Below are 144,179 nucleotides of genomic sequence, written 5' to 3'. Positions count from 1 at the left end.
GGACAAGGTGAAGAGTTTAAACAAAATCCATGGGATTACTGTCCAATAGGAAAAAAGAGAACAAGTCTTGTGGGAGCTAGCCCTGAATGAAAATCAATGTGCACTCACATAGCATAAATAATAATGAGATTTGCCGTGATGAGACAGGATGTTTTGGCAACTTGCTGTCAGAGACAGCGCAAATTTGTGGCTTTGTGCCAGTCAAGCTGAGCTTAAAGGGCCTGTCCCAATGTTCAGATCATGTTACATTAATGAAAAGAGTACCCAAAAGAGAAACAGATACCCCTAAGTCATTTCCACATTCACTCAAACATTGCATACACCCCTCCCACTTCCAACTCCTGTGTTGTGTGACTTTCCCCCAACATAAAACAGAAATCCCATTCAAAGACTTAAATAATTTATTTTGGTTGCATATCCTGTTTAATTAAAGTTCAATGATACTGGAAAAACAATTCTTTTAAGAGAAAAATATAAAGCAACACACATTTTCTTTGGAGTTTTTCGAGATGCTCCCTTCTGAAACTGATTTTAGTACTGGAAAATGGAAAGAACTCCAGAGAACTAGCTCGCCATAGATAAGCCCATTACGTTACAATGCACGCTACAGTACAATATATAACAAGAGAGGAAATAATTCATAATTAAAATCTCATATGTCCAGTAGACTAATGAGCCTTCAAGATCTTCAATGGATACTCTAATTCACACACCCACTCAACAAGAACATTGGAATGGGATTATTACAGTCATAGTAGCACTGAGAATTTTTAGGCCGAACAGAGGAAAAAGGATAGAATATATTTTTCATTCTTTAGGAGTTACATCCTGGAATATAACAAAACAAAACAAAAAGGAAAAATGAGGCAAGGAGGGAGAAGATAGGGATGGAGGGAAGGAAAGAGGGAAGGAAGAGAGAGGGAGGAAGAAGGAAGGAAGGGAGAGAGGGAGAGAAGGAAAGAAAGAATGAAGAGAGGAAGAAGAAATGAAGGCAGGGAGTGTAGAAGAAGGAAGGAAGAAAGAGAGAGAGGGAGGGAGGGATGGAAGAAGGACGGAAGGAAGGAAAGGAAAAGATGAAGGAAGAGAGAGAGGGAGGAAGAAAGAAAATGATGCTTAAGGAAACCCTGACTGGATATTAAGGAAAGAGGAAATGTAGATGCTAGTTCATTTTAGAGTTTCTCTCTGGCATGGCAGCAGTGACTGGAAAGGTAAAATAATGAAAGAAACAAGATTATGTTATTGACCTAACAATGATCCTTAAAGTGATAAATAATGAAGGCCTTTAAATGGTGGGTGACTCTGCAATCGAAACGCAAAGAGACATTCTTGATTTGGGTTTGATTCCATACAGAGTCAGCAATGGATTAATTTATAATGCCTTCCATAGTCCTGACCCAAGCCACTAGTTAGGTTCTGTTAGACCAGAAAAGTATGTGTGAAAGGGTACAGACGAACTTTACAACCATTGTCTAAATCCCAAGCCAAATGCAGTGGACACAGATAATAGAATATGCATCAAAAATAAAAAGAACACTAAGTGTAAATATGTTGCAAAATGTTCATCAAAAATGACATTATTATTTATATCTTTCTCACATGGTTTCCAAAGACTTTGTGTTTTCAAGTAAACACAATTCTAAATTCAAATTCTAAATAATGATCACAGCTCCAGGAGGCTGAAGCAGAAAAGTCACTCTAAGTTTAATGCAAGCCTTTTTCTACTGCTAGGAGATGTCTAGGTCAACCATGGCAACATAAAGAGAACCCCTCCTCAAGTTCTCATGTAAATGAATGAGCTTATTTCCAATTGTCAATACCTAAGATTCACTAAATCTCACTATAAATATCCAAATATAGGAAAATGACTTGTATATCTACAACATATTTAGAAAAGTGCTTGGGATAAGAATCTCTCTCAAACTGAGGATGTTTACAGGTGTTAGTGATTTAGACTCCCAAGAGTAACCTTACCATGCTATTTCAGCTGTTTCCTTTTCATCTAGCTAAGAGTTAGATTATAGATGGATTTGAAGCAATAATTTTACACTATGACCTGAGGGGGTCATAGTGACATCATAATCCTAGACAAAAAAAAAAAAAAAAAAAAAAAAAAAAAAAAAAAAAAAAACCCTAACACGTTCTAGAGGAGAAAAGTCCTACACCTTTACAATGTCGTTTTTGGCCACGTCTAACTCATTTGTCTGGACTCCTGATGGGTTTCAACCTAGAGAGGCCTGGAATTCTACAAAGATCTTCCCCTTGCATCTTCCATTATTTCAGAATGAAATGGCAGCATGCCTAGATACTATGAAGATGAATGCCAAAAGAGGCATTAAAAATTTGGCTCTTGTTAAATGCCTTCGAAGAAACTGCTGTTTTCATCAGGAAATGGCAGTTACATGCATAATAAGGCCTGAAAGATTTATTCTGGAAAAGGGGAGTGTTCTATACCATTGGTTGTTCCTTTATATACATCCACAATCCATAGGTATTAGGTTTACTAAAAGATTCTGATAAAATTTAGTGGATAACACCCAGACGTGTTCATACTTCTGATTTCTACATGCAGTATTTATTCACCATTATCCCTACAAGCAATCCTAAAGTAATTATTTAGAAAAAAATTTCAACAAGAAAATTTTTAAATGCTTTATTTTGTTTATTCTCTTTTACTTTTCTTTTGCACATGAAATAAGCAGCCTCAATTTTCAAGTTCCTTTGTTAGAGAATTAGACAAACCACATAGTCAAATAACTCCTTCATTCAGTCCAAGATTGTGGTCCTTGTTTGTGTCACACAAAATGCTTTTGGACGTGTGTGTGTGTGTGTGTGTGTGTGTGTGTGTGTGTGTTGACTCAAGTTAAAGGCAGCATCATGTCCAGAGATTAATTATACCTTGTTTTCTGCATGGGACCACCTGTCTAGACTGTGAAATACATTTTATAATAATACTATATTTCTTTAGCCATTTATGAATTGGAAAGCATATAGTAACATATTATAAAGAGTATATAAGAATGTCCTATTATTATTATTATTATTATATTATATGCTACTAGTTGGCACAAATATACGTTGTGTTTGAGCCTACTCTAATTCTAACTGGAACATCAGTTTCTATCTCTCCATTGTCAAAGAAGTATTCTAATAAAACCAGTAAATAATCACTGGCATTTCAAGAGACATATAAAAGGATTTTAATGGCGCTACACAGAGTCTCTTTCCATCTTTTTTTCTACTTATATAAATAAAATTGTTAACATAAGAGTCCAAGAGTCAAAGCTTTTGAAAGCAAAAACGATAGGAGAAAAAAAACTCAAACATTTTTACATTCAATTATTAAGATAAAATCTAAGATCAACTTCCACACAGCTAACTCACTGAATGTAGAGATGTCAAGCTAGTGCCACCATGAAGCCTTCATCCCGACATTCTAGTCTGTTGGCCCAAAAATGTACTCTGCAGTTATGGAAAGAAAACGCTGGACATCAATCCAGCCCTAAACTCTGCACTACAACTGTTCTGTATACAAGATGTGTTGGGGCAATAGTGGCACCAGAACTTGTGGGAGCAAACCAACCATGTTTGGTTTAACGTGAGGCCCATGTCATGAGAATAACTTCATGACAGTCACTGCTTAGATGGCTAGAACGAGAGGGTGGATATCCCAGAGGCCTATGGTGGAACCAAACACAACTGGCAAAAAAAAATCAATGAAATTATCCCTATGATATTTTGCTATGCTCATAGATCAGCACCTTGTCCAGTTGTGACCTGAGAGGAGTCCTCTGGCAGTAGATGGGAACATAGGCAGAGACCTACATCCACTCGTTATGCTAGCAGAGACTGTACATTGGCAGTCTTCATCAGGTCACTCTCTTGGGTGTTCGGGGAACCCACAGAGGAGAGGGAGTTAAGATTGCAGGAGTCAAAGGGGTGGAGGACTTGGACTACTGAATCAACTAAGCAGGGCTTAATGGGCACACAGGGGCTGAAGCAGCAAGCATGAGTCCTGCAGGGGGTCCCCACCACTCTACATACATGTTGTGGTTGTAAGATTGGTGTTTTTGTGAGACTCCTGACAGGGGAAGTGGTTGTCTCTGACTCTTTTGCCTGTTTGTGGGACTGTGTCCTCCTAGTACGTTTCTTTGCCTTGTCTTTTGTTTTGTTCTGTTTGCTTGTTTTCTATTGGAGGCCTGATCTTTTCTGATAAGGAAACATAAGGAATTAATCTGTGGTAGAGGGGAGGCAGGGGAGGGAACTAGGAGGAGTGAAGGGAGAGGAAGCTGTGGTCAGGATTATCTTATTTACATACCACACATATACACACATATACATGTGTAAATATATGTGTGTGTGTATGTATGTATATATACATGTATGGATGTATATATATATATATTATGGTATATATATATATATATATATATATATATACCATAATTTCAAACAAAGCATATGACAGACAAATAGAAGATGAAGAGCTCATTCCAGATCAACTGATCACCCTTGATATTCATTCTAGTGCCAAGTGACTTAAGTGACTGATATTTTCTCAGTGAAGATAATTTTTACTTGAACATTAGAATTTGTGTATTCTCCCTCTATTCTGAGTAAATTATTTCTTACTGTTTTGGCTTTTATTCTGAAATTATTGCATACCTTAGGTACATGAAACATTTATCTAGTATTATAAAAAGGCACAATAAATAGTTCTATTGATATAAAGAATTGAAAATATTTAGCTGGGTTCTAAAGTTAAAAAAGAAAAATCAAGAGCACCTCAAATATACAAACCATATCTACGTGTTTCCATGTTCTTAATGACACATATACAAAAATATCACACTTTCAGAACTAATTTTGTGTGCTGTTTAAAAGTGATTGTTACTTAGTATGAGATTGAGACATGGCATTTTGTATGCAATGCAATGTTGCCTTGTACTTTCCTCTGGCTGACTTTAGCTCTAGTGACCTAAATTTAGGGGCTAAATTAAAAGATAGGTAAATACTTTGGTCTAGGCCATGTTTAGTTAACAACTAGTGTTAGGATGTCTTACAATGGCATGCATAGTTTTGAATTATTCTATGTTTTGTATCTTTCTACATTTTATTAGATAGTTGTTGAATTAGTAGTTTTCCCTAGTTGATTTTAATATTTTTTCTTTAGCATATTTTAATTTTTAAGAGATTTTTAAAATAAAAAACTAAGTTTTAATCTTAACATTATTAAAAGTAAATGTTTTATTAGAAATGAGTACTGCGTGTACTGGGGATATTTGTGCATTTTATAGGTGGAATAATATGTAGAAAGTGGTAATGAAGAAACGTGATAAGACAAAAAGATAAAAGATAACCAGAGTCAACTGAGAAAAATCTAAGCAGAGACTCATTGCATATCCCCATTTGTCCTGGAACTTGCGATGCAGATCAATTTGTCCTCAAACACACAAAGATCTGCCTGCCTCTACTATCCAACTGTTTCCTAGGTGACAGGTACTCCCCAACCCAGCTTCTGAGTTCTAAAATCTAAATTAAACTATAACTCAGGTATTCCAGTGGAAATAAGAATAAAAAATAGGAAATAAAAAACCTCATAAAATTTTGCAATGATTTGGATAATGTTATGGTAAATCATACAACTGTGACCATGATATATATTAAGAGTGTTTTTGTCTTGTTTTCCATGTCTCTTATGAGTTTTAATGATGTAAAGGACTCAACATGCAACAACTCAGTGTTCTATACAGGGCAAAGCGCATTCTCCAAAGTATACATAAAAAGAATTTCACAACATAAGTTCAATATTCATTGTGAGAACTAAGTCCTGGAGCAGGTTAAACATCTGCTGTCTTCGACAAATCTCTTAACATTGCTGTGTTTGACTTCTTCATACATAATAAGATAATTAATAAATGCTCTGCATTTCTAACTATGATTTATGAGGTTTCGTGTCAAGGAGTGTTTTGTGAATATGCCACATGTTATCACAGTAGTGATTTCAGCTCCAGCCTGGTCCTAGAGACACTTGTGCAGTAGCCATCATCATCTTCCTCTTCCTCCTCAGACTTCCTATTACTGTACTAGAAAATCTACTCCTTGAGATTTTCATGCTTCCAAAGTTGAATTTCTGTGCACTCAAAGCATTTCCTTGTAGGGAGGCTGGCTTTCCTGGTAATCTCAGGTTTGTGTTCACTTGAAAGTATAATTGAGTTTTATCGGGAGGTTTTTGTAATGATAATACGCTACATTCCATCAGACATGGAGAGGTACGAAATAGAGAATTATGATAATGTATGAATACAAAGCCAGTTGAAGAAGAAAATGTTTTTATCTGTCAGGGTCTAATCCTACGGGATTGAAACAGCAAGCTCTTCAGAAGAGGGAAATCTTGTTAAATGGAAAATATTGTTATACATGAAGAGGGAAAGTAATACACAAATTCATGAATAAAAGAAATATTGAGATCTCTTGACCAGGACGTCTAAATTTCATGTACAACAGTGTTCCTTGTTTGTGCTGCAGGGTCAGACACCTGAATAGCACAAAAGCTGCTTATTAGGAACTTTTAAATTGAACTTGGATATCTAAATAAATAAAATCAAAGATAAGGTAAGACAAGACTGGCATACATATTTGCTTTTTATAGGTTCAGGACACACACACCCAAATATGGTGACTTGGACATTCGGGATGACAGCAGAAGCAGGAAGTACCGTCTAACTTTACTCTGGCCCCGCTCTCCTGAAACAGACATGTTGTCCCCGTCCCCACAACCAGAAGAGGAAAGGAACATCTTATTTCTGTATTCATGGAGACAGGGAGCCTCTGAACGAACAGACCTTTAATATTACCCAGTTAATGTTGGTTATTTTATACTCTTTTGTCTTATCTTGATTCTCCAGCATCATATTCTTACCATCCTGCCCACATATCAAGTGTCCTCAGTCTCCAGTTCTCTGTCTTCTCTATTAGGTTAAAACTTAATTAAATACACGGAGATCGTTTTCTTTCTGATAATCTCTCCTGAACTATAGCATATTAAGCCACAAACATAGCAAAAAAAAAAAAAAAAAAAAAAACTGCTTCTTCTTCTAAACTTTAAAATTATTAAAATCCATCAAGAAACCTGGCAATGAAAATAGAATGCCTCCTAGGAGTCATGTAGAAAAGTAGAGACCTACTTCCAGAAAAATACTAGATAGTATAAATAGAGCCAAGTAATTAACAGAGTTAAAATATAAATAAAATAGAAGACAGCCTCATTGGGGTTTAATAACCATACAAAATAAGGAGTAGTATGCTTAAAAATATAAATAGGTATTTATATTTTTCACTTATGCATTCTGACATCTTAAAATATATTTTTATTATTCATTTATTTGAGAATTTATGCATTGTGAAGATGACTAGGAATAATTATATATTTTGCAAGGGCAGTTGCATTGCCCAAAAGGGTGTCTCCATTTATAAGGTAACCTTCAATGAATTTAACATTTCCCAAGGGAGATCATTTTATTTGAGAAACCTGTAATTAATATTTGTCTTACCACTATTATTATATTATTTCCATTTTCTTTAAAATTTCTATTATTGTTTCCTCTTAGATTTTTAAATATTTTTTTCTCCATACATGTAATGACTTTTTGAGGTTTTTACTATTTTTTTAAATAATAAAAGCTTTGTTGAGATATAATCCACATACCATGCAACTCATCTGCTTACAGCTTTTGGCAGAAAGAAAGTCATGTAGCCATAAAAATTTAGTATGTATTTATTCTTTTAAAATGTAATTGGGTCAAGTATGCCAGTGTGAGCAAGGAGAAGTGGGCTATGAGCTCCAAGTCAGCTTGGAATACATAGAGTCCCTGTATCAAGAATCCATCTCCTTCATAAAAAGAAAAAAAAAAGAATTAGTAAAAATAATGCCATGTTTCTATTTACAACTGTTCCCCTCCCAGCATCCTCCTAGATCTGGGGAATTAGTAATCTACATACAATATTTCAAGTTTTAAAGACATTTTGTTTGCCCTAAATTTTTTTTATTGTTAAGTATGTCACATTTTACACATCACATAATTTATGACTGATAACAAAGTTCTACCCACATCTCAATATTTTTGGGCAAAATCTTATATGTCACAACATCCCAAGCAAATGAATTTGTCAAGGATGATTAACTAGTCATAGTGCAATGTTCTAAAATCAAACTCTTCACTGTATCCTAAAAATAAGAATAACAATTTTATATTTGCATCTATTTAAATTATGTACAAGTGAATTAACATTTGCAAAGTGATAGTAAAATATATAGAATATCCATTTAAACTACTCCAAGATTTTACTAAATTATTTATGTGGTACTAAGATATACTAAATAGAGGTAATATTTACAAAGTATAAGTTTATATGATTATTAATAACAATGACTTTCATATTCACTTGTCCAACCATTATTTCTAGCCATGAAATCATCAAGAAATTATTGAGCTTAATTCTATTGTTCTTCCAACCACTGATGCTTTGTATTGTTTTTTCTTGGTAGTTATATTAGTATAATATTTTTAATCTCTTTTACCATATCATTTTTAATATTATCAGTTGTCTAGTATAAATCATTAAGTGAATTATATAGTTCAATCCAATATTATGTCTATTTGTTTATTTAACTCTCCACAGAGACTAAGTTTATAAGGACCAGAGGAAATTTATTTTATTTAATTAGTTGACATATAATGCATATATGTATTTCCATGTATTTTATGAGGACACACTGAACATATTAAAAACAAGAATATAACTAATAAAGGAATCTAATTTACTGATATATGAATCCATTAAAAATAAAAAACATAATCATATGAATGAATCGATAAGTGTTTGAATAGGTTATCAAGTTTCAAACACTTAAATGTTATTTGTTTATGAATCAAATTATAAATCATAATCACCTTGTTACTTTTAGGTTTCCAAATAAAACAATTTCTACACTCATCTTAAGTATGTCTGACCAAATCAATAAAATTTTATACTTTTTATTTGAAGTAAAGAAAAAATTGGCAAATATATCCAGTTATATTATGCATGTAGATCTCTACAAACTGTTCTCTATGCCAGGCGGGGTCACACACACAGTGAGTCCCTGTCTCAATTAAAATTCTTTTTGTAAAGAATTGAAAGAATTATGAAGTAAAAATGCAAGCCATATTGACTTGAACAAGTATTTACTTGTTCTAGTTGTGAATTAGAATTTTTTAGTAAGTTTTAATTAGTGTCCAAACATAAATTTATAAAAATATAATTAATGATGATAGCAAGGTTCATAGTCACCATAAATATGAAATTCCATTTCAAAAGTGTTGTCTGCATTTAACTCACTCAACATTATTATCACATAAACTTGTTCTAAGTGGTGGAAATTTCTAGAAAGATGTTGAAAAGTACATTACCATTAGTAAAAAGTAAGGAAGGAAAACATAAATGGGAATGTATCCATAAGTTTTGTCAACTTAAATTTTGTTTCAGTTACAAGGTGTTACAGGGATTAATAAAAGTGCAAAAGTGACTTAGAACACAGGATTCTCAAGTTCTTATTATAAATGACATAGTAGATTGTAAAGATTTATGCAGGCCAATATTGCTTTTCTTTTTTTCTACTCTTTTTTAAAAACTCATCATTTAAATGTTGGCTTTTACCATCTGGAAGCTGTGTGGCTTTGTTACTTACTATAAGACAAATCTAACCTAAGAGGATATGTCAGACTGCCACACTGTGGTCTGATTGCATTAAACCAAGTATGGCTAAAGGAAAAAATATTTTGAGAGGGGAGATGGCACTTGAACACATCAAAGTGTCAGTTCAGATTTGTGGCATCTGAAACGTGCCCTCCCCTTATCCCCGTTGCATGAAATTTGCCACCTCTCATTGTCTCTTCCAGATGGTGTGCTGAGTTATCTTCGGCTTTATTCCTAGAGAGCACAGGTCGACATCAATCTGTTATGCCATTTTCTTGTAATACTAATGCAGTTGCTTTATCAATGCCAATTAGTCAATGGCACAGAACAAGTTCTTCCTCAGCAGCTAATGTAATTTCTTCTTTTTTAATATTAAAAAAGAAAATTAAAGAGCAGCGACCAGACTGGCATGCATCTGGCAGCCTGTGGCCACTTAGGAAGCATGGAAATTATATTAATGGGGAAGTATTTACTTCAAAATATATTAAAAACCATATTTGGAGGTTATATTTCCTAAAAGAAAGCTGATCGTACTTCTGTGAGATAAGACAGTAATGAATGTGGCTTTTGTCGTAGCAAACTCCTGTCTGTCATAATGTTCTTGCTCATAGATATAATGTAAAGAAAAAGGTAACTATATCCCAATTGTGTGCTAGTGAGTCTCTTTGAGTCCTAATGGCCTCCCTATTCACTAATAAAGCACATATTGAAGATATGAGGTCTACAAAAGATATATCTGGTGAATGAATTATTTTTAAAAATAAATACATTATAGAATAGAAAATCTAAGGTAACATGATAAGCACTTTTAATAATATCAATGAAAATCATAAATCATTATAAATGTTTCAATTTGTGAATTAAAAAAAGGAAATCATGATTAAACAGTAAGCTAAAAACTAAACGAATATTAAATTACTTCTCTGAGAAGCAATTCATAGAATCAAGCACAGTAACTTTAGATTTCTTCAAACTTAATAAAGGTGAGTAGTATGTCGTGAATATGAATATACTTCTATTATAGCATATCATAGTTTTAGGCAATTTGAGACAACCGTAGCAGGCACAAAATTTATTTTTTGTGAGTCATACTCAAATTGCTTATCTTCTAGGGTTTGAAATTAGGACAAAGTCCAGTGAGACATCAAATGATACTACTTAGTATCAAAATAAAAAGCTTTTCAACTAGTACATTCATATCTTACAAAGCAGAAAGAAGATGAAGATAAGAAAAGAGGAGTGGGGGGAGAAAAAAAGAGGGGAAAAAGTAGGAAGTAGGTCAAGGCTGGTATTTGGAATACATTGTAAGCATGATTTTAAGAATCTCTAATTCATTCAATTATTTTCCTCGTTGAGAGTGTTACAACAAAATCCTCTTAAGTATAAGAAAAGGCATCTTTGAAAACAGCAGGATGGATTGTGGCAGTCATATTAATTTTGTGCATGCGCTATGCAATCAATATTTTCTGTTAGCAAACGACATTTTACAGTCTTCTAAGAAGGATATTAGTAATGCAGCAGTAGTGTGGTTTGAGGACATGATAATAGAAATGCAGGTGGGGTGAAGGAAGAGCTCCTCGTGATTCGTGAGAGCTAATGAGCACAAAGGACATAACTGCATCCAAAGCATGTTTTATGCTCGTGCACATCTCAGTGTGTACGACAAATCCATTCTGCTTTTACTAGTTTGTGATAAGGGAGTTCCTAGAGGTCTCATTGAAAAAGTCTTGGGGGCTTTCACTGCAGTCTGATAGTGAGTAAATCCCACTGGTGTGCCTTCTACAAAATTCTGAAAAGAAAACAAATATATTCTTAACTGTCAAAATCCCACAAAACAAAACTTGAAATAATTATTTACTAAAAATATAGAAAATAGATGAAGACTGAGTAAATGTTTTGAAAATCATAGCAATGTGTCTTTCCTAGTATGTTGCCACTGTCATGCTCTGGAAAGAGGAATACAATCACAAAAAAAGTTAAAACTTTTCTCCTACAACCCTGGATTTTATACACTCATTTAATTCTTGGCAATTTCTATTTCTCAAACTAAATTATTTTCCTCACCTCATGTTAAAGTCAAAGGAAGCACTTCTCCAAATTACATCACCCTTTACAATCTGGTTGAAGTTTTATCCTGCTAATTTATTTCCTGAGACTCCTAGTGACCTCTCTCCACCTAACTGCCTACATTTATCAAGAAAGTGTTAATCGTTTGTAAGCTTGTGTTGTTACATAAGTGTTTCATCTACTGTGAAATTTGCTGTTTCCTTCCTGTATTAAAATTAATATGACCTTGATAACCTCGACTTTATGTCAAGCACTCACTTGAAGAGTTTGTATGTATTCCTTTATTTAATCCTTATATTATCTCCTGAAATTCAGGTATTCTTTACAATTCTAATATATTAAAGGATGTTCTTAATGTTAAACATATATATGTGTGTGTGTGTGTGTGTGTGTGTATGCATTTGCATAAGTATATTTGGGGGGGTCTCGCTATACAGCCTATATAGCTTAATAATCAGTTAGTATTCTGTAGTGCTGCTATTACAGGAATGCAGCACTATGTCTGTCTGGAGTAATGATTTGAATTCAGGTCACTTGACTCCAGAACCTCTATATACAAATTATTTTTTTTTTTGGTTTTTTTTTTTCAAGACAGGGTTTCCCTGTAGTTTCTAGAGCCTGTCCTGGAGCTAGCTCTTGTAGACCAGGCTGGCCTCGAACTCAGAGATCCGCCTGCCTCTGCCTCCCGAGTGCTGGGATTAAAGGCGTGCGCCACCACCGCCCGGTCTATATACAAATTATTTAAATAAAAATGAGTTCTGTAATATCCATATTACTTTTATTTTAAAATAACATTTTCTGTATTATAGAAAAGTAAAAGTTCAAAGTGTCTGAGAAAATTTAAAGAATAAAAGTCATATGTTTTCCTTTGGGTTCACCTTCTTATTTATCTTCTCTATGATCAGGAATTATAGGCTCACTGACCGTTAGTTATGTCTAGAATCCACCGATGAGTGAGTACATACCAAGTTCATCCTTTTGGGTCTGGGTTACCTCACTCAGGATAGTGTTTTCTTTTTTTCTTTTTTTTTTTTTTTTTGTTTTTTCGAGACAGGGTTTCTCTGCAGCTTTTTTTTTTTTTTTTTTTTTTTTTTTTTTTTTTTTTTTTTTAGAGCCTGTCCTGGAACTAGCTCTTGTAGACCAGGCTGGCCTCGAACTCACAGAGATCCGCCTGGCTCTGCCTCCCGAGTGTTTTCTATTTCCATCCATTTGCATGCAAAGTTCAAGATGTCATTGTTTTTTACTGCTGAGTAGTACTCTAATGCATATATATTCCACACTTTCTTTATCCATTCTTCCATTGAGGGACATCTAGGTTGTTTCCAGGTTCTGGCTATTACAATAATGCTGCTATGAACATAGTTGAACAATGCTTTGTAGTATGATAGGGCATTCTCTTGGGTATATTCCCAGGAGTGTATTTGCTGGATCCTGGGATAGGTTGATCCTGAATTTCCTGAGAAACTGCCACACTGATTTCCAAAGTGTTTGCACAGGTTTGTATTCCCACCAGCAATGGATGAGTGTTCCCCATACTCCACATCCTCTCCAGCAAAGGCTATCATTAGTGTTTTTGATTTTAGCCATTCTGACAGGTGTAAGATGGTATCTCAAGGTTGTTTTTATTTGCATATCCCTGATCTCTAAGGAGGTTGAGCATGACCTTAAGTGTCTTTTGGCCATTTGAACTTCAGTTGAGAATTCTCTGTTCAGTTCAGTGCCCCATTTTTATTGGGTTAATTAGCATTTTAAAGTCTAGCCTCCTGGATATTGGAAAGAGACTAGATTGCCAGGCAAAAATTTGGGATCTTGGGGGTAGGGGTGAAGTGGCGGTAAGGGGTGATGGGGAGATGTGGATAGAAATGTGAGGAGAGCAGGATGGGGAGACCCTGGGGAAATGGGATGGTTGGGATAGAGGAAGGGTGGATAGGGGTGCAGGGAAGAAGATATCTTAATTAAGGGAGCCATTTTAGGGTTAGCAAGAGACTTCACTCTAGAGGGGGTCCCAGGTATCCATGGAGATGTCCCAGCTAGTTCCTGGGGCAGCTGAGGACAGGAGCCTGAAATGGCCCTTTCCTATAGCCATACTGATGAATATCTTGCATATCACCATAGAGCTTCATCTGGCGATGGATGGAGAGAGAGACAGAGACCCACACGGAGTGCAGGACTGAGCTCCCAAGGCCCAAATGAGGAGTTGAAGGAGTGGAGAACATGAGTCAAGGAAGTCAGGACCGCAAGGAGTTCTGCCCACCCACTGAGACCGCAGGGCTGGTCTAATGGAGAGCTCACCAAGGCCAGTGCAACCTGGACTGAAAAAAACATGGGATCAAACTGGATTTTCGGACAATGAAGGCTCACTGAGAAGCCAAAGAACAATGGTGGAGCTGATCTGATGCAGAGATTTACCAAGCCCAGCTGGACTGGGACTGAAAAAGCATGAAATATAAAACCGGTTCTCCCCTGAACATGGCGGGACAATCGAGGGCTGCTTGAGAAGCCAAGGACAGTGACACTGGATTTGGACCCTACTACACATACTGGCTTTGTGGGGGCCTGGCCTGTTTGGATGCTCACCTTCCTAGACCTGGATGGAGGGGGGAGGAACTTGTACTTCCCATAGGGCAGGGAACCCTTACTGCTCTCTGGACAGGAGAGGGAGGGGGAGTGGAAGAGGGAGAGGGGTAAATGGGAGGCGGGGAGGAGGCGGAAATTTTTACTAAATAAAAAAAAATAAAATAAAAAAAAACAATGGCACTGAGTTTTGATCCTACCGCATGTACTGGATTTTGGGGAGCCTAGTCTGTTTAGAGGTGCACCTTCCTGGTCCTAGATGGTGTGGGTTGGACCTTGGACTTCCCGCAGAGCAGGGAACCCTGACTGCTCCTTGGACTGGAAAGAAAGGGGGAGGGGAGTTAAGGGAGGGGGAAGAAAATGAGAGGTGGGAGGAAGCAGAAATTTTTAATAATAATAATAATAATAAATAATAATAATAAAGTCATTAATTGATCATCCAGTCACATAATGGTTGTATATTCTCTTTGGGTGTGGATTTGATGTTAATATACACCTTCAAAAAACTGTGAATACATATCATGTTGAATATACAAATTAACATTCTGAATTTATATTTATTTCTGAATCAGGAGTATTTCTTTTATTGTTGAATGGTTTTGAAAAAATTGTAAGACTGGAATAAAAGTTGTTTTTCTATAGTAGTTGATGAGGAAATAAATTATTCTACGTAGCCTAATATAAACTGTTAGATATTTTTTATAAAAAGACATATCAGATATAATTATTGTCATTATTGATGTAATCACTGAAGTTTTCCAAAGTATTTCTCAGGAATAAAATATGAAATTATATCATAGAAGCCCCAAAACTTTCTGAGAAATATGAGCAACACTGACCTGTACTGCTGTTCTCAAGACTTAAAGGGACAAGAACTCTGTTTCAGTCCAGACAAGGGATCGTGCTGTTTACCTTAGGAGCCATGACCCTCACTTCTCCCATACACAACAATTCAAGAGAGTGAAGCAATGTAGAAAAACCAGCTTTTGTGTTTTCTGACATTCTGCTTTCCTTTTTTTATGAGACTATATTCTTGTCCTTCTCTATATTAACAAAATTGTGTTAATTGTAGGTAGAGTGGACATTTTAAATTATTTCCATGATGTCTAACTGATGTATATGTGACATTTTTTTAAGTTTCCAATGTTCAACCATCTTTGTATTGCCAGAGTTCTTTTGCAAATCTCAGGAGAGCTTTTAAGAACATATAACTATGTCTCCATCAGAGCGGGTTTAGCTATGCAATGTCTCTAAAAGTTCCATAAAGGCATATTAACTGATGTCTGTGGGCCCTTCCCTGAATACCAAGCTATGAATGCAGAAACAGCTGCTCATGTGTTTCTGAAATCCATGGTCCAAGAAGTTTAACAGTGGGAGGCCTAATTTATGCTAATCATTTCATTTCAGCAATGGAGAGAAATACAAATTGTTTTGTTTAAAAGCTCATATTAATTAGGTTAATATTTGATTTTAAACAGACTGAATGTAGCTAATAAATGTGCATGAGTTAAAAATGTTAACAGCATTTAGTACTAAGAATCAACATTTATCAGAATTTTAATGCAACGCATATGTATGTATTGAACACATAGAAGATGAAGTTGTAGATAAATTTGCAGGATGTTAGAAGATGGATAAATTAGAGTAACCTCCCTCAGGAAGCTCACAAGCTTGCGAGCAAGAACATCAGTAAAATGCAAGGTAGAGACGCCATAGCAGGTATCCCTAAAACTTTCTGATGTACAGAATAGGAGTAAGGGTTGACAGCTCTGCAATCAGAAGGACATTTATGAAGAAAGAGGAAGGATTCTTAGAAATGCAAAAATGAGTGATGAAAATTCAGAAAGGAAAAATCACAGATGGACAGTGTCATGAAAGGAAATCCTTAGGGGAAAATGAGACAGTACAAAGGTTTTTCCATCTGATTAGATGCCTGTAGGTGTTCAGAAAGAGAAATGCACATAAAAAAATGGCAGTTCCCAAAATACACAGAACACTTAGAAAGTAATTTAAATTATTTTTCTTCCATAAGAAAATCATGGGATCAGAAGACTTAAAAATATCTACTGGCTTTTAAGTCGTTTAAAAGTCACATCAAATTACTTTGCAAATAATTATGTAATATATCTGTCAACAATTTCCTGACAATTATATATTTCAGATTTTGCGAACATAACAAATAATGACACAATTGTTTTTTCGTTGTCACATGTTTCAATTCTGAAGAGCTACCATATCAGAACATATGCTCCAGGTCTCCTCTGATATTTGCCAAACCTCTAGGATCACTCTCGGCCTCCTTTTCCTGTTGCAAAGCATTTGTAATCCTCCTTCATGCCTTGCCATTCCTCTAGCAGTATACTACTTGAATTTTCCTAGTCAAAATTAGTATTTTAACATTCATGAGATTCTGTTTCCAAAACCAAATATATGAAACAAAACAGTATCCAGTAAAATACATAATTAAATATTTTAAAAATAATTCAATAAAACTTGCATTGTTTACCATCAATGTCAAATAATTGATGTAGGTAAATTCTGAGCCCATTTTCATTATAGCTTTGTAAGTAACTAAGCTTTAGTTGTTGTGTGCTCAAATTGCTTTTTACTAAACACAGCTTTATGTTCTCAAAAGAATGCCTATTGAATTTGATAACAAATGCTATTTTACTTCTTCAATTATATAATGTAGTATGGACACATTTTGATAATGTCCATGTCATACATAATTCCTGCTAACGTATACTATATTAAAGTAGAAAGCACCCCCTCCCATGGTAAAAGATAAAGTGTTAGGGTTAATATCCAATTCTTTCATTTCTTTTATTCTATTAGCCACTTAAAGAGACAAATTTAAATGTAGCAAAAACCCCAGAACTAAGGCATCTAGTCAGTATACAGTAGATTATCACTATGTAGCTTCTGAAATTACCCATTTTTAAAGTTCTATGTTGCAGATACTCTTTAAATGTCCTGAGATAGCTGTGTTTCTTCTCTCTGACCACACTGGATGATGTACTTTCAACAACCTACTAAATATTCTTCTGCATCAGGAATCTACTGATTCTTCTAAGTGTGAAGTAAATCAGGCCATGTGCATGATTTGAGAATGAGTCCTTCCTTCATTCAGTCAAATATCTGATTTTTTGCATGTAAATATGCAAGAACTTAAAATAGAATCTAAATTCATGTAGTTATCACAATTCATTGACTTTATTATTTGTGATTAATCTTAATTAATTAGGCTAATTAAAAATTATAGAGACAAAGAATACTGTATGCTTTCCCTATCCTACACAAAATACACTAGAAAAACTCCAAAGCTAAACATTTATTACCAAGAATATTTCATAAAATAGACAATAATGCATGCTTATGTGTGTATGTGCTTACATAATAATGGGGACTGAAAAAGATTATGAACTGTGTGTAAACATTATTAAATTTGTGTTGTACAAGACATAAGTAGCCATTCAAAAGTAAACAGTATGCCACAAAAGACAATGACTGAGACAGCTAGAGGAGAACACATGCAAATTCAACCTATCATTTTACTTCCTTGCATTTTTTTAAGGCAACGACCTAAAACTAAATTTTGGCTTAAAGACAATATGAATCCATAAGGTTAAAAATAATAACAAAACAAAACAAATAGAAACAGTACAACATGAATGGGTTTGCTTAGCTCAGCATTCAGGACACAGACTAATAGGGATTCAAAGGAACGAGCTAGTCATAGCCCAGTCAAGAGCACAGGGGAAATGGATGCATGATGCTTATTAGTGTTTAGTTGCTTTCTCAATTCTTAGACAGTCCAAGACCCCAAACCTAGAATTGACACCACACACAGTAAGTGAGTCTTCTCATCTCAATTAATGTTGCAAGACAATCCCATGAGAGGTATAACTATGTAAGGAAACTTGAAGAACCCATTTGAAAAACAATTTTATAAGTTTTTATCTTTTTCCATACGAAGGAATTTCAAGTTGTAGTTACCCTTACATAGGGTATTATGCTCCAGTCATAAGTCCTGGGTAGCCAAATATAACATTGTGCAGCAAGTGTGGCTTGTATCATTGGTTAGAAGTATTTCTGATATCCACCACAACACAGGCTATTGCCATGGCTCTTGGTATTCAAATAATTTGATGGTAGGATCCTAATGCTAAGGACACCACACACTACAGGATACCCCAGGGACAAGTTAGATCATCCGTCAGTAGTGATCAGAAATCTTTTCTCCATGCAAGCTGTATTCATCATAATATAGTCTCCTGCCGGTGTATGTGAAGGGATTAATTCATCATTCGTTATCAACTGTAAATCCACTAAAATACAATACTGACCAGAGAGAGCATGTTAGGCTTATAGGAATATAAGGTTTCAAACCAAGCCACCATTCTAGCATGGAGGGAGGGGAATTCATGAACCCCTCAATCCTAACTGAGAAACTAATGACAGATAAGGTCTTACAGGGGAAGGCAAAACAGTTTTACTTAAGGAGAGGCTTCTGTAGGCTGACACTACTCCAATATATGGGCAGCAAATGTAACTGAATATTTATCAAAAATAGTAGGAACAATAAGATATTGGGGGGGATCTGTGAGGAGCTGGGGAAGCGGTGGAGGGTGACTATGATCAAAATATATTTTATGAAATGCTGAAACGATTCTAAAATATTTTATTTCTAAAAGATAACAATCACCTACAGACATGTCACAGGACAACTGATTTGGACAATCTCCACTTAAAACCCTCTTCTCATGAAATTATAGGTTATGTCAGTTGACGGTTTAAATCTCAAATTATCATGATGCACACTAGAAGATACAATATATGATATTATTAAGTAACGTGAAGATTATAATGGCATTTACTAATTCTCTAAATTGAAAAAACACTAAAATTGTTTTTCACTGATCTTTCTTTATCTTTCTAACCAAACATAACATACTCTTTCATTTATTTTTCATTGAGACATGCTAAGTTTATGATATTTGAAACACACATCAGTCTAATCATTCAGGAATATGTAAAGGAAAAGAAGAAATGGTGGCTTGGTTCCTTATGCCTTACTTCTGTTCCTTAACATAAAACCAATTAATGTAAACTGTTTTATAAAGATGCTGGTAAGTAAAGAATATATATGGCTTTCATGTACTAAGATATTCTGAAATGCAAGAAATGCTTTGAAGATGCCTCATAATTATGAGATTAGTTTATCAAAAGTTTTTCTATGACTGCCAATCACAGACTCACATGTGAGTTTGTGAGCCACAAGCACTCTTCAAGCTTCTCTAAGTAAAAAATTTGTTACAGGCCATAACATCCCCCAGCTCAGCCTGTGTGGGCGCTGGGACTGGGTGGTGAACACGGGAGTTCCTTTGTTTCAATAGCCTGCCTGAAGCAAGGTAGGCTTTTTGTCTGCAAGGTTCCTGGACACCTAGGGGCTCTGATCCTGTACCAGAAGATCCATCAGAGGGGTGAGTGAGTTCCTGACCCATGGCAGCAGCCCAGGAGATGGAGCACAGACATTCCTCAACCCCTTACTTCCTGTTCATCCTTGCAGGGGCTGCTCTCCCCGCTAATGCCTCCCTCTTCCTATCCCCATCCCTGCTTGCACCCAGGAAACCCCTCCCTTCTACCTCCCTTCTTTGGGGCCATAAGATCCCCCAGCTAAGCCCAGTTGGGTGCTGGGACGGGGTGGCGAGCACAATCGGGTAGGAGTTCCCTTGTTTCAATAGCCTGCCTGCAGCAAGATAGGCCTTTTGTCTGTGATGTTCCTAGCCACCTATGGGCTCTGATCCTGTTCTGAAGATCCATTGGGGAGCATTCAGAGGAAGAGATGGGCAGGCGCCAATGCAAGAATCCCTCCAACAATCTGGAAAACAACATGAAAACACCGGAACCCAGCAAACTTACAACAGGAGGACTTGGAAAACCTAATCAAGAAGACGTAGAAAAAAACAACTTTATAAAAGTAATAGAGTCCCTTAAACAGAAGGTGAAAAACTCCCTTAAAGAAATGGATGAGAAAAATAACAAAAAGGTTGAAGAAATGAGAAAACCCATAAATGATATCCTAGGAAACCAAGGAAAAACGATCAAACTTATAATGGAAACAGATCAAGACCTGAAAACTGAAATGGAGGCAATGAAGAAAACAGAAACCGAAGGCTGGCTGGATATGGAAAATCTAGGTAAACAAACAGAGACTACAGAAACAAGCATAACCAACAGAATACAAGAGATAGAAGAATCTCAGATATGAAGACACGTAAAGAAAATAAAACGCACTGATCAAAGAAAACAGCAAATCCAACAAATGATCATCCAAAACATTTAGGAATCTCGGACACAATAAAAGACCAAACCTAGGAATAATAGAGGTAGATGAAGGAGAAGAATTACAGCTCAAAGGACCAGAAAATATATTCAATAAAATTATAGAAGAAAACTTTCCCAACCTAAAGAAAAGATATTCCTATGAAGGTTCAAGAAGCATACAGAACACCGAATAGACTGGATCTAAAAAGAAATCCCCTCACCATATAATAATTAAAACACAAAACAAACAGAATAAAGAAAGAATATTAAGAGCTGCAAAGGAAAAACGTCAAGTAACTTATAAAGGTAAACCTATCAGAGTTACACCTGACTTCTCTATGGAAACCATGAAAGCCAAAAGGTCCTGGATAGATGTACTGCATAAACTAAGAGACCATGAATGTATGCCCAGACTACTATACCCAGCAAAGCTTTGGTTCACTATTCCAGGATAAAAACAAATTAAAAAAATCTGAGCCACAAATCCAGCCTTACAGAAAGTAATAGAAGGAAAATCACAAACCAAGGAGTCTAACAATGCCCACAATAACTTAGACATCTATTGACCCTTCATGAGCACAACTCAAAGAAGGGAAACACACAAACTCTACTACCAAAAAAAAAATAACCAGAGTTAACAACCACTGGTCATTAATATCACTTATTATCAATGGACTCAATTCACCTATAAAAAGGCACAGGCTAAAAGATTGGATACGAAAACAGGATCCAACATTCTGCTGTTTACAAGAAACACACCTCAACCACAAAGACAGACATCTATTCAGAGTAAAGGGTTGGGAAAAGGTTTATCAAGCAAATGGACCTAAGAAACAAGCAGGTGTGGTCATACTAATTTCTAACAAAGTTGACTTCAAACTAAAATCAATCAGAAGAGATAGAGAGGGACATTTTATACTCATAACAGGAACAATCCATCAGGATGAAGTCTCAATCCTGAATATCTATGCCCCTAATATAAAAGCACCCACTTATGTAAAAGAAACATTACTAGAACTCAAGATAGATATCAAACCACACACACTAATAGTAGGAGACTTCAACACTCCTCTCTCACCAATGGACAGGTCAATCAGACAGAAACCTAACAGAGAATTAAGAGAATTAATGGAGGTAATGAATCAAATGGACTTAACAGACATCTATAGAACATTCCACCCAAATAGTAAAGAATATACCTTCTTCTCTGCAGCTCATGGAACCTTCTCGAAAATTGACCACATACTCGGTAACAAAGCAAACGTCCACAGATACAATAAAATATTAGTAACCTCCTGTGTCTTATAGGATCACCATGGAATAAAGTTAGAATTTAACAATAATTTTACCCCCTTGGAAGCAGAACAGTCAACTACTGAATCACCCCTGGGTCAGGGAAGAAATAAAGAAAGAAATTAAAGTCTTCCTTGAATTCAACGAAAATAAAGACACAACATACCCAAACCTATGGGACACCATGAAAGCAGTGCTAAGAGGAAAGTTCATAGCTCGTTGTGCCCACATTAAGAAAACGGAGAAAGCTCACATTAGAGACTTAACAGCACAGCTGAAAGTTCTAGAAAAAAAGAAGCAGACGCAACCAGGAGGAGTAGAAGATTGGAAATAATCAAACTGAGGGCCGAAATCAACAAAATAGAAACAAAGAAAACAATCCAAAAATCAATGAAACAAAGAGCTGTTTTTTTGAGAAAGTCAACAAGATTGAGAAACCTTTATCCAAATTAATCAAAAGGCAGAGAGAGAACATGCAAATTAACAAGATCAGAAATGAAAAGGGGGACATAACAACAGACACTGAGGAAATCCAGAGAATCATTAGGTCTTACAACAAAAGCTTATATGGCACAAAGTTGGAAAATGTAAAAGAAATGGACTTGTTTTTAGATAAGTACCATTTACCCAAATTAAATCAAGACCAGCTGCACAATTTAAATAGACTTATAAGTCATGTGGAAATAGAAGCTGTCATAAAAAAACCTCCCAACCAAAGAAAAGCCCAGGACCTGATGGTTTTAATGCAGAATTTTATCAGAACTTCCAGGAAGAGCTGCTACCTATTCTCCTTAATGTGTTTCACATAATAGAAACAGAAGAGTCATTGCCAAACTCTTATGAAGCTACAGTCACCCTGATTCCAAAACCACACAAAGACCCAACCAAGAAGAAAGAAGTACAGACCCAATCTCACTCATGAACATCGATTTGCAAAAATTCTCAATAAAACTCTGGCAAACAGAATCCACGAACACATTAAAAAAATTATCCATTACGATCAAGTAGGCTTCATCCCAGAGATGCAGGGCTGGTTCAACATATGAAAATCTATCAATGTAATCCATCATATAAATAAACGGAAAGAAAAAAATATGATCATTTCATTTGATGTGGAAAAAGCATTTGACAAAATTCAACACACCTTTATGATAAAGGTTTTGGAGTGGTTATGGATACAAGGATCATACCTAAATATAATAAAAGCAATATACAGCAAGCCAACAGCTAATATCAAATTAAATGGAGAGAAATTTAAAGCCATTCCACTAAAATCAGGAACAAGACAAGGCTGTCCACTCTCACCATATCTCTTCACCATAGTTCTTGAAGTTCTCGCAATAGCAATAAGATAACATCAGGAGATCAAGAGGATTCGAATCAGAAAGGAAGAAGTCAAACTTTCATTATTTGCACGTGATATGCTAGGGTACATTAGTGACCCCCAAACCTCTACCAAAAACTCCTACAGCTGATAAATACCTTCAGTGAAGTGGCAGATTATAAGATGAACTCAAAAAAATCAGTATCCCTCCTATACACAAAGGATAGAGAAGCAGAGAGGGAATTAAGAGAAACTTCACCTTTTATGATAGCCACAAATTGCATAAAGTTTCTTGGGGTAACTATAACCAAGGAAGTGAAAGATCTATTTGACAAGAACATTAAGGCATTGAAGAAAGAAATTGAAGAGGACACCAGAAAATGGAAAGACCTCCCATGCTCTTGGATGGGTAGGATCAACATTGTAAAAATGGCAATTCTACCAAAGGCAATCTATAAGTTCAACGCAATCCCCATTAAAACCCCAACACAATTCTTCACAGACCTTGAGCGAACAATAATCAACTTTATTTGGAAAAACAAAAAACCCACAATAGCCAAAACAATCTTAGACAATAAAGGAACTTCTGGAGACATTACCATCCCTGACATCAAACTCTATTACAGAGCTATAGTAATGAAAACAGCTTGGTAGTGGCATAAAAATAGAGAAGTCGACCAAAGGAATCAAATAGAAGACCCAGATATTAACCCACAAACCTATGAACAGCTGATTTTTGACCAAGGAGCTAAAAGTATACAATGGAAGAAAGAAAGCAACTTCAACATATGGTGCTGGCAGAACTGGTTGTCAACCTGTAGAAGAATGAAAATAGATCCATATCTATCACCATACTCAAGTCTAAATGGATTAAAGATCTCAATATCAATCTGAACACACTGAACCTGATAGAAGAGAAAGTGGGAAATAGTCTACAACATATGGGCACAGGAGGCCACTTCCTATGTATAAACCTTGTAGCACAGACAATAAGGGCAACGTTGAATAAATGGGACCTCCTGAAATTGAGAAGCTTCTGTAAAGCAAAGGACACTGTCATTAAGACAAAAAGGTAACCTACTGATTGGGAGAAGACCTTCACCAACCCCACAACAGACAAAGGTCTGATCTCCAAAATATATAAAGAACTCAAGAAACTAGACTTTAAAATGCTAATTAACCCAATTAAAAAAATGGGGTACTGAACTGAACAGAGAATTCTCAACTGAAGAAGTTCAAATGGCCAAAAGACACTTAAGGTCATGCTCAACCTCCTTAGCGATCAGGGAAATGCAAATCAAAACAAATTTGAGATACCATCTTACACCTGTCAGAATGGCTAAAGTCAAAAACATCAATGATAGTCATTGCTGGAGAGGACGTGGAGTAAGGGGAACACTCATCCATTGCTGGTGGGAATGCAAACTTGTGCAACCACTTTGGAAAGTAGTGTGGCGGTTTCTCAGGAAATTCGGGATCAACCTACCCCAAGATCCAGCAATATCCCTACTGGGAATATACCCAAGAGATAATACTACAAAAACATTTGTTCAACTATGTTCATAGCAGCATTATTTGTAATAGCCAGAACCTGGAAACAACCTAGATGCCCGTCAATGAAAGAATGGATAAAGAAAGTGTGGAATATATATGCATTAGAGTACTACTCAGCAGTAAAAAACAATGACATCTTGAATTTTGCATGCAAATGGATGGAAATAGAGAACACTATCCTGAGTGAGGTAACCCAGACCCAAAAAGATGATTATGGTATGTACTCACTGATTAGTGGATTCTAGCCATAAATGAAGGACATTGAGCCTATAATTCATGATCCTAGAGAAGCTAAATAGGAAGGTGACCCCCCCCCCCAAAAAAAACACATGTAATTATCCTCCTGGATATTGGAAGTAGACAAGATTTCCAGGCAAAAATGGAGAGCTTGGGGGTGGGGTTGGGATGGGGGTAGGGGAAGATAGGGAGAGAGAAGTGAGAAGGGGAAGATGTGGAGAACTTGGGGAATGGGACAGTTGGGATGGAGGAAGAATGGATATGGGAGCAGGGAAGTATATATATATTAATTAAGAGAGCCATTTGAGGGTTGGCAAGAGACCGCACTCTAGAGGGGTTCCCAGGTGTCCAAGGAGATGTCCCAAGCTTGTTCCTCAAGCTGCTGATGAGAGGGCACCTGAACTGGACCTATACTATAGCCACTCTAATGAATAACTTGTATACCACCATAGAACCTTCATCTGGAGATGGATGGAGACAGAGACCCTCATTGGAGCACTGGACTGAGCTCCTAAGGTCCAAATGAGGAGCAGAAGGTGAGAGAACATGAGCAAGGAAGTCAGGGCCGCGAGGGGTGCTCCCACCCACTGTGACGGTGGGGCTCACCAAGGCCAGCTGGACTGGGTCTGATGGAGCATGTTATCAAACCGGACTCTCTGAACATGGATTACATGGAAGGCTGACTGAGAAGCCAAGGACAATGGCACTGGGTTTTGATTCTACTCCATGTACTGGCTTTGTGGGAACTTAGTCTGTTTGGATGCTCACCTTCCTAGACCTGGATGGATGGGGGAGGACCTTGGACTTCCCACAGGTCAGGAAACCCTAACTGCTCTTTGGACTGGAGAGGGAAGGGAAGAGAAGGGGGTATGGGGGAGGGGGAGGGAAATGGGAGGAGGGGAGGAAGTGAAAATTTGTAATACAATAATAATAAGAAGAAGGAGGAGGAGGAGGAGGAGGAAGAAGAAGAAGAAGAAGAAGAAGAAGAAGAAGAAGAAGAAGAAGAAGAAGAAGAAGAAGAAGAAGAAGAAGAAACAAACTACAATTATACACAGAAAAAAAATTTTGTTACAGTACTGACAGCATCAATGACCAAATATTAAATGCTTTTTTTTTATTCTAGAAAGGGATTTTTTCTATAAAGAAAAAATTATAGAGTGCTTTTTATTTGATGGATGATTTTTGCATGATTTTATTGGAAACTGGCATACTACTCTATGATACTAAAATCATGCAGTGTGCATTCATTTTTTGTTCATTACACATTTATTCATCTCATAAGTACTCATTGTCTTACATATGCACCAAGTAGTAATTGAGCCACTTGGAGAACAGTAAAAAGTAAACAAATGGACAAGCAGAACACAAATCCCAATATTAAATACCTCCTATCATGGTAGTTGTAAAAGTAGACAAGAGAAATCCATAAAATTCAAGTCTATTTATTGTATTAAGGAATGAAGAAACTATACAGTGCAGAAAACAAACGTGAATAATGTCAAGGAAGTTACATTTTTTTACTCCAGGGTCAAAATAAGTCTGTATTTGGAAGACTTTTGTAAAAGTCTACAAAGAAACAAAACTAGGAGAAGAGATTCTACAGAATGGCAAATCTACAAAAGCAAAATAACAGCAACCACTGATTTCTGAGGAGGAGAATTCTCGTTTGTTGTAGGTTTGAGAAGGGCCAGTGTTGAAAAGAAAAGAAAGCATGTAGAAGTGGTAGAAAATGCAGATCAGTGGGGGACAGGTAAGACTGTGTAGTTACCTCCTTGTCATTTATTTTACTCAAAGAAATAAAGGAATCAAAAAGAAGTTTGAGAAACAGAATGGTCTGACCAATTTTCATATTTTATTTTAATAATTATAATGAACAGAAGGGTGGCAAGGTATAATAAAGCCGATGAAGGCAGGAGGTCATTGGGATGGTTCAATGACAATGAAAGAATGGCATACACTGGGAGTAGTGCTGGAACTGACGAAGAGAGGTTAGATGCTAGCACACTTTCATGTACAAAGGAGAGTGAACAGCCTCAAATGTTTGTTTTGGAGTTGCTATGTATACAACGTGTAAGCTGCAAGTACTCTAAAAGTCAGTAGTATCACACATACATCTATAGTTAGTAATTATACAGATGCATATAATCAAATATTAAGATAGAAACAATCATCAAAATAAGCCTGTGGAGCACAGTAACATTTAGAAGTTGAATAGGAAAAGACAGATGACAAATAAGACATAGGAGAGCAGAGAGGCAATAGTTCATAGCAGATTTTCAATATCCCTTTATAAAATGATGAGAATCAATTGTAAAGCATATCCAAGGTCCTGGATCTTATTTTCCAGCACTAATAATAAAGAAGAATAAAAGTCCTACACAATAATTGTCTTTGATAAAAAGTGTTGTGACAATCCAGAAGCTAGCCACATTAGTTAGTCATAGAGACCAGGCAGTGATGACACAGGTGTTTAAACCCAGCATTTAGGAGACAGAGGTAGACAGATTTCTGTGAGTTCAAGGCCACCCTGGGCTACACTAGATTTAGTCAATCTATAAGAGAAACAAAGCTCACAACTTTGATCCCAGCACTTGGGATCACACGCCTTTAATCCCCGAACTAGGTAAATGAAGAAAGGAGTGAAACAGCTGCGCAGACAATGACATAAGGAGAGAGGAGACAGGAGCTCAGTTTGAGGACCTGTAGAGACAGGATACCCCATTCAGTCGGAGGATTCATATAGCTAAAAACTAGTGGCTGTCTCTTCTGCCTCTCTGATCTTTCAGCTTTCAGCCCCTAATATCTGACTCTGGATTTTTAATTATTAAGACCAGTTAGATATCAAACTACAGGGGTTATCCAGTTATAAAGATATCATTCAATAAATAGCTTTTAAAACAAAAATAACTTTTGGCCAACAATTTGAAATAAATATAGAATTGCAAGGGTAGTATCTATATGAAGATGATGGTAGATTGCAAGAGAGTGTTGTGTGGTTTGACCCAAGTCAAAACCATAGAAAACTATTGGAGTACTGGAGAGAAGATAGATCATCTGGAAACAAGAGAGTTTTAGTGCAGGAGCAATGGTGGGAACCATTCTTCCACTATATACGCATATTTGTGTGGTGTGTATGTGTGTGTTTGTGTGTAGTGTAGTGCAGAAACTTTAAACTTGAAAAGTGCCAAGTTTTCTTAGGCTTTCAGCCACAGCCAGGAGACATTCAGACACGCAATCAAAAAATGCAATAATACAAGGAAGCATCTGTGAGATAATTTGCATAACAGTGTTTGCATTTTTCTTAATACTCGTGACAGGTTGACATCCACAGCCTATGTTTACACTGGGGAAAGTTTCGGTTCTGTATTACATGGTTCATTACTTCACTCCTCTTAGAATCAAAATGTCTACAGATTTGTTCTATTTATTGTGAATAAACATGGATAGGGATTGGCAATGGAACACAAAATAATCTGTCACAGTTTGTGTTTATTTGTTAACAGATTAAAACTTAATACAATCTTTCACTAGTTTTTTTAAATTATATTTGCAACTTGCAATAGAAATTTCTTAATTTATAGTTGAAATTTATGTTTTTAAATTTATATTTCTTAAATTATATGTGACCCGCTAAAATGTTCAATTGGGGACTGAAGGTGAATTTTGGATAAGAGATAAAATTTAATAGTGCCAATGTAAAAGGAAGACGAAAGAACATTTCTTACTCCATCTCAGGAAATTCTGCTTTAGTATTTGACTACATTCTAGCACATTCTTAGCTTACTTAGTTCGTCCAAAAGTTTTAGCAGAGCAAAGCAAATGATTTCATTTTTTCTCCATTATCCCAATTGTTTTTTTTTTTTTGTTTTCATATGCATGGAAGTCCCATTGAATCATGCATGCTTAATGCAAATCCTGAAGTGAGGTCTGTTATTTTTGCATTTCCAATGAAAGTTTTAGATTTTGCCATGCTATTTGTTAAAGATGCACTCAGAGTCAAAAACAAAACAACAAAAAAAGTAAAAAAAAAAACAATAGCAAAAACTCAACTACCTAATACTTGACATTTGCACAAAAGTAAGATAATTAATTATTTCATGTTAGATTTTTGCTTACTGTTTAAAAATGGAGTTAAATAATATTACAAAGTATTTTTTTAGGTTGTGTGCATTTCGTTAAGAGATTATAAAAGCAAGCCAGGTGGTGGAGACACACACCTTTAATCCCAGAACTCAGCAGGCAGAGGCAAGCGGATCCCTGTGAGTTCGAGGCCAGCCTGGTCTACAAGAGCTAGTTCCACCAGGACAGGCTCTAAATCTATAGTGAAATTCGGTCTCCAAAAAAAAGAAAGAAAGAAAGAAAGAAAGAAAGAAAGAAAGAAAGAAAGAAAGAAAGAAAGAAAGAAAGAAGGAAGGAAGGAAGGAAGGAAGGAAGGAAGGAAGGAAGGAAGGAAGGAAGGAAGGAAGAAAGAAAGAAAAGAAGAAAGAAAGACAGAGATTATATAAGCATTACACACACATACACAATATGAAAGCAGCTGTAATATGTGTTGCCAGGTTTACCTGAAACTCAAGAAATAAAATACCTAATAATTCAACAATATAAAAGAACCTTCTGCTTATCTACTAGATTATTGCTTGCAGTGCAAAGCCCATTTTTATACAAATCTACAACAACTAAGAAATGGGAAATAAATCAAACTGAAGACATACATGTTGGTGCTAACACTCTGAGCACGCCACAAAAGAAACAAAAACTCAAATAACAGTGTTTAAAATCACGGTTCTTTGGTGGGTGCTGAACACTTTGCCATGCCTAGACTATACTACACTTCTCAAATCTGCTTACACATGCCAGCTTAGTTTGTCTGCTCTGCTTGTGCAACCACAGCCATTTAAACAAAACACTCCAGGGCAGCAATATCCAGAAAGCCAGAGTTGTCTCAAAAGACCTCCTAACAGGACTTCCTGTGTATTTGTAATTTTGTTTATGTAGATTGAAAGCACAGCATAGGGAGAAGGTAGTTTGCTGCCAGAGGGATAGCTTTTATAAAGCAATAAGATGTCTCTGAATTATGGAGAATATTTCACACTCAAATGTTTACGGATTCAAAGAGGATAAGTGACATGCCACAAAGGTCTGATGTCACGGGAATTGTAACTTTTACAAGCTAGTGGTGTGCACATCGTTAAATAACAGACCATATAGTAAATATTTTGTCATATGTTATTAGTTACAGAGATGTTGTCTGATAAAGTATAACATTATTAGGCACTGAGATATGGCATGGCAGGATAGTAAAGTTAATTCATTTTATGTTAGAGCGTTTTCAGCTGAGGACTAAAACCTATTTTGCTTTTAGACACATGCATACATAAAATTTGTTTGTGCCATTAAATGATGTGGAAACCATTACATCTCACAGTAACACTTTACATCAATGGAATCTTCTCAATGGTTAATATCCCAGTGCACCCACAAAAATATCTACTTCACTAATTGCCATAATTAAGAAAGTATATTTGACTACATTGGCCAAGGGATTGACTAAGCAGAAGACTGAAATACCTGAGCAGGAGGTGGAACACACGTATAACAGCAGCCTGGTTCCTGTCTACATTGCTCTTGGACTAAGTGAATAATTCGGTAAATTTTTAATTCTAATGAATGCAACCCTATTTTTCATAATATCATACTACAAAAGGCACATTTGTCTTAAACTGCCAATTATTTCTGATGTGAAAATAAGAAACCCAGGGCAAACATAAATAAGGTAATTTTTATCACATTACCAGAGACTAGATATCTGCTCTTGATGCAAGATATATTTAAGAATATGTTTATTCATTCAAATCAGCAGACATGTACAAGCAAAATGTCATATGTTATTTATTACAAAATGATTTATTTTACTTAATGATTTATTTAATTTAAATGCATCAATTTATTTTCATGTACTAGATATTCAAAACCATCCCCATAAAATAATGAATAGAATTACTTTGTTAATATAATTTATCATTTCTGTTTTAAAATTATAATAAGTTATGCTTTATTTACATGATTAAATTTTTCATGCAATGAACAGTATTACTACATATTACTAATTATCTGCCTCATTTTCATTTTTTTTATTTAAGATTTGCATCCATTATTTAAGATTTGCTTTAATTGGATCAATATGAGTTAGGTAAAAGATGAATGAAACGATCAGAAACCAAGGAAATGGAAGAAGAAACGGTGCCTGCTTTCTCTCAATACTCTCTTCTAGTGATTAGGGTCAACCTGACTGTACTGAAAACTCTGTTATCTGCTCCATCTTACCTACATAAAACTGGGGAATTTCTTGCAATTGTCATTTTGCTTTATCTCAGTGAGGATAGAAGGAGTCTCTAAGTTGTATCTCCATTCCCTCAAAACTAAATTGGATGAAAGCAGGGAACTTCACACTGGTTGCTTTTGTCACCATCTAAAATTGTCAAGTAGTATAATGGTTGAGGGTGCACAAAAATTTTATTAGCAGGTTTAAGAAAATTGATAACTTCACATAAGTTGTAGGTTCCAGAAATTCAAATTTGGATAATTTTATTTTAGAAACAACCAGTTCTATCATATTTTCCTCAGGATATGGAATCTTAGCTAAGCATGGTCTAAATGACTGTCTTCCTCACAATGCATCCCTTTCACTAATATATTGTTTATTTTTATGATTTTAGAAGCCAACTTTAGTCTTCCAACTTAAGAAAGAACTTTGATAAGGAGCTTTGATTTAAGAAATAAAATCCATTGAATCTCAGTAGCAAAGTATTGAGAAGTGAAAGTCTAGTCACCTTGCTCAATGTTGCATAAACAATCGAGAATTGTTAGGCATCCACTCTAAATGCAATGTTATGCTTCAAACATAAAATTTAATTCTCTTAATTAAGCAAACAAATAAACTTCTTGCACTTTTTAAGAAGGATAATATTATCTAGTTTGGTAGTCTAAGGAGAAATAAATTAAGTTCCCACTGGCAAACAGAATCTCATTAAATGCATGAATATCTAGAAGTCATGTAAAGAAATCATGGTCTACTGACCAAGGAACTGTAATTCACGGTCAATAAAAATGCTTCTCAATCTGTTATAGATTCAAGTATTTGTCCTTGAGGAAATATCCTCATTATTCCACAAATTTTGTCTAGATTCTTCCAGCTTTGAAATGATGCACACAGAGATTTGAGGGATTTACAATGATTAACAATGTTCCAAAAATCTAGTATATGAATCTTTAAAGGTATAGAATTTTATTGGAATAACAGTATCATTATTACTAAAAATAAATATATAGTGATGGTCTGTTGAAAATTATATTTTGAAAAAGCAATATAGTCCTTACTTTCACAAGACATAGAAAAGTCCACAAACTTGTTGCAAGGCAATATTTTACAGTTTCTAACTTCTGAAATCTTATCATTAATTACTATTCTTAAGTTACATTAGCAAAACCAAAAAAGGGGTTCTGTACTTTTACATGCCTGCTTGATTATTGCATCTTTCTTTACTTAAATAGAACCGAATCATAATTTTAGCAATAATTACAGATGCCACACACTGTTGCTAGAAGAACTGAGTACAGAAATAATAAGATGATTATTATTAAAAAGATCAAGACTAAATATTAAATTTCAATTTGTTCTCTACCTAAAAATTTTTTCTTCAGACTACTCATGATTATACACAATTTGTTAATTAATAAATTATAGACTTATTTCCTTTTTAAACTCATAAGTTATATCACTTTTTTGAAAAAAAATTCAGATGAAATAAATATCTTATTACAGCCTGTATAATGAATACAGTCATGTAGTTGAAATGAAATGATTGTGTAAAACATTATCATTTAAAACTGTACTTAAACAAACTAAGTAATTGTTGCTCACAGCAACCAGGTAGGAAGTTTATATATATGGATATATATATATATATATATATATATATATATATATATATATATCTTTCTCCTTATAAAATCCTGGAAGTGAACAGAACATTCAACCTCCCTAGTGAAATCCACTGTGTATTAACACTTCCTTCCAAAATGACTCAGGCATAGATCACTTAGCAGATAAACAACCAACACAACAATCAGCATCACATTTACCAATTTTTCAATAAAAACAAATGCCATTTTATAGGAATAGTGCATATACTTGTGTCATTTAAATCCATGTCTTCCACTTTACCTTCACCAAGCTTCTGGGAGGAATATTTAAAAGAAAGTCATTATGAAAAAAAATCAAAAATCAAAACGGACACAAATGAAGCCTACGGGTGTCCCATCAGACTATGGACTACACCAAAGCCAGAGAAAGATGGGCTCAGACATCTCTAACAAAGTGCAGAGTATAACTGTAGAAATAGTTACGCATGTCTGAAATTTTCCGTAAGTAGTACTGAAAAGAGAGACTTTAATGTTTTAAAATAATTATAAAACCCCCTTTTTAACACAAAATATGAATAATACACTTGGTGCTTACATTTGCTTTCTTCTTCTATTTATTTATTTATTTATTTATTTATTTATTTATTTATTTATTTATTTGATTTTTTGAGACAGAGTTTCTCTGTAGTTTTGGGGGCATTCCTGGAACTAGCTCTTGTATACCAGGCTGGCCTCTGTCTTCTGATTGCTGAGATGAAAGGGTGTACCATAACTGCCTTGTTTATCTACTTTTGATATGTAATATGAAAACAAACTAGTAAGTAGCTTTAAAGAAATCTTTTAGTGAAACTTTTTCTTCACCCCATAAATCATTCTTTCCAGTCTTTTCTTGAATAACAATTTGCAAAACCAGTAGCCCTCCCTGCCACCAACACCCCTGAACTCAACACTCTTACAGCCGTTAAACTGAGAAATAACTAAATCCATTAGGCACTGTGACTTAAATTGAGAAAGCAGCCCTTGTTAAACAATTACTACTGGAAATTCCTGAAAATCAATGAGTTGGCCACGGGAATACATTTACTGGAAAGAAGAAACGAAGACACAAATGCAGGTGTGTTGCTTTAAAACATATACTGTGTGGCCAAAAACAAAGAAGCTCATCTGACCTTACTTTTGGATCTCTTTGTGATGTAATGGGAGTGTAGGGTAGTGAAAGCGCCATAAAATTAGGAGGCCAAAGGATGTTTTGCACAGTAGGTGCCATGAACAATGGGTGTCAGTAATGAAGTCGCGCTCAAAAACAAAGTTGTACCCAAACAAATGATTATCACTGTTAAGAGTACCATAGAACCTTCATCTGGCGATGGATGGAGATAGAGACAGAGACCCACATTGGAGCACTGGACTGAGCTCCCAAGGTCCTGATGAGGAGCAGAAGGAGGGAGAACATGAGCAAGGAAGTCAGGACCACGAGTGGTGCAGCCACCCACTGAGACGGTGGGGCTGATCTAACAGGAGCTCACCAAGGCCTGCTGGACTGGATCTGAAAAAGAATGGGATAAAACCAGACTCCCTGAACAAGGCACACAATGAGGGCTGCTGAGAAGCCAAGGACAATGGCACTGGGTTTTGATTCTACCGCATGTACTGGCTTTGTGGGAGCCTAGTCAGTTTGGATGCTCACCTTCCTAGACCTGGATGGAGGGGGGAGGACCCTGGAATCCCAACAGGGCAGGAGGGAACCCTGACTGCTCTTTGGACTGTAGAGGGAGGGGGAGGAGAGTGGGGGGAGGGGGAGGGAAATGGGAGGCGGGGAGGAGGCGGAAATTTTATGATAAAGAAAAATGAGTAACCTAAGAAGTCTCAAGTACTGTCTTATTTGTTTGTTTGCTTGCTTGTTTGTTTTGCTTTTGTTTTCCACTTCATTCAGGACAAAGCAATCTTTTTGTCTTGTTTACTTGTGCTTGCTCACAATGCCCTGAACTGCTTGATAGCATTGATGATACCATGCTGATTGACACACAGAATTCCTGTCTTTCTTAGTGACTGAAGGTCATTATTTGAAGGAAAGAGTGGAAGAAAATATTCTGTAAGGAATCACAGTTGTACAAAACAGGTCTTTATAAGGATAGGAATAAAGTATTGTGGCGTGGATTGAAATAAAAATGGATTCAGATGGACCCACAGTGAGGAAAATATGTATACAAGTAAAATCACACAGACTGAGTGAGTTGTATTTACAAATTTATCAAGAGATGTTCATACAAGAAGAGGATTTTAGTTTTGCGGAATTTAGTTATCATATAGATGACCTGTCTAAAGAGGTAAAAAAAAAAAAATAACAAAATTGCGCAATCATCTTTTTTAGTGAGAAATGAATCAAACACCCTCATCAATATAATTTATCAAATAATCACATATTATGCAAAACAATATATTTAACATTTAGCTGACTGATACACCTTCATAATATGCTTTCACTCTTTTTCAGTATCTTCTACTCAGTTTTTGAAAAATATTCTTCTGTAAAATAAATGGAGATATAACTTATTTTTTCTCTCATGTAGTTTTTTATTGCTATCATTTTCAAAACCTGTTATATTTAATAGTAAGCAAATTGCAGGTATCATTATCAAACCTAGGGAAATCGCTGTCAAGATTACTTCTCCTTCTATTGTTATTATTCTGTGTTTTCTGATATAACATGTCAAATGCTTGCTTTTCAACTGCCATTAACACACTGTTTGTAGAAATGCCATCTATTGTCCTTATTCCAGTCTCTATTTCATGAATGTAATCATTGTGGAAGAAAATAATAGAGAAATAGAGAACAATAATAACTGGGCTGTTATTAAAGCATTTTTTATCATAAATATTATAAAACATTAATCTACTATCAACCCTTGGCTATGGGGTGCCCCAAAGTTTTCAACAAGTCTGCACGAATTAGTCTCATACTCATCTACTTTGTTTACACACACAGCTATGAGCAGGATATGAAAGAGAAAGATGAAGTAGACACTCATTTGGAGTTATCCAACAATGGGCAGGCAGAGGATTTAAACCATTGGATGCTTTGATTTATGCATTTTTATATTCACATTATTTCAGTCTATAAGTCTGGGTAACACACACAACAGGAAAGTTGTTAGTCATTGCATGTATGAAAAAGTGTATCTGTAACTGAGTGTTTACATCAAGTAAGCAATAAGTTAATACTCAAGAATCTCTTGGCACTTTTATTCTGCATTGCCATTCTTATTTATGATTGCTTGAATAGTTTACAACAAACTCTTGTGAATTTAGTTAAAATACTTTAATCCCTGATAGGATTGGCGGAAAGCCCAACGTGAGATCAGTATATTAAAGTGGGCCCCAAATCCAGTAAGAGTGATAAAAGAATACATAGAGAAAGACTATAGTGAAGTTTGCACATGCCAAGAAGATTCAAAGAGAAAAACAAAAATTAGAATGGCGGGGAGCCTGGAACAGACTTTTTTTGAACTTTTCCCAATGAAGTAGGCCTGCTGATCCCTCAGTTTGGGACTTCTGTATTCTAGAACAATGAGAGAATAAATTTATACACTATCTCTACATAGAAACACTTCCAACTTGGTTGACAAAACAGTGGGTGTGGAAACAAATCAAAATTGTACTTTACCACCAGAATTAGCCATTAAATTTAACTCAATTTTTCATATTCATATTTTTACATGCTCTAATTTTGCTTGGAATCTCAAAATATTCATTGCAGTGTTAACTATCACTCTGTATACTTTAACAGTAGTTAATCTTAATAACTGTGTCACGTGACAATAATTTCTATCTATTTTGATTGGTTTGAGCTTCTAAGCTTTATCTGCACTCCTAAATGAATAAGGTCCTACATATTGGTCTGCATTCTGAGGTTTCCTTCTGTCTAAATAATTGGTAGAATGTGGCGAAAGTTTTCCATGTTTCTAATATGTTTATTAGTTTCACCTGAATTTCTTACAAGGGCAACAATGGTGAAAAATCCGAAGAAAGGAACTGAGCTTGAAAGCGCTTCAATTGCAAAGGACACCTGAGAATAGTTGTGTTCTTGTTAGCTCAAAATTAAATCCAATGCAATTTGTTCACACACGGTGTTCGAGCCCTGCTGGTGGCTTCTCTTATACTGGGAAAAAATGATCATTGGCCACATTTAACAGGGCTGGTAGAAAGCCAAGGAGAAGCTTTTCATTAACATATACCCAGTAATTACCAAAAGCACATAGACACATCTCATTTCTACCCTGCCATTATGCTCACTGGACTGGAAAATGGGATTGGGCCAAGTGGAACTGTCCCAAGCACATGCACTATATATTCCTGGAAGGCAAATCATGAGTGCTCTATAGACCAGGAGGTTCTGTGTGCTGCAGCAAGCTCACTTGGGCAGTGCTTACAGTTTCTAGTCAAATCAGTCAAGAAGCTTTTACCCCATGCATTGTCATTGTTTTAAAACACAATCATCACATTATAAATGTGCCATTTTAATAAAAATACATTTTAAATAATAATCCTATAAATACTGAGAAATGGAAATTAACCTTTTTACTGTTATGTTTCATATGTAAGTTTGAGAAGTTAGGGCAAAAAAAAAGGCTATTAGTGCAGAGCATCCACACTCACATCTTTGGACTGTTAAATGAAAAGGATATTCAGAGTCAATTACTGTGTGTATGAACAAAAACTGGTGTCCATATGCTCATTATAAACTTCTGGTCTCAAATAAACTCTATTTGGCAATAGGAATTAATGCCATTTTAACTATGTGCCCACTGAATGAGGAAAATAGAAACAGGATATGGTTAGCTGCCTCCTACTGCTGCTGTGCCACCCCTGGAAAACCAGGTACTTTGGAAAGGTCACGTTTAACTGGGGTCTAGAATACTGAAGGAGAAGAATAGCCTTCTGGGAAACAAAAACCAATAGGACCAGGCCTTGAAAATACTACAATCAATAAACAAAGCCAAGCACGCATTATGGATCTCTGTATCATACCACACTACACAGTACCGGAAGAACATAAAGAAGTGAACAAATCAAATGATGCAAGCAGTTTATTAGGCCAGAGAGATCAGATAGACAAATTATTATATTGGTGCACATATGATACCTCAACTTTATACACAAGTTTAAGTGCTTTATACAGCTGAGACTGTAGGTCAGTTGGTAGAATACATGCCAACCAGGTATGCAGCCTGAGTTAAATCTCCAGCACTGTTTAAATTGGGCATTGGGCAATTGGACTATACTCTCAGTAACTGAAAAGAAGAAGCAGGGTGATCAGAACTTCAATGTTATCTTTGGCTTTATGGTGAATTTGAGGACAGGAGCGATTTATGATACTGTGACACTGTTCCTGAAAGGAATAAAGAAGAAAGTAAGGGTGGATGGAAGGAAGGAAATAAGGGAAGAAAGATATAGAGTGGAGAGAGAGAGAGAGAGAGAGAGAGAGAGAGAGAGAGAGAGAGAGAGAGAGAGAGAAAGGAAGAAAGGAAGGAAGGGAGGAAAGGAGGGAGGGAGGGAGGGAGAAAGAATAAAGAAAGAAAGAGAACGAATAAACAAAGTGAAAATGTTGTTTTATACTATAATGATGTGCACATAAACACAAGCCTTTTTGGAAACTTCAGCTTAAAAGTTTCCTGGAAAATTTTTATTATGTTAGAGTGTAATACATTTATAATTTTTTGGTAAGAGTCCAGCAGAACGGGACAATGCTGCTTTATAGAGCATAGATGTATATGAAGTGAAGCAGTTTCTATCAGGAGTTTGCAAGATAAAAGGGGTTGCCCTCAGCATGGTCAAATAGAAAGAGTTAATATTAGTGAGATGGGATTCAGTTTGTATAGAACCAGCTTCAGTGGGGAAACAGAGTTATCTGCCCCACATTCGCAAAAAGAGTTACAGGTTATAAAGCCAGCCCAGTGTCCCAGATAATGAAAATGTTTTTATGAACCACCTGGAGTGCCTCCATCAAAGTAGCGAGACAATAAAATATGTTTTCCCTCTTCAATTGGTTATGTATTCTAAACGACTATACATTGGTCTGCTATGATGATGCATACATTTAATCCCAACATTTGAGAGGCAGAGGCAGGGAGATAACTGCAGGTTTGAGGCCAGCTTGTCCGTAGCCTTCCAGAGCTACACAGAGAGACCCTGAGTCCTGAAGCAAAGCAAAACAAACTGTATGTTGTTGTTCTATTCTATATAACAATTCAATAATCTTTTGACTTATTCTGCTAAAAATACATTAAAATATTGATGGTTAGTGCAAATTTATAATTGTAGACATGGCTCCAATGAGGAAAAAGAGTCCCACCCATCAAATTAACAAAATAATCAATAAAGGCCTAAGTAAAGGATACTAAGAAAAATAATCAGATTTGTATCAAGATATTCAACTGTCAGATCACTAATTTAATATTTATGTGTTTTGTGTGTGTGTGTGTGTGTGAAAGAGAAAGAGAGAGAGAGAGAGAGAGAGAGAGAGAGAGAGAGAGAGAGAGAGAGAGAGGACATGGTTGGAGACAAGACAAGACAGAGAGAGATAATGTGTGTGTGTGTGTGTGTGTGTGTGTGTGTGTGCGCATAATCTGACATCAAATGTCTTTCCATATCACAGTCTATATCATTTATTGAGAAGAGGTATTTGACTGGCCTGGACCTCACTGCTTTGGCTAGACTGTCTGTTCAGCATGCGCTTAATTTGCTAAGACTGGGGATACAGACATGTGCCACCATGCCCAGCTTTTGACAGCGATCTGACCTTGTGTCTTCATGTTTGTGAGCACGCACCTCACCCACTGAGCCATCTCCACAGCAGCTGATTTTGTTGTAAATTTAATTTAGTAACAAAACAGAATGCAATTCCCAACCAATATATTTACATATCCCACCTAAGCACCGCCATCATCAACAAGGGAGACGCACAGGTACCTCACTGGTTAAAGTCCTTACATTTCCTAACAAGCATTGTGTATTTCAGTTTCTCTTGTCACCATTCAACCATGACGCCAAGTCCCATCTACATACAAATGATAATCAACATATCCCCAACTGATCGATATGATTGTAAAGACAGAAAGGAGTAACTGAAAACTGGATTAGTAAAACATAACCCATGATACAGGAAAACCATTCTCTGCTCAAATTGTAACACAACAGGCTTCTCATCCATCAATTAATTTGTCTTTGTGACTTAGTTTAGACAGTAAACGATCAAACATATTTTAAGTAGAAAGCCAGCAGAGTCACATGGGCATCTCTTTATGAATCAAAGTTTTTACTTCACCATGTCCTGTGTGCTACTGAAACCACTGAAGCGGCACAAGTATATAGGACACAGAGAGCCACTGCACTAATCGGACTCCACAGACCTGATGGTGCACTCTCTCTGCTGCAAAAGCCATTTTCATTTTGAACGCCAATACCCTTTAAGAGAAGAGTAGTTCTTCAAAAAATAATCATACCATGGGTGGAGTGACTTAGACCTGCTTCAGTCGTGCAATACCCTCTCCCTTTGTCCTCAACTTTATATTTACAGACGAAATTGCTTTCATGTTTTGATGAAAACTAATACTACAAGAACAGATAGTGTTTCATCAGACATTATATAATATTTCCTTTTTATTCAAATACCTTTTCTTGTCAAATGAGGCACAGACATCTATTCCAAAGAGAATCACCTAACTTTTTTTAATTTATTTATTTTTATTTTTCTCATTTTTTTATTCAAGATTTCCATCTCCTCCCCTCCTCTTCCCCCTTCCTTCCCCTCCCTTCCACCCATACCCCCACTCCACCCCTCTCCAAAGACAAAGAGCCATCAGGGTTCCCTTCACTATGTTAAGTCCAAGGTCCTCCCAGCTCCCCCTAAGTCCAGGAAGGTGAGCAACCAAACTGACAAGGCTCACAGTGAGGCCGTCCATGCTGTAGAGTTCATGTTCATTGCCATTGTCCTTGGTTTCTCAGTCCTCCTCCACCGTCAGCCATATTCAGAGAGTCCGGATTGGTCCCCTGTTCCATCAGTCCCATTCCGACTGGACTTGGTGGTCTCCCGTTAGATCTGTCCCACCGTCTCAATGGGTAAAAGCACTCCTCCCTTTCCTGGCATCTTTGCTCATGATCTCCCTCCTTTTGCTCCTCATCAGGACCTTGAGAGCTCAGTCTGGTGCTCCTATGTGGGGCTCTGTCATTTTCTCCATCCAATGCCAGGTGAAGGTTCTATGGTGATATGCAAGATATTCATGAGTATGACAATAGGATCTGGACATTTCTGGCACCCCCTCCTCAGCTGCCCAAGGAACTAGCTGGGGGCGTCTTCCTGGACACCTGGGAACCCCTCTAGAGTCAAGTCTCTGCCAACCCTAGACAAGAATGCTGGACAAAAAATGGGAACATGGGGGTGGGGTGGGATGGGGGATGGGGTGATGGGGAGAGAAAAGTGTGAAGTGGAGGATGGGAAGAGCTTGGGGGAATAGGATGGTTGGGATATAGGAAGGGTGGATATGGGAACAAGGAATTACCTAACTTTTTGAATAGAAATCCATCCCATGAGAATGGACTCCAGCAACATCAATCAAGGACTGTTGTGTTTCAGAGAATCTAGCCTACAGCTTCTGGTAGTCTCAATGGGTCCTTACTGGACCAATCTCAGTGGACTCCAAGGAAGCTTCTGACGTTTTAGGTGAGATCAATGGTAGTTACCACAAAAGCACTGGTCTTTCATGTCTGCTGAGAAGACTGAGCACATGTCTACTCTCTTAGACATCTACAGAAGAGCATGGTAAGGAAAAGGCTTCATAGGTTAACCAAAGAGTAAATTGCTGACAGGATTCTTCTTGTTATCGGAATAGTCTCAGGATATGTCTTCTTGCTGAAAAATGCTTAAAAATAAAGAAAATACCTTCAAACTACACTGCAGCTAACATTAACCTGAAAAGAAATTAGAATATTTTAAAAATGCAAAAACAAAATAGTCATGGATGTTATTTGCATAGCATTGTTAATTTTGATATATTTCTATACAGCAGAAAGTAAAAATCAACCACATTAGCTTATTGTTTTCTACACATCATTTAACTGAAGTTCAGGGTTTGAACTCTGAACTTATCATATAAACAAACACCTAAACATTCACTGTAAATGATTAAATGCTAGTCAGAGTTATTTTAAATGACAGCTATGCACACAGAGTATGAAAAATACACACCACCAAATTCAGTTGCCTCTTGCTGAACAAGCCTTAATCAAATGGGAAAAGCTAAATTGAAGAGCTGAATTTTGAACATGCATTTCAATAAACCATAATGTTTGTGAAATCAGTACAAGGGGAAAAGGGATATCAATTGAAAGAAATAATTCCCCCTGAAAATTACCCATTTACTATTTTTCATGTACAAATTTGTGGACTATTACTGAAGAATGATACCCAATAACAGAGGCATACTCGGAGGTAATAAGATCCAGAATTTACATACAACTTAAAAACAAAAACAAAACCTCAATGACTCATATTTGAATAAAATTAGGTGGCCAATTTACTTCAGATGATTTTTGTTTATAACTTTCAGATGACTACTTTAATGGAGAAAAATCACCTTTGATGATTTACTTGAATAAAATAATTCTTCCTCCACCCTAAACCATGTAATATTGTCATTTCTTTGAGAACAAGAGCTCAAATATTATCATTTCAAAAACAAGAGCTTAGCTTGTATATACTTAAAAATGTTAGATCTAGCATTAAAGGTGACCACATAGCCCACTGGCAATTTAATCACCAATGTATGTAATTGTTAGGTAATTGGTATTTAGGTATGACCACAATGAAAGAAGGTTGCCAGAGCTCTAATGACTCTATGGATATCAGCACAGTCTGTGTCTACTATACTAGGTTTATCACCAGAGCCCTGTGTTTACTATAGAAAGAAACTTCCTAACAGTGGGATTGGGCATCACTCCCATAGCCACAACAAAAATGAAACTTCTATCTCATGTGCTCCAGAAGGTGGGGATTGCAACCATTATCACTAAAGCAGAGATGACTTGTGTAGGCTACACAGAAGAAACACTATGACTATATTGCTGTAATAAATCCTGCTATTTTATCATGAACTACTGAAAACCATTCTAGAGAACCTATTTTCTGTCCTAAATCATAAGCTAATATAATTATTTGATTTATTTCATTGATATTGATCTTTTCTTTTGAGAGCTTTACATGAAAGAAAACAAACATCCGTACAATAGTCTGTTACCAATTTTGTATTTTTTTACAAAATAAATGAAGTATAAACAAAAAATATGTGTACACATGGCGATAACTGAGAAATCAGCATCAACACTCAAATGCCAGCAGGACAGGGAGGCCCCTGTCACCGTATTACTGCGTGGCTTCTACCTTCCAAAAATAACACTGACCTTTTCAATTTGTAGGGAGTGAGGTTGAAGGAAAGGTGTTAGGTTTGGGTTTCAATATTTGTCTTCAGTTGGGTCTCACCATAAAGTTCTACTTAACCAGAAATTCCTATGAAGCTCAAGTCTTAGGCTCATGATCTTAGTCAAGCCTACCAACTGCTTGGATTACACCCTCACTGCCACAGGCAGCCCACTGGCCTGTTTGATATTACTGTAAGAAGGAAATCGCACTCACTCCTGAACCATGTTGATACTGTACCCACAACTTTAGAAAACTAGGTGCTAGTGGGAGGCCAGACAGAAACAATGAGCTGCTGGATATTCCTTGTGACAATTGGCTCTGCTCAAAACTAAAGCAGCATACTTTTATATGTAATAATGCATGTTTGCACTTACTTGTATGTAGGAAAAGAGAACTGATTTGTATGGCCTATATTGACCAATGGTATGTGGAGTGAATACAAGATGAACTGATAGAATGACTCTTCTAAAACTTAGAACCTAGAATTCCTGTCATTAAAAACTAATGCCCACTCCATTATATATGCTCAATTTAATTCAATGCTATCATATCTGGAGATATATATGGCAATCATCCTCATAAACATAATCCCACAAAATGCAAGTTCTCATTGACTCTTTGTTTGCTTAGGAGATATCAGTGAACTCTTTAATACTTACAATAGCCCAAAAAAGGCTAGTTGTTGTTTATCCTCAAAATATTGCAAAGAAAACATATCTTAGTATTATTTTTTCATGGAATAAAAATGAGGGTCACAGCATATCTGAGTCCATTATAAGTACTGAAATTAGTGAATTCAGGATTCCCATATTTATTTATATTAGATTTATTTGATCATAAGAGCTTAGCATTTCAAGATTTTTCAATTGATTCAAACTCAGTAGCTCCAATAATTTTGGTATGCTACTGTTTACATGCCAGAGTTTAATTTCAGAGCTGAATTTACTGTCCATGTATTAGTGTCTTCAAAACCTAGCTAGACATTCAGCAAATGCTATTTTTATTACCTATAATCAATTAGTTTATATCATTTATCAGAAGTTTGCATATCTTATTTTCTTGGTTTTTTTTCTTTCCTCTTTTTTTTTTTTTTTTGGTTTTTGAGACAGGATTCCATAATGGATCTAGGACAGGCCTCAAATTTACCATACTCCTGCCTCTGCATCTCAAGTGTTATGATTACAGACACAAGATTCCATGGTTGCCGTGATCCTGTTTTCTAAGAAACTGATACACAAGAAATTTGAATGTGTTTTACTTTGGACTGAGGTTGTATTTGGTATATGAAAATTGATATTCATTATTAGTGGCTATCCCATATGTTTCCTTTCCCAAGATGCTGGATACATCTTTCTGAGAATTACTCTGTCTTCTCAGAATTTCGATAGCAATTTTATTCTTCTACTACAATTACAGTTACCTTTATTGTAATTAGTTGAATAATTATTTTGCAATTATATTATAAAATCATTGAATAAATCATGCTTACTTAAAAAAACTATTGTTTGATATATAAGAGAAAATCTGTATAGGTTTCGTATACAAGTAGATGAATTCTGTAACATTTATTTCTGCATTCAAAGGGCAGTAGGCCTTATATATTACTTCAGGCAGTAGAGTCTGTAAAATAAATTATTATTTTATTTAAATGACTAAGAAGAACATAAAGCAATATAATTTATATCAGATAAGTTTCTGCATTCTTAAAATGCAAAAAATAATAGAAACAATCAAGCTTGTATGTGATTGCTGTATGTGTAATAGAAGATGATATTGTGTTTTAAACAGTAGGTGATATAATATTATATCCAATTCAGGAAATTTCTTCAAAGGTAAGTGGGAAAGGGTTTCTAAAAATGAATTATAATGATAAAATTTATGACTTGGTGCAGGACAATTCTATGTTCTGTCAATTATATTTTGAATGAATGCCAATTAGCCGGTGGCCAGGCAGGAAATACAGACAGGAAAACCAGACAGGAAGTAGAGGTGGACCAATGAGAACAGGAGTATTCTGGGAAAAAGGAAGCTCTTTCCCCAGTCCTGCCCACACCACGGAAGAAGCAGAATGTGATCTGCCCTGCTGAAAAGGTACTGAGCCATGTGGCTAACATAGATAAAAATAATGAGTTGGTATAAGTTATAAGAGTTAGCAAGAAGCCTGAGCAAATGGGCCAATCAGTTTATATCTAATGTAGACTCTCTGTGTGCTTTTCTTTTGGGCTTACCGGCTGTGGGAACTGGGCAGGACAGAAATCCCAACAAGCAGACCCCTAATAATACAATGACTAAGTAAACATTGTGTTTCTCTTTGAACTTCAGACTTCTGAGTACAATATTTTCAGGTTAAATATTAGAAGGATGTAAATTTTTGCAATGTTTATAAAACATGCTGATATATTCATGTATAAACAAATGCATGACTATACACACATTTGGGGAATAGAATGAACCTAATTTTAAAATATCTAAATATCTATGTCATTTAATTATTTTAAAATATAGAGAAATGTTAAAATGATCCTTTTTTGTTTTTTGTTTTTTTGTTTTTTTTTTTTTTTTTCGAGACAGGGTTTCTCTGCAGCTTTAGAGCCTATCCTGGAGCTAGCTCTTGTAGACCAGGCTGGTCTCGAACTCACAGAGATCAGCCTGCTTCTGCCTCCCGAGTGCTGGGATTAAAGGGGTGCGCCACCACCGCCTGGCAAAATGATCCTTAAATATATACAAATTAACTGATCAATAATAACTCCCACTTTATCTTTTCTCTATATAGGCATGGAAAAGACCTTAACAGTTTATTATATCTCCTACTCTCAGTTGGGAAGAAATGGACCATGAGTAGGAGTCAGGTAGACCTTTCAGAGAAGTGATCCCCTTGCACCCAGTGCATTCTCCTGCAGTAAGTATCCAGCCATCTACTCCGCAGGGCACACAGGAAGGCAAAGGATATGCCTCAACAGAATTGTGCCAGAAAGAAGTCAAAAGGAAAATGTTAGATTAAGCTACTAGCAGTCATTGTTTGAACAGAGGCTCAGTTTATGACACCACCATGAAAGTTACTGGCCATGTTGGTCTCAAGATTTTAATCAATCATCTATAAAATAACAAAATCGATACCCCTGGTTCCTTAGAAAAGTTATAGTTTTCTACAACTCTAGATTAATATTTTCTTTTCCTGTATGTGAAGCTAAATGTAAATGTACGTAAAATGTGTGGAAATTAAGAATTAATGATATTTTTTTCAAGATGACTAAATGAGTATATTTGAAAACACTGTTTTCGGGAACTGGAGAGGTGATTCAGTGATTATGAGCACTGGCTGTTCTTGCAGAAGACCCAGGGTAAATTTTCTGCACCCCTTGGTAGTTCACAACCATCCATAACACCACTTGTAGAGGATCCAATGGCCTCTCTTAACCTCTGCTCGGCACAAACATCAGTGGCACACATAAACAAAACACTCACATACACGTTGCACTCACACAGGTGAAAAATTCACATAGAAGCAGCACAAACATAAACACAGGGGAAACACTCATACATAATGTGCCAGCACACACAGGTGTCATACTTACACCTGAGGAGGTATACACAAACACAGGCAAAACATTCCCACACAAGGTGCATATAGACACATGTAAAACTCTCAAAAACTAAAACGAATAAATCTAAAAACATTAAATACTGCTACTTCTAACTCATCATTTAAATATAGCTTGTATTAGTACAAAATAATGAACTAATATAAAACCCACTACATTTGTCTTACATGACATGTAGCTAACATATTTATATAACACACTATACTATTCATTAAAGTATTTACACTCATTGACAGAATCCAAAGGACTATGACCTATTCAGTATTCTCTCTTTTACCATTACTAGAAGAAGGGGGTTTTCCACTCCAATATACTACTGAGTGGTCTGTATTATCGAAGTTTTCATTATCATCATCATCATCATCATTATTTTGTTTTTTCAAGACAGAGTTTAGCTCTAGCTTTGGGGTCTGTCCTGGCACTCGCTTTTGTATACCAGGCTGACCTTGAACATAAAGAGATCCTTCTGCCTCTGCCTCCAGAGGGCTGGAATTCAAGGCATATGCTGCCCCTGCCCAGCTGGAAGCTTTCAGTATTAATAGTTGGCTTTTTACCTAAGACTATCATATGAAAAGTTTTTTTGTTTTTTTTTTTTTTTTTTTTTTTTTTTTTTTTTGGTTATTCGAGACAGAGTTTCTCTGTGGCTTTGGAGCCTGTCCTGGAACTAGCTCTTGTAGACCAGGCTGGCCTCAAACTTAGAGATCCGCCTGCTTCTGCCTCCCAAGTGCTGGGATTAAAGGCGTGTGCCACCACTGCCCGGCAAGTTCAGACATTCTTATTACTTATCTGTGTTTAAGTCATATTTCATTGATGACTCAGATTCTTTGATTAAGGAGAAATTCTTGCCTTTGTAATATAAACAGATTTTATTTTCATTTCTAAATAAGAAATGTGGTCCACTATGCTAATGAAAAGACTCGGCAATGCCTTCTGAAGCCATACCTGAAGAAAGGTCCAAATAAAAAGAACATATGCCATCATACTGCCTACCATGGGCCATGCCTTGGTCTATAATGCATATTTCAAATGTTATTGCTATCACTTTAGCATGTCAATAATATCATTACTCATATTTAAAGATGAATAAATTAGCACAAAACAGGTACCAAACTTACTAGAGTATTCAGAAATTGATATGCCACAGAGGCAGAAATCTTAAATAGTGTATTTCCAGTGTCCATATAGTTAAAATATTTGTCTCCAAGATTATTTCATCTGAAACAAAGGCATAAATACCATACAAAAGATTATCTTTGTATCAACTGTCTCAAATCTGGCTGTGTTTTCTTTTTTCTCTATTTGTCCACACATGGCTAACCAGAGCTTACAAAACACAATGATCATTCAAAGGAAATTTTGGAAAGTAGCAGCATTTTAGAGTTTTTGAGAGGCACCTATAGCCACAACTACTTGGAAGAAGTGGCAGAATGAGGGCCTATTTAGCCCAAGAGCTCTAGACTAGCCTGGAAAACATAGCTAGACTGCTTCAAAAATATTTTTAAACATTAAAGAATTTGAAATTGAGGAAAATTATCACTTAAGCTATCTGTCCCCCCAATAGAAAGCATTAATATATACAGAAAGGAATCCAAACAAATAATCAGGGACTTCAAAACTTTGCTCTGTGAGCTGTTTATATTAAAATAGACCCTATTAAAGAGACTGAGCTGTCACGACTTTTGAAAATAGGTGAGGATCAAAGGCAAAAAAAAAAATAGATAAGGTAATTAAATGCCCATGTAGGAATGAAACTTGAAAACAGCTTCCCCATGGAAACCAACAAAGGAAAGCAATAGTGAGAAGAGAAGATTTGGGATGGTGAGTGTGTATCATTGTCAACTGATAGAAGACATTTGGAAAATCCCTTTTCAAGGCGAAAAGACATTCTGTCGATCATATTCACACCTGAATCAACCCGAGCCCAAAGTTGGCCTGTCATCAGGTAAGTAGCATACTGCTTAGAGGGAAATCACTGACAACATAGAGTTGTTTCATCTCCTTTGATTACAATCTGATTGTGTGTGTGTGTATGTTAGCCCTAATTTTTATTTTTACTATTTGCTTAATTTAATTTGTTAGAAAAGGTATGCCATAAGCCATCTGATGACTTTGTAAATGCAAAGGGCCAATGTTGTGGAACAGACAATCTAATGACAAAGTGTTTAGTGTTCCCTAAAGCAGGAGACAGATGAAGAGAAACGGTGAACCGGCAACCCTAGCATAATTAAGACAAGCCTGAGTGCTTGCCATGGTGCCATTACATTAATCACACATCAGTGGCACCTGGATAAAATTTATGAGATATGTAAAAGGGCCCTTTCTTACTGACCTTGATAAGACAGAGTTATTTATCACGTGGGAGAATAGTCAGCAAGTCAGGGGAATAAGGTATATTAGAAATGAGTTGGCGGACAGATTTAAGGGCAGTGGGCTGCAATACACATATAAAAGATCAACAGAAGAATTTCCAGTACTATGAACCTAAGCTGTTATTGATAAGTAATCATAAAAGCATATATCATGTTAATAAGCAATATATATAGGAAGGATAAGAGCAAATGTTAGGCATCAAACTGATGCCAAGTCATTCATGTAATAATTTTAATATGTTCATTGAGCTCATACAATGGGGCTTTATAACCAACATAGATACCAAACCATCTGAACTCCAAAGAAGTAAGCAGCCCATATTGACTGAGTTCCTGGATAGCACTGCATCATTTCAGTCATCAACATGTTCTCAGGGCCTGGTGCAGAGCCTGCAGTGTAGATCCCCATACATCAGTGTACTCTTTCTTTAAAGACTGGCTGCTTCCTTCATCCATGCCCAAGCTCAGATCACTGACAGCCCCCTAGCCATAGAGAAGAGCACAGAGTTCTTCTCAATGATCAACCCATCAGAAAGACTTAACACTATATTCGTTCATGACAATACATTTGCATTTTGCTCTCCTTCCCTAGACTTGGCCTGCTTTTGTCTCCACTGTTCACCTTTACATGTGATATAGACTTCACCAAGAACAGGACATGAAGTGTTAGTGACTCTTTTATTGCTGGGAAGGACAACTGTAACCAAGGCGATTTATTTTGTAGGAATACGGGTATCTAGTATACTGCATTATCAGCACTTCTATTTCTTTTAATTCTGACAAAGGTCAATATTCACAAAAGACTTTATTAAACTAAAATCACAGCATCACATTCCTGATCAATCATTGCATAATATTTTAATATACATCAAAATTAGGTATCTTAATATCCTAATAATATCTTAGTCCCTTTTGGTAGTTGCTAACATTGTCATTAAGAAATACTGATATTTCAGGGACTTCAATAATTCTGTGTTTCAAAATTTTCAACCAATAATATGTAGACGAACAAACAGCCGTGAATTTATAACGGTGCTGTTGCTATAATTGCATATGAAAAAACACTAAAAAATAATAGTAGCTATTATCTTTAGAAATAGCCATAATATAAATGATATTATATTTTATTTTGTTCACAGGCAAAGTAGTCAGTGCATGATCCTTTCTTTGACTTTTGAGCTATGAACAATTTGAAGATTTCCTCTTAACATTATCCAAGATAATTCAACGTAGGCTTCTGCTGAAATGGATGTGATGCTGTTGTTATACAGTGGAAGCCTTCTGGACTGCTCTGTGAGAAGGAGCAGGAATCCAGCCATAGATGTCACAAAGAGAAATCCTGGGTCGAGGGAAATAGCAGCTTTCAGCAATGCCATCATGAAAACACCCTTGCAAAATAAAATAAATTTAAATTCTATTTCTTTACCAATACGTGTATGAATTTTCTTCCTTGCAAATATATATGAGCTGAAATCATCAAGCCATGAACACAAAAAGTATTTCTTTCCATTTTAGCATAAAATCATTCAATTAAGGTCTTTTTGGCAGCTATACTTCAAAACAAAAAAAAAGTAGGCCATATAGTTTCAGTTTCTTTTTATAAAATAATCCAAATTTATAAAACGAACATAGCAATATCTGAATGTGTGGTCTCACATATTTCAAGCATAAATTGATACTTTAAATTCTTGAGTAGCATCCATATTTACATAAATAATTAATTAGTGATAATATTTTCTTTTCTCTACCTAGGATCAACTTCACAGGTAAGTTTTACAATAAAACTTCAGGAATCATCAAAGTTTCAAATGATTTCTTCTCTTACATACTGCATTTGGTAAATGCTATAACTTTATAAGGAAAACTATTTAAAATAAAAGATAAGAGAATAATTGCATGATGTTCCTTCCGTGATTTTGTACAAAACTGATGCAACAACACAACTTATCCTGATCTTTGAATATTTTATCAACAATGATGAATATGATGGCAGAGAAATGGAGAATTAATGAAATTCCTCAACAGTCAACCTAATTTATTTTGTTTGTTTAGAATCTCTGCAAATATTTGAAAAAAATATAAATATCAGATTCTGACTGAGAAGTTGGGTCAGTCAGTAAAATGCTCACTGTACAAGTCTAAAGACCTGAATTTAAACTGCAGAACCCCTAAAGCCAGGTCCAGGAAATCATGTCTACACTCCAGTGTTTCAAAGGAATATGGACAGCAGAGAAAGGAAAATATCAGGAAGAGTGTGGGTCAGCTAGCTTGCCAAACCTAGACTTAAAAAGCAAAGATACCCTGAATTAAACAAGGTAGACAGTAACTTATGGATCAACACCTGAGACTGTGCACAGACCTCTACAGAAACCAGCCGTACAACATCACACCAACTCAGACATACAGGCAAGCACACAATAAACATACACAAACTCTACACAATTCATGCAGAAAAAATTAATAAGCCAGACTCAGTATTTGTAGTTATAGATTCCTACGTAACATTAGCAAAGTGTCAAGTTTTTATTATGATTCAAAGGCAAATCCTATGAAATTCACATTATAATTCTGTTCCTATTCACACTATAAATTTTCTCAACTTTATCTTCAGATTAATGTCATAACTTTTGTTACTCTACTCAAACAACAAGTTGGGGGGTCACACTCTTCTAAAGCAATGCCCATGCTTAAGGTTTCCTTTTCACCCAGAGATGTGAAACTTTATCATCTTTATTGCTTGTACTGCAATGCAGTTTTCCCCATAAAATTCAACTGGAAATGTGTGAATGTATAGATCATTAGTCTCCGAGAGGACTTCAATTAAGGACAATATTTTATTCTAAAAAAGTTACAAAAAGTTTTTGCACAAATCAACTGAAGTGCTTAATTGTCAAAAAGAAATATGATTACATTCTCAAGTTTTAGAAATGAGATTCTTTCTCTTTAGAGCACTCAACCATTTCAAACAAAGATCAAAAACATTTAGAACAATTTTGATCTCTCCAACTGAATTACAATATGAAAAATTTTCTGGAGAAAAAAAAACTCTTGAAGCTCTGTCTCAGAAGATGGAATATAAATTGTTTGAAAAAATAAAATGAGATTCTAACTACAAGTAATGCCAACAAAGGTGGGGTAAACAATGAAAAGAAATCTCATTTCCATTCGAACAACCAAGAAATTCCCATTGTCTTTTTCAGAGGTAGGACTTGTTAGACACACAGGCACTTTTCCAAGATCATGTCCATTAGTTTTCTTCCCGTAGCGACAACATACTTTTAAAGCAAGACATGAAAATCAATTCCCTCATTTGTTTTTTAATGCCTTGGGTCAGGTATCTGGTTGCCTTTTTAAATGGTTAATTCATAATAAATATCTAAAGGAAAAACACCAAAGATCTAATGCATGCTCCAAGGTTAATAAAGAATTAAATAGTTTTTAAACTGTTTTCTCCAAAGCCATATATGAAAAATCAATACTTATAAACTTTATATAAAATTATCACAATTTTTTAACAAAAATGGTTGCTCTTAAGTATGCCATACAACGCGCACACACATATTTTTACTTTCATTAGAAAAAAAATTTCTAAGAAGTTTTAATCAGCTAAACTTATTTATTTTGAAGAAAAGTGTAGAACACTGGGATTATTTGATGGTAAAAACCCACAGTGGCAAAGGGAGTGGAACTTGGTGTGAAAACCTGTTAAAAAATGAAGATTCCAGTCAGACCCCAAGAGCAGAAACAGACCATAAAACTGACGTGAAAATGTTGAGAAAAATAAAATCAAAGTGACAACCCTCTAGGAACCATGACTAAAATATTTTCCCATCTCCCAAAGTAGCGTACATAGGCTTTTATTTATATACTGTAAAGCATATTCTAATTTTTAAAAGCTATCTGTTAAGGTCTTAGATGTCAAATTCCTGTCTCCCAACTCCAAATAATTTTTAAAAAATATTTTAAATGATTTTATTCTTTATGAGTATATTTGGGGGGCCAGTGTGCACGTTACTTCAGGTGCTCATGGAGGCAAGAGTCATCCGTCATCCAGGAGGCTGACGTTAGAGCTGATGGTGAGCCACCAGATGTGGATGTTAGGAACTGAACTCAGGACCTTTGCAAAAGCAGCCTATGCTTATAATCACTGAGCCATTTCGCCATCTATTCTAATGAATTGACCATTTTTGTTAGTATAATTGAATTTATTTTCTTGTTTAATTTAAGTGGGAGTCTTTGGTCATTTGTTTCCTTTTTTGAGCTGGAGTCCTATATCCAGGCCACAAACACCCCAGCTTCCTAGGTGCCAGGGTCATAATAAGTGTACTAACCCCCAAATAATTAATTCTGTACAGATACCTTGATGAATTTGTGTATCTCTCTTTCCACAAATTTTCCAGCATTATATGAATTTCTGGATTGCAAACTAGAATGCAGAGATATGCAGGAACTGGCATAATTGAAAGGGTGGGAACAGATAAAAAGTTTGCTGTAAAGAGTGAAATCTTATCAGACTAAACTATTTCCATCTAAAACACTATAACAGGGTAACATAGGTACCCAGGAAGGTGAATTCATGGATGTCACTGTTCCCTTGTGCATTTGTGCAGCATTCGTTTGTCAAAAAGCTATAGCTCCCTGCGTGTCCATCACTGGACTCATTACAGTTATTTTACACTCCTGGAACTCTGTTCTCTTTGCTCCAAAGTAAGCATGCAAATAGCTAGAGATTTTCTTTCCAGAAATGTCTGCGTTTCACCCTGAAGTCTCAATGATTTCTTAAGTGGTTCATTACAAACCTTGGAGCTTAAATAAGCATATTGTTTTTCATCATTTACCAAAGGTTATTTCTGGCATTTAAAATTCTGTCTGTGTGTATGACGTAATAAAATTTTAGCTCTGTTTATCTTACAGAAACACTAACAAAGTCCATTAGTGCAATTCCTGTTTCAGCATGCTGGAAAGAGCTGCATTATAATCAGGTGTCAAATGCAGATCAGACAGAAAACAAATCACTAAGCACAAGTTAGATTTATGACACTAAAAGCAAATAATTGCCGAGAAAAACAAAAATTCACACACATATTAAATATATGTGTGTGGTTTTAGTTTATAATATATATATTACATCCTGTGTACCTAAACATAAAGTATTTTTAGAATCATTTGATGTCCTGCTCTGTGGTGATTCAAAGAGCAACTTGCTGATCTAGAAGTTAAATTGGAGAGAATTCCAAATCACTCAAGTTGTCACAAAGTCCTCTGGTGGTCACTAAACAACAATGACGACGACATTCTGTCATCTGGCTCTGGTCTCACAGCCTAATGTTTCCCACAGGGAAAAAATAGCCTGGTATCACCATGCAGATAATTCTTTTAATTCCCTCATTTTATGTGTTAAGGAAATAAAATCCAGCAATTTTAAGTGACTGTAAAGTTGGTTACAAAGTGACTTGTCAAGAATCATGGAGAAAAAAATCTAGCCCTCCCAGTCGTTATAATGATCAGGCCACTTTAGCTTCTGAACATGCCAAGGCAATTTCCATTTTCAGTGTCTCTCTTATCACGATACCTAGGGAGCCACGATTTAAATGGGAAATGTTCTCTTCAGACAGGGGACTAATATGATGAAATATAATACACTTGAGTTTGTTCATCTCATTAACTTAAAAAATATTTCAAAATAAAAAACTGCATTGTGTATCTGCTACTGTGATAGGCGAAAGTAAGATCTTTTCTGTAGCAGGCCAGTGGCGCTGTCCCAACTTGGACAACATCCTAATCATTTAGAGTCACTTGAGAGTTGCTGGCTTTGTCCCAGACTGACTGAATCATGATCTCCAGGGAAAGTTCCTGGGAATTTGTGTTTTAAGTGGCTCCCCCAGGTGACTTTGGCAATTAGCCAACCTTAGGAAACTCTTCCAATGGCAATGGTGGTGAAAGGACATCAGTTTATGCGTTTAGTATGTTTGGAAGCAAACTGCCTCTATTGGAGAATTGACCCCAAGCCAGTTACTCTCCTTCACAAAACAAGAAAGATAGGTTAACAAGTGGCTAACCAAACTGCCAAATACCACCTATATTTCTGGGTCAGAGACAGATTGGAAACCCACCAAGAGAAACTGGGCAATTCATTCTCGCTCTATTTCCATGGCAGGCACAAAACAATTCTAATCTTACTGATCTTTTCATTGAAGAATAAAGCAATCTCGGAGCATTAACTATTGACAGCAATGCCGTCCGTGGATTTCATGGATTAACTAAACCACAAACAATCTAGAACATGCCAACAGAACAATTCTTTGTTTGTGTAGTACTGAGGCAGAAAGCCAACATTCTGACTTCAACTGTGCGGTTTAATTACTCCATATAAAAGTTTGCTACTTTAAAGTCCATATGCGCTCAGCACAGCACAACTTCAAAAAATGATTTGGTTACATCAAATAACATGCAAATGACCTGCCAACCTCAAAGTCGTTCCTATGTATTGTCCCTCTTTTCTTCACATGATCCCCCATGCTGAAGCCTTTCAACAATTTGAAAAAAAATTACTGTAATTGAAGTGTGCTGTTAGAGCACAAACATAGCAACCCTCTCTCGTTTACTTTCAGCTATGTACAGAATATCATGTTATGTTCCCCTCATATCTGTGAAAAAAAAATGAATCCGAAAGTAACCAACACATTCTAACTTTTGGATGTAGAACCTTTCATGTTGTTGTGGGTTTGAGTTTTTGACTTTTATTAAAAAAATAACTAGTCAAACTTTCCTACTCTGAATTCAAACAAACAAATGCCAATTTACTGCATGTGGATGGGTGCTTGGGCTGTTCCAAAGGCCATGGCTTTCTCAGGCAAGAGCTCAGCTGAAAACCAGAGACTATACTGACATACTCTAGTGAACACTCATGAATTCAAAGTTTGTAGAAGTAAAATCTGCCCACATGTTGAGTAAACTCAAATCCAATGTTTTAACAGTCTTTTTGTTATCTATTGACACCTTTACCATTTATCTTTCTTAAAACCTATAACTCTACAAAAACAAAAGTACTCTTTTACTTTTTTCATTAGAATGAATTCAAAGATAAACTTTCAAGTATCTTTTTGTTTTGTTTTTGTTACAGAGAAGATAGCTACAAAGTAACCATGGGAAGAGAACGTTATTTAAGCCATCTACAAAAAAAGAAACACTGAGATACACATTAATTTATCAAAGTTTTATTTTTTTACTTAATACTATCCACAGGTTTCAGATAAGAATATGTTTTCTTCATGGGAGAGACTCCATCTGATATTCTAATTAAACTAACTTTGTATAGTTCCTTTTTTGCCTACACAAAAGTGGTCCTTTTTCCTGCCATCCATGGCCTCTTTTTCTTTGTGGATAGTAATTTACTCCCAAGTCTGCTTCTGAACTCTCTGTCTAATTAGCCCTTGATAGATCTGCTGCCCTGTTTCCACAACATTTAATTCTGCTGCCGTCAGTGCCATTTACATTACAGCATGTCGCATTGTCCTTTCACCAGCCTAATTTTTGTTTGAGTGAATGTAAATCCCATTAGAGCGGTCACCTATTAGACTGGTGGCATATAAACTCCAAAGGCCTCTTTATTACAAGAGTAAAACGAGGCCCGAGTGATGAAGGATCGCCGGGACGTTTCAATATAGAGTCTACTTCAAATATTCCCGGCCTGTTTTCAGCTTAGCTCAAGGTTTCAAAACACAAGAAAGAGTATTTGAGTATATTTCTTTCTTCTGCCTGATTTCCATGGCTCAAACACAACTTAATATTTGGTTGTACATGAAATAAATATTTTATCCCTGAAACAATGGCAAATATGGTTTTTTTTCCCTTTAGATATTTTATTCCCACCTGAAAACCTGACCATATTGTTTTGGACAGGTCACATGGAGGTGTTTACAAAGAAGGTGAGGGTTCCTCAGGAGATAACTTCTCAAGAATACTAAAACAACAGAATTCCAAGAGGTTTAAGGATCTCAGGATGCGTTTTGTGAATAGAAAAACAGACATCACACACGGAACAACTAACCCTTAAAACTGCAAGCAGATATTAACATCAAATACAACTTGTTTCCTCCCTCTTAATATCACTGTTCTGATAGCCCCAAGAAAAGTTCATTAAACATACTAGAAGGGATGGTCATTATTGGGGCTTCGGATATTTACAGCCACGGTATATTCGATCATATTAGTGTCCCTTGCCACTTCTGTAGACCTCCCCGAGGCTGACACAACTGTTCAGGACTTGCTCAATAATCCTGTGGTTGAAGGTAAGGGCAAGCATGTCTCTCTTTCCATTTCCTCCTAGTAATAACCTCAGAAAGACACCCATAAGTGCAAAACCTCAACATAAAATTAATTTCTCACCCCTGCAGGCTTGTCAAAGCCAATATTTCAGGAAAGCACAGGTTGCGGAAGAGAGTGACTGTGATATTTTTTTTCCTGCTGTGAGTCCCCAAGGAAAACAAAACATTCCAGGAGGGATGTGGGCCAACATTGCCAATACTGCATGTAGCCTACATGCAAAACTTTGGGAAAAGCTGAATGGAGTAATGCGTGAGATGTTAGCCGTGGTTGTTTATTTAGGAATAAATGTATAGTCCCCAATTGTTCATTATGAAGTAAAACTGAATGAAAAAACTGGCAATGAGTGCAACAGAGACGTGGACTAGGCATTATTAATTAACAGTCAGCTTTTTAATTAATGCAGAAGAAAAAATTGGGTACTTTTATAAGAGAAGAAGTTCTGCTCTATAAGAGAAAGGAAAAATTTCAAAAGGAAATTGAGTATTAGAATATGGGGGAGTTGGGAGGACCTTGGTCTTAACATAGAGTAGGGAACCCTGATGGCTCCTTGGCCTTGAGAGGGAGGGAGGAGAGGTATGGGTGGAGGGGAGGGGATGGAAGGGGAGAAGAGGGTGAGAACAGGGGGAGGAGGAGAGAGGAGATGGAAATTCTTAAATATAAAAAAATAACCATGAAAAAAAAGAAATATATTTATTAAAAGTTACCAAGATATCTGTATAGATATAAATACAATGATGGGGCTGGGGAGATGGCTCATGTGGTTAAGAGCATTGCTTTCTCTTCCAAAGGTCCTGAGTTCAATTCCCGGCAACCACAATGGTGGCTCACAACCATCTGTAATGGGGTCTGGTGCCCTCTCCTGGCCTGGCAGACATACACACAGACAGAATATTGTATACATAATAAATAAATGAATTTTTAAAAAAATACAATGATGATTGGGCTTTCAAAATCTCTTATGAGACTACAAATTATGGGATCACCAGACCCCTCTATATCTAGGAATTTGTGAAAAAATAGTTTCCTCCTTGGATTATTAGCTTTCTACATATGTTCACTAGGTTAATGGTCTGATAAGATCTTACATGTCTGAGTTGGACCACGATTGCTTAGTGTTCTGTTGATTATGGAATAGTGACAGCACTTTATTTCAATATTGATATATACAAAAAAAGTCATTAGGGGTCACCATGAGACACACTGAGTAACAATCCCACCTAAGGTATTTGAGGTTGAAATTTTAAAAATGCAGAGGACATGGCAATTTGTGGATTCCTTATTTAGAAAATAGGGACTTAACTACTATTTCCTAGGTTGTTGGGCTATATTAAAGACCTTTGGAAACATCATATTATATTTTGGAATTTACCCAATTTCAAAAGGACATTGTTTTTGTAAATCTGTAGAAACTTACAAATGGGATCCACCCAAAGAAAACCTAGGTGATTTATAATAAGGGACATGAAAGAATGTGAAAGTCAATAGAAACAAGAAAGTTTCTAAATCAACTGAGGTGTAACTTCCAGGAAATATTTCTTCTTCCATATCAGACCACAGGTAACATTGCTATGGTCCTCAACCCATCGAATGACCTCAATAGGTCCCATGTTATTTGAATAATTGAGAAGATACCTTGCTATATTGCCAGGGCTTGCTAAAAAGATTACCTTATTAAGTATTCTCTGACTGCTTAATATCTAAGACCACCTATTATAATTGTCTACTTCTTCTGCCTGTGAATCAAGATGTAAAACTTTCAGCTCCTTCTCCAGCACCATGTCTGCCTGCATGCCACCATACTTCTCCTCATGATGATAATGGCAGAAAACTCTGGAAATATAAGTCAGCTTCAGCTAAATATTTTCCTTTATAATAGTTAACCTGATCATGGTGTTATCACTGAAATAAAATCCTAACTGAAACATAAACTATAAGTCAACAGTGATGAACACAGTTTCTACTTTTCAAATTTAATGCTTTTCAGGCACTAACAAACTATATCTTTTATCCACTGCAATAAATTCTAAGGAGTATTTACAAACTGGTCCCCTTGCCTTTCCATAATTTACATAGTAGTCTTGACATGATCTTACCTCTTTTTCCACAGCAAAAGGAGCAACTTGGCTAACCTTAGCAGGCCCTCTGAAATAGCACAACTGTGATGATAATATGAATAAGTAACTGCTTTCAGTCTTATTTTTGTCACAGGTTTTGGTAACATCTTCAGAAAATGAAGCCAAAACAGATAAAATCAGAGCCAACAGTTTAAGACATTGAGAGAGTATTCTGGTTCCAATGGCTTAAACCCCAGATCTGAGTGTGCTCAAAAACTATAAACCCCTGGACTTTCTGTGAGCCTATCTTTGAGCCATCAAAAACTCTTTGGGCATCCTAGTTTTGACAAGTCTTCATTCATCCATAATAAGGTAGGATATGAATCACCAGCTAAGGGGAAATAAGATGGAGTAAGGGCCCAGATTTGAACATTGTTTTCTACTGTTATAAGGGCTTTAAATTAACAAACTACAATGATACAAAGACTGCAATATAAACCAAGAACTTGAAACAGCTGAAAGAAAAGTTAGGGAGCACAGTACAAGATAGCACTTAGAAATAAGACTGACTGCCCAAGAAATAATACAACAACCAACAAATGAGACATCATGAAACTAAAAAGTGTTTGTATGTCAAAAGACATTATCAATCCAGTAACAAAAAGCATACAAAAATGAAGATAACCTTTGTCAGGGGAATTAATATTTAGAATACACAGAGAACTCAAAACTAAACATCAAGAAAGCAAACAATCTAATTGGAGAAAATAAAAATTAAATTGCAAATAAATTCTTTAAGAGGTATTCAACATCTTTTGTTAAAAGAACATTGCAAAATAAAGCCACTGAAATTTCATTTTATCCAAGTATGAATGGCTATCATCAATTGAGGAGAAATACTCTCATGAAGAGATGAAGAAAGAGGCATCGTTATCCAATGTTGGTGCATGGGAGCACAAAGCGTCCGTAAACATATAGGAATCAATATGGAAATTCCTATAAAATTTAGGAATAGAGAACCATGATATGAGTCAGCTATTCCAGTCTTGGAACTTTATATCTTGCTCCAGATATACTTGCTCAACAATGTTTATTACTATTATATTAGCAATAGCTATGATATAGGCTCAGTTGCAATGCCTCTGTCTCTCTGTATTTCTATGTCTTTGTATCTTTCTCTGTCTCTGTCTCTCTCTGTGTCTTTTTCTCTTTCTCTCTGCATGTGTTTATTGTAACTTCTAATCCCTTATTTTTGAGTTTACAATTTAGAATCTCCGTAGAAGTCATAAATACAGCAAGAGATTGTTCTGAGGGGGATGACTTAATGGAGAGAAAATGGATTGTAGAGGAAAGACGAATGGGACCATGAAGAGGCAGAGGTGTTTACTAGAAAGAAGGTTACGATGGGATAGATAAGAAACTGGCTGGGCACTCCCATCTACATATGAATAAGTTATGTCATATAGAGACATAAAGTCTTAAAGCTAGATTTTTTTTTAAAAGAGTTGGTAAGGGAGCTCTTCATGCTCTAATTTCCTGTCTCTTTCTGTGACAAACATCAAGCCAAGAGCCATTTGGGAGAAAGTGTTTTTCTTTCTTTTACCTTAGAAGTTATATTCCATCATGGAGGGATGTGAACATGGAGGTCAAGGAATTAATATGGATTCAGGAAAGAAAGCAAAGAGTAAAGAGGAATGCTGTTTAGCAACTTCCTTACAGTCTCACATCAGCTACTTTCCCTATGCAATCAGGCTCAAAAACCCAGGAATGCCACCACTAAAATAGGTTGACCCTTATCTCACCAGTTAGAGATCCAAAGGATTCTCCACGCATGCTCCTAGGCAATCTGATAAAGGTAATTCATCAATAGGCGGTTACCCTTCCAACATGTCCCTATGTCAAGCTGACAAAAAACAACCAGCATAACCTACATGCCTGGAAAGAAAATGCTGCCCCTTCAAGTTATGGGTCATTAAACAAAAATCCTGGTGCCAAGTATTGGATAATTTCTTACAAATGATTGTTCAGGGAAGCCCTAGAATTCACAAAACAATATAGGCTCTTGCTACTGCTCCTGGTTTCCCTTCAAAATGAGAAAATATGACACTATTTCTGAAGATGTCATATGTCCTCATTGGGTGTTATACAGAGAAATCATCTGGAATTAAGATGTAAGCCTCTCCTTCCAGATATGCATCGTACTGATAGAAGGTGCTTTGCAGGGTACTGAGGGTGAAGAGTGATCAATGATTTTACCTGGATAGAAATTCTACAAGCTATGAAACTAATCTGCCAAGTAGGGTAAGTTCAATACTGGTAAAACTATTATAGAAGTAAATAATCGCTCTCTGGTTAAATTTGAGGCCCACATCCCTGGAGGGAATCCAGAACTGGTACTCAAGAAGCTGTTCAAAAAGTCCATGTCAGTGGAAAACAGGACCTAGAGAGAAACTTAATTCAGTTGCATAACTAAATTGACATGCTGTCAAACTAAATTATAAATACATATGTTTATTCTCATTGAAAATTACCACTCCCACGCTCAGGCTTTACCAGAGATAGCTCTCTTTCCTGTGTACTGCAATGGAGGATATATATATATTGCTAATAAGTGACAGCAAATATTCAGTCCTGAGACAATGACACTGTCCCCTCCAAGGCTCAGAGAACATTGCAAAAGAGAGATAGGAAAAGACTTTAGAGGCTGGAGTACAGAAAGAAGAGCTATGAAAGCTGGGCGGTGGTGGCGCACGCCTTTAATCCCAGCACTCGGGAGGCAGAGGCAGGCGGATCTCTGTGAGTTCGAGGCCAGCCTGGTCTACAAGAGCTAGCTCTAGGACAGGCTCTAAAGCTGCAGAGAAACCCTGTCTCGAGAAACCAAAAAAAAAAAAAAAAAAAAAAAAAAAGAAGAGCTATGAAGTGCCATCATCTGGGAAATACACAGGCATCATAATTAAGAACTCAACAGTTATGGATGACTGTACTAAGCCTACACAAGAATGGGCTCATCAACTACAGATCGGAATGGAGGAAGGACTCATGAGACCCTATCCCTCAGCGATGAACTATTTCCTATGGATAGATTTATCAGTAAGGGTAGTCCATCCCTTCAGTTGTATGCTAGTAGTAACCTCACCAATTATCAATGGATAGCCCCAACCCAACTGGTTAAAATAAGTGAATCCGACAACAAAGCAAACACCGTGAGCCAGGAAAAGGAAGAAATAAGCAAAGTTTGACAGAGGTGGGAAGGCAGTAAGAAGAAAGAGTAACCAGGGTTTAATTTATATGTGGAATCTTCAGAGAACCAATTTAACTTTTAAAAAAAGGAATTCACGTTTAAAAGATGACTTTAGTCACTTTAGCTGTTTATTCTATTTAGTTAATAGTCATAGGTAATTTAATAGAATTATTTCTAAGTGCAGAATTAATGGACTTTTAAAAGCAAGGTAACTAGAGGGTCTTTGGATACTTTGCATTTTTCTTCACTTAAAGAAGTTCCAGTTAGCAGAGTAGAAAGTATTCCTGAAAAATTGTCTGGGTCAGTAAATATCTGAGACAGATTTTTATAATTGCCCCAATCGTTTTATAGATTATGTGTAGAAAAACTAGAGATCCTGAGTCAGCCATGCTTACAGGAGCAAGCGCCTTTCTTTGTGGATGTTTGGTGCCTATTAATACAGCACCTGAGTGAGACTGTTTAAATTCAAAAGCAGTTTTTGCCTGAAGGAGGACAGCAGAATTGGGCCCAATGGGAGTTTCGGATGAGTTTCTGAGGGCAGAATGGAGTCTACTGCAAGAGCAGTTACTAGCTGGGGATTTAACGAGTGCAGCCAAGTTTTCGGGAAGAAAGAAAGTGACAATATGATTACGCGCCTTTCGTTTCTTTTCTTTTCTCAAGCAGAATTATTTTGAAAACAAAGCAATCTAAAAGAAAGTTAGTCCCACAGATTATCCTCAAATTATATCATCCTACAATTTATAGCTTACCTGTGGTTTAGACTCTCATAACATCAGCTTTATAAACTTCACTGACACCTGATCTGTCAACCTTGTAAAAATTAATATTAAAATATAAGATTGATGTATCCCCTCTGTTAGCAAGTATCTAAATATTATAATCAAAATATGATGTCTAAATTTGAGAACCAGTAATCAATAAAGAAAATTGGTCTTTGTTTTCGAAAATAAAATAAATGATTGCAGCAATCACTGATTTTTTTCCAGCACTCAATTAACATATTTTATATTTTCTGTTCTTATAATTTTAAAAGCCCAAGTTATGCATATAATTTTATATAATATAAAAGAAAGACATGAGCCATAGTGATGTAACAAATCCCAATTTCATCTCCACACATGGATCTCTTTCTGACTTTATGCCAGCACTAACACTGCTAGTGTCTGACGCTTATGTCTACACTGCTACATAAGTGAATGGAGAAGCACAATGTCATGTTGGATGCTCATTGTGTACAGAAGACTTCATCTATGAAGTATTAGGCAAAAAATGTAAGTTTGAAATCCAAATATAAACAAAATATCTAGACTTAGGCCTCAGTGTACAGAAATCCTAGAAACCACCCCCTTTTTTTTTCATGGCAAAGGATTCAATACTTCAGGGAGGACTAGCTCCTTAGGGCCCACAGCTAATAACAACATGGGTTTGAGTGACAGAGATCTCACTTTCTAGTGACAAGCTTTTCCTATAATAAGAGGCCTTTGATTGTTGAGAATCATATATCTTATACTATGCTATTCTTTTCTTGTATGTATTATGCATGAAGAATGAAACCCTGTAGATGGACTAATAAAGTTCAACAGAAAAAAAAAACATTTTCAATGTTACAAAAAAATACTGGAAACGTACCATGCAGCAGGCATTATGACAACTTCATGGAACAAAACTGAAAAATGTAATAAAAAAAACTAAGAGTATAAGTCAACGTGCAAGGATTTTAGTGTTAAACTGACTCTTATTTTCACACCTATCTGTTTTACTTGGGTATTTCTTTTCTAATAGTACCTCTACACAACTATATTGTCAATAAAATAGACAACATACTATGGTTGAAAGAGCTGCATGTCTACCATGTATACATGAGTTGAAATACCCACATTGTACAACCACATCCTATGAGGCTGAAATAGTCTTTTAGATGTCGCTAACATTTGCTACAAAAAATACTAATTAACAAAGTAAAGTATCCAGGTGCAGAAGACTCTAAGGGGTGCTTAGAAGTTGATAGTCCTGGATATGTCCTATGCTGCGCTAGCAAAATCCTATCATGTATTTCTTACTGGGTTTGGTTATAGGAAATGGAACAATCTGCTTTAAATGGATTTCAATACATTGTTTAAGGAAAATGAGGGCCATTTGTGCAAGGGTAATAAAAATAGTTTAAAAGTATGGTTCCATCACAGGTGTCAAAAAGTTGTACCTTGGAACAGTACATCAGTGTGTATATAATCACTACTTTTACATGGAAATCAGTTATACACACACACACACACATATACACATACACACACACACACACACACACACACACACACACCACAGAGCTGGTTATAAAGCAGGTGTCTGAAAAGTCATGAAATTGACAATACACATTATTTTTTTCTTGAGCTACACAAGTCTGAATATTTAAAACTGTGCTCTAATTATACATTATGTTTCTGTTACAAAAGAGGAAAATTCAGTCAAATGACTAACCCATAATGTCCCTGGCTCTCAAATAGAACCATGCTTTTAAAAAATATATACTTTTTATTATAAAAACATTTAAATAACTTTTACTTCATAAAATTTAACTTTCTTAACAATGTATTGTGTCTCCTCAGCATCTTCAGCTCCTGAAATGCATCTAACTGAAAGTTTTCTTTACATAGCTCAACTTTCAATAATTTCCTAAGGAGCCTTTGACCATGGGAAGTTACAAATATAATGTTCATTCTCTGGAAACTGGCCTGAGGGTTTTGAATTTTCAGCTGTTAATGGACTATTTCTACACAGTAAGATGCTCTGTCACTCCTAAGCTGTAGCAGTGAGCTATACTTCTCAGAAATCCACTGGGTACCAGGGTAAAGCTTTCTCCACTGTGAACTGTGCTGCTAACCTTTCATGTGTGTTCAGGTAAGTATGTATATCCATCCTCAAATTAACGTTTCCAGTATTTAATGGATTTGTCAGATGTCATATGTAGAGACTCAACATCTTTGAATATTCCATTGCAACCTGTAGCCAGATTTAATACTGACTCTAAAATTAACTTTTGGGTTGCTCATCATATAACCAAGTAAAAGTCATGATGATATAATGAAGTGCACCTTAATCTCCCAAAGTAAAACTATTTTATGTAAAATTCAATGGTCTAAAAAGTATAAGCATAAAATAGTTTGAGCATAGGAAAGCATTTCTATTTAATTACAAATACAAAGTAGTAAGAAAATTCTGTTTTTGCTTTCAATGGCCTTAGCAGTGGCCGGATTCTGATTTGCGGGTTTATGAACATAAAAAAGATTGGCGAAAAGGTTTTTAACATACAAGTCATGGTGATCCTTTCTGTGTTCAACATCAATGCAGATGATATGTTCACTTAAATTTTGTATGTAAATAAAAGAGATAAATAGGGCAAGTAATATATACCTGAAATCAAACAGGAGTAGATCACTTTCCATTTTATTTTTAATGCAATGTAGAGACTGACATTGATCAATAAGATATACACAGTCCCCCAAACTCTTTATTGTAAGTATAGAAATGTGTCCTGGCTACAAAATAAAACCATAAATGAATAGAGAAGAGAGGAATAAAAACAGAAAGCTATGAAGCAGAAGTAGAAAAACATCTGGTGACTGTGGCAGCAGACAGTAACCAAAAGAACCTTTGTTATATGAAAAAGGTGTGTTAACCCCTAGATATCAAGTCATAATTATTTCAAAGATGACTTCATTTCAAGATTCACAATTTATCAAAATCGTATTTTACAATGAAAACTGAATTACTTTTAACAATGGCCTCAAAAATAGAAAAGCTCAGCCGGGCGGTGGTGGGGCACGCCTTTAATCCCAGCACTCGGGAGGAAGAGTCAGGCGGATCTCTGAGTTTGAAGCCAGCCTGGTCTACAAGAGCTAGTTCCAGGACAGGCTCTAGAAACTACAGGGAAACCCTGTCTCGAGAAAAACCAAAAAATATTAGAAAAGCTCTGAATCACTATCAAAAACTTATGTAAACTTTTGGAAGCAAATTTATATTAAATGTGCATTAAATGCTTATATTTTAAGCTAAGACTCACTAAATTAACTAAGAAAATGTAACATACGTATATAATGATTTCATATAAAATGATAAGATTTTTAAGTGAGATACACATGGGAGTATATAAGCATATAAACTGAAACATCTGGTCCAAATATTAAAAAAATAATTTCATTAATAGTCCTTATATAAAATATGAGCCAACAGCATTCCTAACCCAGAAAGTTAATTTCCTTCAAAGATAGAAGCAAACTAACCAAGCAGTGTAGTGATGACAGTTATAGCCTCTCTTATTATGGCATTGCAGAACTAGAACTAACTAAATTTTAAAAATCTGTATTTCTAATGGAATCATGAGTATTCTAGTTTTTATTTTATTGTAAATATGTAATGATGAAGATAATCTGAGGGTGTTTTGTCCATATAAATCCAGTAGGAAAGCTGAATATCAGATATAATGCACAATGTATGCTGTGAATCGATATACTTTGTTAAAATTATTTTTTGACAGAGAAATAACCAAATGTATCCAAAAATTAAGAACCCATGTCTTATATCCTATTGTATGAATCTAACATACACTAGAAAAAAATTTTTGAAATATATAACAATTTTCTTTGTTTATCCACCCCAGTTCCTTTAATACGGTTCATTATCTTAAATGACAAAATTAGAGTAATATCACTCAAATGACGTATACAAATTCCCTTTGTATCTAGCAACTATGACAGTTTATGTCAATTACTCTAGCAAATGTTGTATGACTTTGAAATTTGTTAGAATTACCTTTTTTCATAACTGCTTGGATTCAATCACAACTACACTCAGAATATTAAGAATCTTTTATATTATTTTCAAATTTAAAAATAATTAATACTTCCTAGATTTTTAAATAATCATTGTCAAGTTAATAAAATAATTGAGATGTGTACCTGGAGATGGCATTCTACAGCCAAGTTTAAAAGCCCCACATATACAAAGTGCAATTCTCTACATCTATAAACTGCTTCTAGACTCATGTCTGGAGAGCAAAGGACTGTAGGAGACTGCAGAGTGTCAAATTTTGGATGTATGAACCTCATTCAGGTTCACTTCCATATGCCCTGAGGACAGAGCTGGGCATGAAGCCTTTGCCATGTTACCTCCTGATCTGGGTCATACGTGGCAATATTAGCTGCATGCTTCTGTGATGAGGCCACACGGGGAGAACCAGCTGGCCAAAGCTAATGCACCATCTGGGCTAAAAAAAATATTGCCAATTCCATTGGCAGAGCAGAAAGTGGGAGTTTGTAATCGAGCTATAAATCACAAGCAGGCTTTGCAAGTTGTCAATTAAAACTCTGATATATTGATGTCTTCAATGCATGGGTGACTTTTTTCATTTTAAATATCACTTGTTTACATAATAAAACCCCATACAGATCAGTATTTACCTATTAAAACATTACCCAAAGCACCCATAAGAGGAAACTAGAACATTAAAAAATTGACTTTAAAAAAATCACCAAACCAAAATAACTTTTTAAAGAGAAAATATATTAGCGGATTGCACAGCAGGAGTGGAATCCCGGAAACCAAAATTAGATGGATTTTGTCCTCAAAACCTGAAACCTAAAATGAGAGAATTTTCACTGACTATATTAGCTTCATCAATCACTTTGTTCTTAATATAAGTTACATATATAAATACATAAAAACACACACTACAAATAAATTCTTACCTACTGTTTCACATATAAATTCATACATGCATTCATATTACATACACACACACACAGAGAGAGAGAGAAAGAGAGAGAGAGAGAGAGAGAGAGAGAGAGAGAGAGAGAGAGAGAGAGAGAGATTACTATCCACTTCAACTATATGGCCTAGTGGAAAGGATGTTAAGATTTGGAGTAACGTAAGCCCATGTACAAATCCTTTCTGTCTCTTGATATGCCTGGGTGACTGTAGAAGGACTTAGTCAATGTGAGTCTCATTGATACTGCACTGGTGGCATGGTAACAACACAAAGGAACACAAAGGATTTTTGGACGATTCACAGTACATGATAAAATTATAGTGATATAGACAAGACACCTTTGTATATTTGTTTATATAAATAACATGTGTGTGATTTTTAATCAAATACATACATTTTATCCTGAAATTGGAGAACATAAATTTAAAAACTGACCAGCAAAAACGCAGTTTTGCAAGTCATTCATCAAGTAAAATTTCAGCAGTGTGATTCTTGACATTTTATTTTTTTATTTTTATTGAGCTCTACATTTTTCTCTGTTCCCCTCCCTGTCTCTCCCCTCCTCTTCAACCCTCCCCCAAGGTCCCCATGCTCCGAATTTACTCAGGAGATCTTGTCTTTTTCTACTTCCCATGGAGATTAGATTCATGTAAGACTCCCTTAGTGAACACTTTATTTTTTTAAAAAAAATATTTAGCATCTCTTGGGTAAATTCCCAAGAGTGGAACTGCTGGGTCCTGGGGTAGGTTGATCCCGAATTTCCTGAGAAACCGCCACACTGCTTTCCAAAGTGGTTGCACAAGTGTGCATTCCCACCAGCAATGGATGATTGTACCCCTTGCCCCACAACCTCTCCAGCAAAGGCTATCACCGGTGTTTTTGATTTTACCCAATCTGACAGGTGTAAGATGGTATCTCAAAGTTGTTTTGATTTGCATTTCCCTGATAACTAAGGAGGTTGAGCATGACCTTAAGTGTCTTTTGGCCATTTGGATTTCTTTTGTTGAGAATTCTCTGTTCAGTTCAGAGCCCCATTTTTTAAATGGGTTAATTAGCATTTTGAAGTCTAGTCTCTTGAGTTCCTTATATATTTTAGAGATCAGACCCTTGTCAGTTGCAGGGTTGGTGAAGATCTTTCCCCAGTCAGTGGGCTGCCTTTGTGTCTTAGTGACAGTGTCCTTTGCTTTACAAAAGCTGCTCAGTTTCAGGAGGTCCCAATTATTCAATGTTGCCCTTAATGTCTGTGCTGCTGGGTTTATACGTAGGAAACAGTCTCCTGTGCCCCTATGTTGTAGAGTACTTCCTACCCCAGGACCCAGCAATTGGGAATATACCGAAGAGATGCCCAATCATACTACAAAAACATTTGTTCAACTATGTTCATAGCAACATTATTTGTAATAGTCAGAACCTGGAAACAACCTAGATGCCCTTCAGTGGAAGAATGGATGAAGAAAGTGTGGAATATATACATATTAGAGTACTACTCAGTGGTAAAAAAAAAAAATGACATCTTGAATTTTGCATGCAAATGGATGGAAATAGAAAACACCATTCTGAGTGAGGTAACCCAGACCCAAAAAGATGAACATGGGATGTACTCACTCATAATCGGTTTTTAGCCATAAATATAGGACATCGAGCCTATAATTTGTGATCCGTGAGAAGACAATAAGAAGGTGAAACAAAAAAAAAAAACATATAGTTATCCTCCTGGATATTGGAAGTAGACAAGTTTGCTGGGCAAAAATTGGGAACTTGGGGGTGGGGTGGGTTGGGGGCAAGGGGAGATGGGGAGAGCAAAGCGTGAAGGGGAGGATAGGGAGAGCTTTGGGGAATGGGACGCTTGGGATATAGGAAGGGTGGATATGGGAGCAGGGAAGCATATATCCTAATTAAGGGGGCCATCTTAGAATTATTAAGAGACTTGACTCTAGAGGGGTTCCCATGGGCAGCTGAGGAGAGGGAGTTGGAAAAGGCCAGATCCTATAGCCATACTGATGATTATCTTGCATATTGCCATAGAACCTTCATCTGGCGATGGATGGAGATAGAGACAGAGCCCCACATTGGAGCAAGGTCTGAGTTCCCAAGGTCCTGACGAGGAGCAGAAGGAGGGAGAACATGAGAAAGAAAGCCAGGACTGTGAGGGAATCTTCATCTGGCGATGGATGGAGATAAAGACAGAGCCACACACTGGTGCACCGAACTCAGCGCCCAAGGTCCAAATGAGGAGCAGAAGGAAGGAAAACATGAGCAAGGAAGTCTGGACTGCGAGGAGTGCTCCCACCCACTGAGATGGTGGGGCAGATCTATTTGGAGCTTACCAAGCCCAGCTGGACTGGGACTGAAAAAGCATGAGATAAAACCGGTCACCCTGAACATGGCAGACAATGAGGGCTGCTGAGAAGCCAAGGACAATGACAGAGGATTTGGACCCTACTACACATACTGGCTTGGGGGGTGGGAGGGCTGGCCTGTTTGGATGCTAGGGCAGGGAACCCTTACTGCTCTCTGGACAGGAGAGGGAGGGAGAGTGGAGGAGGGAGGGGGTAAATGGGAGGCGGGGAGGAGGCGGAAATTTTTACTAAATAAAATAAAAAAAAATTCATTTTTTTCATTGTTATTGCATGTGTAGTTGTAGAGACATAAATATTCCTAAAATAACCTAAAAATCTGTATAATGTTACTTCATATGTATGTTTTCATGGCTGATCTTTCAGCATTGCATAGCTAATGGCATGCTCTTTTCTGAGATAGACCATTTATCCTGCTTTGTTCTCAATATTCCTTAGTTTCCAGCATTTCTTTGTGTACAGTTGAGCCCTCAATTTCTCCTTAACTCACCCTATCTACTTAACAGGTTGTTGTTGTTATCTTTGCTCAGCTCATGTTCAGGAAGTTATGTTTGTGGTAGTGGATTATGACATTGTTAAGAGACACTGTCTTACAGAAAACTCTGTGACTCTCTGGCTCTAACAATCTTGCTACTGCCCTTTTCCGCAATGTTCCCCTTTCTCTGCATTTTATAAGTTGGGGTTTTCTGCACCTTATCTCTGTCTGTTGCAAAAGGAAGTTTCATTGATGAGATGTAAGGACTATACTCATTTGTGGGTCTAAGGACAAATATTTTGAGTGTAGCTAGAGATTATGCTGGTTTAGTAACACAGAAGTTGTGAGTTCTCCTCCAATATATATGACCTCACTAGCCCTGGGTGGCTGACTAGGTTTCTAGCACCAGCCATGATCTCTTTATTGTTTTGTGGGTCTTCAGCTCAATTACAGAGATGTTAGTTATAGTAACAGTATGCTTTGGGTTTTTTTGAGGTTATCTCAATTAGATATGCCCAGTATTGATAAGTTATGCTGCTAGTGTATAAGAATTTGTTAGAAAGCTACAGACAAGATAACTAATTTATAGACAATAGTCTGAGTCCTCAATACAAGAAGCAACTCTGCATTAGGTACTTTATAAATGGTCTCTCAGATTTAAGTTGTAATAAGATATTCCCTATTGTGTGAAATATTGTAGTTAATATTAGGAAATTCAGCATCCAATGACCTGATCAGGACTGAGACAATAGAAATGTCCAGATAGACATTGCACAAGTCATAGAGCTTTCTGCCTATTCCTACTCAGCATAGGTTTTGTAGAAAATATAGAATTAGAGAACAGAAAAAGAAAACTAATATAGGTATAAGAAAATGACTAATGATTTATAGTTCCATCTGCTGCCAATACAAAGAAAAATATGGTATAGGAGTTCTTTTTGTCTATGTGTTGCTTTTATTGGTTAATAAAGAAACTGCTTTGGGCCAATAGCAGAGCTGTAGGGAAAACTACTCTGCTCTCAGGGGAACAGAGCTAGGCAGAGAAAACTAAAGGGAATTCTGTAAGGAAAAAGAGAGAGTCAGGGAGCCCCCATGGATCCACCAGAGATAGGATGCTGTGAAATTGCCGGTAAGCCACTGCCAAGTGGCGATAGTCAGATTAATGGAAATGGGTTAAATTAAGATGTAAGAGTTAGAGCTAATAGTCTAAGCAGTGTTTTAATAAATACAGTTTCTGTGTGATTATTTCAAAAGCAAGTTAGCTGGATGGCCAAGGATAAACTAGCGGCTCTCTCCTCCTTGCTCCATGAAGACAAATATATTCCACTTGGGTTACCATACATAAAAGTTCTTCAATAATTGCACAAATATTTTATAATGTGGAATTCCCCTCTGTATACTGTAAATACCACTGTTAATAAAGAAATTGTTTTGGGCCTATATCTGAGCTATAGAGGAACAGAGCAGCGTGGGATAAACTAAACTGAATACTGGGAGAAAGGAGGCAGAGTCAGAGGGACATCATGTACCCCACCAGAGACAGGACTTAAGGTGGTAAGCCACAGACATGTGGCTATGCACAGATTAATAGAAATTGGTTAAATTAATATGCCACAGTAACCAAGAAGAAGCTTGACCTAATAGGCCAAGCAGTGATTTAAATAATGCAGTTTCTGTGTGATTATTTTGGTTCTAGGCAGTGGGAACAACAAGCGGCACTCTCCTTACTACAAGAAGCCTGATTTCAGCATCTAATCTCAACTTTTCACTGTATTTTAATTCTTAACTAGATATAATCATATTACACTTACCAATTAAAAGTTAAATATTAGCAAAAATAAATACTGTTATAGAAGAAGGACACTTCAGATTAATTGGTGGCAATACAACATCCATTTCTGATTATAAAATAAATCTATTAACATTGACTTAGATAAATTAGCATGCAGGATGCAAAAGTATATTTTGCTAGAATGGAAACTGAACTATAATTAGATTTGATTTCTCATTATTCTTTATCCTGCATGAAATGACATTTTTATACATTAAGGAAATTTTGAGATAAAAAAGAGCAATTTTGCAGTGAGTAATCCAGTGTTCCATGTTTCTTAAAGCAAACAATTTGTAATTTATTTGACATAAATGTTAAGCACTTAAAAACTTAAGTATTTCAGATAAATGGTAACAGGTGTAAAGCAAACACATTCATTTTGTAAATAATAAATGTGAGTGAAAGACAAAAAACACTGGAAGACTCAAGAAATTAATTGAATGATTTATTAGATGTTTAAATTAATATTGAGTCTTGCTTTTTTGATACATATAATGGGAAATATTTCCAGGAAAATCTAGAACATAATTAAGGAGAAGTATTCAAAATGTGCAGGCAGAGTAATTTCAAATTTTTACGTATGTGTGTGTAATTAAGCAATAACTCCATTGCCTATTTTCTAATTACCTTTTATTAACATCATAATTATATCATTTTCCTTACCTTTTATACCATGTACCCCTCCTTGTTCTCTTTTAGATTCATGACAGCTTTTTTAGTCAACTATTATTAATGTATCTAATGTTGTGTGTGTGTGCGCGTGTGTGTGTGTGTGTGTGTGTGTGTGTGTGTGTGTGTGTGTGTGTGTGGTGTCATGGGGCTTGAGACAAGAATGTGAAGTATGTAAAAGGGAGGTAATGGCTATAAGATGAGTTTTCTCTTTAGTTGAAATGTTCTAAAAGTAAGTTATAGCAGTAATCACTTCACTCTTCACATACTTTAAAATCAAGTGCACAATGTACTTGAATGACATGTGAATGATTTCAAAACAAACTTTGCAAAACTGACTCTAATGGCTCCTTGGCCTGGAGAGGGAGGGAGTGGGAGTATGGGTGGAGGGGAGGGGAGGGAAGGGGGGAGGAGGAGGGGAGGAGATGGAAATTTTTAATAAAAAAAATAAACCATGAAAAAAAACTGACTCTAAAAAGTTGAAAAATATTTAGGTCAGATTCAAAGAATAAGTTGCCTATTTATAAGCCTGAGGATGTGTGTTCCATCCCCAGGATCCATACAGTAGAGATGGAAGCTGTAAATGTTCCGTAATTTCTATGCTCAGACTACGTCATACATATGGCATTTTATGAACACTTGCATTCATATTTATACCCACACAACTCATTAATTATTAAATTAATTAATAATCTTAAATGGTTTTACCCAACGTCTTTAACATATTCAATGGTATAAGTGTACAGACACAACAATTGAAAATATGTTTGTTAGACATAGCCATAGAAAATAAACTATTTATTAAAATCATAATCTTATTTGAAGATAAGTGATCAATTTGATATGTGATGTTTCATTATATATTTTTTGAAATGTAAGCTGTTATGCTAAACTCTTACTGTAAAACTACAATAAATTTTCATATACAGTGTTTTGTAAAGGGCCTCTTTTGGGAACTAAATGCTTTATAAATAATTTAATCAAAAGAGAGTTTGTCCCAGCTTCATAGCATAGACAAAGATCTAAATTTTTGGACTTTTTAGGAGAGGCATTTTATTCTTATTATTATTAATTTTAAACTTTTTTACTCACCTTCTGTTGCTTGAAGATAAACTCTATTCTATGTCAATTGGCAAGACAGATCAGTGTCTACAAAGCATGTGTTCAGCAAGCCTCCCTCCATAGAAGAAAGACTGAGACTGGATTATATCATTGTGCCTTCCAATTCAGAAGATTAAAAGTGTATGTTTGCTGCACTCTACTGTCAAGAATAACAAAATGATATTCTATATATTCAAAAACTCTCTGACACTAGCTGCCTTCAATATCTACCATAACTTCGGCCACTGAACAGCATCATGTTATTTCATATTGTGTCCCACACTAGTAAAGTAAAAGGATTCTTCCTTATTTCATGTTCTCTGAGAACTCAGTTATTCCTGTGTTTTGTATATCCATTTCATCTTAAAATACTTAATAAAACTTCTTCATTGTTTCATACATTAAAATAATATTTTTGTTAACAATGAATTTAGCAAAGATGTATTTTAATAGATAGATATGCCAGAAAATAATCAAAACTTAAAGAAGCATTATAAATTGAGGTTACAGTCCTATGTACTAGTTGGTTTTCTATAGCTCTAATACAGATTATGACCATGGGAAGGAAAAGGTTTATATATCTTGATCCCAGATCATCGCCCTGGAAAATCAAGGCAGGGCATAGAGTAGTGGAGGAAGCTGAGGGCAGGAGTTGACGCAGCAGCCATGGAGGAGGGTTGCTTTTGACTTGTTCTTCATTTGCTCTTCTTTCTTATATTATTCAGGACCCCCTGTTTGGGGCAGCACTCCTACCCATCAGCTGGACCCTCCTACCTCAACCATTAACCAAAAAAGCCACCCAGAAACAGCTAGTGGGAACTCACTGACTCTGAACTCACATCTGGGGAACCTGCATTGGACTGAACAAGGAACTCTGAATTTGAATCACAGTTGTGTGGCTTGGGCAATTTGTGGGGCCACTGGCAATGGAACCATCATTTATCCCTAGCAGGAACTGATTTTTTTTTTAGCCTATTCCCTGTGAAGGGATGTCTTGCTCAGCCTAGATACAGGTGGCAGGGCCTTGGTCCTGGCTCAGGAATGTGACAGACTTTGTTGACTCACAATGGAAGGCCTTACCATCTCTGAGAAGTGGATGGGAATGGGGTGAAAGAAAGGGGTGTGAGGATGAGAGGAAGAGGGAACTGTGCTTAGTATGTAAAAAAAAAAAAGAAACCATGGTTTATAAATAAAATAATAAAAAGGAAACCAAAGTGCCTTACATATATAGAGGCATTTATTGGAGGCCATTTCTCAATTGAGGTTCCTCTTCTCTGATGCCTCTAGTTTGTGTCAAGCTGACAAAACCTAACCAGGTACTGATTCATAATTTCTTCATAGAAGCAGATATTATTTTCTTCACCTGCAAAGAAAGGTGTTTATATATTTTCTATCAAGCTTCCCTTTGATTGTGAAATACTTGTTTACAGATGGTGGTAGTAACTACAACAAGACAGGTGACACTTTCAGTATGTGTCATTATCATCTATTGATCAGAGCAATCGGTTCAAAGAAGATACTTTTATATGTGTTTATCTTGGGTTTTTATAGCAACCTCTCTTTTTTTTTTTTTTGGTTTTTCGAGACAGGATTTTTCAGTGGCTTTTGGAGCCTGTCCTGGAACTAGCTCTTGTAGACCAGGCTGGTCTCGAACTCACAGAGATCCGCCTGCCTCTGCCTCCCGAGTGCTGGGATTAAAGGTGTGCGCCACCACCGCCCGGCTCTATAGCAACCTATCTCTTAAAACCATTTCCTTACCTCCAGACCTCCATACCCACCTTTTATCCTAGCAGTAGCCTTTCTATTTTACAACTTATTTTTTAAGGATTTTATTTATATTTTATGTATGAGAGCACTACATGCCAGAAGAGGGCATCAGATCCCACTATAAATGGTTGTGAGCCACCATGTGGTTGTTGGGAATTGAATTCAGTACCTCTGGAACAGCAGACAGTGCTCTTAACCTTTGAGCCATCTCTCCAACCCCTACAACTTATTCTTTTAAGTATGCTTTAGCCTATGAGAGAAAGCATGTGTTACTATTTTTCTGACTGTGGTTTATAACTCTTAAAAACATTATATTCAGTAACATCTATTTTACTGCAAATGGTATAACTTCATACATTTTTAGTCTGAATAATACTCTATTGATATCTGTGTGTGTGTGTGTGTGAGAGAGAGAGAGAGAGAGAGAGAGACAGAAAGAGAGAGAGAGACTTTCTTTTTCCATTCCAATAGCTTAGACTCTTCTAGCATTATCTCATTGAAACTTCTTTTGTCTGTGATGTGGGTATTATGATTATTGATTATAGACCAAGGAACCAAAGTTGAAGCATATTTACTTGTTTATTCAAAATCACACACAGTTAATAATATAAGAAATTATGTAATAAATCACACCATATGACTGTGAGTTCATATGTCTTAATAATGAAAATTACTTTTGCCATATACTCAGGAACCATCTATGGCCTATTGGCATTGGTGTTGGCTGGGATTAATAAATCCTCTCATCACTGTAAGAAAATTGCTGACAGAGACAGCTTGCTGGAAAGGTTTCAGACTATAATGCAAGGCTGAGAAAGCAATGTAGCTCAAGCAGTTTGGACAGTGGCAGGAGCTGCCTCCTCCATATTGCACATCTTAGCATAACAGAAAGCAAAACCACCATCTAGGAGTGGAGTCAGGTTCTCATTCTTGACTGCCCATACCCAGTGACACACTTTCATCAGCCCAGCCCACCCTTCCAGAAGTCCCACTTTTGTAAATGGAGACTATTTGTTCAATTCCTGGCCACCCAGATTAATCACACAGAAACTATATTAATTATAGCAATGTTTAGTCTACTAGCTCAGGCTTCTTATTAACTAACTCTTACATCTAAAATTAACCTTTATTATTAATCTTTGTATTGCCACGAGGCTGTGGCTAACTGGTAAGGTTCTGGTGTCCTCCTTTAGCAGCTACATGGTGTCTCTTTGACTTCTCCTTCTCTCTCTCTCTGTATATATCTCTGTTCATATTTCATGCCTGGCTTTATTCTACTAAGCCATTGACCACAGAAGCTTCTTTATTAACAAATGGCAATAAAACATATTTCAGCATACATAGGGGACTCCCATATCATCCCACAACCTCAAAGTAGCAATGATGTATTAAACGTGCGCACACGTGGAAACTATTTCAGATCCAAGCCTCAACATGGTTAATCATTTTTGAAGAACTGTCATCTTCTCATTTTAAGGTGCACAGTTCATTTGATATTTCTAGTTTATAAAGATATAACATAAAAATCACAAGTCATTTATAAAAATGACAAAATAAATAATCTGTGTTTTCTAAAACATACAGCAATGCAACAATTCTTACTAAGTTCATATCCTTGCTATGTACTGAGTATGGAGTATGTACAATGCACCATCCTGTGTGTTTTGAAAACTTGTTTAACATCCACTGAGATTTTCTTGTATTTTGCTACTGAGTATCTGTATAATGAGGTAAGGCCACAAGTTAATGATCGACCATATTTAGAAATAATATTTCAAATAATGCCAGCATAATATCAACCATCCAAGACAGAGATAACAGTCCTCCCAAATAATATTGTCTGCAATAATGAGCACCAATGGCTCAGCCAAACAGCAGTATATTGTTAGGAAACAATCTTTATAATAGTTTTCCACCAACTTTCTTTCAATTGAGCTTGTTTTGTTTTCGGAACTATAGCATAGCAGAGCAACAGTTTTATTTGTTTCCAACTTGACACTTTTAACTATCATATTTAACATTTGATCTGTAGAGATACTTTACAAATATGTCAGAGTGAAAACAGCTTATTTTTATTTCACTAAAATGTAAACTCAAAGGCTCAGATTTTCCTTTCCATTCCATTCTTACCTAAATCATTGGAGCAAAAACGAGAAAAGTCATTACATCAGCGAATTAGTTCACCCAAGCAGTAGCCTCAAACCACAGGTTAATTTGAACTGTTCAAATATAATTACTTTAAAAAAGGAAAGGATTCATTACTTTTGTGATGTTTGCTGGTTCACTGCACCACTGTCGGATTGTCAATAAACAAATTACACCCAACACCATCCCAACACCATGCCCTTCTGCAGAACAGGTCCCCAGAGACTCTCCACTTGCAGCTTGTGCTTTGTTTCATTTTTCCTTTGACCCATATTCACTTGTATTTGATTTTAACATTTTGAAACACTCCCAATTCTACATAATAATTACATTAAAGCAATGTAAGCAGTTTAATGTAAATAGGACTATTAATAAGACATTTTTATTTTATGTAAGGCTTGTTTGGTTATGTTTTTATTTGAATTTTTAAAGTTATATTCCAAAAAATTCATTGAAAAGGATGCACATTACCGGAACGCTGTGTGATATTTGATGTGTGCATTAAATATATCCAGTTTAGGCCACACTAAAAATTTCTATCCCTTCATACATTTGCTGTTTCCTTGTGGGAAAAACATTTGAAATTTCCTTAACTAGTTTTCTGAAATGAAGAGTTTATAATTATTATTCACAGCTAACCTGTCATGCACCAACACCTCTTAATGTCTATTCTTGCCAACAGTTGCGTTTAGTTTTTATCAATAAACTCTTTGCATCCTTCTCTCCTTTCTCTTCCCCCACAATCTATGAAAACCTCCCTTTGACAAGCACACAAATGATCATGTGGCATTTACCTGGTTTGTCTTTTTGTACCTGGCTTCTTTCTCTTAGAATAATGATTTCACTTTCTGTCTATGGTTTCCTAAATGACAGGATTTAATTTTTTTTTTCTTTTTGACAGCTACACAATAGTCAATCCATACTTGGTGAATGGATTCTTAGGTTGCTTTCATTGAAGGGATACTATGAATAAAGTAAACATGTGTAAGTAAGTATGACATTGGCACACTGGTTTCCTTATCAAATAAAAAGCAGTTCAACAGTAGAAGTGTTGATGATATGATATGGTATGATATGATACAATAGCCCCACCCACAATGTTTGCAGGAGCCTCTATACTATTTTCTTTAGTGGCTGTGGTCATTCTGTGGTCTTGAGTACAAGCCTTCACTCTTTCTACATCCTCCCCTGACTTTATTATCTTATTTTTGATCTGGACAGTCATTCTTATTGGAATAATTAAGTATTTCATTGCACTTATTTGTTTTCGGTTGATGACGGCTTTTCTTTTGGGGGGGGGGGAAAGGGTCTAATTGTGTACTGTTTACTACAATTAACTCACTGTATAACTCAGTTCACTTTAAATTCAAACTCATAATCCTCCTGCCTCTGAAAGATGATTTTGGAAAAGAAGCTTAAATAATCTCAACTATCCCATTCATTTTTAGAAGCCTATACTGGTATCAGTACTGTCGTATAATATACCATTTGATACAAAATGAAAACTTTCAGTCCTGGAGTTGTATGTGCTGATAATATGGTGATACTTTTTTGAAAATGTTTACATGTATTTGTCCTTAAACACAGAGCTACCTTTATAAAATGTTCTCATTTCAGGACACTTATCATTGTTCTGTGAAATGTAAGAGATTCAAGTTAGCAGCATAAAATCTCCTGCGCCATAGCTCCATGTGTTTTAATTTATGGACCATCAAAATAAGGGGTGGATGAAATTCCATTTTATTATCTAGTATAATTGCAGTACAATAAAAGATTAGCGAAATATGGGTTTTGAATTTTTCTAAGTAATTACTTCTTCACTTTTTATTAAGAAAACAGTATCTCAAATGTCAAATAATTTCTGTAATTGAAGAAAGAAATGAACTGCTCTTATAAACTACCAAGAGGATAAAACATTATGACCTCTGTAAAACATGAATAAATATTTTAGGTTTGCCTAAGTAATTAGCAGAAGTTCTTTCTATGATGGCATTTATTGTAACCATTAAGCAAACAGAGGAAATACAGATTTTCTTGTATATTAATTTAAATAAACTATATACTATTCCCATCAAGCTATTATATTTAGATGATATATAGATAAACAATTGTTACTATTAATGAATAAAAGCAAAGAGAAGACGAGGAGTGAAGAAGAGACATAGCCAGATAGAGGACAGGGTTTGGGAAGATTTACATTTGTATAGCCGCTATAAACAGGCCAGAAAGAAGCTGAGAGACACTGAATTCTGGTGTCATCATTAACACTGACTAAAACAAAGGGCAGGAAGTGATGGCCTTTGGGTGAATGTCTTCCTGCTACTACCTGCACTGGTGTTGTAGGACTTCAGACAGGTGTTCAGGACTTCTCCAGTTCACATCACCAACCCAGTATTGTGATTATGTGAGTGGATTTGATGATTTCTGTGTCATCATGTCAACAGAGGAATGGCGCCCTAGTTAAAGCTTTCACATGAAGTGCTTTCCCTTAAACTCAGCCTCCTGGTTAGGAGAGCTCAGCTGCACTGATGTCTGGTCCTTGTAAATTCTGAAGACAAGACCTGTTTATCTAGCACGTTCTTCATATGGTTCAACTCTGACAGATGCCAAGAGGGAAGGAGTCTGGCAATACTCTTGAATAATAAATATATCCAAGAATTAAATTTGGATATTTCTAACTTATTATTCAGGTCACTTTATTATTATTATTATTATTATTATTATTATTATTATTATTATTACAGATTTTCACCTCCTCCCCTCCTCCCATTTCCTTCCTCATCTCCCCACTATCCCTCCTCCTCCCTCTCCAGTCCAAAGAGCAGTCAGGGTTCCCTGTTCTGTGGGAAGTCCAAGGTCCTCCCCCCTCCATCCCTGTCTAGGAAGTTGAGGATCCAAGCAGATTAGATTCCGACACAGCCAGTATATGGAGTAGAATCATAACCCAGTGCCTTTGTCCTTGGCTTCTCAGTCGGCCCTCCGTGTCAGCCACATTCAGAGAGTCCATTTTGATCACATGCTCCATCAGTCAAATAAAACTGAATGGCTTTCAAATAAAGACATAGTTAAACACTGAAGCTAATCTTTGTACCAGTGATATCTTTGTTTTAAGTTACTGTGTATTCCCTGAGACAGTAAGCTAGCCTTAGAGTTATCAACACAAGGCAGATGAGTAAGAAAGAAGAAACAACTGTCATACTGTACACTTTCAAAAGATAGAAAGTATATGAAGAGAAAAAAGAAAAAATAAAAGAAAATAATCTTTGAAAATAGACAATGTAAAAAAACTGTGTGTGTCTCTCTGTGTGTGTGTATGTTTCTGTGTGTGTGTGTGTGTGTGTGTTTGTGCATGAAAGAGAGGTAGAGAGAAAGAAACAGAGACAGAAATAGACAGAGAGAAAATGAGTGGAAGGGTCTGTCAATTAAAGATGTATAGGAATAAATACTCATCGAATATAGCTTATGACATGCCTCCAATAGAAACCCATTTAAGAAATGAAACCTAGGCAACATGAAGGGAAAGTTGCCGTATAGACATTCATTCACCCTGTGCTGTTTCACAGTTTCCTATCCACACAGACCTCTGCTTTCTCACTCTGATGAGTCTCATCTGCTAACGACAGCCAAGGGTCCCAGAACTGATGGAGCTTTACTTTCCTGGTCCTCCTTTTCAGAATCTTTCTTCTCTTTTGACCAAAAATTTCTTGTCCCTTTTCAGACAGCCTAAATTTTTCTTTGTATCTTTCAACATATCTCTTCCTTTGCCCATAATTAGGCCCCAAAGTTATTTTCTTTTGGTCCAAAGTATACTTGATGATTTCCAGAATTCTATTTTCCATCTATCAACTGACAAAATACTATATTTTCTGCTTATGTATGTCCAAACCTAATATACAAATTTAGTTATGGTTTCTTTGCTTTTTTAAAAAAAAGGCAACTGATACTCTCAATGTGCACAATTAGTCACTTTCTTTTCCATAAACCATACTTTCTACTATATTACTAAGTCTACATAAGACCCCTACATCAAATAGCCTCTATTTGACAGGGCATATGGCTTCCCAGCCTTTCTTCTTGTTTTCTTTAAGTGGTCTAGGCTAGAACCTGGATCTCTCTATAGTTGAATATTAAATTATATCTAGTTTTTTATAATTACCATGTGTTTCAAACTCACATGACCTAAGCTGTAATATTATAAAGTTCTTTCAACAATGACATATCACAATTCTATGGAAATGTAACCACAGGAAAAAAAAATAAGCAATCTGTCAGCACGCCCATACTTGTATAGACATTTCTATCATAGTTTGTATTTTATAACATACATTGCTTGCTTACTTTTATCTATTGATAAAATTCTAACTTTCTCGATGTCAAGAATTCATCATATCCATATTTCCATCACAGGAGACAATACTGATAAATAGAACATGCAAAATAAACTTACAAAAGAAGAGAAGGATACTGAAGAAGTCATTATTTTAAAATATACAATTGGTACTGGTGGAGAAGAGTTATTTGCCTTATACTTATACTTTACCATCAATTAATCATGTAAATCCAGTGGAAGTCATTACTTCACACAGACATTTCAAACTCGACAGGAATTTGGAAACATTATCCCAGTATACTAATGTACTAGTATACTACTAATAAAAACATTTTGCTGTATACCTTCTAAAATTTTTACACTAAAATTAATTTTCATCAAAACAAGTTTGGTCCATGTTAGAACTAATCAGGAAAATTATGTTGGCTTTAGTTTTTATGGAATTTTATAGTTTTTATAGTTTTATTTGTAGAAATGAAGACACAATTCCACTACCTTGTGTGTTTAAATATATTCTAAAGTACAAAAGCACCCAAAAACCTAGTTTATATTCAACATTCTATATATTTTAGAATTGTACTAGACTGTTCCTTGCATAAATAATGCCACTTGGAGGACTTGACCAAAAACAACATGTCCTTTTCGATATTGTGATATTATGAATGACAAATTAACATTGCATGATTTTATTATGATTAATCAATTCATTTGATGAGAAATTCAAAAATTAGAAAACTTCTACTCACTTCAGTGTATTAAGTAGAATTAAATCCAGTTCCTACCGGTTTTAAAGCAACCACCTAACTGAAAACCCAATGGCATCTTAAGATCTGTATTAACATGTGCCATTTGTTGAGGAGAGGTCCTAAGTAATTTCTTCATGTAAGTCACTTCATTTAGTATTTTATGGATTCTATTCTGCTAATGAAAGTGATATAACTAATATAACAATAAGTAGTACATTATTGTATAATATTTACAGAAAAAACTAAAGTCCATCAGTGTTATAACTTTGTTTACACTCCCCATGTTTTGGTTGGCACAATTGTTCCTATTAATAGTACTATAGTCAGGTATTTTCTCAAGCCAGGAAAGTTATCATGAATGATACTAAGAAACAAAAGCAGTGGCTCTTTAGTACTTTGAAAACATTCTTAATATTCCTTACCATAAAAAAACTACAATGCAATACATCATAATCTAATTTGTTGATTTTATTGATTGTGTTATTGTAAGGAAACATAATCCATAAACTGATGAAAATGCATCTTAGAACAAATAAAAATTAAATCATAATTGATTTAAACATTGATATAGTTATAGATTATTTGTATGTTCTTGTACATTAAGATAAATGTATATATATATATTCACATATGTGCATATATATATATGTATATATACACAATCTACACAGACACACATACATATGATAGTCCATAACTGCAGCTAAAATAATTAAAAATATTTGGACCCTCTTATATTTGTTCAAGTGAATGTTCCAAACATATTCTTGTTCCTGCTATTAATAAGTTAATAGTAAATAATGAGTTGTAGGTACATTTACAAATGTGTACACACAGATAGTAGTTAAATGCTAGATAGATAAATGATAGAATGATAGATAAATAGGCAGATGGATGAATAGATAGATGGACAGATGACTAGATGTAAATAGATTATATATGGACAAATGACTAATGATCGATAATGCATGGTTGATAGGTATATAGATGGTAGATATAGATGAATGTTGAAAGGGGAATAGATGATCGCTGACACAAAGATAAATAGACAACAGATTATAATGAATAGATATTCCAAATACAATGCCTTCAGTTAGAAACATGGGGTTCTCTTTTTATGGGATGGTAGATAATCTGTACTGATACTGTCTTTTTATTTCACTTCCAAATAAAGATTTAAAGCTCCTATACCACCTTACAAATCACCACATAAAAAATAACATATTATATTGCATCTGGTGTTTCTTATTCAGCAAGTCTATTTTTTTCCACTTGTAATATGATATTTGGAGTCAGAAAACATTCCAAATTACATCAACTCACAAATAAAAATCACTCCCTACAGGGAGACAGCAAACTCAAACAAGATTGATGGGTTCCCCTCAGGAGGCATCTTTACAGACACCCCTTTGACTCTTCACCCCCTTTTATAATTTAATTACATGGTACTGGGAATCCCCAGAAACAGAACTGCATTTTCATCCGTAGCTGATTTCTATTTCGAGCCTGTCATGTTAATAGTGAAATAAATTGTCCTAATTGCCAGCAAACTTCATCAAATTCACATTTCTTCCCTATTTTATTCAGTTCTTATTAAGTCCCATCTCCTAACTTGCCAGATTTGTGAAAGAAGCTAAGTTTCAGAATAAATTCACATACTAATATGAAGTAAGGACATTGTTAACTCTTTTTCTCTGTGGTCCAGGTTGCCCTCAATACTTATATTCTCTTGCCTCCAAATCTGTAGTGCTCCGATTATAAGCATGTAGCTTATAAATTAATTAGTCTTCTAAATTAATTCTTGAAGCTCAGAGAAATATATTTAAAAATCTTAGAAAATTTTATGATTCCTTGTTCATAATTTTTAACTTAATAATAATACAGAAAAACAAGAATCGATGAAAAATAAATTTTAGAATTTAGCTGCATTGAGTACTTTGTTAATTCTAATACATATATGCATGGCATTACAAACTTCCCCAGTAATATTTTTGCTTTGATAATTGTTACTCTTGAAATGCTTCTAAAACCTTGATGTACATTTATATAACAAAACCACATATTAAAAAAATTGAAAGAGTTAGAGAGACTTCAAGATTTTTTTAAAAAGTGTCAAACCTAGAGCTGCACGGCCTACACACGGACCCAAGGTCAACCACCTTTACACCAGCTGTCCTAACTCATCCCTTGCTCTTCCAAAGCCTAGCTTTCCCTCACTGACTAAGGAGGTAAGTGGAACAAATGATCCTCTCCCCCCATATCCCCAGTAACCTCTGAAGATCTATTGTTTGGAGAATTATAAGGGAGAAGATGAAGAGAGAAAACACTACCCCTAGATGCGGAAAGATCGTAATTTCCCTGAATAACAAGAAGGCATTGTGAAGTCCCTGATTCTACTAGTTAAATAAAATTAAGCAATGCTGATTACATGCAGAAATAACATTTGAAAATGACTCCAGAAAATATTTCAACAGGTACTCTGACTTAGAAGAATCTATTCAAGATGACACAAACAGGTCTGGAGTGGGGGAAGACTAACACTTTCAGTATTTAAGTTTTTGGGGCACTTCCCATGGGAAGTTGTCCCTACCAAGGGGGACATTGGCTGCAGTCCTCTGATAAATTTCTTCAGATCCAGATCTCTGACCATGTTCTGAGGACAAAGGTCAAAATTCATCTTTGCAGTTTCTACTAGCTTTTTCTCACTCTTTTGAGAATTTCCACAAAGGAAAATGGAGATCGACCATGACTGAGCAATTCCATTAGCATAAGAGACCTTAACAAGAAAGAACCCTTCTGCACAGACCCTCCTTTAACAAGGGATTTTGCTACCCAAGGAGCAGCATAAGCATAGCTAAATCGGGCTCATAGGAACTCACAGCTATTGACCAACAGCTAGGGAGCCTGCATGGGAGCTACCTAAGCCCTCTACACCCTCTACATATGTGTAACAGTTGTATAGCTTGGTCAATTTGGAACTCCTAGCAGTGGGATCAGGACCTGTCCCTAATGATCAAGCTGCTCTTAGGAACCTATTCTCCATAATGGGAGCCATGCCCAGGCTTTTTATAAACTCCTACCTCAACCTGATATGCTGTCCTTTGTGACACTCCTGGGAGCACTGCCCCTTTCTGAACAGAAACAGAGGAGTAGATGGAGAGGGGTACAGAGGGAAGAGGGAGAGGGAACTGGAGGAGAGGAGGGAGGAGGAACTGCTAATGGAATGTAAAATAAATGAAAAATATTAATAATAAAAACGAACCGGGAAATGGTGGCAGATGCCTTTAATCTCAGCACATGGGAGGCAGAGGCAGGCCAAATTCTATGAGTTTGATGGAACTTATTCAACAAGAGCTATTTCTAGGACAGACAGGCTCCAAAGCTACAGAGAAACCCAGGTTCAAAAAAAATCTAGTCAGGCACCATCAAGCACAAAGCACCATGAGTCAGCTCAAGTCTTTTGCTTATATCTATCAAAAACCCAATAGCCAATTACTGTTCTGGAAATCCATCTCAGCAGAGATCTTATAGATTTCAAGCCATTTGTAAGTGAAAAGCATGGACTATTACATGGACTATTAGGGGGATATTATAAGTAGCCTTCACTGACATTTTGGTTGGATTAAAAACCACCATGGGAGGCAGTGTTGAGAAAATAGGCCATTGGTTAATATCTGATGTGGCTTTAGCAAAGAAACTTAGTTACGTTCCCAGCTCCCAAATCAGGAAGTTCACAACTATCGCCCTCCCCCCTCCCTCCGCCCAGCTCCACGGGATCAGTTCCACCTTCATGGAATCTTTAGGCACCCAAACACATGTGACATTCACTCACAAAGACATATATACAAACCAAAATAATAATAATTTGATTTCATAAAAGAAACTTCCTTTAAAATGAAATAACTGTGGAAACACACTTCTGTGTGTGGTTATGAAGATCTTTCAAGGAAGGTTTAAGTGAGGAGAAAAGGTCTCCCTCATGGAGGAAGTAGCACCATTCCATGATCTGAGGCACCAGACTGAATAGAGGAAGGAAAACTGAGCTCTCAATCACTTACCTTCCATACTACACTACAGAAGTGTCCAGATGATTCTACAGCCATGGATGATATTTTCAAATTGCCATCTGGATAAACCTTTCCTTCATTTGTTTTCTTCAGAGTTTTTGTTTGTTTGGCTTTGTTTGTTTGTTTTGCCACAATAATGAAAGAGTAACTTGTTCAGAGAGAATAAATGTGCTATATACTATTAAAATAAGTCCTCTTAAATAGATTTTGCTCTTGTATACATAATATGAAATGAGGTTACAAGGTAATTCCTAAAAAAAAACTTCCCATAGTTGCTTTAATTAATAATGTCAGATGAAGTTAATACTTCCTTTTTGTTATACTTGAGTTATGGTTTTACTCTAAAACATACCACTGCATTTTGCTTCTATGTATTTTATGTCAGACTGAGATTTTCAAATGTGACACTGATTCTTTCCAATGTTTCAAAGAGGGAGCTTCCAAGATGATTCTGCAGATAAAAATACTTGACACGAAACCCTAATAACATGGGTACCATCCAGCAATCCCAGGAAAAAAAATCATGTGTGCTGATGTTAATTTTCTATCCCATTACCCCTATAGTAATATAGGAAGAAAAAATAGGAGAATTGATCAGAAGTTCAGGGATCAACTAGCCTGGAATACAGCCTCCAGCCCCAGAAACAAGAGGGACTTTTAATTTTCTTTTGACCTATATATTGACCTACAAATGTTGTGGTACATGAGGTCTCACATATATACACACACATACTACCAAACCAAACAATACAACTAAAGGTCTAATTAATTAATTAATTAATTAATTAGAAGCTCAGAGACACACTGAATTTGATTTCCTATATATTTGAATTTTTGAACAATAATATCCCATTCTTACTGTCTCTTCATTCTAGAAAAAAATTCTATGGAGTTTCTTTAGAAATCTTAACATAGAAAAGACTGAGATCAAATTGGTCAATTTACTAAAACTGTGTGATATTGTCTAGGAAAGCTTTCCTGGGAATATCCAAGTCATTGGATGATAATTGATCTTAAATTCATATGAGCCTCCTATTCCCACAAATATCATCAGATTAAAGTGCACCCAAAATTATTCTAAGAAATAGTGAAATTGTTCTAAAGTATTCAGGAAATGTTCCTCACTGCAGAGAAAGCAAGGATCCTGGATATCTGCTTATCAATGAATGAGCCTATGGAAGCGATTTTGTTTACAACTCCAGAGTTGGCATTTCTTATGTCAATCATTCCTACCTGAATTCATTCTCCAACTTACATTTCTACAAAAGGTTCTGAAGATGTGCAAAGACCAAAAGTTATTTGAAGTTATACAGTATAACCTCTAGAAAGTCTGTTTAAAGTATCAAAGGATGAGCAATATATACTGAGAAAATATCTTAGCCTTAACATTATTCTTCCCATTTAAAAGATATTTTAAAAGGTTATCAATGATTCCTTGAAGTTAAATTGGGAACCTAAACCCTCCAAATTCTTCAAACACAATATGAGTTACAGAAAGAGGATGTATTTCCTTGGGAAAAGTTGACTGGTGTCATAACCTTTTATTGTGGCTGAGTTAAGAGCCATTCTTTAGTAGTCAAAAGAAACTGCAACTTGGAGATATACTAGAAATGGTGCTTTAGAATTTGGGTGTGTAGGCTGTCTATATTTAGAGATGTACCATTTATGTGTATTTATGTATGCATGCATACATATACGTACCTGAAAATCATATTATATATCAATCTAGTATCAATCAATGACATTTTCATCTTTGAGGGTCTTATAATTAGACTTAATTTTCATCCTTTCAGGTTGAAATTAAGATAGTTACGTTTATAGGAGGATGAAGAGTGGCCAGTTTAAAACCAGGAAATACCAAATTTCAGTAGGTTTTGCATATTTTACAATAAAAGCAACAAAAACAAACTATTACAATGTATACAAACAATTGAAGTGAAGTACTGTGCACCACATTTAAAGGAATATCATAGCAGAATCCATAGAAATAGCATTTCTTAAGTCAGCAATGTGGCTTCTATAATAAATCTTGCCCAAGTTAAAAGTCATCTAATGGTCTTAAAGTCTGATACGAGGACAAAGTCTTTAATTATTTCATAAAATGCAAAATTAAAAATTCACCCTTCTCTCTGCTATAATGACAATTATTAGTACTGTCATTCCTTTAATATCGTTCCATTTGCATTTAAATTCATTCAAATATGACCATATTGCATACTGTTAATTACATTCCATTGTTCAGGACATTTTGTTTATGTCTGTCCCCAGAAACACCAGAGGGGATCCTGACACTGGAAATATTCGAGTTTTGGGGGAATTGTTGTTAAATTATCTGAATTAGTTAATTTTTTTATTATCTGAAATTTTCAGAGGATATCTGTTTTTCTTTTTCATAGATAAGAATCTACTACTATTTGCAGCTTATCATACAGCATGGATTGAAAAGTCCTGTTATTTCAATTCAGATGTTTATTTACTGGCATTATTTATCTTAGCAAACTTGAACAAACACTCTAATGTCTATTTCTAAATATCCCTAACACCAAAAATCTAAAGTCCAGTATTTTAAGTCAAAACCAAACTTAAAAGCAAAAGAAAAAATCAAATAAAAGTTGTTATTTCAAAAAGGAAACAAAGTGTAAATCAGCAAATATTCATTATCCATTCAAATCTTGAAACAGTGCTGTTCTAGAGAAAAAGAACATAAGCCTCTTGAGGGATTGCAATTGTTCTAGAAGCCACAGATTATGAATAAACAAACAAACAAGCAAACAAATAAATAAACAAATGCAGACAAAGTCTAGATAATAGTAGCTCTTATTCAACAGGAAACATCTGAAATACTGCATTAAAATTTGTATTCAAAAGACTAGGGAGAGAGCATCTCTAATAATGTGTTTGGTACACAAGCACGAGGACCTGTGTTTCATTTCCATCAACCACATTGTGAAAGGTAGAGGAAGACAAGCTTGCTGGGAATTTTGTCTTCCTATAAACGTTAAAGAAGCTATGTCATCCATACAGTCCCACTAACATAGCTGCCTAAACATCAGCTGAACAATAACAAGAAAACTACACATGCTCACATACAAGGGGGAAAGCTCAAGAGGCCTCAACCTTAGACAAAGAGCTACAGTAACTGAGGGAAACTGAGAGCAGAAGAAAAGTCTTTTCCAGGGAAGATGTAGACCACCATCTTATTGGTGTAGGAGGTCTTTCTGTCTTTGTTTTGCTTTTATTGGTTAATAAAGAAACTGCTTTGGGCCTGGTGATAGGGAAGAACTTAGGTAGGCAGGGAGACAGAACTGAAGACTGGAAGGAAGAGCAGAGTCAGAGAAGCCATGGATCCTCTGCCTAAGACGGATGCCACCAGTTACAATCTTTCCCCATAAGCCACTGCCATGTGGCAATATACAAATTAATAAATATGGGTTAAACCAAGATGTCAGAGTTAGCCAATAAGGGGCTAGAGATAATGGGCCAAGCAGTAATTTAATTAATACAATTTCTGTATGATTATTTCGAGGCTAAGCTAACCTAGTGGCCAAAACAAACAGGCCCTTCCATACAACATCTTTTAATAGCTGATCTTCAGCTTGGATGATATTTCTACATCACCATTTTTTGAGACTCTTAACAATAAATATTCTTAATTCATTTTATTCACACACCTGTGTAATATTAATTACATGGATTAAATAATACTCTAGAAAGCAGAATGGTAATAATTAACTATAGATAAAATATACAAGTAGCTTGTTTTCTATACAAAAACATAACTATATGCATAAACTAAAATAAAGATTTTAGAAAAGAGGAAAGTTTCAAAACTGCACGCAATAACTCCCTATCCTCAAGACCTAAAACTTTGTAAAACTAAGAATATAAAATTTTCAAGATGCATTCATGAAATGTTTGAAAGAAAAGTGGGGCCTGGTTTTTTCATTGACCAGAAATAGTGAAGATTCCACAGCAGCAGAAATTAAATGAGCTCAAATTAACAAATGCCAAGAAAGCCATTCCTAAGTGTTCAACTATAGACAAGAGAAGTGTATTAAGACACAAATAAAGAACCATTTTAGTCCACATGAGTAAATAGAGAGAGGGAGAATTGCCCCCAGGCAACTGTCAAGATATTAATTTAAAGACTTTCAGGAGAAAAGTAATCAATCGTCCTACCCAGATGTAATACCTACAAATCACGACAGTGACCAGACAGCAAGATATCCCCAGTGGTGCAATCGGGACACCTTCATTTTGGGGGTAATCAGCAGCTATCTAATTGGCTTTAGGGGCATTAAATAGGAGGAAATTCTCTCCTATTTAATAAACCTAGTCAAATACACATAGCTGGAGATGTAATAGGCCCTAGAGAAGAACCCACTCCTACCATTTTCCTAAATCAATACAATTCCTTTACTTTAAATGCTTATCCCTGCACCCACAATAAATGTATCTGTCACCCCTCTTCAAAGAAACTTGGAAAAACTGAAGCAATTTTGAAATGGGAACACACAAGCAACTTACAAATAATTCCTAGATGAGAGACACAAGGTATACACACAATATTTACAGAAATTGTCATACATATCACACAGATGATTATTAAACACATATTAAATATAAAATAACTCAAAATAGTTATATACCATAATTGATTTGATACTGATTCTGTGTTGACAAATTTATGAAAGAATGCTGAAGAACTTGATGTTTCCTATTATAGTTACCATTTCTAGAACTTTTCTGGTGTTACCCAAATACTATAGTATTCCTGAATAAAAAACATTTGTTTAATTCTCCAAGTGATCTCTGTTCATATTAAATGTTATTGACTGCTTTAGTAAAAATACAATAGTAAGATTTTAGCCACTTTGTTGCTATATGAATTTCTTATTTGAATTATTATGCTCATGGATAAATACATCATACAGGAAACTTCCTGACACAAGAAAGGGATAATTATGCTGTAGTGCAATAACTGATTCACAGGAGGTATTTTCACATAACAATCTAGAGCTATGTATAAAGTTAGCATCAGTCAGACTTAACAAAGCATCTGATTTACAGAATTTCTATTAATCTCTTAATGAATTCATCTCCAAGTATTAATTAAATGAAGAAATAAGAGGTCAAATATTGATTTCTGCCTGATAAGTGTATGAAAGTTTTAAGGAACCATGTGAGTGACATGAATAATAAATAATGACCTTGTGGCTTTAAATGAGAATCATGTCCCTTGAAAGAACCATCAATGCTTCATAGACTTTTTTCCTATGTACTGTCTCAGTAATTACGGCTACTATTGCTACAGTGAAACACAATGAGCAAAAACAACTTAGGGAGGAGAGGGTTTATTTCCCTCATGATTTCATATAATAGTTCATCATCAAAAGCAGCAGGACAACATTCTGAGTCCTGCAGGAACCATGACGAAGAGGCTGGATCAGAGGCCATGGAGGGTGCAGCATTATTAGCTTGCTTGTCCTGGCTTGCACAACCTCCTTTTTGACAGAATCCGGGACGACTACCCCAGGGAGTGCACCAGTCATAATATTCTCAAGCTTTTGTCAAGTTGACACAAAACTAGCCAACACTTACACCTTTTATTGCTTTTCTCCTAAAACTATCACCATAAGAGAGAACTTTTCCCAAGGATTATTTCAGTTATTTCAATTAGAATGATATATCTTTAAGAGTAGTCATGCTCATACAACCATAAATATTAAAGGATGACCTCTTGAACACTACAGTGAAGTTATTTCTGAGTTAGAGAGATTGCCCAGTTGAGAAAGCATTTGACTCTTAAAAATAAGCATTTGAGTTTATTATCAAGATCAATGCAAAATTTTAGGGATAGTAGTACATGAGTGTTGGTCAATTGATAATTCCAGGTCTGGGGAAGCAAAGACAAGAGCATTTGGGGTCTTACAAGTCATTTAGTCTAACATAATCATTAAGCTCTAAACCAATGTGATATCCTACCTTACAGAGGTAAATGGTGGTCATGAGGAATGTACCCATTAGGACCTTGTCATCTGGTCTTGACATGGATAACCACACACATGTACCTGCATCTACATACACACAAAAATACTAAAAAGTAAATACTATTGAGTATTTCCTTTTGAAGAGTTAAGAATGACATAGCAGTCTGGTGTTCAATAGCATCTGTCCCCAAAGCATTCTTCTTGTTTTCTTTTCCCAATGTCATCTTTAATCAGAATTAATGGCTATGAGCTTGCAATAAGAAGGCCTGGAATCTCACTGTTCTACAGTATCAGTTTTCTTGAACCTGGCATTTATTAATGGCATGGCAGTTCCTGTTCACACTAAGTAAGCTTTAGAGTAAATTTATGTTGGAATCCCAAATGATACAGTGTAAATTTCCACCACTCTCTCAGATCTTTGTCTAGATAGCCCTTAGTATTCTGATAAAAGTAAAGTGTAAATAAAATGCTGAATGAAATTGCTTGTTTGAAAGGAGTCGTGTTCAAGTGGAGATTAGTAGTTGAGAAAGTGTATTTCCTGATAGGAAAAGACTTTGATTTAAGTGGATAGCATGCTCCTAATAGCTTTACTGACACACATGCACCCTAAAATATCTCGATTGCAAAATTTATGTGCATGCATTGTGTTATCTAGGAATTATCTCCCTATAAAATTGTTTAAAAGTGCTAACCTGATTTGAGTATAAGAGGATATTTTACTTTATTGATCTATCTGAGAACTGAGTGATGAGTTACAAAAGCCATTTTCAGACAACTGTATTGAAGACAACTAGATTAAGATTAGGAGTGGATATTTTTGTTCCCTTTCCTATTTGAAATACACACACACACACACACACACACACACACACACACCCCAAGGGTCTTACATGTCAACCTAAATGTTGATTATTGCAGGCATGAGCCACCATGCCCAGTTATAATATGCTCTTTATTAAATAGTTTCAAAATTATGTAGCTAATACACTTTACATTTTTAAAAGTGAAATTACATGTGAGTACTCTCTATACATGAATTAATATTTTATAATTGTTTTAATGTAGAAAATCATCACGTATTTTATTCAGTCATCTATTTAATTTTGTTTCTATTAATATTTTTCTAATAGCATACTACTCTGCATAGTCAATAACATAAGTAGGAAAGGGCCATAGGAAACTCCTTGATCTCATTTTCTTAACAGAATTATTTATTTTAGTCAGCAGATCTCTCAATATACTACACAGACTAAAGGACCAAATGTATTGATTAATTACAAACCAAAGTTCTCAAATTTCAAGTCAACCAACAGAATTGTTTGGTAACCTGATGACAAAACAGATCCCACACTGCCACAATTTCAGACAAAATATGTGTTCATCTTCATGAAAGACTTCTTTGAAATGTACATACCATAAATGAAAATAAATTGAAGAGAATATATCCAACTTGAAGTTAAGATCTTCAAGGCTAAATTTCTTCCCAAAAGCATAAAGGGAAAAGTAGTAAAGCTAAGAATAAACTCACTACTTCTACCCATCTATTGTAGCCAACATGGAAATAAATGTGTTGATTTCCTATGTCATCTTAAAGCAATGTCTTTAAAATTCACTCCTGTTAAAATAAGGACCTCTGACAAACTCCTGGGTCTGCTTGATTTCTTGTCTTGAATGTGATTAATTTCCTTAGATCATTAAAAACCCTATTTAAAAAGGGATTATATGAATTAGAATGCATCCATTTCTCAAACTCATGCTTCTTTGCTCTGTTTTGTGACCTACTGATTTTAACCAGGCTCCTCTGTACCAGGTTGGTACAATCAGCTGGAGCCATTCACATTTCCATGGGGCACACAGTGTGGGAAAGCGATATGAATGGGGAAAGTGGCACGGTAAGAGTGAGAGGGATAAAGCATGGTTTTAAGTAAACAGAATTCACTATATGCATGTATGAAACTGGCTTATAAAATTATAAAAATTTATAATTAAAATTAATCAATTAAAAAAGGAAATAGAAAAGGAAAAATTGTTGAAATGACATCCTGACTGACTCACAATCTCCAAAAAGCTCATGTTGTGTTATCTGTGCTTCCTCACCAGAATGGTTATGTCTACCACCAATGTTGAAATTTGCACATTCATATATGAAACTGTATCTGTCATTTGTTCGTTATTACACCTATTCCCCACCCTATCCTACTGTCCTTAAAACTTGGAGTAAACAGGAATCAAGCCTACTTTCCATCTTTCTAAGCAATGATACTTTTCTGCTATAAATGCTTAATATTATTCTTTTCTGTCTGTGCAAGAGGAAAAAAAGAATTCCTGATTTATATACCAAAACTCAAAACATAAACTATAGAATCCCTTTAAAACATTGCCATTTACTGTTTATAACTCCACTGAGAGATGTCAGAAAAACTATATCCTCCTAAAGTCAATTAAAACTATGACAGACTTTCACTGAATACCTGCCCTTGATAAGAGCAGGAAGTGTTTCATTCATATAATCCTATAAAATAGGTATTTCTTTTAATCTTGTTTTACAAATACAGTAACCTTAGATTCAGAAAGATCCTACAAATTTACCAGCATCACAGAGTAGGGGGTGGGGGAGATAAACCTAACATGAACATCTATATAATCAAAAGTCTTTGTCTACTCACATACATACTTTGTTGGGGCTATACTTTTCCAGTAGGGTATTTAAATTTCTCTAGTGTAATTACTATTATAATGAGGCTCTTCTTCCATTAACATGTTTTCCAAAGTTAGGAACAGAAAATAGCGTTTTGAAGAAAGAACCTCTTCCAAGTTCATTGTTTTGTGCACTTGATTTCTTTCTTCCTCCAAGGGATTGTTCTGAATTAGGTATTTCTTTTCCTCAAAATAAATGTTGTTAGAAATAAATTGGGTTAGTCTCTGGAAAGAGAAAGAGACCAAAAAAACTCGGAACGCAAGAAAAGGAAATGTAATGACTTAATCTTCTAGTTGTAAATCTCATTTTACCTAGAACATTTGACAGCTGGAGACAAGACAATAGATATTTTTTGGTTAGTGGTAAAACAAATAAAGCTGACTTACTTGATTAACGTTAAAGAGTGTTGTCTAAAGCCCAAGTAGGTGGTTATTGAGCTCAAATGAATAATGCAGGGAATGAAGTCACGTTTCCTGGGGTTTTTCTTAAGAACCATCATTTCTTTTTGTCACGGAAGTCCTGCCTAGTGATGAAAACTCTGGCTCTAATACCCAAAGCACAGAGAGGAGAGAGATAGCTGGGGCGAAGGATTCCTGTTGGTCAGTGGTATTGTGCCCCTGCCATGGATGAAGAGAGCAAAGGATTTCTCACCACCCAAAAGTCCGTGACTTAAACACACCATGGTTCTTCCATTCACTATATTAAGATTAGTTTGTTTTAATGTACACTATTCTTATCGTTGTTGCTGTTATATTTGTGTTCTTTATTCTGTGTTTATAATTAAATGTTCTAGATATAAAACAAAATTTGGGCAAGATGTGTAGTATAAGATATAGCTTGCTCTGAGAGAATCCCGTAGTAAGCCAATGGATTTATATTCATCTAAAAAGAGTCTGGCTACAGCTTAGCATATCATGACTCAATGTTGATGAAACAACTCTATATAAATTATGCATCATTACAGGAAGCTTTGACTTTTCATATTTGAAGCATATAAGTATATGCCATCCAACTTTCTCCGTTTATGATGAAGAAGATCAGGGCTCATATGCTGTGTATAAATCAGGGCTTAAAGCTGATGCTTCGGGCTTTCTTCCAAAGGCTGAGTTCCAAGGTGAGCAAGCCATGGTTAGAAATACTCCCTCCGGTCCTGCCAGCCTTTCTCAATCAATGCAATTTACCACCACGTGTCCTGTAAGGTACCAATGAGCTACACCATTAGAGTAAATTCACTTTCCAACGTCCGGAGCAAACAAAAAATATAAGATGCTTCCTCTGATTCCAGATCTATATAGGAATTTCAGCAGCTTCCAGTATTTCACTTTATATAGTTTCTAACAGAGTGTTTCTATGTCTTACAGAATCAGACAAGCACATGTAAGAAATCTAGGGTTAGGAATGCACTGAGCTTAGAGGGAGCTAGGAATTAGGGTGCCAACATGTGGGTTGGTAGCACTAGGTTCTTACCATTGAGTAAAGTCATGAGGCAAATTTCCCAATTAAGACATTCCTCTTCACGGATACCAAGAGTTAGACCATCAGTTTAGCTGGTATGTTGGGGTGATAAAACAGTTTCAATACCATTCTTATTTGTTTGATAATTTTAAATATACAAAAATATCGAGGGAAAAATGTTCTGTGATTCCCGGTTTCTCACCAGAGTCCTCATTCTACAGGAAAATGAAAAGTATTTGTGTCTGTGGCAAGGGGCTTCTTATTAAGAGAAGTTTGGGGAATTTATTCTATGACATGTGTGTCCCAGGTATTAATCCCAGGGTTTCAGCCTTTTCCCACTAGCCTCCTGATCAGACCTAACCAGGTAATAAAGTAATTTTTAACCTAGTATTTAAAAACAAACTGAAGAAAAATTTACCTGTTTTCTAGAATAAATTGTGTCTAGGCTAATACCGAGTCCCAGGAACGAGAGATGCTGTGAGGTAGAGAGTGGGGGGTGGGAAAGAAGGAAAGATGTGACGCTCACAGCTGTGTGACTGACGTTAGCCCAAAGTATTGAAACCCAGGGCAAATGACAGGAAAGGAAGCATTGCTGACAGTTTCCTCTCTAACCTTCTACAGCATCTGGGCTGAATTCTTTTTTTATACACTGATAGATTATGATTGTTGGTCTCATGTACCATCAAACAAAACTATTAAAATTGTTAATAATTTGGGTAAAGTGGGTGCTTGCAAATTGCAAACCACAGCATCAGGATATTGTGCTGTTTTGGTGTTATCGTTGTTGTGCTGATGATGATGAAGAAGAGGAGGAAGAGGAACAATGATTTCCCTTAAAACCAAAGTCTTTCGCAGAAGGAAAACAAAATAATACTTGAAAATTTGCCGTTTTGAGTTTTTTTTAAATGAAGATTGAAAAAATAAGCAAACACCCCTGTTACTGGAAAATGCAAACATGCTCAGATTGTGGAATATTAATGCTAGATAATCAAAGGAACTACAGAGCAATGACGGTCACGTATGCACATTGCAGAGAGTCTGGGTGCTCTCTTAATACCACTAGGTATCTACATTATCATCTCAGTGTGCTGCTCATGTATAATTATGACAGAGTAAGACATCCCTATGTTTAAAGTAATTAAAGAACAACTATTCTTATTAACAGATTAATTGAGGGACTATAAATTCACTAAGGTAATAAAGTCAAACAAAAGTCTGTCAAATAAATCTGCTTCTATAGCAAAGTTGACAGGCTTAACTTAATAAAAAACTAATGAAATCATAGGTACTGGACGGCCTATAAAATGAAACTTAAAGAAAAACAACAAAATCTGCCCTTGCTGATAACTGGACTTAAATTTCAGACATTCTTGAGAGTAAGAAGGAACTAGAAACACCCTCAGAGTTACTCCCAGTGAATTAGACCTCTTGGCAGTATGTTTCAGAGAATACTAATAAGTCCATCATCATCCCTCTTAGGATCAATTGAGTCAGGTGTAGAAATGAAGTTTTAACTTCTAGTGTCTAGTGCTTGACATTTTAAGAAGAACCACCAAACTAATAAAAAATTACAGATTTTTTAATTGAAAGGAAGTTTATAGATGGTCCATAAATAGGCCAATATTTATTATCCATCTTTCCTTAGAAATAATTATTTATTATGAACTTTAAACTTTGAAATTTGATGTTTTTCTGTATGCCTATCAATGTATTATGAACATATGTATGTATGTACATTATCTATCTATCTATCTATCTATCTATCTATCTATCTATCTATCTATCTATCTATCTATCTAAATTTCTGGAATATAACCATGTAAACGCACATAAGCTTTCATGATCAATCAAAACCAAACTACTGAATTGGCTTAGAACCAGACAAAGCTAGTATGAGGTCATGCCATTTGACTGTGGCCAATAGCCTCACCTGTCTGTCCTCTTGTCCTCATAAGGGGTAGTTAGTGCTCTCACCTACCGTTGCTAGGAAACACAGGTGTAGTTGGAATTTTTGGAGGCCACCAAACAGCTCCCAAATAAAGACACTTATTATTATTAAATCCTTGGCCTCCACTTAGGCTTGTCCAACTAGCTCTTTTAACTTAACCTGTTTCTATATTCTATGTTTTGCTTCAGGTTTTTTTTTCCTTTCTCTCATTCTGTAAGTCCTACTTTCCTGCTTTTTCCATGCCTAGCTGGCTGGCAGCTGGTGTTTCACTTTCTTTCTTCATTGAGCCGAAATTACTCCTCCAACTTGCCCTCCTTATCCAGAAGTCCTGCCTATCTCTCTACTGACTACCAACCATTCAGCTTTTTATTAAACCAGTCAGGTGCCTTAGGCAGGCAAGGTAAAAGAGCAACACATCTTTACATAATTACACATATGCAATACATATTTACATAGTTAAATATCCTGTAACATAAACAAATGCATAATACCTTACATAGTTAAACAATCTTTTCATAGTTAAACAAATATTCCATAACACACAATAAAGTCATAATTCCAATGTCATTGTGAAACTTCAGGTTAACTGGGTAGATATTAAAGTTCAGAATTTCTAATATGCTAGAAAAGAAGGGGAAAACAATACAATACAAAAAAAAACAACCACAACAATAAGAACAACAAACTCTTGTAAAACTACCTTATGTCATTTTTACACTGTCCTTATATGGTTATTAACATCTTAACAATTTCAAGAGGTATTTTAATCCATGAAAAATTTTCAATTCATATCACTTTTGCTGAGTCTCAGGAAACCATAAAGGAAGAGTTTATTTGAGAAAAATCAGTCTATGGTAAAAATTATGCCTAGCAGTTTCTCTGCTGCTAATATTCAGGAAGCACACACATGCAGCTTTTCAATTAATAAGCTTAGATTACTGAGCAGGAAATCATAGCTATGGAATTCTAAGAGAAACTAAATTATCACTCAAACATTTGAGAAATTGAGGCTATATCTAGTTTTGTATAGAGCATCATTATTGATATCATAGAAGCGTTCAGTTTAAACACTTGGTCATGGCACAGCAGAATGGTGTTAGATACTGTAGTAAACAGAGTTAACTGCTTGCTAATATCTACATGAAGTGTTATTCAGCTTATCTGATAAAAGAAATGACATCAATCTTGAAATTGGCACTTAAGAAATAGGAAACTGATTGCTTGATTGAATAAAAATTAGATTGTTAACTGACATTTCAAACAAATAATTCTAATTTTCATACTTGAGCTATGGGAATCTTTTTAGAGAGTGGAGCCTCTTATCTCACAAATGAAAGCAAATTTAAGAATGGCTTTCATCATATTTCCATATTTGGAAACTGCTCCAAGACTATTAACATTGCATTTCCATTGTCCCACCATCAAAAGGCCCACTTTTGAATAGTGATTATGAAGACACATGTGCTATAGTTTTTCTGGCTTGATATTTTCTAGCTAGACCTTTATTTCCTCCATCTTAGCCATGATCCTAACTGAGCTTGGCTGAATTAGATAAGAAAAAGTCACCTCTGTAATTCTGACTGTTATAATCGAAGAGTAAAATCAAAGTTCCTATTTTAATAAAACTTTTAAATTTTAAGAACTTAAAAGATAACTGTGTTGTGCCTTTCATCTCAAACATTTTAATTGGGAATAAATTGAGATTTTTATATTACTTGTAGTTTCTTTAGTCTTCATTGAAGCAAGCAGTAAAGAAAATTCAATATCCAGTAATAATTTTGGAGACACCCAGCACTCATGAGTTACACACACTGAGGGAGTCACTTCATCTCTCAAAGTTAAGTAATGATACGTAATGACAATCATGAAGACAGTGATTGTGGTGTTCATGGAGCTAGCAACAGATTCCCACAAAATATCATAAATACAAAGATAGTGTGAAAAAATGCTACAAGACTTTATGTTCAAAGTCCCGATCCTTTGCTTACTAAAACAAATATCCATAAATATCTGTGGTAACTTTAAGGAAAAGATGGATTCTGTGAGATCTTTTTACTGGTTATTCAATTGAAGAATAAATATTATGATGGAAGAAGGGGTGGGCCCTTGGGTCAGAAACCACATCTGAAAAATTTCAAACTTAGTGCACTTTACGCCTCAAAATCATGTTATGTTCCAGCATCTAATACCCATATGAATCCACATAATGTCTCAAGCCAGTAAGCACATGATAGTCTTCACTGGATTGGTGACCTGTGATGGCAGATCTGTCTGGGAGCATACTTTTTAAAAACAAAATGAAACATTGATCATGCTTATATTTTCCATGTCATAAAAATAAAATTTTAGTACTAACTCTACTTCTTTATTGTAGGATAATTAGGAAGAACTCTTTATAAAACCATGTTGACAAAAATGCTGACATCAGGTGACCTAAAGTTATATGTGAATGGTGGTATCTTAGTTATGTTTCAATTGCTGTAATAAGTTCATGACCAAGGCAACTCGAGTTTAAATTGGGTTTACAGTTCCAGAGAGAAGTACAGTTCATGACTATTGAGGCAGGAAGTAAACCAAGCAGACAGGCACGGATAGTGATAGAGCAGTAGCTGAGAGCTTACATGTTGAATCATGGGACAGAGAGAGGGGGTGACTGGGAATGGCATGGGTGGAATTTTTAAACCTCAAAGGCCACTGCCACTGCCACACCTCCTCCAACACAATCACAGCTCCTAAACTACCCCAAACAGTTCTACTGACTGTAGAGCACACACTCACATAGACGAGCCTGTGAACCACAGGCTCACCAAATAACCAGAACAAGAGAATACTGCATGCAGTTTTTATGGAGTTTCTATAAGATGATCTTTGAAAATTAGGAAAAGTGTTTCTACTAATATCTGAATGTCCTGTACTCTTCCTTCTGAGATTCTGGCTTAAGATCCATATGGAAAAGGTCGTGATTGTGTGTATGGGTATAATATACTCAAAATGGCCACATCCACATGATTATTTCCTAAGCCAACAAGTAAAGAATTAAATAAATTAAGTAATTATTAAATATTCAATATTAATAATTTAAATATTAATAAATAAAAAACCTGCATCCAAAAAGAGAATCTTATACCCTATTTTCAAGAATATATATGTACTGTTTAAAACACTGTAATTTTTGAATAACTAAAATCAGATATGAAGGAGCAATATTTGTGCATTAAAGTTAAAATTGTATTTCACCCTGAAAGAACATATATTAATACTGTCCAATCCTTTACAACAATTAAGCTTTAGAAGTTCATGAGAGAAGGAATATTCTCTCCATCATGATAATTTACAGATTGGAATCTGTACATCAGTCTCCCAAGCATTATGCTTAAATATCAGCATTGATCTATTTGGCTCATCACTACAGCCAAGGAACTATTTCTCTGAGATATTCCACTAGAAATGGCAACACATGGGATAAGAAAAAAATAATAACAATTAGAGAGATTAAATCCCTCAGAAATCAGTTAATTGATTGCCTGACAATCTTAACAGAAAATGCTTCACATCTGAAAGCCGTCAATCTCTACTATTGTTTTTCTTCTCTACTTAATTAGAACAAAATAAAACATAAATGTATTCATGTTTAGCTAGAACTTTGGGGAAATTAAGTAGGAAGTTGTAGGCTGTAAAGTAGCAGCTGTTACTGTGTTGCTAAGTTTGTCAGAGACCTTACCAGAAAATATGTTTCCATAATTTATCATTCTTGTATTTCTACTCTGCGCTGTTAGGGAAGATATGAAAGCAAAAGCAATATAAACTAAGGATCATTAAAATGGAGCTTGGCTTACATTTTAAGGACTATAGATACAAAAACAAGCATGAAAGGGATTTTAAAATATTCTTTAATAATTGTATTCTTGCTGAAATATTTAACACATCCAATTGTACAACAATAAAACATCCAATTGCCATGACATGCAAGGTGAAGAGTTCTGCCCGAGCACCTGACATGAGGTGACATAATTCTAGTAAACCTCTGTGCAGAACAGAACTGGAGGCACACAGCCAAGGTCAATGTCCTGTTGATTGTAATTCATAGACAGGTTCAGAAACAATGGGATCCAAATTAGGCTGTTCTGAGAACTCAAGTTACTGTGTTTTTATGCTTAAAAACAGGTGGTTAAGAAACAGAACATTAAAACACTGCCAGTCAATAAGTGAAATAATGAAAGGTAAAGATTTTCAAAGTATAACTTTTTCTGTTCTACCAAATTTATTTATTCAATGTACATATGAAAACCAATGTTGTCTTTAGCAAATCATTGGGAAGTATAATAAAATTCTAAAGTTATAGAATATGGACAGGCTAATAAATCTTAAAATATACTAACAATACATGGTAATTAAAAATGCTTCTTTCCGTCTAAATCGTTGTTGTGTTATTTCGGGATTCTTTATGGTTCCAATCTTTCCCTTTAGAAGGTGACTTTCCTATTCTACTTCACAGAAAAGTTCTTTTAGTCGGTTTTCCATCTCTGTCATGTAAAGGAGGACACATGGCACCGCAGTAGCAAGAAGACTGGAGAATTTTCAGGCTGTTGCTTTACATCGCAGTCCCTAAGAAGAGCTTAAGCTTTTATGCCAATATGACCTTTCACCCTCTGCCCACATTGCAGATGGCCTGGTCACACACAATTCTGTGCTTCATCCATTTGTTCAGCAGCTTTTATTAAAAACAATCTACAGTGTTTATGATTTGTGCTCTACATGCAAAGGAGTTCCTGTGTGTTTAAATGTAAGATAAAATTTATCTTCAAAAGAGAGGTAAATATAAATATTTTCAAATTTTATTAATAAGGAAGTGAGACTGCTATTACCATGACTCAAACAAATTTCCAGCAAGTCCTGTGCGAAGCAAAGCTGCAAGTCATTGGAATAATAACCTCAGTACCTCCTAGCAGAAAACAGCCGTTGACTAATTTACCCACAGGTCATAGAGTTTCTCAGTTATAAATACTAATATCATCTGTACCATAGAGTGTGAGAAGATTTAGATTGGCGTGACTCAGCCTCCCAAGGGCTGAGATTAAAGGCACATGCCACCTTGACAAGTAAATACATATAAAAATAGAGATAGCTAAGTGGTAATAACTTACACATTTATTTATTTTCATAGTAATAATTGAGAACCTATTGTCACCATATAATTGTTATGATGTTATATTTTAAGTCACATATACTATAATAGTTATATATAATATAATATAATATAATTGACAAATAGTATAATAACATATATTATAATGATCCTCAGTGTCTTTGAAATTTCTAGATAAATTTGATCTATAAAATAGACTTATGAAGTAAATAATATCATTCATATTTTATAGACTAAGATTTAAATAATTTGGTTGTTATAGTTAATATGTGTTGGGAGTGATCTGAGCTAAAGTAATTTAAGGACTCAGCTCTGCTTGCAATAAATTATAAACTCTATATTTAAGTAGTTTAGTACTTGAGGAATCCGACTTGGTGACTGAACCCATCAATGAAAGAAAATTATTCAGTGTTCACAATAAGTCCACAGTTAGGTGTTTTGTTTGCAATCCTGGTATTTAACGTTCTAGCATCCAAAACTAGAACAAAGCAATATTATGGATTATACGGAAGGCAGAAAATAAAAGGTGCTTTTAATCTCAGCACTCAGAAAGCAGAGGAGGGCAGACAGGCATATCTCTATAGGTTCAAAGCCATCCCAGTTCACCCAGTTCTCTAAGGTGTTCTGGACTAGCCAAGACTAGAGAGACACTGGAGAAGGGAGGGAGGAGAGTGGGGGAGGGACAGATAGACAGACAGATTAAAATAGGTCCAGGGGCAAGAAAGAGGAGCTGCTAAACCTGAGCAAAGGCGATGTCCTTAGGGAAAGCACTGAAACCCATCACACGGAGTTCACGGTTGGTGGGAGAAAAATTTCCTATATTGGAGACTTTCTCACAGCAAACTCCTTAATCTTTTGTCTCTTACTGTCTTTCCATCCACTGTACAGCAATGGTCCATGAATCTTAGCTGTGGAAGCAATTTTGTAATTTTATCCATTGGGGCTGGGGTTCACAACTCTACATTTTTGTTGATTGTGTTTTCTTTTCTTTTTCTTTTTTGGTTTTTTCGAGACAGGGTTTCTCTGTAGCTTTTAGAGCCTGTCCTGGAGCTAGCTCTTTTAAACCAGGCTGGTCTCTAACTCACAGAGATCCACCTGCCTCTGCCTCTCGAGTGCTGGGATTAAAGGCGTGTGCCACCACCGCCCGGCTTGATTGTGTTTTCTAACATGATCTCCCTCTGTTTAAAGAGAAATTTCTTCGATGAGTGGAGAGACTATATTAAACTATAAGTATGATGACAAATATTAAATATTTAAGGATTATGCTGGTTTAGTAAAGTGTTGATTATATGTTCCCTTCTAAGAGCTATGGCTTCTTTAGCCACAGTCAACTAGGTCTCCAGTATGAGGCATGATTTCCCTCTCTTATTAGTTGGCTATAAGTCTAATTAGAGAGCTATTGGGCCGGGCGATGGTGGCGCACGCCTTTAATCCCAGCACTCGGGAGGCAGAGGCAGGCGGATCTCTGTGAGTTCGAGGCCAGCCTGGTCTACAAGAGCTAGTTCCAGGACAGGCTCCAAAGCCACAGAGAAACCCTGTCTCGAAAAACCAAAAAAAAAAAAAAAAAAAAAAAAAAAAAAAAAAAAAAGAGAGAGAGAGCTATTGGTTACTGTCAAAACATACATGCTGCTGGGGCAACCTTAAGATTATCATGAAAGCTTTGTCATTATTGTGTTTCATAGGTATCATAGCTGGGTAGGGAGACGTGGTTTTTCCTACAATAATAAAATTTGATATTGCAACTTCAAAAATATTATGATTATCCTCTAAAGGAACATTAATTGTCCAGTATATAATAGAAAAACTTTGTACTAAATCACATTTAATTTCAAGTCACTTCCATTGATTGACATTTCACCATGTCACCTGAAAGGTACCAATCGATGCATTAATGAAAGGTAAATCTGGGGTATGTGAATATAGAGTTCATTTTGCCATCTGCAATGAATAACAAAGTATTGTAAAGAAAGAATTAAGGAAAATCAAGTTTATGCCTGGGGGAAGAATGATTCTTTGGTACTTTGGAAGAAAGTATTTATAGGATTTTTCTCACACTATCTGGAGACTATATGACTTTTTAAAACTCTAGCACACAGTTGTTCTGAATTTACAATTCTCCCATGCCAGAACAATATCATGGGAAAGATTATGATAAGCTATGAAAATTAACTGATAATTTGGTAGTACTTTAGTATAGTTCCAATCACTTTTTAAGGAATACCTTTTATTCTGTTTCCACCACATAAAACCATTTTGAAATCTTGTTCATCTGACCAGTAGATAAAACTCTAGGTTAAATATTGAAATCAGTTTGACTCTCTAAAAATGTCAGCCACACAGATTGGATTCAACGTGTGTGTGTGTGGCTGAGGAAGGATAAATACACTAATAGTAACCCAGGCTCTGAGGCAGCCAGATAGCATGCGAGCACTTCTCTTGGCCTACATCCACCTCCTTTTGAGGAGAACAAGCAGTCTAAACCTTTATGCAAGTCACTAACAAAACGTAATTTAGCCAAACCACTAATGAACCCTGAAATACCTCTAATCCTGTGAGAGTGAGACATTCATACTCCAATATATTTAGAGCCAAACAATTATACTAAATATATCTAGTTGTCTTTCATTTTGACATCTTTGGTACTGTATTTGACAACTGGAGATATTGTCAAATTTTGTATGATTTTTTAAGTTGGCTACAAATCAATACCTGAAGTTCCAGCATATAATCCTTTCAACATAAAGTAAAAAAGAGTAGACAAAGCAAAACGCACAAAAATAAAATTCTAAAATGGACAGAGAAAATGGTATCTCATAATGATTTCCATTATGTGAACATTCAGATATCATGTAAAAGTTATGAGGTTCACAATTCATGTGCAAGATATATGAGGAGATAGATCTGTTTATTTCCAGTTACAGGCAATAAAAGTATAATGATTAAAGCAAAAGAATATAATTTCTAACAAAATATATTAAAATACAGCATTGTCTTTCTCTAATTGAAAAGAGGCTGAAGCCATGTGAAGATCTACCAACTCAATGATTCCTTTCCAATAGCTCCTCTCCACATTAATTCTCCACATCATATAAAAATAGTAATCCATAATTAAATATCATATTTAGATGACAAATAAAACAAAATCTTTAAATATTGCTGGGTGACATTGTCCCTAATAACTCTTTAAAATACAGAAATTATTAACAATTAGAAGGACACATACTAAGTATATTTCTATACCAGTATAATTATCCTAATTTATCAGATCATGTAATATGTGTATATTCATTAATATATACATAAATTTAAATCTAAATAAATATATGCATTCGATGTTACATATATGTGTGTATGTAATTCGGACATAACACTTAATGATAGATCACTTGACTAAACACACACACACACACACATATACACACACATAGACTTCCATGAACAAAAGTCTACAAACATACATACACACATACAATCTAGCATCCAAAAGAAATCTGAAACAAATGATCATTCCTCATTCTTTTTACATTAGGATATAGACTCACTAGGCTCAATTTGACATTTTTTTTATTTTCGATAGCTAGCAGCTTTTCAATACTGTGTTTTATCACAGAATGGCCTAAACCAGAGTATATATTTCACTAGAACAGTAGAAGAACCCCTTTTGTGTTATGGGTTTACTCCACCCACCAACATAGCATACTACAATTTCTCTGAATTGGTCTTAAGACACCAGCTAGCAATGGAGTCATAATGGAATCGGGCACAGTCTAAGACTAGAGTTGTGCAAAGGGGGACTCAGTGCTTGTGAGAAAATGCCAGGAAAACAAGGCAAGAGTTTTGTGACCTCAATTTCTTCATAAGCGTGTAATGGATCTTGGAATGCGTTTTTGTGCCCCTATCAGGTGCAGCAGATGGGAGTGAGTTTACTTCAGATTACTCATTACAGCGGGCCATTGTTATTTGCTAATATGCCTGTATGGAAAGACTGCCGCATGTGGCGTGTCCTAGTGATTGTACACTCTACTTAGGTGTCTCTTCTCAACCCTCAGAGTAGAGGTTGCCTACTCTTTTACTGCTTTGAACAAAATTGGCTATTGTATGAAACATTAGAAAATATCATTTTTAGGCCCAGCTCTCCCAGGTTCACATCACCAGCTAGAAAACTAGAGTGATAAATGCGGAGGACGTAGTGGTCCATTCAAATGTAATGGACAGTACTTGGGAAAATAAGAGGCAGAAGATTTAGAGTTGGTCCCAAGCCTTTTGAACATTTTCTATTTTTTTGTTCTGATGCACAAAACATTCCAAATGAGTAGAAAATACATTTGAGAGGATATGATACATGTGATTATGACTCCTCATTTAATAATTACCTTTGGTTGTATAAACTTTATAGCTATCATAACTAATGTTGTGTATTCACTTATGAGCATCTGTAAAGATGTTTATGCATGCATGTGCACGTATGTGCGCATATATGCAAATGTGGCTTGTTTGCATTTATGCATGTATGGGTATGCATGAGTACTTGCAAATGAATGTATATATGACTGTGTGCAACTATATGTGCTTGCTTTTCCTAAGATGGGCAAGATATTTTATACACATAGCTTTACAGTATCCTGTGTTTTGTTGTCAATTTATTGCTTAAAAGGTATGCTTGCCATTATTTTCATCAAAGAAACTGAATTACAGACTACTTGCAATGTTTTCATTGCCTGAACCACGGTCCTTCAAAAAACAGCCTGAACCTAGAGGGTCTCAGCACCGAGACTGTGGGAGTTGAAAATCTGGAAACCAAAAATAAGACACAGATAATAACCTGCTGAAATACAAACCTCAAAAAAGCAAGTTACAGCTATTTCTATTACTATTTAGATTAGAAAACTGAGTTCAAAAAAATAAAATAAGTAATTCAAAAGTAAATAACAGTTCTCAATCTAGAACATTGCATTATGTATTCTGGAAAAAGATAATCTTACTAATTTAAATCATATCAGTGCTTATTACTGATGGAAGCAAACTCAGAGAAATATAAGTTACCCAAAATTCCACATTGATATAAGGACACACTGGGTAAAGCAGGAGTAGATGTATTATTAGGGATATCATTTTCTGAGTTGTGGCATCCGTTTATTATTGCAGAAACAATGGCTTAAAATGGCATATTCTTATACCAAAGAACAGATTATAACACAATATTTAAGCAGAAGTAATTTTTTATTCTGATGCCAACAAGTTCAGAAAACCTATCCTATCAAATACCCTACTGCAGCTTTAAGTCACACCTCTATAAATAGAAATGACACATGGCATTTCCAAGACAGATTAACTAACAGACATAAGCAGAGAGTCTGCAAAGACTGTCCTAAATGAATATGCACCCGTAAGCACATATGTGTAAGGACAGTAGTCATGCTAACTGTCAACTTTCTCTTTTTTAAAAAAAGAATGTTTTTGTTCAAATTTATTCTGTTTTCCTGCAATATAGTTAGTGTTTTTCATGGCTTAGTCTTTATTTTATATTATTTTCAGAGACTTCTGGAATAATTTCTCTCATCAACACCAAAAAAAAGGACGAAGTTTGCTTTTCCCCTAGATTAGAATTCTATTAGTCCTCATTTTCAAAAATTGTCAGTCTTCTTTTATTTTTTGTTTGATTTTGAACTTCTAATAAAATACATTTCTCCCCTCCCTTTTCTTTCTACAAATGTTCCCATATAACCCCTCCTTGTTCTCTTTCAAAACCATGGTCTTTGTGTATATTATTGCTATTATATGGATATTTTTTATTATATACATATATTCCTAAATATAATCTACATGGTCTGAGTATGTCTTATTTTTATCTTGAACTGTAGAGTTAAAAATTTGAAGTGAGAAGCCAGGCTGTGGTGGCGCACGCCTTTAATCCCAGCACTCGGGAGGCAGAGGCAGGCGGATCTCTGTGAGTTCGAGACCAGCCTGGTCTACAAGAGCTAGCTCTAGGACAGGCTCTAAAGCTGCAGAGAAACCCTGTCTTGAAAAACCAAAAAAAAAAAAATTGAAGTGAGTAAAAATGTGTATATATTTGTATTTATTTTTATTATCGTCTAAAATAAATTTAAATTCTTTTGGGTTTTTGAGACAGAGTGTTTCTGTGTAATACTGGCTGTCCTGGAGCTCACTCCATAGACCATGTTGGTCTAGAACTTACAGAGATCTGCCTGTCTCCACCTACCAAGTGCTAGGATTAAAGGCATCCACCACCAGGCCCAGTAGGATTTAAATTTTTTTTTGGCAAAAGTCACTTGAAGGTACAACATAAACTAGTGCCTGGCAATTCTGGAAATCCGTAAAGAAAGAAAGATGAAACATGGTCTAAAATAAAGAGCAGAGACTAGAATGCAGTGATATTAAAATCATGTAATGACCCTAGTTTCCTCACATAAGGAAAACCAATAACACCCAGAGGAAACCAGAAGTAAAGGTATCATGAAGTATGGGTGTAAAACTGCATACACATGGGCACTTACACTCCATAGACTGGTGTACAGTATCAAAATTCACTCAAAAAATCATTACCAAGCACCTTTCGAGTACAAGGGCAGCCTCGGGGAAAATAGCCTGGTTCCTATCCAGATTTAAAAGAAATTCAGATCTACTCCCTTCCCCATCTTCCATTCGATTTATCTAAGGAAGCCATATGTCTCTTATGATTCCCAAGGAAACTCCATGGAAGAAGGTAAACTGGCATTTGCCCACAGACACATTTCTAGAGGCGAGACGGTGCCCTGTACAGCATAATCACCATGCACTCACTCATTGAATAATTCAATAAGTAAGAGACATGTGCACACACAGCATCACTGCTAGTGGCAAGGTATTGTTCTCTCACAAGGTGCTGGTTGGTTATTTAGCAGGGGCTAGTAGCCACTGTTTCAGCATTCAGCTTATTGCACTGTAATTCTATGTTTCTGAGACCAGCTCAGGTCGTGCCATGTTTAGAGAAGCCCTCAACTCTGCGTGTGGCATATGACAAACTTTCATTACACATTACTTTGCTGCATGGGCAAATAAAACAAAGTACCTCTTGAGATTCATTTTAATTTAGCACAACATAATACCAATGAATTTATATTATTTAGACATGATTCAAATACAATAATTTATATGCTTATTCCAATTTATAACAACATTCTCTATGGGTTGGAAAGATATTAATTCCAAGGGGAAAGTGTAACTATACCTAGGAACCACTATTCATTTCGGTGCTCATATTTCTTAATCAAGCAAACAAATGGTTCCTTAATTGAGCACTTTGTCAAGGCTTATATTGATAAATTCTTGAACAAAATTCATTAAATATTGTTTTAATTTACATTAGTTTTAACAGTGCTTACCACTCAGTTTCCGAATTGTGAATGCAAGTTATTCAGTTTAGCTCTAATCTAAATACAATTGATAGTAATAGTGGCATCTTTGCATAGTTTTGAGGTATCAGTTATTATCAATGGAATCAAAGGCTGTAGCTGTATCATCTAAGTTCTAAAACTATGTAAAGACATAGACATTTTCATGTCCCTAAAGTAAGCATGGGCAATTTAAAGCACATGCTACATAATACATAGGACTACTTTCTACAGTGTAATGCTAACGTTTTATTAGCAGTTTGAAACAGATTATAAAGTATTCACACATAAGAAATACAGGAAATTACCTTAGTAAAACATATACCATCAAAACTATAAAAGTTATCTTGAATGGTAATAACTTTGAATTTGAATTATTCTGATTCTACACTGTAGAAATAATTTATAAAATACAAATTATTATAAAATCACAAATTACTGAATTTTTCTATATTAAAAGTGTTGATATTTAAATATGAGCAACTACTAGTGATCATAGTTTTTAATTGTCATCTAATAATATTACTTAAATGTTTTGGGTTAACAATATAAAATTAGAAGTTTTTAATAACTGATCTGGAAATCTGTTGTATTTTCCCCGATAAAATTTGAAACAAGAAAACTAGGGAAACTTAGAAAAAATATGTTTTGTATCTATTATAAACATATTTAGGAAGAGTGAACTAGAATTATAAAGTATGACGTGACTTGCTAAGGATTTTCATAAGATGAATTTTAGTTTGACTCTATAGGTAAACACGCAGATAGCCATTTAATATCTTAATACAGGTCAAGCAAGCAACATTTTGTAATGATTGTTTAGTAAGTGAAATGACTCCAGCTGCTAGACTTCTGGGTGAGCCGGCATCAGTCCTGACACACATGAAGGGAAAGCTGAGGTCAAAGAGACATGAAATTCAACCTTGTGAGACATAAGCTATGGGCAACGTCAGGGGCGAGGTGCTCCTTGGTGTCTTCTGGTCCCCATTTCCAAACATATCAGGGAACTGGTGTAGAGAAAGAAGTCCCACTATTTTTGAAATCCCAGAATGAAGAAAACTGAATCCTGAATCTCCTTCAGGTCCACCTTTTATATGCAATGTCCGGCATATAACTGGTCTATATTATTCAACAAATATCTGTTCAGTGGAAAATGAAGGCGGTATGTAATTTCACATACTGCCCTGTGACTCAAGACTTTGAAACTGGAGAAAAGAGCCTTTCTCTGTCAAATGCTGATGTGAACAGATGAAATACTGGACATATTTTCTTGGTTGGTGAAAAGACATATTAAATCTGTGTCTGTCCAAATTGTCATGCATTTTGAAAAAAAAAAAAAACAGTGTGACTTATGTCTGACCAACAACCTTAAAGATAAAGAAAACCATAGATTCTAACATACAACAGTGAAACACCCTTTCTTTCTCTCATTAATTGAGGATTCATTTTTCTTTTAGTCTTTTAAAAATATTTATTTTTAGCGGGGCAGTGGTGGCATACTCTGGGTACTCGGGGTACCTTTAATCCCAGCACCCGAGAGGCAGAGAAAAGCAAATCTCTGTGAGTTTGAGACCAGTCTGGCCTACAGAGTGAGTTTCAGGACAGGTTCCAAAGCTACAGAAAAATCCTGTCTCAAAAGACTAAACATATGTTATTAAATAAATAAATTATATATAATAAATTATATATACTATATGTTATATATAATTTATTTACTATGTTTTTGTGTACATGTATTCATACACAGAGACCAAGGGGAAATTTTCAGGAATAGGTTATTTCTTTTTAGTGTGGGTTACAGGGATCGACCTCAGGTCTCCAGCCAAATCAACTCGCACCTTTACCCACTAAGCCATCTTCCCATCCTGAGAAATCATTCTTATAGATTGACTTGAAATATATCATATTCCCCTTTAGGATTATGGAAATTGATTTCTTTGGTTTTGTATTTTAATTTTGTCTGTCTCTTTATCATATGAAAAAATACATCTATATGTAATATTTTTTCACCCATAAGCAAAATTCTATCAATGATATTTTGAAAGTTCATAGACAAATAAAAAGATGTTTCACACAATTTTGGTTAGCAGAAATTTGAGCTTGATGAAAACAGCTTTGTTTACTGAAAAACCACTCATGACAGAGGAGCAGGCTGTGTTTTTACTTCAATAACCCAAATCGCAGATACAATTTTCGTCTACTATGAGGGCACCACACTGCTCTGGACTCCTTGAACTACAAGGGAAATGTTTTTGCTTTTGAAAAGATGTTCTTACAAGTACTGTAGAGTCACAGCAGGACTGGAATTTAAATAATAACATTTTGGTAGGCTCACCCCACCTCCCCACCGCCGCCAAGATTATGCTTCCCAAATAAAAGCAACATTTTCATCAGGTCAGACACATCTACTCACACAACGGTGATTGTCAAACCAATATGCAACTATGAATAACCTAAGATTGCATCAAAATGCAGGCTCTGCTTAAGTTACTCTGGAATGGCCTGGAGACTTTGCATCTGTCCTTCCACTTCTCTTGGTCTATGACTTCAGTCTGAGTGGCAATCCTGAGGTACGCACAAGGTTAGTGCTGACTTGAAAACACATTTACCCAGTTTCTATGAAGCTTTATAGAGCATCTCCCACTCAACATAATAACAACCATGAACAAATATATGTATTTATTTCCCTCTCTTCTTCCAGTAGAATGGCCAAGATTCCCTGTTTAAGTCAATCTAGTCCAATGACCTCAGAATAGCTGCGAAGAGTACAGGATCACTCATCTGAAATGCTATTTCCCACAAGGTATTCTTCCTTGATTTGTCAGTGTTAAGGCTGTTACAGAATAGGGTTCAGCACACCATTAAGCCCTGTTCTGGGTTTATAATGTCAATTCTATTATGCTCAGGATATGATGAATGTATTAAGAGAATTTAATGCAAATGTGATTAAAATCAACTAGTTTGCTTATAATAGGCCTGGTTTCTTTTTAAAACTGTCCAAGACTTGAATATTTGCCTATAATTTATAAGTAAATACCACTCCCCAATTAGAAGACATCTATTTTCTTCACATTGTTGCCCAACCCAAACTGATTTCTATCGAAATGATAGCTACAGAGTAGCGCTGAAATTCACTGAAGATCTTTTCTTATTCTTTTCTTATTCTATGCCAGCTCCAGGACTCGCTGTGATGGTCTGGAAGAAGGTCTTAGAAACTGCATTTTAGATATTCTTATATTCCTAGAGCAATCAAAAAGCTTCAGAAACAATTTCCGAAGAGTAAGTCAAACCTTCAGGAAAGATGTCTGACATCTACCCACCCACTTTCAAAGTCTGTGGCTTGAACTTTATTCCTAAAACAGGGTACCTTTGGTTGAGGTATTGTTTTGATGATCTGCTTGTTTCCAAGATTTCCTTTTGGTTCAAGGATCATAAATCTTAAATCCTCTTTAGCTTATTTTCCTTTTTGGCTTGATTGTTGCCCCATCAGGTGCTGTTTACTATGAGAAAGGATACCTTTAGTGTTCAAGCTTCTGGCTGCTTGCATCCAGAGTTCAGTATGGCAAGAGCATCATCTCCCATTTGTTCTACCCACTGAAGTTAATTGGGACATGAAGGACTATATATATGCACTGGGTAACACCAAAATGGAATGACTGGTTTAACTGAGCCATCCATATTTGAGGAATCCATAATATAAGTGTCTTATTATGATGAAAAATAAGTTATGTGAATATTTCATCAAAGTAATAGTTTGATCTGTTTTCCCATCTTTCACTTAATGTTTCCACACATGGAACAACTGACATAATTCACAAAGAGAATGAAGAATGTTAAGATATAAAGCAATATTATAGACATGCACAATTCCTGGACAGGTGAAACCAGGCCACTGGGTACTTTGTAAACACTGCATCAGCAACAGCTCACCCTCCCTATCCCTACCGAAGAAAATTCATAGAAAAATCTTTTCAATTTTAATAGGATTAATGCACCTTAAGTGGATACTCTAAACATTCTTGTAGAGAATTAGTGAGAACTCGTATTGGGTAACCTGAGATTAATAAGAAAAAGTCAAAAAGTGTCTTCTATGTTAAGACTTCATCCATCTGCCCATAAAACTCAATATTAATAGAATTAATAGAGAAAAGTCACCTTTAAGGAAAGCTGCTGGTGTACTGGTTTAAAAAAAAAGCAATAAACTGGACAGAAAGTTCTAAAACATAGTACAGTATTAGTCAATCATACACTCCAGGCTAACAGGTGCATGTTGACTTTATAAATTAACTAGCACGAGGCTAACCCCAGGGTCAGGTTCAAGTGTTGTTCATCAACAGTCAGATTACAATTTTATGCAAATATGGTCTCATTTAAAAAGTCACACACTGAACCAACCACTTCATTTGCAAAATAATTGTTCACCTGGCCAAGGTCAGAGGATTTTTCCCAGTTCCTTAGGCTTTTTCCAGTTGACTTTTAAATGCAACTTAACTGTGGGAAAAATTCTTAATTTATTTTCAGTTGTAGAAATAGCAGGGGAGAGCAAACTGAAATCCCTTTGTGAATTTAATAGTAACTCCTGATTTTCATTCTTTAAAAAAATAGACAAAGAAGCAATGTTAAAAACCTGCTTGGTTTTACCCTATGAAGGAAGGAGTAGGCAATGTAATATCACCACGGTCCAGAAATTACTTCTCCCACCATTCCAGGGAAACAAAGAGCTATTTAGCTACACTAGCTATAATTGCCAGGGCTTTGTTAAGAGAAAAACAAAGGAAAAATACAAATAATCAACTGTAAGAAATACTGTCCTGTGAGAAGAGAAAAGGAAGAGGGAGCATTTGCTCTTCAGAATGAACCGCTGTTTTCTGATTGTTGGCTCTAAGCTTTATCCCAGCAACCTTGGCCCTAAGCTATTGGGGGTCACATCTCCCTTGTTAATAAATCCACAGAGCTCTAACTAGAATCTCTCTTCTTTATCTAATACAGAAATGAGAACGCTTTTAGTAGGACATTGGTTTTATATTCATTGAGTTAACATTCTAAAATTAAACACGTCAATTTGGGGCTGAAGAAGTGGCTCAATTATTAGTGTCTACTTAGTAACTATGAGAGCAATCCCCATCACCCTTAGAAAAGCCTGGTGATGTGGGCAGTGGTGGCACAGGCCTTTAATCCCAGCCCTGGCACTCAGGAGGATCTCTGTGAGTTCGAAGCCAGCCTGTTCTATAGAGTGAGTTACAGGATAGCCTCCAAAGCTGTACAAAGAAACTACATCTCAAAAAATACAAAACAAAAATGAAGGGAGGGAGGGACCGAAGGAGGAAGAAAGGAAGAAAAGAAGGAAGGAAGGAAGGAAGGAAGGAAGGAAGGAAGGAAGGAAGGAAGGAAGAAAAAGGTCACTTATGTAAACTATCTTATCATAAGCAAATAGTAGGAGTTTGACGTCTTCTTTTCCGATTTGTATCCCCTTGATTTCATTTTGTTATCTTGTTGCTCTAGCTAGAACTATATTGAATACATATGGAGAGAGTAGATAACCTTGTCTTATTCCTAATTTCAGTGGGATTGCTTTGAGTTTCTCTCCATTTAGTTTGATGTTGGCTAGTGGCTTGCTGTATATTGTCTTTATTATGTTTACATGTGTTCCTTGAATCCCTGTTCTCTTCAAGATCTTTATCATAAAGGGATGCTGAATTTTGTCAAAGGCATTTTTTGGCATCTGATGAGATGATCATGTGTTATTGTTTTTTTTTTCAGTTTGTTTATATGGTGGATTACATTGATAGGTTTTTGTATGTTGAAACTTCCCTGCATCTCTGGGATGAAGCTAAGTTTTGATCATGATGGATGATTTTTCAGATGTATTTTTGGATTCAGTTTGCCACTATTTTATTGAGTATACAAAAACTTTAAATCTTTGAGAAAAGAAATTGAAGAAGATACTAGAAAATGGAAAGATCTCCCATGCCCTTGGATAAGTAGAATTAGCAGTAAAAATGGCAATCTTACCAAAAGCAATCTACAGATTCAATGCAATGCCCATCAAAACCACAGCCAAATTCTTCAAATACCCCGAAAGAATGGTACTCAACTTCAAATGGAGAAGCAAAAAATCCAGGATAGTCAAAACAATCTAATAGAACAAAAGAAATTATGGAGGACTCAAAGTTCCTGACTTCAAACTCTACTACAGAGATACAGTATTGAAAACAGCCTGGTATTGGCATAAAAACAAACAAGAGGACCAATGGAACCAAATCAAAGACCTGAATAAAAATCCACACACCTGTGAACACCTGATTTTTGACAAAGAAGCAAAAAATATTAAATGGAAAAAAGAAAACATAATCAACAAATGGAGCTGGCATAATTGGCTATCAACATGTAGGCGAAAATACACCAATATTTATCGAAATACACAAAGCTCAAGCCAAAATGGAACAAAGACTTCAACATAAAACAAACCATAGTGAATGTCATAGAAGAAAAAGTGGGAGCCAGGAGATGGTGGTGCAGGCCTTTAATCCCAGCACTTGGTAGGCAGAGACAAGTGGATCTCAGTGATTTCTGGCCTTCCTGGTCTACTGGAGCTAGTTCCAGGAGAAGCTCCAAAGCTACAGAGAAACCCTGTTTCTAAATCTCCCAAGAGAAAGAGAAAAAGAGAGAAAGAGAGAGAAAGGGGGAAATACACTTGAACCCTTTGGCACAACAGACCAACTCCAGTTGCACAGACACTGAGATAATTAATTTAAAAATGGACCTCCAGAAACTGAAAAGCTTCAGTAAAGCAAAGGACATGGTCAGCAAGACAAAACAGCAGCCTACAGATTGGGAAAAGATTTTCACCAACCCCACATTGGACAGAGGACTGATCTCCAAAATATACAAAGACTTCAAGAAACTTGACATCAAAAGAACAAGCAACCCAGTAAAAACAATGGGGTACAGACCTAAACAGAGAACTCTCAACAGAAGAATCTCTAAGAACTGAAATATATATGACACTATATATTTCTAGTATAGTATTCTTTGAGATCAAAATCTGGTATTATCCAAAATGACAGTAGAAAGGGAAATACAATACGCATTGAAAAACTACAGGGACTATTTTTGTCTATAGTATTTCTAGTTTTTTCTTGGATTTTAGTTACTCCTTATATTTAAGGGCTCTAATCTGTCTCTCTACTGGAATGATACATAGGAAGTAAATGGGTTTTTCTTTTTGCTTTTTTTTTTTTTTTGAGACAAGGCCAGGCTAAATTAGCAAAATTAAAAACTGTTTTCTTAGGCTAGCCTGAAACATGAAATAACATTTTAAAAGCTCTCTCTAGTTTTTAGTGCAGTATTTCTGATTTTTACTCTTGCAAATTAATGAGCAATAATGACTTTTGTATGGAAAAGGTTCTAGAGAATGCATCAAGTTGTTCATTTTGATCACATAACTGCTTTTAGATATCTGTAATTCTGGTCCCCAGAGATGTTACTGCTTCTTCTAGACTCCAGAGCAATGTACAGTCATTCACATAGTGCACAGAAATATGCAGACACAGTACTTGCAGACATAAAAAACAAATAAGCAAAACTCTGAAGAAAGAAATTAGGTAAAGGTTTGTATTATTGAAGTGAAATGTTAAAATCTTAACTTAGAATATCATATATAACTTTAAAAATGTAAATCCCTCACTACTTCCCTATATAAAAAATAAATCATTTGAATTTAAAATGTCCCTGAACTAAAGTGTCAACATACACTGGTAATCATCTAATTTTATCTAGCACTATTTGTCTAGACATTCCACCTTCCACTTTAGAAACACTCCCAGATAGGGACAATCGGTGCTTTGTTGCTGTGGATAAAATCAGCTCACAGCCAAGAATTCCAGAGCACTCTTTTTGCCAGGTGCATATTAATGTTTATGTTCTACACTAGCAGAACGTTTTCTTTTTGTCTGCTATCTATTTTTATATTTCCTTTATGACCAGTCTCCAAAATCCAAGCACTGGCATAAATTGTGCTGTTCAAATCTGCAAAATGTAAAAATATGTTCTTGTATATGGGAGTGTGTGTGTGTTTAATCTGTTCTGAAGTGATTATACTTTAAATTTCTATTTATTCATGTGGATATGTATATATATATCATATATGTGTGTGTGTAAATTTCCATAAACTCCTATTTTAAAATTGCAAAAATAATAATCAGTTAAATTAAATGGCCATGTCATGGTTTGTCAAAGATTCTTATTTTATAATACATTGTATGAATCACATTGTATTTTAATTGCTGCTTACTATACCTATCAGACTAGATAGGTCATTAAAATTTATATCTCAAGAAAGGAAAGATCTCTTATATTCCAAGGTTAAGGTATTTCAGAAAGAAAAACAAAGTCGGGCAAAAAGAAAGAAAATATTTACATACCCCCAAATGAATGTTAGGTTTAGGAATAACTTTTTTCTTTAAAGCTAATAATTTCCAGCCACTTTGTATGTGAGTATATAGTCAGTGAAAATAAAATCATGATGTCTGTCTTATACAAATTAGCTTGGTTTTGGCACGGGCAGCACATGGTTGTCTGGCAGGGCTCTATCTAAGAGGAGGCTCAGTAGATAAGCCTAAGCGCTCACACTTTACTTGACAGTGTTGGGGAGATGCTTTGGCAAACCTTTCAGAAGTCTGATGGGCAGATGATAGACAAACCCAAACGAAGAAAAATGTGGATAGCACTTAGCATTTAATTTTGCAAAAAAAATATTTTCCAAAATAGGTAAATCATAAGTTACACAATTTATTCCAGAAGGGCCTAAGTCATCCAAGAGTCTCATTATTTTGCCAGGCTTCATTTTTAGTAAATATTTACAACTGTGTTGCGTGTTTTTAAATTAATCCTAATTTTATAATTTGAAAAATCGTTTCACACTCCATCAATCATTACTTCATACAAAAAGAACTGTAAAGAAATAATGGTTAAATAATGGATACTAGAGAGTTTACAGAATAAAAATAGGATACCTTTATGTGATTATAAATCTTGACTTTTAAGCCTATAACTTTCAGCTTTGAAGACCAGGTATTGAGAGAGAGAAAGATACAGAGAGAGAGAGAGAGAGAGAACCTCAATCTATTAATTTTAAAGTTATGATTAATTTATGGCACAAATATAAATATTTCTGTGGCCTTATAGAAAAAAGTTTGCATTGCTGGTGGGAGTGCAAGCTGGTACAGCCCCTTTGGATATCAGTGTGGTGATTTTTCAAAAAAAAAAAAAAGATGTGGAACTCTCAGCTGCTCCTCCAGCACCACATCTGCCTGCGTGCTGCCATGCTCCCCATCATGATGATGATGGACTGCACCTCTAAAACTGTAAGCGAACCACCAAAATTAAATGCTTTCTTTATAAGAAAAAAAAAAAACAACCTTTCTCAAGGCCCAGTAATTCCACTTTTGGGTTTATGTCCAAAGGATGCTCAACCGTGTCACAAGGACATGTGCTCAACTATGTTTATAGCAGCATTGTTTGTCATAGCCAGAACCAGGAAACAATTTAAAAGTCCCTCAACCAAAGAACAGGTAAAAAAAAATGTGGTACATTTATGCAATGGAGTACTACACAGCAGAAAAAAATGACAACATCTTGAAATTTGCAGGCAAATAGATGGAACAAGAAAACATCATTTTGAGTGAGGTAACCCAGACCCAGAACGACAATTATCATTTGTACTAAATCATAAGTGATTTTTAAACATAAAGCAAAGAAGAGCAGCCCACAAATCAAAATCCTAGAGAACCTAGACAACAATGAGGACCCTACAAGAGACATATATAGATCTAATCTACATGGGAAGTAGAAAAAGAGAAGATCTCCTGAGTAAATTGGGTGCATGGGGACCTTGGGAGAAGGTTGAAGGGGAAGGGAGAGGCAGGAAATGGAGCTGAGAAAAATGTAGATCTCAATAAAAATGTTTGAAAGCACTAGTATTTGCTAGTATATTGCAATTTTCATAGACTTACTTTTATTAATTTTAAATAGTAGCATGTGTGTATGGAGACTATGAAGTTATGGCAGGTGTCTGGGAAGGCAGAAGCATCAGACTCCAGTGTACTTGGAGTTATGTATAACTGAGAGCCACCCCAAGATGGGTGCATGAGCCAAACTCAGTTCTTCCCCAAGAGCAGTCCAGCCTAACCACTGAGACAGACACACAGCCCCTCAGAGTGTACTGACAAACACAGTAACACAGTCTCAGAATCTCAGTATAATGGATACGGATACCTGTAAGCATTATGACATCCCTTCCCTACTTTGAATTTGTAACTTTTAAATATATTGGGGAGATATCTTTTTCTGTCACCTTATAAACTGGTTAATCACAATCAACAGTGTTAAAAAATCAGGTAAAAATCTCACCAAAAAAAAAAAAAAAAACATTTTTTGATTTAAAAAATAGAATTGTCAAACCAAAAGTCCCAGGGAAATAAATAAAATAAAATCTTATCATTAAAACTGGAATGACTGTTAAAACTGAAATATTTTAGTGAAATCATCTCGAAATGTGACTGCTTTCCTGAGAGTGAGACAAATGCTTCAAAAATTCATGCATCCAGGCAAGGCTCCTGATCAGACAGCCCGGGAATCTGCTGGAGTACCTCTGGGCTGGATGATCACATAACTCACATCTCTTCACTGGCCATTAGGCTAAAAGTTCCTCAAAGGCATCTCAAAAGATGAGAATGATAAATGTCCTAAATATACTTGTTGAAGACTCTGTGTGTGTGTGTGTATTTGTGTGAAGAAAAACACACATCTCAATTAGTGTTACTGCTTACCCCTAATATTTCATGAGAAAGAATAAGATGAATTCTTACTTTCAAATAAAATTGTTTACCTCCTCCGTTACTGGAAAAAACAAAAAACAAAGAACATCTGTTAAAGAGTGTGTATAATTAGATTTTAAAAATTAAAGTGTAAAAATAAAAGAAAGTCCAATATAAGCACTCTGGTAGTTTGATCAGGATATACTATAAGCAACTCCATAGAGAAACCTACCTACTAAGTTAACTAGAATTGTTGGCCGCATAACATTAATGAATTGTGATGATGCATTAATGGTACTTGCCCAAAACTTAGGCAAGGACATAAGCTAGATAATGAATAAAATTAATAAACAAAACCAATAACAACAAAAAGAAAAAAAACACAAATCTTACAGTATATCCCTACTTGGGCATCTATTGTTCATATATGAGAGATGTGAGTCAGGATGTTTTTAGAAGATGATTGTGACATCAGCATCAACTGTCAATACGACAGAAACTAGAACTCCTGGGAAATTCCTCTTGGCCTGAGGGTGAAGTGCAAAGATGTGCTCACAACAGGCGGCACCATTCCTTAGGCTCGAGAGGACTTACACTATACGAAACACTAGTATTCCTTGCTTTCTTCCTAGCTATGGATGCAACGTGACCAGCTCTTTCAAGTTTCTGCTGCTCTGATTTCCATACTGTGATAGAGTAGTCTTTGAATGGAAGCCATTCTTTCCTTGTGTTTCTGCTTCAGATTAGGTTTGTCACAGCAGAAGACAAGAAAATTTCATTTGCAATTTGAAGACTAGTCACACAAATAGGGCAGTGCAATGTGTCACAAATTCTTTAAAAGAACATGACATTAATGAAAATGTTTTAAGAAAAAAATTAATCACTATAAGATTTACATCTGCACAATCCAACAGACACTACCCAAAGATTATGTTTAAGTTCACATTTAAATTAATTAGAATGATATAAAATGAAGAATCTTGTTTCTTAATCACATACATAATCATAAATGTCATGTGTTTTATAACCTCACTATATCTAACTATTCTATCTTGAACAGGGCCAATAATGATCATTTTCATAAAGTCCTTCCTAGAATACATATAAATTTAAAAATACATTTGTACAAAGTAATAAAAATTCAAACGAGATGCCAACAGAGGTTAATTTTTCAGTTGTAGGAATGAACCCTGGGCTAGTACTGTCAATGCTTCTAAGGCAATAGTAACACTCCATGGTATTCCTACTGTACATCTTCTCCTGAGAGGTGCAGCTTTTGGCCTTATGATTTTCAATTCCTGGATATGGGATGGCTTCTGCAGAGATCCACATTTTAAAACAGATGGAAGACAGCAAATTCCAGGCTCCCAGGGTTTTCTATCCTGAGTAAAATAAATGATTGCAGAGAAGTCCTACATAAGCTTCCGCTAGTGTAGCTTTGCTTAGGAGTGAGTAAGCATTATGAAAGTTCTCAGGATCGGGACCTTTTTGGGAGTGCTGAGGAAACTCGCCCAGTCGAATCAAGGTGCTTTTAGTAAAAATGATGGTGATTGGTTGTGAAACAAGATCGAAGGGAACAGCTTGGGAACATAGGCAACCAACCCTGCTTAGCAAAAAGATCTCTTTTAAAAAAAACTAATTAAAAGATTAAAAAGTAAAGACAGGTAAATGCATTTTCCTTTCTTTGGTGGGAAATTTTAAAGGAGAAAATCTAAATTTTGAATCTGCTAAAGACTTAACCTTTTGTCTTTGTCTCATTAAGTAGTTTATGAATAAAATTGATTCCAAAGACATTGATGTTAGACATTTTAATAAACGTGCAGAAATTTAATAAAAACAGGTTAATACTTCTAATATATTCTCAATTTTGAGTTAATCTTTTGTTTTATAGTCCTTGTGTGGTAATTTTTAATCAATAAAATGAATTTCCCTACCTATCAACACCATCATTTCTTTAAGAATCAAGATAGGATTTTGGGAGAAAGTATTCCTACCGAATGAACAGAGTGGAAACTTTGAATATTTATTAAGGAATAAGTTCTGTAGAATATATATTCTAAGAAAATATCTAATGATTTGCTCTTTTAGCCTATAGAAAAAAAGCAGAAATATTTTTGAAAGTTATGCATCAAAAATATTTCAAAACACTTAAAGAAAATAGTGTGTGTTTCAAAGAAATTAAAACAAAACACAGGAAAATATATTACTTCATATCAGCAATACCTCCTGGTAAATGTGAAAATTCTGAAAATACATAGAATGGTTTTAATTTGTTAAGTGGATTCTTTTTTTTCTAGCTTCTTATTGGCTAACTCTTTTTTTCTCATTTTTTTTTTATTAAAAATTTCCATCTCCTCCCCTCCTCTTCCCCCTTCCCTCCCCTCCCTTCCACCCATACCCCCACTCCGCCCCTCTCCTGGTTAAGTGGATTCTTTAATCAGCAAATCCAACAACTTACGATTTTGTAAAATTGCATAACAGCCTCAAAATATATCGATTTTTTGCAAGATAATACACATGGCAATGAGGTGTAGTAGAGATGTCATAAATGAAAAAAAGTCAAAGCACAAAAGAATTCCTAATGTCCATAGGGTCACTACTTGGAACGCAGCTGTTATTTTATAACTTGTGCTGGCACAAGTGCCAAATATGTGTCCTTTGAAAGAAAAGAATATCTAAGACACAAATAGAAAATGTCTGGGATACAGAACTCTGAAGGAGATACCACAGGCCACATGGCATAAATGCGGTGTCCCCAGTATGAGATCTCTTATTCATGTGACAGGAGGAACCGGGTCCTGCTCTAGTACTGTGTAATGGGACTGTCTTTAGAGACACTATGATTAAAGCAATCATCAGATTAACATGATGGGCAGTCATAAAGGAAAGCCTACTGAAGACATGAGGCAAAGCGAACACCAACCAATGGAGAGTCTTCAGATGGAACCAAAAGTGTCTGCACTCTGATATTAGACTTTCAGACTGAAATTGCAATAAAAAATTTTCAAGTTTGCTGAGATGGCTAAGTGGTGAAAAGCACATTGGGCATAAACATGATGACATAAATTCAATGCCAGAATCCATGGTAAAGAGAACCAACTCTTTAAATTGAAATCAAACCCCCACACGTGTGCCGTGTCCTGTGTGGTTCTCTCACACACAGACACTGTCTCTCTCTCTCTATCACACACACATACATCTTGAGTACATGTGCGTACACACACAATGCACAATAAATTAAGTAAACAGATTCATTGTTTGTGCAAGGTAGTCTTTAGTATTTTGTTATGGCAACGGGATATAAGTGTGCAAACTGAGAAGTGGGAATGTGTGAACACAGTGTCAATTTCATGGTTGCTTCAAATAATGTGTTTGCAGAGCCTGCTGACATTAATTGAATTTTATATAAAATGCAGCACAGCTTCATTATTCGCTGCATGTATTTTAATGGAGTTAATATTTAGCAAAAATCTGCATACAATTATTTAAATGTGTATTTACTAAAATTATCAAATTTGAAATTTTAGTTTAACAGTCATGCTAGCTAAATATTTAATATCCATAATGGTGATTTTTTTTGAAAAAGGTCCTCATTTTCTTTTTCTTTTTGCATTTGTTCCAATAATTGTACACATAATCAGAGCACATAGGATCATCTTGTCTACTGTGGATTATACCAACTGGGGCAATTATGTAGCTCAGTTTATACTTTAGCAGGCAACCCACATAGAAATATATTATCTCAGCAGCCTTTGAAATAAAAAAAAGTGTTTCACAAAACAATAGCCCTGCATTACAAAAGCCAGGAAGAGAGATCAAGGAAAAACCATTGACCAATAGTTCAAAGGGAGAAGCTTAAACTGCGGTGGCCAATCCTGAAAATTTATGAGAGAGTTTTTAAAAAGGCAAGGCAGTTTCTGGGTGCAAATGCAAATAATAGAAACAGCAACCGAAGATTTTACACCTGGGTGAGTGAGAGGGCTAATCAGGTAAGGACACTCCTACCACACTAAAACTTGTACTAATGCCACCTTTAACATGGTTCTTTATCAAACACTACACTGAGAATCCAGTCAAAATTATCACTTTATCAGGCAACAAATCATTGGGCAATGAATTCATGTCCTTTTAACAAATCTGAGACTGAAAGTCAATAAAGTCGTTTCATAAATTTGGAGGGTTAATTTTTCTAATAAATGCAATTGATACCAGACATTTGCCAATATCATATTCCAACATAACCCATGACATTTCTGAACTAATACTCTTTACCAAACTTCTAAAACTGTTCACTAAACCATATCACAAAAAGGATATTCATTCAGTGGAGTGGTACATGGTGAGCTCTGGGGGCCTTGAATCATTTGGTTGTAGTTTTAAGTAGGTAACAGGTTATGTGTACCTCTGGTATAAAATTGGTAAACATTTGTAATTAGACTAAAACCACTTTACGTTGTCCAGCTAATGAACATAGCTGTTGTAAGTCCTTATATTATTCAAGGAAATAATATACCTTCTCTTCTTCTGTTTATGTAAGAGGAAGTGCTTCAAAGCTGGACACTGAAGTTACAGAATAGAGAGGGACCCTCTCCTGTGCTGGCCTGTCTATGTTTGAGCTACTCAATGTGTTAGGCATGTTTCTGCTTCAGAATACACACAGCACTGTAGGCCTTCTCTGTTACCTGGTCCACCGTTATCAAAGAAGGCTTTGCATTTATATTTTACAGAGACCTCTGTAATTAGTCTATCTTCACATGCAGTTAATTAATCAGAAGACTATGATTGTTGCAGGTATGATGTTTAAAGCCGAGTTCCCTGAGTAGTTTTATTCAGGCAAATGTATGTGTTAAGAAGCAGCATCAAGACAGAAGGCAGGTCATATTATTGCCTAGGTGTTGAACTGGGAAATTCCTAAGGCTCCTGAGGTTATTAGTAGATATTAAACAATGGAACCCAAAGGTTGAGCATGGGATTGCTTTAAAGAGCATTAATTGAAAGTTTCAGTATTATATAATGACATATATCAACAGGTACTATGAAGTCTTAGAAATATGTAAGACTTCATAATACCTTTGTCATATATATATATATATCAAAAGTTTAACAGAGTCCATGATGACATACTACTAAATTTACATACAATAGACATATCCACATACAGAAAATTACTTTGCATATTTTTGTGTATCTCATCCTTGAGTTGTCAGCATCAGGATAAATAGTTTCCTAAAACCTTCAGACCTTTCTCCCCACAATTTTTACAGGCAAAAGAGGGGCAGACAGTCTAGGAAACCACTATTGCATGACCTGGCATTTCTGCATACAGATACCTTGATGGGAACTTTCATATACAGAAAGCTCAGCAATGGAAAGGGATGGAAAAGAGAAAGAAGGAACGAATCCCTCACAGTTTGCAAATGGATTTCCCTGCACCAATTGTGTTTGTAAACTCTTTTAGATGCTGGGTTTTACTGCCAATGCTTGCAGGGAGCTCTTATTAACTAATGTTGGACATGAATATTTAGGCTAGGGTTAAAATTATTATCAATTGAATAAAGCACAAGTCAGCATCCTCGGGACAATCGTACAGGGACACTGTCCTTAATATTTAATTGACATTGTATAGCTTAAGAATCCTACCTGCTACATTTATATTAATTTTTCAATAGTGACTTCTCATTTAAAAATAACACACCTTTTATTTTAAGTTTAAATTGTTCATAGCACATATGCTTCAAGGAACATTATCGCCTCTGCACTTAGCTATTTTGTGAAACTGTAGCTTAGTCAGCCATGTATTTTATGTGCAAGACTACTGTATTTTAGATTAACTTGTGAGATGGTAACAGCTAATTACCTGATTCCTTAGATCTGAGTGATACAGCTGGACACAGTCATCCTTAAGTAAACATTTGAAAGAGTTCTACATCGCCAAAAGAAAATGACCTGTACTAAATCATGAAATATGTTTCCTTAGAAGGAAAAAAGGTTGGAATGTTGAGTGGCACTTGGACAAGCTTGAATTTAGCAGCCCTGGAAAAATCTAAGGAAGATAAGAAAACAACCATGATAAAACTCAGGGCAGAGTGGATGCAGGCTATTCTGGGCCGTGAACCCACTTTCCCCAGCTTCTCTATAAAAGGTATTTGAAAACCTTCCCTATCGTTCAGAGATTATAATAGCATTATGCCAACTCCCCTTTCCTCTCTCCAAACCCTCACATATAACTTCTGTGTTCTTCCCAATTCATGGCCACTTCATCGTTGCAGTTACATTATACATATAATAGATAACATCACCTGCTCAAAGTGTACTTATGCTATCAGGGCTGATCACTGGTTGTTGAACGGTCCATTTGTGTACCATTCTCAGAGAACACTACCTTGACCGCTCTCAGCATTCCTTTCTTGCCTTTGTATACACAAGGGCTGAGGCCCCGTGGGCTTTCCTCCTACACTTTGCAATGACTATTGTTATCTTTGTTCAGCTCATGAACAAGCAATCATGTTGGTAAGAAAGCTCACTCACCTTTCTGTGTGAGGCTAATTCCGCTGGCAAGTCCTTTGTCCTAACATCCCATCATTACTGACCCAGTCTGCTCTCTGTGACTGTTTCAGGCAGTATTTTGAAGAATCCAACCATAATCACAGTTCTAAAACCCATAAAACACAGATTAGACATGTGTATTCATGGGAAAAAACAAGGTATGCTTTCTCTCTTTGTGGATCATAGATTTTATGTAGATCCCTTTCATGTATGTACATATGAAAGTGGAAACTAATTTCCAAGGAAATGAAGAATACTAATTGAACTGGAAAGACTTATAAAAACTGGTTTTTATGAGGACCATGGCTGTATGTATGCATGTGTGAAAATAGCCTCATGAAACTTAGCACTCTTTCCAACAACTATATAACCATAATTGTAAAACATAAATGAAATTTAATTTCATAACAATTGCACATTTTTTTACTCTTTTTCTCCTAAGACAAGAAGATTGCTTTCAAAATTAAGAATAAATAGAAATAAGAAGTCTCACTATCATGGCTGCCTAAGCATGACCCGAACAAGGCAGCAATAGACACACAAACATAGAGGCAGGGAAAACTCAGGGAGACTTCATTCCTAGATAAAAAAAAAAAAAAACCTATAGGCAATTAAGGAATGAAGAGAACTAGAGAAATAATCTTCTCCAGGGAAGAGCACACCAACATACCAATGTGGTTATTTAATTCCAAATGATCAGCCCTGAAAACATATACACACAAGTAGCATCTTATAAACTTATCAGGTTATATTCATGTATTAAGAATACATCATATATTCACTTCTGCTAGCCAAGGTGAGAAGTGAATTACATCATTTCCCTAGCATTTAAAGGAAGGAAGGAGAAATGGAAATGATGTAATAATATTACAATCTCAAGAAAAAATAAAAAGAAAATACATTTTTTTACTTTATTACACACATATGTATGCCATCTAATAAAATTGCTGTCTGTCTTAAAGCCGTGCTGCCGCAGTCTCGCGGATTCATGTGTACATACCCCCTGAAGTGTCTGGATGACATTCTTTCCTCGGGGTCCTTCAAGATTAGTACTTGTTTGTTTGTTCACTTGCTTGCTTGCTTGTTTGTTTTTCTTTTTTATGGAACTCTTGTGTCACTACCTCTGTTTGGAACATTATGACATTCCTTTTAACAGTTGCCTCAAACTATGAAAATAAGCTGATCAGAGGAGTATGTCAAGCAAAAGGGTATCATGTCATTTTCCTGTTCATTTGAAGCAGAAACACTGTGAAAATACAACTTCTGCAATAGGAACCTCCTCTGAGCATCCGTTCAAATTAATCATGAGTTATAATAAGCAACAGAAAGTACACAGACTTAACAACAGAAATTCACAATAAAATAATCTTGACTCCAAACAATCTTTGAAAAATTTCCCCACTCTGTTCTCCCCATCTTCCTCTAATTGAAATGTTCAAAGATCACAGTAAGGCGCACTAAGGAGGGTCTCACACACTTCTGACATTTGGTGTTCCCAGCCTCCTTTTAGTAGCTGCACATGGAACAGTGTGGCAATGGAGTTTTCTATCAAAGGTACAGTGTGCTGTCCAGCTCTGTGTGGGAGGCTTAAAATTGCTCAGCGCCATGGTCACTTGGTTACTACACTACACTGCAAGAATAGAGTAGGTAAGACAGCAGGGGACAAAGCATCCTTTCTGGGCTGTGGGAGTTCAGATAATGGACAAACAATGAAGGGTTTCATGGTGATGGATTCATTTGATTGCCACCGGCCTCATCCAGAATCTCCATTAGATTACTTTTGAACATGGTGTACTCCTGGCTTTCCTATTTGTCAAAGGACATTTTCGAGGCCAAATGCTGCTGTGGAGAGAATTTATAAACGGCTTTCTATAGAGGTTTTAAGGTTTCTGAAACAAATTTGCTTGACATAAGAAACTATGATTTGCATTTGCATTTCTAAAAGAACGAATTCCCTTCTTCCACATCTACATACAAATAGATTTTAAACGCTGTTTTTTTCTTTTCAAAAGAGAATTCATTAAAATCTCAAAGGACCTGCAATATTCACATGATCACATTTTTAACTTTCATTGCTTAAACATTTTAAGATTTAAGTGTTCCTTTTCCTACACATTTTAATTTGGCAAATAGCAAACAGTACTTGTTGTCAAATAACACAATCGGCAGCCTGGTTTTTATGTATGAGACAGGATCCTAGATATCTCATGGGAAGTTTGTGAGTTACACGTAATAGATTCTCATGCACTTATATCATCGTTTGTCATTGGCTGGCTAATCTTTGACCTAGGTTAGCAAGTTTACTCTTTTGGTCAGTGAGGCTCTATACATTTCTTACCACTTAATTACCATATAGATCAAATAACTAATTTAGACTAAATGTAAGAATCAGTGCAGTATCTAACAATATTAAAGTAGCAAAGCAATTATTGATATTTTTCAACAACCAATTAAGAGTGAATAAAAGAAAAATGGTAAATATATATTCAGAGGTTAACAATTTCATATTACTAAATCACCAACATTAAATATTGGGTTAAAATTCTAATCTCTATTCTATTATTGATCTAAAAGGGATACATAATACATAAATGTTTTATCTATATTGTATATGTATATAAGTAATTCATTATGCTAATTTATGCCATTAAAAGTGGGTATAAATTATTTTACTTTAGTGATATCTTAGCCTCCAATTCTTCTAAAAATATCTCTGAGAATATTTTGCCCAGATATTCCCTAGAATTAATAAAATAAAATAATTCAATATAACATATTCTCACAGAATAAAACAATACATAATTCTAAAACTAAAAAAAATCCCCAACGACATGTCCATTTTAAGAGTTAATTCGAAATACTATATTTCAACTTATTAAATATTATTGTGAATAATTACCATGGTTCTAGATTTAAGATTGGCAGTTATTCAATCAGGAGAATTACTTTAAGAAATAGTTATGTTTTGTGCGTATCTTTCATTAGCATCCATCTATCTATCTTTGATGGAAAATTCGATGATCTGTTTTAAGGATAGAGTTTTCACTCATCCAAAGGTGAATATTATATATTCACTTTTTTAAGTGGCTGGAGGACGGTCAACCAATAAAATCTATATGAAATGCTGAACATGGCTAATGTATCTCTCCTTCTTTCCCAGCTTCTAACCTCACAAAGCAGAAGAGCAGAGGGCCAGCAAACACTGGTTTAATTATTCCCATCAGTCTCAGAGACAAGGCGCTTAAGAGTTTTCGCTGCTGTAAACACTCCCCTGATAGCAGATAAGGGATCTGCTGAAAGGCGGTTTTTGTCTGAGGAAGCCCCAGGGGCACCCCAGTTAATCATTGCTGCAATATTGTATATGCATTACTACATCAAAGGAAACAGAACCCAATATTCCATTGTGAAGATTTTCTGTGTTTTTGTAAAGGTAAGAACTAATGTAAATCATTTTTAAAAGTTTAAAAAATACATTTCCTGCAGAAACAAAGCATGTTGTGCTTTCACTGATTTTTTTCCTTCAATAGAAAATAAGCCTCTATTGCTTCTTCCCCCTAGACAATGTGTACAAGAATACAGAAAGTTTCCAGAGAAGTCAAAATGCACCATTATTTTTTAAGGAGAACTTACACAGTTGTATCTAAAAGTATTGATAAGAAGCAGACAGTATCACATAACCTTACTTTATCACAGCCCTGGACATGAAACAATGTTCTTTTTCCGTATCAGTAGTGTGTGAGTCTAGGGATCTATTTCTAGAAACTGACACTTACTGTGCCTAACAAAGATCCTTTTCACCATGTCAAATGACGCCATCCACAATAATCACCTTTCTAAAAAACAACTAAATAGACTTCACCTCACTAGGCTCCTAGCAGAAAACCTTAGCGTTTCCAAGCATCCAGCATCAGCTTTACCCACATGGCCCTTCTGCCTCTCTACGTTTAAAGACACAATAATAAAGCATTTTTAAGATTAGGAATCTCTCTAAAAAAGCTTCAGAGAAACCCTGTCTCGAAAAACCAAAAAAAAAAAAAAAAAAAAAAAAAAAAAAAAAAAAGATTAGGAATCTCTCTTCTTCCCACACCCTTGCCTTAACATACACCATTTCTTTTTATTGGGTGGATGCCCATGCTACCGCCCTGCTTCTACACCATCCACCTGCATCTCCCCTTCTCATCAAGTCGGCCTTGCCCCTCCGGTGACGTGATATGCACCCTCCGGTGATGTGACTTGCACCCTCTGGTGTGGAACCGCTGTAGTAGAAACCTTTCCAAGCCACAATGCCTTCTCTAATATTTATTCAAGTTTACAGGAAACTTCCCCTCCCCCAAATTACTGAATTTGACTAATGGTTTTTATTAGTCAGTGAAATGTCATGTTTAGTAGGCTCTGAAGAAAAGAAAGGTACTCGTGTCTGTCACAGCAAGTGTGGTCACATTCGGTATTTCTTTTTTGTTTAGAAGAGAGGTTATCTTTGTGGATGACTTGCTATGCAACAGGCAATGTACTAGATATCTAGTTCTTTAATAATAAATCAAAATAAGATTATTAACCCATAGTATTGTTGTTTCCTATTATCTCTGAAAATTTCTAAGTCACCTGCTTTTTATTTCTGATAAATGCCACAAATGGAGGCTGAAATATATGACACGTGGGTTGATCAAATTGTGGCTAACTTACTGAGAAATTGTTAGCCAGATTTTATCATTGGCATGCCTGACCCAAACCATTTGTCTTCATATTTTTTGTTGTTTTTTAGTGAAGTGTCCATGTGTTTGTTTAGTTTGATTGTACTTGGCTCCCATAAACACATAAAGAGTGGCTCTGTTAGGAGGTGTTGTCTTGTTGGAGGAAGTGGAAGTGTGGCCTTGCTAGAGAAAGTGTGGTCTTGTCGGAGGAGGTTGGATAACACAGGTCTTTAATCAACACCTTCAAACTAAAGGGCACACCTTTAATCTAGGCCACACCTTCTGTTTGAAGTGCTTCATTGTGGATCTGGGTTTTGTGATTTCATATACTCAGGGTACTGCCCAATGTGGTAGTTGATTTCTTGTTGTCTGCAAGATATGGCAGTCTCAGCTCCAGACCCACAGCTGCCTGCATGCCAACGTGCTACGTGCCATGACCATAACTGAACCTCTGGACTATAAGTGAGACGCCACAATTAAGTGTTTTCGTTTTTATAAAAGTTGTCATGGTCATGGTGTCTCTTCACAGCAATAAAAAACCAAACTAAGACACTGTGTGTGTCTATGTGTATGCATGTGCCGTGATGCATGTGTTTATGAAAGGTGAGAACCTCAAGTATCTTCCTCGGGTGCCATGCCATTTAAATTTTTAAATGACTGCTGATAGTTAATTCCAACAATGTACTTGAGAACTGGAATGGATATTTATGGGTTTGTGTTGGGGGGTGATGGGTGGGTTATAGAAATAAGATTAGTTAAGATGTAAAATCAAACCCAATGTGGGAAGCACCATTCACTGGGCAGAGATCATATACTATATTAGAAATATATAAAATGAATAAGATGACCTGAGCACAAACTGTCATCACTTCTAAACTGCAGGTGCAGCGTGATTGTCTACTGAAGCTCCGGTGGCTGTGACCTCCCTAGCATGGTAGACTGCAACCTTGAACTGCAAATTAACATGGATGCTTTACCTCTAAGTTTCTTCCATTGAGCTATTTACCATAGCAACAGGAAGGAGAACAAAGACACTGACAGATCTTCGACGTCTCTGCTCAATACCTAACTTCACAATCAGTCTATTAAGAATTAGTACATGTTTTGCTATAAAAGATTAAGTAGATGCCCTAATTTATACATTAAATATACAGTAAGTTCATAAGGCATTAATGGGAAACGTCTTAATGATCTCAGTTTACCAAGGTGTCTAAATCATTTGAAAATCATGTGTCCCCGATTTTCTTTGTGTGACACAATCAGGTGAAGGGACAACTAAATGTCTCAAAAGGGCGAAAGAGTAACAATGCTTTGAGCAAGGACCAAAAAGTGACTGCACTGGACAGGGGCGCAGGACAAGGTTTAGTGTGAGTTTCATGGAAATGGCATCACTTTCAAGGGCATATCAAGGGTTCCTTAACTGTTATTATGACTTGCTACTAAATAGCAATTCTTCTGCTCACCTTTCTAAAAGGCACCTTAACAATGGCAGAGAGGGAACAGTTAGAAAGTGCATCTTTAAAATGTAGAGTGATGGATAGAGAAGGGAACATGTGGTTGGATAATCTCTTTCTGCATCTAATTCTAACAAATGCAAGCTACATAGGCAAGGTCCTTAACGGATGTGTCTACAATATGGGGATCCTGCTATCTATCCAACTGACATTGCTGGCCCTCAGGATGTGTGACATTAATATCTCCTTAATACCAGAAACAATGGAAGAATGAAATGGTCCAAGCAATAGCACAAAATCACCAGTTTTCCTAAACGATTCTATTGACATATTTTGAAAGACGAGATATGTAAAATAAATTATAGACATATAAAATGCATAATTTATGTAGACATAACAAAAATACTTATGTAGGAAGTATATTGCAGGTTATGAAAATTCTTGAGATTTATCATTTAAGGTTATTTTTAATACATATCCTGTTTCAGGGTATAAAGATACGATTCTAACCTCCTGAATGCAAAAGCCATTCTTTTTAACTTCTCTACTGACAGATATAGCAAAATCTTGACTGATTTTTTTTTTTGAGGGGGTGGACTGGAGAGATAACTCAGAGGTATGGATCAGCTGCCATTTTTGCAGAGGACCAAGGTTCAGTTCCCAGCTCATCACCAGTGATTTAAGGGGACCGTATGCTATTTCTGACTACAAACACATGGTACAGGGAAATACAAGCAGGCATAAAAAAAAGCCCTGCTTTCAAATATGTAACTGGATGCTTCTGTATGCCAAAAGTAGACCTTAACCGTTGAAGTTGCATAAAAGTAACCTAAATAGCCGGGCGGTGGTGGCGCACGCCTTTAATCCCAGCACTCGGGAGGAAGAGGCAGGCGGATCTCTGAGTTCAAGGCCAGCCTGGTCTACAAGAGCTAGTTCCAGGACAGGCACTATAAACTACAGGGAAACCCTGTCTCGAAAAACAAAAAAAGAAAAAAAAAGTAACCTAAATAGAAGGACAAATATTAGCGAGGAAACTGCATAAAGAAGATAATCTATGATCTTCACTGTTAGACATACAACTACTTTCTGTTTTAGCAATTGCCAGTTGGTTTGATGGTGGTGTCCTTGTGTGTGTGTGTGTGTGTTATACTTGTGTACATATGTTAGTGGAGGCCAGCAGTCAGGAGGATGACTTCCTCAGTCATCATCCACCTATGTTTCAGAGCTGGCCTCTCTCGCTCAAACCAGAATCTGCCAGCACTACTAGACTGGCTGGACAGCAAGAAGGAGGGATTCTCCTGTTTCTACAGACAGCCTAAGAGCCATGACAACAAACAGATGCTGGTGTTTGTTTACAGAGATGCTAAGGATCTCAGGTCCTTATGCTTGCGGCAGTGTCTAACTGAGTTACCCCATCTACAAATTAGGATTGATATCCAAAGACGTTATTCTGATATCATGCTTTAAAATTAATATGTTCTTGAGTCACAAGTATAGTTAGAACAAAATCTCTATACATGTGCACATGTGCACACACTCACATACACACAAGACTATTATGTATACTCTACTAGTATGATATTTTTCCTGACACTGATGTCAAATATGTTCACATATGATCATAAGTTAAGATGTCCAAGATATGTTGTTACTCAGTTCTTAAATTAAAAAATGGCTCATAAACAATCACACATCCTTAATTTAAAATTTCACCCAGCCAAAAAGGAGACATAGTCTTGCCAAAACAATCTCAAAGAAAGAGAAACTGATTAAGGAATTATGCTGAATAAAATGTTAATTTAAAATTTTTGGAATGTGCACACATTTGTAGGCATTTTTAAAAATAAAAATAAAATAAAATAATTTTAATTTAACAAATTAAATTTTATTAACTTTTGAAATTGAAGTGTGATGAGGTACTATATGAGATCCATTGTATTTTTTCAAAAATTTGGTTAATAAAAATAAAGCTTTGATGAAAATAATAAAATACTAAGACTTGAATCTGTTATTATTAAGTATTAATTTAACCCCAAACATCTTATTAAAATGTCATTTTGCAGCTTTTAGTAAAATAATGTATTATAAACTTTTCAGATAATGTATGAGAAATAATGTTAATTTGTACTATAAGAAAACTATATTTAAGCTATTAACTCTGTCCTATGTAATAGAAAATGTATATAACTTTTTTTCAGGATTTTTTGAAATGAGTTGCAAATTATACTTAATTTAATAAAATGGTTTTGCCAAAAGAGATATCTACTTACTAATCCCATTCTATACATTTGTTATAAAAATAAGTAAAATCTAGTCTTAAGTTTATCTTTTGGTATACATTGTATTATCACTGAAATACCAAATTTAAGCAACATATTATTTATTAAATGTAATATTACATAATTTTTAATCAAATGCATCAGTATTTTTTAATTATAATCTTAAATGGCACATTTAAAATGTGTAACAGTTTTTTAAATATAATTTTCTTAAGCTATTGGTAAGAAAAAGATTATCTTTGTGACAAGGTAGATTTGTAACTGATAATTTTTCTCCAAGAATAAAATGAACTTATATTTATATCATGGTGGTTCATTGTACAGGTATCTCAAAAAAGCACTAATTTTATAGATCAATAGGACACAGGTAGATGATTTGATAATGTTCATTACTTATATATTTAGTTGTTATCCAAATATTATACTTTCTAAAGAAATACAGGTAACTTTACATATATATATGTAATTATTTTTAACTGAAAGTTTTCATACATAATAGTTGCATCCACTTTGAAGGAATTCCATGAGCATCTTAGACACTGGGATACAAATATAAACTATAAAAAGGAATATACATTGGTAGAAAATGCTCATAAAGGAACTATGGTTTCTTTCATTAAATATAAGCTGAGAAAACTCATTACATAAAACTTTGTAATAAAATTCAACTTATAATTCACTAAATTTTATCATGGAATACAATTTTTGTATAAATTAGAAGGACACAAACACATAAACTTTATTTATTTGGCTAAAACATAGCATGCATTGGGACAATAAAATCTATGATGTTATACAGAATAATTGCTCCTTAATATTCAAGTCACCATGCTGGTCTCATCTAAACACAGCATAACTAATCAAAACTTTACAAAAGAATTGTGTACTAACTTGGTCACAGTAGCTGAGGAACATGGCTCTTAACATTTGCATTTAGTTTTCAATTTCAATTTAGTGTGAAATGCCATCACAGATAAACAAAATTCTATATATACTTATATACAGATTTAGAAACTTACAGAAACATTAGATTATTCTTGCTCATGGATTTGAACCCAACTCACAGTTACCAAACAAACAATGAGAAAAATAGAATCAATATCAGAGAAATTATACTGAGAGGTGTCAAGTTATTGAATAACAGGTAGTGAGTACATGAATAGCATAATTCTATAGAACTTTGATAATTGGGTAGTTTATTATGGTATCTATAAAATGTAGGATTTACTTCCAATGTGAACTATTGAATATATAAGTACTGAACTCTGACTTCTTTGCTTTTTTCATACTTTTAATTCCTTATTCAATTAGCCCTTCCTTTGAATCCATGAAGCATACAGCTAGTTGATTGTCTGAGAGATGGGGAAATTGGAGGTGGAATAAAACTCAGGAACTGATTCAGAGAATGGTTGTTGCACAAATTTTACACTGTGCATGCTATGTTTTCCAAGTTGTCCTGTGCCCAATTAGAACCTGTTTTTTTTTTATTTAAAAAAATGAATTTCTGTCCAAAGCCCCTTGACTCCTACTACTGCTAATAAAGAATTCTCAGAAAGCAAATTGCCGAGTGGGGAAGCCAGGGATAATTCACTAGGCAGCCTTTCCAAGCAAAACAATACTCCAAAGAAAAGGAGCAAAAAGGCTGACAAACAATGCAAGCTCTCCCAGATGACTCACACTTACTTTCTTCTCTTTAAAATGTAACATTCAAAAAGCTGAATCAACAGCAAACATAGTGATTCCAAGTTTGGAATATTATGGCAAATTATACCTCCGCTATTCAGAAAAGGGCAAAAAGTTTTGTGGCTCATCAAAAGAAGCTGGGAGTGAAAGCCAGGCCACTGACACTGGTGGTGGCAGATTAAGCTGTGAGCAGACTCTAAATAAATTCCATTCTACTCCCAATTCAAAATACACTATTTGAGCTATTAAGACTGGCTCTCATTCTATGCATGCATGCCAGTACACTAGCCATTCACTTATTTCAAAGGAAGACAGGCAGGGCTGGCTTCAGAGTTAGAAGCTGTAACAGATTAGTGTGTGTGGTGTGTGTGTGTGTGTGTGTGTGTGTGTGTCTGTCTGTCTGTCTGTCTGTTTGTCTGTCTATCTGTTTTGTGTCTGTGTCTACTAATAAATAAATTACAGTCTCTGCTTCAAGGTTAAATATACCAAGTATTTTTTGAAATACTTTGATCAAAATATGTTGAAAAATATCCATGCTCATTTAATTTTTTGTAAAATATTGGATTGCATGACTAATCACAATTTCGTTGAGAAACACACATTATACTCTGGCAAAGACATATAATTAAGTCAGTCACACCAATGTTCTCAAATACTGTAATCTATATAAGATAAAATACCCAAATTAACTTATGACCTCTTTGATTTTCTTGATAAAATGATGCTTTCTTTTGTGCTGATGAAGTTGAAACAGTTGTTTTGGAAGAATACATTATCAATTTACACAAAATGTATAAAAATATAAGGTTTGGAGGAAACTATGAAGCCAATGAAATGTAATAAAGAAAAGCTTGAAAATTTTAAAATAAAAGTATAAAATATACTTAAGGACCACAAATAAAATACCAACAATACTTGCAAATTGAACATTATCCCCCAGATTACCAATAAGCAGAAAGTACTAACAACACAATTTTTATAATTGTATTCTCTGAAGTCACAAATAACTAGTTGTATGAATTTAAAAATTAGAGTGCAGAAAGCAAATAGATACAATCTTAGGTAAACCACTTAAAATCTGCTCCATGTTTAATAACATCTAATCTGGTAACTTTATAAGCTAAGGGAAGAAAAAAATCCAAATAATTCATAAGTAACTCTGAGTAAATACAGAATACAGGATTTATCAATAAAAGTTGCATAAGAATATGTGCATATGTATATACACCCATATGTATATATTTAATGTATGTGTGCATAAGCAGAATTGGGAATTATTGAAGAAATAAAAGGGACCAATCAAAGGGAGGATAGACAGAATAAAGTAGGTAGCGGGAGTGGTAAATATGAGCTTACAATGACTATAAGTTCTCATATGTCTTTTAAAAAACTCTTTATTTTGCAAGAAATTCATCAGTATGAGTGTGGCCAACAGCGGGGGCTGACTGAGAAGCAAAGGACAATGGCTCTGGGCTCTGATTGTTCTTCATGGACGGGCTCTGTGGGAGCCTTCTCAGCTTGGTCGATCACCTTCCTGGACCTGGGGGGAGTTGGGAGGACCTTGGTCTTAGCATAGAGTGGGGAACCCTGATGGCTCCTTGGCCTTGAGAGGGAGGGAGGGGAGGTATAGGTGGAGGGGAGGGGGAGGGCAGGGGGAGACGGAGTTGCGAGCCGGGGGCGACTTGCGGGGCAGGATGGGTGGGAGGAGGGAGGGGAGGAGATGGAAATTTTTTAAATATAAAAAAAATAACCATGAGAAAAAAACTCTTTATTTGTACACTAAAACTAAATTTTTTAAAAAGAAAATATAGAATTGATTTACCTGAAGTCCACAGAACACTTCCTTTAAGGATTCATACTGGAAGATAAAAAACTTCCCAAACTGATCTTTTAAAACCAAGAATGACAGGGAATCAGATGTCAAGTAGGCATCTTTAAAACCCAATATAATAGCCAAAAAACACTGAAAGCGAAAGAAAAAATACCATGATCTTAAGGCATTAACCTTCCAGATATATGACTGATTGGCAAAACTAGCTCAGAGATCATGTATACATCATTGATTGGATCTGGAGAATTAAAATTAGAATGTTTGGTAATGCTCACATCTGCATGTCTGCTATCCATTCTGTTAAGAGAAAACCTTAAATGTGGGTTTTCCAAAGTCGCTTTTTGCTCATAGCACAAAATTCATTTTCTTAGCTACTTCAAACACAAGCAATACTCTTATCATTGCATATTTTCCATTTCTAACTTTATCTCATTTTTACTAAGCAAACATATTTATTATTCACTATATATCTTATTTTCATATTCAATACATGGTGTACTGCTTTAGAAATGCTGTGACTAATTATAAAAGCACTCAATATTTGTGACCATGATAGCTGGTAATTTCAGTAAATTCTTGTTTGGGTATTGTTGTCCAGTACACAGTTAGGTTATTAAATACATAATATCTTTTGTTGCTCTTAAATCTTGTAAGAAACATCGCCCTTTCCTTGCTCAAAGGAAGAATGTGGGGGGTCAAAATACTTCTTTTGGAGTTAAGAACCTAAATGTTGTTCTCACTTCTCTTGATTCAAAGAAGAAAAATTGTAAACAAGACAATTAAAGGGGAAGAAATCATCTTAAAAGAAGAAAGAAATTGTTAATATCAAGTTCACTTCAGTGTTAATATTGTGTTTCCTTTGAGTATGGCAATACCATGCTATGTTTTTGGAATTTACATTTAAATACATCACTTTAAAAACATGTTGGCATACTAAGACGATCTGGTCTTTCATTTTCTATGTTAAAGAGTCTTGATGGCAATCCTCCAAGTTTGAAATGACTCTTCCACTACTCAGTCCTAATCTCATCTTCTTTCTACATTGTAGTATAACACAGATATACCAGGCCATAAAAATGAACAGCTCTGCTCTGTTTTATTTTCCGTCAGCAGTTACTTAAGATCTTTGGATGCAAATCAAGTTTAAATGTACAAGCAGATTCTACCTAAATTGCTTGATTAACTTTACCACAAAGTAAAATATGGAAATTCAGTGCATTTCAATTGATTAGACACATAGGACATCTACTGAGAAAAAGGACAAAGTACCCTCTAATAACCTTAACTACCACAAGGACCCAGGTTTTCTGGGGCTGCCACACTAAGATGCCTGATGCCCTGAAAAGGCAGCTGATCCTTATATTCCTTGTCTAATATTTTCCACATCTACAACATCACCAAAGTTCATCTATGCCTGGGGTAAAACTTTTCTCACAGCCATATCCTAAGACAAGAGCTAGACTATTTGAAACTACACAAGAAAAAAAACTAGAAAGAGTAAATTAATATAAAAAGCAGTGGATAAACGCACTCCTCACTGTCCTGACTTCCTTGCTCATGAATCTCCTCCTTTTGCTCCCCATCAGGAGTGCGTTTACCCATTGAGACGGTGGGACAGATCTAACGGGAGACCACCAAGTCCAGATGGAAGGGGACTGATGGAACAGGGGACCAGGGCGACTCTCTGAATGTGGCTGACGGTGGAGGAGGACTGAGAGACCAAGGACAACGGCGATGAGCATGAACTCTAGCAAGCATGGACGGGCTCACTGTGAGCCTTGTCAGTTTGGTTGCTCACCTTCCTGGACTTGGGAGAGCTGGGAGGACCTTGGACTTGGGCATGGTGAGGGGAACCCTGATGGCTCTTTGGCTTGGAGAGGGGGCGGAGTGGGGGGTGTG

The sequence above is a fragment of the Arvicola amphibius genome, chromosome 8 (assembly GCF_903992535.2).
Source record: "Arvicola amphibius chromosome 8, mArvAmp1.2, whole genome shotgun sequence".
In the NCBI taxonomy this organism is placed as follows: Eukaryota; Metazoa; Chordata; class Mammalia; order Rodentia; family Cricetidae; genus Arvicola; species Arvicola amphibius.
The sequence above is the reverse complement of the archived record's forward strand: the minus strand, read 5'-3'. Positions refer to the sequence as shown.